The sequence below is a fragment of the Nelumbo nucifera genome, chromosome 1 (assembly GCF_055504915.1).
Source record: "Nelumbo nucifera cultivar China Antique chromosome 1, China Antique-T2T, whole genome shotgun sequence".
In the NCBI taxonomy this organism is placed as follows: domain Eukaryota; kingdom Viridiplantae; phylum Streptophyta; class Magnoliopsida; order Proteales; family Nelumbonaceae; genus Nelumbo; species Nelumbo nucifera.
The window spans coordinates 122,577,616-122,687,002 of record NC_142649.1 but is presented as its reverse complement, the minus strand read 5'-3'; the positions used below and the strand labels follow the sequence as shown (position 1 = coordinate 122,687,002).

Genomic DNA, 109,387 nt, shown 5'->3' with positions numbered 1-109,387 from the left:
ATTTTTTATAAAAAATTAAATTTATTTGATTGTTTATTTGGAAATGTTTTTATGCATGGAGATGCCAATATTGCTGGATTATTCTAGATCCAAATTCCAGCTCTTATTGGGTCAATGGATATCCATTTGACCCAGTCTAGACTAGATGACCATGTGGCTAAGATCCTTGGTCAATATGAGACACTTGTCTCAATCCGGAGGGGCTTGACTTAGTCAACCAAACGGTTATACTTCAATGTTCCTATTAGCATTTATTGCACATAGTAGGACATTGTCATAAAAGGGCACTTAGCTTGTTTCTAAAGCACACGAAAAGACACCTAAGTGAGGGAAGAGCATAGAGCCTCCCAGTTAGCCCAATTCGGATTAATCAGTTCCAGGTTGCACTTTGCTTCCATGGGCTAGTGTCTCGGATCCTATATTGTGCGCTACTCTTTTTCTCCTATATGCAAGTTTGGTATGCCAAGATCTCAGCCGTCCATCTCTGCATCTACTCGGTCCTTCACTCACTAGTATCAGAGCCCAACATCGACTAGCATATTATTTTCACTGTGACCCGCAACATTGAATCGGACCTCATCATTTAAGCTTCATAGAGGGCGAGGAGAGAAATTTTTTTGTTCAAAGGTTTTGTCTGGTCTCTACCGAAACCCTGTTCGACAGCCTCTCCCATCTGTAGATATCAGTTCTTTTTCTTCATCGACTTGAGCGAGGAGATTCCTTCAAAAGAACTTGTTCGGGGGGTTTCCTCTCGTCTCTCCCATCTCCGAGAGGACATGACCCAGTTCGAAAGCTTCCATACTTCTTCACTGAGACCGTGTCTCAACAGCAAATTGCCTCCATCGTTCGAGTTCAAGGTGTGCTTCTTCTCTTGTCTTCACTGAAGCACCTGTTCGAGTTTTTCTTTCTTCTCATCTCCGAACGAACCGGCGATATCCAGCTACAGTCATTTAATCACTGCAAATGAAAGCATGTATTGGTGATTTACTTCGGCCAAGGATACAACCATGGCTCATATTCGCAGATCAAAGTTTCTGGTCAAGAAACCCTGCGTATATTTGGGTTTATTGATCCTCTACACATCTAAGAATAAGATTTGCTCGTCCTAGAGAATTGAAAGCTGAAAATCAGTCCCAAATCCAAATCGGGTATTAGAAACCCTTATTTATATATTTATTTTTTGGTTTGACTCCATTTATTTTCTGGGATTCTTGAATGGTTCATGTTCTCTTTGCTTACCCATCTTAATTAATTATTTACATTTTTTTGAGGATTAATACCATTCAAAGCTGAGAGCTATTCGATGCATAAAGTCGTTCAAGCCTCTGGACCTGTTTTGAGCACCCATCTTCTTTTGCGTACTAGCTTCAGTCGAACGTCACTGTGCATAAGGCAACAATATGCATAAAACCATAACACATTGTCATTGGCTTCTAACGAACTGGAACTCAAACATCTCCAACCTAGTGTGATTGTTCAAACCTAGATGTATTCATCTTGGAAAGGATTGTCTATGGTAACTGTTTTGTTTTATTGCAACTTTGAGCTCCTACAGCTGCCTACACCAGACTCCATCAGAGAAGAGGTCTAATAAAAAGGCCAGAGATTGAAGCAGTGAATCAAACTAAGGGACAAACCGGGTACCATCCTATTGCATCCAAGACTGCAAACAATCAAGATTTAGTTTGGACCTGATGTTGTGCACGAGTCAATGATGGTGAACTGGGTTACTGCTAGTAAGAGCGGATTGCTTGAGGCATTTCAACGAAAACAGCTAAGCTTTTCTCTTTGCCTTTATTTATTCTATTCTCAAGATATGTCTGTTGCATATGGATGAGCAGTTTAAAATTATTGGTTTGAATTAGTTTTGTATAAGCAATTACTTTGGGGATTTTAATTGAAATTCTTGCCTAATTCATGGGCTGCGTTGAGTTTTGTTGTAAATAGAAGGCTTGTTTCTAAAACATTTGAAGTTTTAAAGTTGTTTTAGAGACTTGCAATATATTAGGAGTTGTCTCCATTTTCCCTCGTATTTTCAACCTTTAATTCAAGGAACCAAATTAAGTTTGGCTTGTTCATTTCCTATTAAATAGCCTTAAAAATAGAAATTGTTCAAGTTGGGTTTTGTGCATTTTGACTCTCTTAAATGCTACCTGTTTTTCTATTTCCCAAATTTCTTTAATTGGTTTTCAAGTGGATTTTACTTAAATTAATTTATATTGATGACTAAATCATACTGATTGCAACAATTGATCTTATTCTTTGAATCTAAAAATATTTGATGCACGTTTACTAGAATATATATTTGGTTTATGTATCTTTTATTGAATTGTTGCACTAGAGGATAGCATGCCTGTTTTTTGACTATTGATCTTTCCTCATAATATTGCTATTTCTTTTGGTGATGATCAACAATGGTTTAAAATAAGTTGATCAATAGCTGTTTGGACATTTGATTGTTGGGAAGTCAATTGATAGTCCACTATATCTGAACATTTGATTCCTAAGAATTTAATTGATATTATACCTACTTACTATTGTGTTTTCATACAAACACTAATATTTGGACTCTTTGAATCAATTAAATTCTATTAGCCACTAGGCAGAAGAGACCCAACATTTTTTTTGGTCTCTTTCACTAGTTGTTGAAATAAAAGGTTTCTCATTCAATCATAATATGTATGATCCACTTTCTTGGTTTTTTTGTGAAAATTATACAATGGCATCTTTGTTAATTAAATCATTGAATAATCACATGTCTTGATATTAAAAAAAAAATCTAATATCTATATAATATTGTGAACTTTTGTTGAGTGATATTCAGTTCTATTGTGATTGGAAGATAATTCCTAAATTGTTTACTCAATTATTGCTTAGTTCTTGTTTGGGAAATCACTCTTTAGTTCTTAGATTGTAAATTTTTGCTCCCCATAATTGTAAAATTAGGAGTAGAAATCATACTCCCGAAGCTTAAAATACGAAGAAAAACTAAGAGGGAAATTATTATCCATATTAGTTCAGGTTGCATAAGGATAGTGGGAGTAAACATTTGACTATTAATAAAATAGATGTTTATTGTGTTTGTCATATAGATGATAATGCATATTGAGACTCTTGTATATGAGGATAAAATAGAAAGAGAGTTCTAATGATTGAATACATAAAATGGGAATGCATTATTAATGTTATGAACCATGTCTTAGTGAAAATTAATTCCCTTTTAGGAAAGGAAAGATATCAAATAAATAATTAGCAATTATCCTTTCAGATGAATGTGGCAATTTAAATGCAAAAACACATAGGAAAAGGGAATGTGCTCTGGATCCTAGACTTGGACATGTGTACTTGGTCAAGAAAAATCTGATTAGATAAATGCAAAATAAAAAAAAATCTCTTAAGAGAAATAGTGGAGAATATACACCCAACTTGTTTAATGATTTTTGTACCAAATCAACAAAAAAAGGCAAATTGGATAATAATGAGCTTTAAGTGTACCTTTATATACTATTCATATAGTGAAAATATCAAAGGTTACATATTTGTTAATTACAAATTTTGATGGGGCTATTGTATTAATGGAGAGTAAATGAAATTGTATCCCTAGAAAGCAAATTTTAGGAAGGGCCAACCTTATTGGAAGTTCTAGTTCTAGTCATTCTTGTACAAATTCCCATAGTACTTGACCTTACACTTTTGAGTCTAATACAATACTTTACCTCTTCAAAGAAAAAGGTTTCCTTAATTAGGAATAGTGGACTATTACATCTAAATAAGCAATCCCTTGTGTTTGAGAATTAATTGATTTTATCAAAACAGAAACCTATAGGGTATAAATGAATATTGAAGGATCTATATATAGAGAATTATAAATCAAGCTTTGTATATCAAGAAAGATATATTCTAATAGAAGCATTGATTATAAAGACATTTACCTTATCAGTTACTAAGTTTACTTCATGATGTTATTGGTTGTATATCTTCATTTTTTTTCTCTGTGTGAGAACTGCATTTCTTCATGAAGAAACATATATGATTCAGCTTATTTGATTTACTACATATGGCTTAAAATAATCCTCCAAGATTTGATAGCATACATTTTGAGATGCAATTTAAAAAAAGGGGGTGTTTATTCATAATTCCTTGTGCTTATTCTTTGAATAGTGGAAGTATATTTATTATTCTTCTCTTGTATGTAGAGCACACCCTAATTGCTAGTAGTGATGTGTCCACAATCAATGAAATGAATGATTCGTTGAAAACCAATTTGATAATGTAAGATCATTGAAAAATAGATAAAAATGCCAGAAATTTAGCTCTTTTACAAGAGCATACTCCCGAAATATTTTGAGATATTTTATGTCAAAGAATGCTATGGGGTGGAGACTCAAATCTGCTAGATAATCAGATTTAGATATGGCTCCCATTAATGAACAAATACTAAAGATGAAAATCAGATATTGTGCTTAAATCTATAGTTGGCTTGATGTATGCAATGTATTATATAAGACCTAATATATAATGTGTTGTTGGTCTTGTAAGTAAATACCTAAGGAACCCTTTAGAGAACCATTAAAAGAATGGTTGCTTATTTAAAGTTGGTAAATCACTTCAAACCCATATGACTTGGAAGTGTTGGATTAGTGTGTTGCTAATTCTTGTAGGTGACCCAAACAATAGCAGATTCACCATTGGGTGTTGATTCCTCTTAGGATGACCAATTGTCTCATTGATGAGCAAGAAAGCAAAGCTACGTAGTACCTAAATATGTCATGCATATTGAGTTCAATATTTGTAGATTTGTGGGTTCAAAAGCAGTGGAAGTTCTTGATATACTGATGAACTGTGAAGATACTCAGTTATGCTACCTTGGCATGCCTTGAAGTAAAACATATTGATATCCGGTACCGGTACTTATATCATGTCTACCAATGGAATAGATCCTGGTAGAATACGTGCCTACAAAAGAAATGATTGCCGACCCAAAGAATAAACCCATTGCAATACAAATTATGTAAGGCATGTTAAAGCAATGGGATTGGTTGGCACTTATTCATCTCGGGCCTAACTGGCCAAGTGGGAGATGTTGGTAGAGTGGCCATAGGCCCTCGTTTGATCCTCAACATGTTGGAATATCCAATGGCCATGTAACAAGCTACATGTTGATGGAAGATGATTATTTTATGGTTATCTCCATGCAACACTCTCACACACAATCATTCATTTTAAATTATTATCTATTTATATTTTCTATAAAAATAAATTTATTTGATTGTTTATTTGAAAATGTTTTTATGCATGGAGATACCAATATTGTTGGATTATTCTAGATCCAAATTCCAGCTCTTATTGGGTCAATGGATATCCATTTGACCCAGTCTAGACTGGATGACCATGTGGCTAGATCCTTGGTCAGTATGAGACACTTGTCTCAATCCGGAGGGGCTTGACTCAATCAACCAAATGGTTATACTTCAATGTTCCTATTAGCATTTATTGCACATAGTAGGACGTTGTTATAAAAGGGCACTTAGCTTGTTTCTAAAGCACACAAAAAAGGTAGCTAAGTGAGGGAAGAGCATAGAGACTCCTAGTTAGCCCAATTCGTCTTAATCAGTTCCAGGTTGCACGTTGCTTCCATGGGCTAGTGTCTTGGATCCTATATTGTGCGCTACTCTTATTCTCTCTTTGTATGCAAATTGATACACCAAGATCTCAGCCGTTCACCTCTGCATCTACTCGGTCCTTCATTGTTCACCACCTGCTCCTAGTCTTTTTCCCTCTTTCCTTCTCCTCCTCCTCCCACCATCTGAATCTGATTTCTTTTTCTTTAAGTTTGAATCTGATTTCCTCAATATTTAGCCATTTATTTTTAAAAATTTTTGAACTTGAAATTAATTAATTACCAATAGTTTTGTTATAGGTTTGATTTTTTGCTTAAGGCTTGGAATTTCATCTTTGCTTCATGCTTTTAGTCCACCAAATTCAGCCAAGACACACTAGTTGTTTAGTCTTATAGGTTAGCCTAAGCCCTCTTGAAATCTTGAAATAGAAATTTAAACTTGAATAAATTGATTTCATATTTTGAATTTAGGTGATATTAATATTGAAATAGCTAAAAATTGGAACTAAATTTAGAATAGTGATAGTGATAATGTGATACTAAAATAGCTAAAAATTGAAATCAATTTTAGTTTATCATGTATGCATTATAATTTTTGAATTGATATTTCATAAAATGCCTTTGCCATGGTGGTGGTTATAATTAGGATTGAGTCTTGAACTTTATTGGATTGTTGATGTATTTGTTTTCACTGTGGGACATAGTCTTAAAAGTTTGAAGTATTTATTTCTATTTTGGATTAATTTTCGTATTCAGTAATTATATAAATTACATTAGCACGGTTTGAACTCTGGTTCAACCTTAGTTGGACCTCTAACCTGTGAACCTCTACCTTTACCGGGTCGATGCTCGGTTTGGTTCTCTAAACATTGATACTTCCTTTTATAACCAAAAAGGTAACTTACAGAGACCCCTCCTACTATGGAGTGAAGTGCAAGTACCCCTTGAATGTCATTTGTGATAGTGAGGTAAACAAATGGATCGGATTTAGAGTATATCCAAATCCTATCCGATAATATAAATCCTATATCTAATAAGAGCATCCAAAGGACAAATTGAATTTGAATCTATTAAGGATGTCCAACATTCATATCTCCTTGCTTCATTACCCCCACCCTACATTCTCATTGACTCTCTCTCTTCTCCCCTTCCCACCACTCCCATTAAGCCATTTCATCATTCCCAACCCAACTACCTAAAGCCATTCCTAGAATCTCTCTCCTAAGGTATCTCCTCTAAGCCATTAGGAATTTATCATGTTACCCCACTCCCCAATCAATTCCTAAAATCTCTCCCTCAAATCTATATCCACTCTCTCATTGAAAATATTCATATCAATTCATAAATAGTTAAATATGGTTAATATTTAATCCAACCCACATTCAATGAGTATTAAATAGTGTTATTACCAAAAGTTAATAAATACTGTTAGTAAATTATCAAAAATTAAATATTCTTATTAGCATTGTTAGTAAATTACCAAAAATTAATAAATATTGTTATTTATTAGCTCATCATGACTTTTTAAAGCATTTTGGGTAACTACCATTATATTCATGTTAATTAGCAACATTTTACAGAAATTAGAAACTCTTTAACTAATTTCTATAAAATTGAAAATCATATTCAACAATTATCAAAAAGTATAAAATTTTAGTTATTGCTATTATTATAGTTAATAAAGGAATGCATATTGGGGAATAAAACATTATAATGTTTGAAAATGAAATTATTAATTAATTAATTTATATTGCAAAATAAAAGATATATTAGTGTAATTTTGTTAGTAAACTACCTAATAAAAATAAATATTTAATAATAATTTAAAATAATTTTCAATAAATCTGCATAATTACACAAATGTAATAAATTTTTCAAAAAGTTTTCATAAAACTACATTTTCGTAAAATAACATTTTGGAAATTACAAGATATAAAATTTTTGAAAGTTTATCTAAAATATATTAAATAATTATTGAAAATTATTGTTTTGGAATTATGTATTTTTCAATGTAAATTATTGAAAATTAGTAAATATAAATGAGTATGGAAAAGGGAAAACTATAATTTGAACTGAAAATTACATAAATTATTAAGATAAGTTAGTATAATATTGGAAAAAGGAAATTATGGATTAGATTATATTAGAAAATATGAGATAAATTAGTGTAAATTTGTAAGTAAACCATTTAAAAAGAAAATAAATTATTTAATAACAATTTAAAAATAAATTTGAATAAATTTTCAAAATTACACAAATTTTATAAATTCTCCAAATTTTTCATAAAATTACATTTTTGAAAATTAAAGACAATTTAGTGTACTTTTAGAAATTTACCTTGCGGCTGATACTTGGTATATCCTTTTGATCATTTTTGTCATCAAATTGAATATTAGGTTGACGGGGAGTGGGTGCCTTACCTTGAACCTTCCCAACACTGGGGACAAGATAGGGAAATTCAAGGATCCCCCATCCATGATGAGGAGTGGGTGTCTTGCCTAGAACTCACATGACACTGAGAACGAGATGGGAAAATTTGAGGATACCCTATCCTTAATGGGGAGTGGGTACCTTCCCCTGAACCCACTTGACATTGGGGGACGGGGTGGTGATGGGGTAGAGAGTCTTGACTACGAGGCAGGGATAGGGATTGGGTGCCCTGCCTCGAACCTGCCCCATTGCTATTCCTATATAATTGTTAATTATTAGTGAAATTAAAAAAATGTTAGCTTTTGTACTTATTTTTATTTATTTAAAGTAAATAATGAAAATAACAACAATTATTAAAATTATTACAAATGATTAATAAAATTAAATTTATTAAAAAAATATTTATTCATATTAAATTAACAGTAATTATTTTCTATAAATCAACATTAAATGAAAATACAATTATTAAAATTTTAAATATTAACAATAACTTTGAATACTTTTAGTTAATTAATAGCAAATTTTGATTATTAATTTTTTAATTAATTAATAGTAAATAAAATTATTCAATCTCTCAACTTTTCCCATGCAACGCATGGGTCCCCGCTAGTTTTATCATATATATGCATGTTTTTTTATAAAAAACATAAATAATATAAAAACAAATTACAAAATGTAATATAAATATACTTATAAATAAATAATACACACATGCATTAGGGTTTTTTAATAGAAAAGGACAATGAAAAGAAAATAAGGAGGTACATGTGGGTATTTTGGTAATTTAACATATTCAGTCGTCTGACTCAATAGTTAAGAGTATTTGTCGTAAAGTAAATGTTTAGGGGTTTTGTCGCAAATAAGAATTTAGGGGGTAACCGCATTGCACTCACCCCATAGTATAGGGGTCTTTTGTCACAAATGAAAGTTCATGGGGTAATTGTCATTGACCCCATATTACAAGGGATTTTTAATTTACCCAAAAAAAAAGTTTATCTAGTGGAGTTCGGTGATGTGGCTTCTAAAACATTCAATACGACTACAAAACCTAGGTCCATGAGTTCTGAATCGACCTATTCATGGGCCAGGTAGCTGGCAGGTTGGTCATGCTTGGACAAATTGTAGATCCACGAGCTTGAGCTCGGGCCCAAAACCCAAGTCCCGGATTCCTCTTCTCTTTTCTCAATCCATAATGAGATCTTTCAATATTTTTGGGTTTTGAGGTCATATAAATAAATTAGGGGCAAATTTCTTAAACTACCCTTATGGTTTAGTTAATTGATTAACTCTACCTTTATTGTTTACATATTGTCTTAAAGTACCCCTACTATTTTTGACAATTATCTAAAACCACCCTTGCCATTAACTTTCCGTCACACTCCGTTCATATGTGACATCACGTGACTGATATATTTTTTTAAATTCTTAAAACACCCTTCCTATGAATTGTTCATCGTTTTCAACCTTGAGACGAAGAGCAGAGTGGCAGTGACAAGAACCCCTTCTCCTTCCATGTATATCAGAGGCAAAGAACGACTCGAGAGGGGCATCCTTAGATAATAAAGAATAATAGGAAGAAGAGAGGAGGGAAGTGCAAATCAGGATATAATCTCAATACAATGACGTGGAGAAGGGTTTCTTCTCAGTTGTAGACTCTGGTTTCATGGAAAACCGCTGTGAAACTTGATCGATTTGTCATCAATGGAGAGAAGATCTTAAGAAATCGGGCCCTCACTTCAGCGTCGTCATCATCTGCACTGTATCCATTACAAATAACTGTACCTTTGTTTTCTAACCGTATTCTTTAAAAAATGCTTCAGAAATGTGGAATCGACTTTAGTGCTTTAGGCTCAGTTTGGAAGGAGTACAAATGCAAATATGTAGAGTGCAAAACCTTATATTTTGTTTTATTTTGTGCGTATTTGCACCCTACATATTTGTATTTGTACTCCTTCCAAATTGAGCCTTAAGCTGTGTTTGGTTGCAATGCAATTTTATTTCCACTAGTACAAATGTATGGGAGTACAAATGAAAAAAATGCAAATTCTGGTTTAATTTTGTTTTGGATTTTACTTTATTCTGCTTTGGGTCTTATGAGGTAAAATTTAAAACAAAAATAAATTAAAACTTGCATCCAAATCATTTGCACTATCATAGTTTTACATCAATGCAAATGAATTTACACTACAAGCAAGCACAACATTAAGTACTAAGAATTGAGAAATATAGGATGAGCACAAATAATCGGAAGATATACCTGTTAGATAGTGTATGCCCTTAGCTCCAATCAGATTGATGTATATATCCTTTTATTGTAAATGAATAAAAGTACATAATTGTTTCATGTTATAATTGGTGTGTTTTTGTATAATTACCCTTAAACTGGACACTTATGAGACTCATGTTAGTTTAGAATGTTCTCAACCATTGGATAGACTTGGGGAAGTTTATGCTGCCAAGGCTGACACTAATGTGCTGCTAAGAAGGTTGGGGCAGCTTGTCTCAGCTGCTAGGGTTGGACCGAATCACATGTAGTGTGTTTTTGTTCGAAACACTGAACTCGAACCAATTTTCAGTTATGCCTTGGACCTTAGAAACAGGTGGGAGCTTACACATAACCCCTAGACTCGATTATGGTATTACACTAGGTGTTGGATTGGCCAATCTTTGACATGCCAATCAATGAGATCCTTTGGGGGTCAAAACCTAAGTATGTTGGGGCAGTCTGAGAATTCACTCGAGTGGGTGATAATAGTGATAGAATCAACCCTTTTGTCAAACAAAGTGAATGATTGGGATTGCACCTTGCATTCAGGGGAGTGGTCATTCCTTGTTAGGTAGTATTTGATCATTAAGGACTGAGAGGTTCAGTATAGGAGACCATTTAGGACTAATTACCTGATGGGCTATATCCTACTTAAGTCCATTGTCCTTGGGCCTTTATAGGATGGCTAGACTCAATGATCATTTAATGTAAATGTTGGGCCCATTAAGAGCCCATACTGATGGACTTAGGGGTTCACTGTACTTGACAGTGAATTCGGCTAGGCCTTTTCACATAGGCTAGGTCAAACCCATATGGGCTTATCTAGGGTCATTGTTGGGGTCCCACGTCATACAAAGAGAACCAAATGGGCCAACAACTACCTGGGGATGTGAGCCACTTGCTTAATGAGCCTAAAGCCCAAGATTAATTGGATTAATCAAGTGATCACACGATAGTTTAAGCAGTGATGTGGCTTGGGTGAATATGGGTTTGGATTTGGGTCTGGATCAACCATTAGGATAAGAGGATAAGTCTTATCCACTTAAAGAGTCCAAATCCAAATAAATATTTGGATTAGGAACCTCTTAATTCAATTAGGAGTGGTGATCCTTAAGGTTTAAGAATGGAGAGCTCAATCTGTTCCAGATCACTTCTGCTATCAGCTCTTTCTCTCTGTTCTTTCCGCCCCAGAAACCTTAATTCAACATCTGCTTCTTGGATTGATCTTGATCAGTTCCACCTTTGATTTTTGCAAAAAAAAAAAAAAAATACAGAGAAAATTCGTGTTCACCTCCCTTGTTCGATCCAAGGTGTTGGATCACAGTTTTGTTGAAAACTGTATTGCTGAACCGGTTTCAATTCAAGTTGTGCCATCTTCAATGGAAGTTGGTTTTGGAACTCTCTTTGGGCGAGAACTACCACTTTGGAAGCTATACTTGTAGATTCCGTATAAAGTATAATTCTCCCTTTCTGTTGGTTTCAAATCTGATCCAGTTTCGATACAAGAACAATCATAGAAAAAATAGTTTTTTCTAAAATTAGGAATACGATTTCTGGAAGGGTAAAAGAAAATTTTTGAAATTTCACTCAACCATTTAGCATAGTTTGGACATCCATATGATGAATTTCCCCTTCCTTTAATATCTTTATGCACATGGTTAATTGGGTGGCTACTGACATCAAAAATCCATGGATCTTGACCCCTATTTTTGTTACTATGGTTAGAACAGGGATGGCAGTAAATTTTTTATTTATTTTTTGACAGATAACACATAACACGATTTTAAAACTTTGTAAAGTAGGTTTTAGCTTTTAAAACATATACACAGTAACTTTCCAGAGTAACCACCTCATTACACTAATGATGGTCCTGCTGGGATAAATTTCTCCTATTAATCTCAGTTCTCAAGCCCGAATATTATTGTAAATGAAGAAGAGGGGAGCACAAGAGGATATAGAGACAACACTAATAAGACTGCCTGATGCCCAAGTGACAAAACGGAAACAATAGAGCTTGAATAACTTACTGCTTGAATGAATCAACGTTATTGCATCTGCCTTCAATTCCACGTGAATCAAATTCAAATAAGTGATCAAGTCATTCAAAAGATCTGAAAAGCTTGGATAGTTTCTATGAGACAGATTCCTACCTTTCATGACTTCAAAAGATATGAAAAACTTGATAGTTTATATGAAACAGATTCCTAACTTTTATGACTTGGTTCTGCATCATCATTTCATTTCTGTTGTCATCGTCGTCATCATCATCTTCAAAAACACATCATCTTCAAAAACCAGATGACTACCATATTTATTCAGTTGAAGGCCATTAATAAATGGTGGATTACGCACTTCTACCAAACCAGATGACTACCATATTTATTCAGTTGAAGGTCATTAATAAATGGTGGATTACGCACTTCTACCAGTATCCTACCACCATCTTCTAGAAAAGAAACTAGAGGATAGAGTTAGACAATTGTCATAAACATTATGAGATACAGTAGAGTTTTTTATCAGTTGGGTTTTATTTTAAAAATTTGAGAAATAGTAGAGAGAAAATTCGACATTTCATTTCTTTCCATTAGTACTTAATGGCAATATCAATTTTCAGAAACAATAGGGGTAATTTAAGATAATGTGTAAACAGTAAGGATAGAGTTAGGCCCCGTTTGGTGCATCTTTCCGCACAGTCTGTCAACTATTTACAAGCCTGGCAGACCACAATTCGGTCTTTTTCCATTTGGTTCATGGTAGATCTATTCACCAAAAGCTGATGTGCTTAAAAGATGCGAGATGCCCAAAATGGGCGATTTTCAGGAAGCTCCAAATGGAGCTTTTGTGCTTTTTTTATTCGTCTTCACACAGAAAGATGCATGGAAAGACACACCTTAACCAAACAAGTTTCAGATTGCTCAGATTTTAATGTAAAAACTCAATATTTCTTTTGACTATCAGAACTACCAGAAAATCTTCCCAAAAAGATTTGTCAAACGGCCCTTAATCAATTAGCTAAGGGTAATCTAAGAAATTTACCCATAAATTAGTTGTATGATTAAGGAAAAAAAAAAACTTCCAACCCAATTTTCGTGATTGGGCTTTGAGCTTTTACAAGGGCTGGGTTTAGGTTTATGATGTAGGCCCGATGATCAAGCTGGGCTTCGACTCATATACAGGTCTATCTCAGTCTGCACTTCCCTAATGATGAGCCAGATGGCTAAAAACTATATGCGTTAAAATAGATAAAACATAATGATATCTTTGTCCTTTCGCTGTGTGATGTGCCAGAATGAAAAATACATCCAAATAAAATTGTATCAAATCAGGTTCGTTCAATATGTGCAACAAATCCAATCCAAATGGGTTTGATATGGACAATATTCATTGGAATTGAAGTGGATCCGGATCCGGATATCATACCTTATCCGTTCAGTTCTATGCCCGGATATGGTCATTTGTGCACTAGATCTAACTTTTTTTTTTTTTGACCTATTGAATGCTACAAGTTACCAACGTGGGGCCTGCGCCATACAAGAACGAATACCCAGTGGATCAATGTAATGTAATGGGTAATGACCTGATTTATTGTGAATAAATAAGTCGTTGCCTTCAAAAAGAAAAAAAAAATAATTTTTGAGTGTATTTTATAAGATAATGTCAGAAAGACATGATATTAGAAAAACTTATAAGTAAGATAATTAACTGGTATCAATGTATCATAAAAGTAGTACTCAATCAGGTGGGTTTTCATCAAATTTATATGATTGTGATTAGTCGAAGCCTTTTTTCCGTTTTGGTATCATAGGTTTTTCTGTATTTTATATTATAGCATTTTCAAAATGCATGGTTTCATGCAAGGTTCAAAATATTAATATGGAGCTTCTCGATAAACTCAGATTGTATCAGGTCAGACTATGGTTCAGGGGGTAGCTGAAACTTAAACCGATTCATCTGAATCGATTTAAAAAAAATAAATAAAACATAAAAAAAAAGAGCCTTGGTTTCATGGCATCTATAATATATCATTTTTTTTAACTTCTTTTTGATGAATTATCATTTTTATATTGAGAACCATAAAAATAGTATGGATTGGATTAAAGGGCTTATATGGTGGGACAGTACCAAATGCTCCATGTGACAACTTTGGTTGGATAGCATTAATAGGGCTGCGAATGGATAAAATCGAATCAGATATGGTTAGATCTAGACTTTATTAATTTATATTCGAATTCTTTCAAATTCAAACTGTAATGAGATACTGAATAGTATAAAGAAAAATTAAATTAAAAATAATTAAAATATTATATATTATTAATAAAATAAATAAATAATGAGTTTAATATTATATAAATTATAAAATTGGGTTAGTTTTGTATTAACAAATTTATCTTCTTACTAAACATACTTTTAATTGTAATGATGCAAACATGAATTCCAATAAAGTATATGCTTTTTTTAATCAAAAGCCTATTTGAATGCAAATTTACTTTTTTTTTTTTATTGATGTACTTTTACATCTTATTATCAATGTAAATATGCATTGGTCTGCCATTTGTCAATGCATAAATGTAATGTTGCCAAACACATGCAAAAGTGAATCAGAGTGTAAATTTACCTTGAACTGGGATTTACAATCTATTTGCATCATTCCCAAACGCAGCCTATCTAGACAAGTTCTATTTAGTATGTTTTTTAAGGTGGATTATTGACTGGTTTGTGGGTGTCCGATCAGTGGTTTCCTCAGGAATTATCAATTCTGCGGCATTTGGGGAAACAAATTAGGGATGGTACCTGGGTGGGCCTTGAATGAGCAATTGTTAAAACTTGAACAGGTCCGGGCCCAATGCAGTTTAAATTCTTCAAATGAGAATCAAAGAGATGCAACATCTAAATTCTACTTGGCTTCGTTTGGATTTGGTGTAAAACGTTATCAGTGTAAAAGTATTACTGATGACGTTTTACACTGAGCCGTATAATAGGTGATTGTTACATTTTGAAAATCGTGTAATAAGTGTAAAGTTTTGCATTGATAAAATCGATATAGTATTTACATCGATAGTCAATGTAAAACTATATGCTTGATGAGGTTTTACATCGATTCATGATATAAAACTTCATTCCATCCAAATGTTAATAAATCTAATCCAAGTGAAATTTTACATCGATCTTCATTTATACTCTTTCAAATGTCAATAAAACCAAATTGTTGTAAACTTTTACATCATTCTTGATTTAGATCCATAGTCAATCAAATGCAGCCTAAAAGAACACGCCAGGTGATGTGTTTGTATATATAATAGATTTGCATGAATATTAAATATTAAAGAGTATGGCTGCATTATTGTCACGTCAGAAATCACTCGAAAAATGGAGAATCTTCCTCAATCCTAGTAGGAGAGTTGCCACTAAACACGCAAAACAATAATGACCCTTTACTATTCTTTCAGAAAACAGGCTTACCAAATGTCTTTTTCAGCTTTTTCTGTTGAGAAACTGTTATGGAGTGTAAGGATAAAATTTTAACTTTTCAACTAATTAAAAATAGATGATATGGGTTTGACAATGATACGAAAAAAAAATCATATCTAAAAAATTTATGTCCAATCAACCAGTATCGTAAACTTGTTAACCAATCAGATAATATTTATCAAAATTCACGGGTGAGATTGATTGATCACAACTCTTCCGATACCATAGATTTTCTCTAATGATATTTGCATCTAACCAGTAAAATATATTTTGCAGAGATTTCTCTAGTTTTTTTTTTTTCCCGGTGCTGTTGATTACCTGTTCTAGTCGTATCTTGTTTAGATTGGTTTTACAATTGTTGGTTTCCCTTTGCTGCTGTTACATTTTAGCATTTATGAATAGAATTGTCTTTAGGCGTAAAAATAATAATAATAATAATAGTGGGCAGATATAGAAGTAAAAGGAAGAGCAGGATGTAAGGGTCCATTACATATTAAAATGCGGTTTCTAAGACCTTCTGTGGGCTTTGTCATCCCTGATTCATTTCAGCATTATTTAAAAACAAAAAACAAACATGGATTACTTTTCTATCTCCTTGCATTTCCAGTCACATTGTTTCAATCTTTTCCTTGTCCTTTTCAAACAAAAAAAAAAAAAAGGAAGTACAGAAAAAGACGAATCAAAAGATCTTTCAACTCACAACTTTCAGACAAGTTGCAAGTTAAGACAAGCTCGCAAGACATCTCAGACATACAGCAAACAGTTAAAAGAACAGATACACTTCTTTCTCACTCACCCCCACTCTCAATTGTCTCAGACCTTTGTTTGCCCCCGTCTCTTTTTCTTGCTTTTTTATTCTGAATCCATTGAACTCGGGTTATTTAAGAAATTTGAAGGACCCACCCGTCGATTTGTGTTTCTCTTTCTCTAACTTGTATAACGGGGATCCACTCACAGCTTTTCGACTTTAGACTAGAAAATCTTCTTCTGTCCTACACACAAAAACTTGGTCCTCACCCCAGCATCACCAAAATAGCTAGCCTGTCTAGTTGTAGCCCCAGGGCCCAGTCCCCAGTGCCGAACAAAATCCCACCCAAGGCCCATATGCTGACCAAACCAGTTTCTGTGTCTGTGTCTGCAAGGGCTATCCTATAAGCATAAATTGCTACTTGTACCCTTTCTTTTTCGAGGCCAAATATGATAACTCAGAACATTAATTTGCTATAATAAGAAGAGAGCGTGTCTCCACGTGGATATATCCGAGATTTGTGAAGAGCTGGTTGGCATCTACATATTTCTTTATATTCAGATATTTTTCAATCTTGGCTCAGTCTAATCGATGAATCCCTCTAATTATTTATCCCAGCAGATTTAGTCCTTTGAGCTGATACTTGGGGGAATCCCCATCCTAAATCAAAAAGCCTAATTGATGAACCTCACAAGATGGTGTTCACACTTTCCTCACATCCATTTGCAACTGTGCATTAGTAATATAGTACTAACAAGAACACCTTACAGCTTACAGCTCTCCTCAATACTAGGCATGTCATCTAATTTCATTTCGAGAATAAGCAATAACCCACCTTACAGCTCATGGGCTTTCATATACAATAATAAAAGTAGTAACAAGAATAATAGCTTCGGCCTCTGGGTAGAAATTGTTGGGCTTCTGTCCTGAGGCTTGTTGGTTAGGCTTGACCCACGAAGACCTAGTAATGGACTTGTTGTACGAGCAGGGAGAGAAGAAAGGAAAAGCAGTCGGCAATCAGCATACCAATTTCAAACTTTGACCTCAAGGCAACCTTTAGCCTCTTCTGACACTAAACTATGTCAAAATTCTCAGAGATTCTCAACTCAAATCAAGCACTTTCCAACAAAAAAACTTACATTTTGGCCCACTCTTCTTTTTTTAGATTTTAAAAGGGAAGAAAGTTGATCAATAAGATTTTAATTCTCATTGGCCAACAAGTCCATATTCATTTTTTAGAGACATTGGATTAAGAGAAAATGCAACCGCAAATAAGAATGTAAGGGCCAACCAAATTTGACTATAATGACGCTAATTTCTTCCCACCTTCCTACTAATACCTAAACCACCCCACCCATCACATAGTCAAAGTCGATAGAAAACAGAAGAAAGAACGAAACGAGGAAATTGCAAATTCCCATCTTTTCCTTGAAAGAGACAAGGACTATCAGCTACTGTATAAACTAATTTGTTATTTGTCCTGGGGAGATGGGACTTCAAGTTCAGACTTTTTACCTAATTACAGTGTTGTTAGACTTTGTATTAATAATCAAAGTAGGAATTTTTACCTACTTCAGTCAAAACATGCCTAATCCCAAGTTCTACGCTTCATTTAATTTAAATATAGAAAACGTAGGTTAGGAATTGAAAGTCTGTGATTCACGATTAAAAAAAAAAAAAAGTTAGGGAGGGATAGAGCAGCGTTTGGCCAGTGGAAGTAGTGGATTAGGATTCAAGAGTTGAAGTTGAAGTTGAAGGTGGTTTCCAGTGGAGTCCAGTCGACGTCTAACATGTGAACATTCCATTTTGCAAAGTTCACAAGACAATCCAATCACTGCCTGCATGGATCAAAGTTAGATAAGTTGACAGTTGGGTACGGACTTGGTCACTCCTCACTCCCCTACCTTTTAAACGACACACCGGAGAAAAAAGCAGCTTAGAATAATCCTTGTTGTCGTGGTTGCTTAACTTATATACGTTTGGCGGGCTTACGTTCAGTGGCAATAGTGTAAATATGTTGATATGAATTTAAAAAAAAAAATGATATTTATTATTGGTAGACCACCAAAAGTTTAATGTACTCTTTGAGGAGGGGTGGTCGATCTCCTTGAGTGTCTAACCTTAACATTCCTAAACCAGCACTCCCTTGTGGGGCGGTCTTGGTTAATGACTAGTATGGCTACCAGGGTTCCTCATGGGCACGCACATACACGCTCATGGGGAGAGTGCATGGACCGGCATTGTGCCACACACATTGAAGGGAGGCTTGGCACGTGGGTCTAACCCAAGTATGACCCTTTACCATGCCAGTCCCATGTCTAAGCTAATTGAGCTACCCTATTGCCCATAGTGCACGGGTGTGCTCCATTTCAATAGTTGCCTATCATCATTGACACAGGTGCCTCACACCATGGTCTTCCCTTTTGGCACATAAGAGGTGCCTCCCATGAATTGATAAGAACCCTAGTCTTGAGCTGTGAGATCATGATCCAATGCCATTAATCTTAAATCAGAGAGAGAGAAAGACCATCAATTTCATCCAGCAAACACAATCCAATTACCCAATTAGGGGATGGTCTTAACTTACTTTGTTAATAAAACTCAAGAAGTACTGTTTTAATCAAATCTGTGTGGTTTGGTTTGTGGTTTCTATTTGTTCTTTTGTTGATGGCCTCGTTTATACTCACTCCCGCGTATCATTCATCGATAAATGATACGACAAAAAAACCGAGAAAGAGAAACAGGAGGCAAGGAAAGAAAAGGGAAGAGGAAGATGATTTGGTAAATTAGCGGAAATTCGGGTGAAAGTTAGAGGGAAGTGAAGGTGAAGGGTCCTACACTTGTACAATCTATTTCTTTTATTTCTTACTGATCAGAAAAGGCTAAAAAAGCACAGAAAGAAAAAGAAGATTGATGGGAGAGAAACATGTGGTAAACTTGAAGTTGAAGAAGCCAAAAATAAACCCACGCTGGAATGCACGAGCATCTGTGGGTCAAATATGCTACTAACCAAACTACCAGTAACCATCACTATTTCTTGTGTGCTTTCTGCGGGTACATTGTACTACAGAGAAGGTACACAACACCTCATTACTGGTAGTGGTAGTGGTACACCCCCTAGATGGGATGGAATGATGGAATGATAGATGATGGGCTTTGGGGGCATGGGTAGTATACAGTGCAATGATCCGTTGAACCCACCAATATCTTGTTATCTTAAAGCATGCCACATGGCATTAGGGGATTTATTTCTAATGTGGGTCCCTTCTGTTTCGTGACTCCAACTGCACAATTTCCAACTTCCAAACCCGGCAAAAGATCGGGCCCATCCACATCCAGTGCTCGCTTCGCTGGGCCCTGACCCTGAAGTAGGTGGGTCCGGAATTTCTGGGATAGTTGCACTTGGCCCCTATTATGACCTTTGAATTACTAAAGCCTAAAGGGTAAAGGGGCCATCATCTATGTTACCATGTATCCTCTCCAGACTCCAGTATTCAGTCTTCACTCTTCACCACTGGGTTCACTGAAAACAAACCAACTCCAGGTCCTGCTGAGAAACATCTGTCCCAATTCCCATGCCCACCTCCACAAAGTGAAAAAGCCAATAATACATCCCAAATCCCATTAAAAGGACCAGCGTCATCACTTGTCTAAAAGCAACAAAAAAGGTCCCAACTACAAACAAAATCCAGTAGATACAAGAAAATAAACCAAATGAAGGAAATTTTCAACATCAAACACACAAAGGCAAAGCAAGAAGAAAAGGGAGACCAAAAAGTTGTCCTGTAGGCCACAACCTTCGGTCAGATAAATATTTTCAGCTCATTCACATATTTCCACAGAAAACAATGCCCAAGCGTTACCAATTAGTTAGCGAAAACAGAAATAATAAAGTCCAAAAGATTACCAAGTAAACAACACAACAAAAAAGCAATGGAGAAAATGCTACCCAAGAAATACAACTCAAAAAGTCGAATCCATTTACAAAACAGGGGGATATTCCCATTTATCTAGATACATATCTCCTGATCTGAACATAAGATAACCAAAAAAAAACAGAAACATATATTTATATGATTATATCTCGTGTTTTTTTACTCCACTCCATTTTTGAATTTCCTCTTGACTCTTCAGTTTTGAGTTGAGGGGGGGATGGGTGTTCCATCGGAGTCGGGGGGGTGGCGATAATAACACTAAACTTCTCTGGGGTCAACAAAGATGGAGAGACCAGGTGGAGATTTAGTCCAGTCGCCGACGGAGCCATCACTGTAGTCCTCCCCGAGTCGCTTCATACACCAAAGGTCCTCGGCGCACCCAAACCACTTCCAATGGGGGATCGCTAACTTGAGCGGTTCGCGGCTCGATACCTCGGTCACCACCACGCGGCACCCACGATCCTTGGCCAAGTTATGTGCGAAGCTACATAAAGACTTCATGAGCTTCGCCGCGTGGGGCCCATCTCCGCCCAACCCGTACAAGAAGTGACCCCCGAAGGGCCGGAACACCTCTGGGACCGAAGGTATACAAAGCCACGGAAATGCCTTGTCCACAATCCGACTCGTCTTGGCCAATCCGCGTTTGACTCGCGATACGCCTCGAACTTCCAATGCGAAAACGTCTTTACTATTCCAGACGCTTAACACCGCCCATGACTCCGGCGGGTCGGCGAGGAAACGCTCAGCCCCCGGCCACGACTCTTGGTCGTAAGTAGCGACAAAGGTTCCGAGGTTGAGTTTGTTGTTGAGGATTGAGTCGATGTCGCGGGGGAAGAACTCGGTGGTGGAGAACCGGCGGCGGTAAAGCGTTTCAGCTTCGGATGGATCGAGCCGAAAGACGTGGATCCGCCTGGGGATTCTGAGTCGGTGGGCAAAGACGGGGTGGACCAGAATAGAAGGAGCACGAAACTTGGCGTAGCCGCATCGGTCAGTAAAGAGCTTAACTGATGCTTCGTTGTCTTTTTCCGTCGCCATGTATGCGTACTCGGCGCCATTTTCTCTAAACCAGTGCTCCATTCGAGAAACCAGCTTCAACCCAATACCCATACGCCTGTAACAGTTAAAAAAAAACAGGAGAGAAAAAAAATGAGAAATTCTTTCTACTTTAAAACATTTTTTCCAATCATTTTTAAGCATTTTTGTCCCAACAATTACAGGCCAATTTACTGAAGAATCAGTATGCTTTATCCTGAATGGGTCTCCATGAAAAGCAAAATAAAAGGGAAGAAAGAATAAAATAATGGTAGAGTATACTGATACAACAAAAAGAATAGCACCTGTGAGAAGGAGAGACGCGGAGGCCTAAGATGTAGGCGAGCTTGGTATAGACGGGGAGGGGTTTAAGAGTATTGTCGTTGCCGCCATTTTTTCCATTTCTAGAGAGCTTCTTACCGCATGTAACAGTCTTGATGCAGCCTCTGATAACCCCAACGATCTCTTTCTCCTCACTAGTCTCAGCTACCTGATTAGATAAGTCCCATTCAACATTTGTTAACACCCCACGTAAGCAAAATAACACAAAGAAACTAGTAACAGTAAGAAAACAAGACAATTAGAAAAAGAACAAGGGGGAAAGAGAATGAACAGTTACAGTGAAAGAAGAGAAGGGATAATGGAGGAAAGCAATGGGTAGTAGTGGTAGGAAGACGGGAACGTACCAACATGAGGAAAGCAGGAGAATGGCGGACCCTACAAATGGGGTCACCATACAAATCGGTAAAGAGAGAAAACTTGTCGCTAGGACCGACCTCACAGCGTCGTTCCATCTCTTCCACACCCAAACAATCCTTCTCCGCATCGAACTCTCTCACCACTATTACCTCTTGTCCCATTTCTCTCGCTCCCTCTCTCCCTATATCACCTAAATGCCTAATCCTAATCCTAACCAACGACACTTGAACACTTCTAAATGGAAGAACACGGTCAGATATATAGAAATGCAGAAGAGAACATAAAGAGCAGAGTGAAGAGAAAAAATATCTTCAGAGTATCAAGAATGAGTGGGATGAGAAACAGGTAATACGATTCAGCGAGGCTTTATAGAGCAACGAGAGAGAGAGAGAGAGAGAGAGAGAGAGAGGAGGCTGCAATCATCAGTTGTTAAATCGCAGTTTTTTCAAGGCCGCAATATCGCCTGAATCACGTGTCCAGCAAGCAAAAGGAGAAAAATAAATGGACGTGACCGAATTTAATAAGAAGCTTATAAAGCTGTTTTTTAATTTTTGGGGTAAACAGACAGAGGATTACACTATACTGCGAACCGTCAGGAAAAGTGGTAAAGCTGATGGGCTCTCAAGTCTCTAATAGGAGGACAGCCGCTTTTTCCTCTCTCTCTCTAGAGAGAGCAGTGAGTAGATTATCATTGTATTGAATTTGTATGGGGCTTTAAATGGCTATCATTCAATTATTTAGCATGGAAATCGAATAAAATAAAATCGTAAGACATATATATCTTTCCAGTTTCTACTCTACCTATTTCTCTCTCCAATAGGTCTCTCTTCTACTAAACCAAAAAACCTAATAAATAAATAAATATACATTTTTGTCAATTATGCTTATTTTCTTTGTTCTGCTTCGATAGGGAAAGGGAGGAGAGAGGATTTGGTGTTGTGTATGTAACTAATACCAATAGATAGCTTCGCATTTACTTTTGAAAATGGCGGCTGTGGCTGCGCTCAGTCTTGCGGTTTTAAATTTTAATTCTATTTAATCATCCCCTATATTTAATTGTAGGCTTCTCTACTTCTAGGGGTATGGGGGATGGGAGGGGCCGGGGCCTTGGCAATTTGGCATCATGGTTCTGAGTCATGAATCATCATGACCCCACTTTTATAATGATTACACCATCCACTACCTCATCTAATCTACATCCATGCATGCCATCACCCTTATCTCTAATAACACATGTCACGTATAGCGTAAATATGTACCATGCCACCACTCACTAACGGACTCGTCACCATAATTACACCGCATGCCCTCCATATATATGCTGGATATTAGTCCTACGCTTCCACTTGCTCTTCATCCGCCGCCGGGGACTCTCAACGTGGCGTAAGATGCACCATTTGTTCGGAAGCATCGCAAACCCCCATGTTCTTAATGGACGCGTGGCCCACAATGCCCACAATCAGACGCGTTGATTACAGGCACCGATATTTCCCACTCCCACATCGTGGTTCCTTTCTTCTTCTTATCTGGTCTCATCGTCTTCTTTTGCCCCTTCCCCTATTGTATATGAACACGTAATGCCTGCCACCAATCCCCACTTTCCGTTATCCTCTAGTCTTATCCAATTAACGGTTGCCAGTTTACCGTTACTGCTGCCCTTCTGTATCAGCGGACGGCGGCTACGTTTTCTTGGTTTTTATCCGATATCACCACTCCACTCCAAGAGTCGTTTGGGGTCTACTAATGCATTCCGTTACCGACAATCGCTAAAAACCAAAAGCCAATATCTTTGAGGCCGCAATGGCATGAAACTTTGTCCAATCAGAACACCCCGTGAATTTTGATGCACACCCGACCCGTTAGTCGTTACAGACAAGTATAAATATATAAATATGAAAAGTCTAACTTAGGTCGTTAGGAAAGCGTGACTGGGGCTCCCTCCCTGCCTTTATCTAGGGTAGGGTCACAACTTCAACTTAGAAGTGGAATAGGATCTTTGAAGCCCGCTACTATTTAAAAAATAAAACTCATCACTGTAAAAGAGATTTTGGAAAAAGAATAAATATGGAGGAGTTAATAGGGGCACATCCCACTTTTGAGTTTTGATAAATCGTACGTATCTGTCATGAAAGGACAAAATCAAAAAAAGAAAATAATGCACACACACAATTATTGTTAATTGAAAATATAGGATGTTTTTTGTTTTTTAGTATATACCATGTATTAGGAATAGGTTGTCGTATGTCTTTATTGAAAATTAATAGAATGTGCCAGTATCACTCCCAAAAATTGGGGTATTGTTGTTTGGGGTTGAGAGGGATTGTGGATGTAAATCGTAACTACTTGGATAAAATAATACAATAGTTAATATAAATCAATGATTGGCTTCCCCAGTCTCTATATATAAGGCAATAAGAAAAAAGTTGTTGAAATAGCATCTATGTAACAGCGTTTATTGAATAAACGCCCACGTTCCAAACACCCCTATAATGTAGAGAATGAGAATTTTGAGAAACGTAACTGACACTGCAGATTTCATTGATGGTTATGTGCGATAAATCTTGAAGACAACAAGACCCCACAAAATCAACCCATCGCCACCAGCAGCCAAGCCAAGGATATATTGGTAACCCGTGACCTGACATTTCAGACAAAACATATATGACATGGCAACCACAAAACATCTGACTTCACCTCTTTGATCGATTGAATTGTACCACCAAGTTCCCAATTCCACCTCTATTGAATTGTCTTTCCACCTCTCCAGTCTCCACACACATACGATACAATAAAGGAAAATCCTTTAAATTGCCAATATTTTTGAATATATATGTATCTCCAGCTGCCAGCTGGCCTGGTTAAATGAAAAGCCCACATGAAAACAATGGTATCACGTAATAGAGTGGAGAGTATAGCTAAATGAAAATCTTATCTGGGTGTGACTGAGAGAGAAGAGAGGGAGTAGATGCGATGCATTTTCATCTATTGGACCGTCCATATTCCGAAAGGTAAGCATGATCGATCAGTAGCACCATAGGAGAAAAGTGGGGGGAGATGATGATGATGATGATGTTGATGTTGAAGTAAAGAAGCGTTATGGTGTTTGGTTTTGACGTGAGAGAGAGAGAGAGAGAGAGTCGTAATTGAACATGTGGACCATATAATTCTGTGCCACGTAATGGGAGGTGACTGGTGAGGTCCGTTGTCTTCCACGCACAACGGACCCTTCATTTGGTGCTGCATGTGACCTTCACCCGTGATTGGATTTGCAGATTCCATGTTCTCACCATTCATGTATGAGTAACATCGATGTTTTGAGTTGTTAGAAGCTGAGAGCTGGCCGTCATCTCCTTTCCTTTTCTTTTTCACGTTGTGCTGCTCTCTTCAGTCTTGTCCCTTCCATGACCATGAGGAATATATTGCTAGCGATGCCTCGAGCGATCGGCCTCTATATTTGAATTTAACCGACTGCATGTGGGGCTTGGCGTTCCTAGTTCCTACTAGATCGGGTTTCTTCATCCAAAGCTATGAGAGATCGAGAGAGATTCATGGACTGGTTCAAGGCTTCAAGCTCAGTGCTTATTTCAATGGAGCTCCCTCATTCATTGATGATCAGATTAAAATTAATTATAAGCAAAACCCACGCCACTAACTCTTACACAATATCAATATGGGGCGGGTTAGCAGTTGCGCCCCTAGTAGCTCTATTACTCTCTGTGTCAACTTGTTAATACAAGACTTTAGTTCATATATAGTTCATCTAATGGGGCACTCTTACGTCTCAACATAGTAATTAATATACTGAAATTTTTATATCCAGAGAGTGCTTTTTGATCATCCAGGAAATTTTTTGGTATGAGGTAAAAGTAGGGTCTTAAGTTCAAGTAATTATTTTTTATAATCTGATCAGAAATGTTTTGTTTTCTTAATAAAGACATGGCATGACTTCAACTAGTAAGAAATTGATTTGAGGCCCATAATTTCATAATGAATATATATATATATATATATATATCCTAACACTCCCACGATCCTTGGAAGTTGGCCCACGTGCCAAACGATTCGGATGGTAGTCAACATGCATGGCGGTTGCCTCAGGGAATCTCAGACCACTTAGACGACTTCTCGGAAATCTTGGATGTGTTGCGTAAAGCCCACGCCAAACAATGCCTATATAAAGGCACCAACCCCAATGGCATAGGGGAGCAAGTAAGCATATTCTAGCTCTCATACTTTGTGATTTTTAACTCGCAGTCTACTATGAGAGTACTGACTTAAGCATCGGAGCGACCTCGTCGAGTTAGCCACCCCGGGTCCTTTGACATTGATTCCTTGCAGGTCTTTAAAGAACTACGAAACTCAACAATCAATCTAGCTCGCCACCAGGCAGCTCGGCCCTCTGGTCAGCTCGGTAACTAATAGGCAGCTCGGCACCCTAGTCAGCTCGTCACCTAACCTGCCTAGCTCGGCCCAGTCAGTTCGACACCTAACCTACCCAGCTTGGCCCAGTTAACTTGGCACCTAATCTGCCCTCAGCTCGGCCTAGTCAGCTCGACATCCAGGTCCTCGTCCAGCAAAAGTTCACTTCGACCTCAGAATCATCGGCCACTTGGAAGCAAACCAAATGACGAGGTATTAGCATAAAAAATTGATAGATCACCAAAAATTGATTCATGAAATATATATATAAATATATATATATATATGAGAAAGGCATATGCCCTTGTTAAAATGGCCTCATAATTGTAATGGTCCATCCTAATGACCAATTTGTCCTTAAACACTACCAACCTTCCTATTCTACCACTACTCTATTCTGTTTTGTGTTTATTTGTAGAGACGATTATGCATCATGCTTCGTGTATGGTGAAACATTTTCTTCTTTCCATTTAAAATTTAAAATAAAACTACCCCTGGAAGATTCAGATGCAATCTTCCGCTAGTAGAAAATTGTGGAATTAATTAAATTCCTTATGTTTTAAAAGAAATGAGGTATATTCTTCCCGGCCGATTATGTTAAGGAAGGTATATACATATAAATATTGTACACCTTGATTAATTCCATGCTAAAGTCGTATTAAATATATATAAATCTCGGGGAACCCACACTCCATAATGTCTCCTCACAAGTCACAATTACATGAATCGGGAACTGGAGTCTTTTTGTAGTCTCTATTTTTTTTTTTTTTTATATCAATTATCGCTAACTGATTGCCGACGGGTTCTAATCTAAATGAAACAAATTAAATGATGATCACAATTGACAAAGAGGGTCCACGAAAACCCATGATTATAATTACCCACATGATTTGCGCGCGGTTTATGGCTTTTTACTTAACCACTTGTAGTATAATATACAAATAAAAACTCCGGCCGGTTACCGTGGAGCGTGAATTGAATTGATTGAGAAGTGCTCTTGTCTCTTTAAATCTAATTTCATTATCAGTTATCAATCTGTGTAGGTAAAATATATAAAAATCAACCACCCAATCAACTCAAATCTACGTAAATTAAGGATGGTAGACGAAAATCAAGAGTTAAAGAAATGCAAGTATTAGAAATTAAACAGGACCAACGGCACCATATTTAATTAAGAAATTGGAGCCGGCCGGCCGGCTTATACATCCGACCCGGAGAGAAATAGAGAGATAGAACATATATGGGTCCTGCACAAGTACCATGTCTATACTCTATATATACATCCGACCCGGAGAGAAATAGAAAGAGAGAGAGATAGTAAAGCAGGGTTAAGGAAAGGAGAGAAGAAACAATTAGAGACAAAAAGGCAAGACAATCGTCTCGGTGTGATAATGGGAGAGGGATCTTGCTCCCTCCGTCGAGATCTAGCTGACGCTTTGTACGCACTCCATTACCAAACTGTGGTAGTAGTATATTAGGGTTAGTGACGAATGGATGGGAAACACAACCCAACCCAACCCACGATGTATGGCCAATGCGAAACAAGAGGTCCTGAGATGGGGCGATTTATCTCCTCTCTTTTTTTTTTTTTTTTCTTTCTTTGGTAGCGCTAACATGACAAGGCTAGAGTAACAAAAACAGGGGGTGCCAATTCCCAATTGTGAAATTAATCAAATCCTCGCTATGTGTGGCCAACAATGACATTCACCAACATATTCACAATTATCCCGCATATTGTCTGGTCCTACTGTCCCACCATTATATAACAAATGCTGTTAATGAAGCGCTTCCCTAAAATTAATTTCTTATTAATCAAGAAGTGGGGTTTGATGATATGCTTTTAAGTTTTGAAGTAGGTACGTAGTTGAATTGAACCCCACCACCCACACCTTAATTCCATCAAGCCTGCGATCCAGTCCAGAGTTAGACAAAGAGTAGGAATGGCAAAATTACATGGAGTGGGTGGTGTAGCTCGAGGTTTACATATATAGCAAGAAGAGAAGGATTAGTTAGGAGACCTCATCTTGAATTCTTGTGTGTTTAATTAGTTTATATAAACTTGTAGCGTTGATGTTTAATTTGTTTTATATATAGAGTTGATTAATTGTCGAACTCGAAACAAAGGTATCCATGACTTCGACATGCACCCAGCAGGGCTCCTGTCATCGAGACCTTCAATTGACCTCTCCACATTTGCTTTGATTATTTAATTGCTTTGTTGGGTCTAAATTGATGGATAAAAATAAAATAAAACCTCGATAAACCCTAACTTATTTTTTTCTTTCCCGTGGTTTGATTGCTTGCTTATATGCTTCAGACTTTTTATTTACATCTCTAGAATTAAAATAGGCTGCACTGTCATTGCCAAATCAGAAGAAGTCAATAAATCGTCTTTGTTCCTTTTTTTTATTAGATATTTTTTTGGTTGTTGTAGGGTTCCCTCGTAATCCTACACATCCAAAATACTATTTTTTTTTAAGCTTGTAAAATGTCTAATCATAACGACGTTTCTTATGATTTCATTTCAGAGCCAATCCAATTTGATTGACAGACGATTCTTATGAGCCTTCATGAAAAGCGGAAAGATCCACCTAGGTTCCACAAACTCCTGTTTCACTGTTTGGGCCGGTCGGTCCATTATTAGGGTTCTTTTTTTTAACCATTAGTAGATATGTCTTATAATAAGCCAGAAGTAACTGACGCCTCCCCTCCTTGTCCCTTGAGAATAAAAAAAAGACCTCATCAGTCATCACCTCACATTGAGGAGAGGGGATTCCCGAATCTTCTTGGAGCGGGTCTAGTCTAGTGGATATCCATATCCAAAAGCAGCAGTCACCACTCGAGCGACTAGTAAGTACAACCAACCGACGACTAGTGATACTGAGACCTTTGAAAGGATATGGATAGTAACTAATATATTGTGGGATTTCAGTGTCTTACTTACATTACATGACAGATAAGTACTGCAATGGGAAAAGTAATAAAGGGGATGATCAATGATGAGAAGATAATCATTATCATCATCCTCGTCTGTCCTATATTACATACACCACCATCATGTAAGAGATTTACATACATCCAATTTCGTCCTTGATATTAGTCATCCTCCTCGGTACAACAACCATATAATGTTAATCGCCATCGTAACACTATTACTATTGTCTATTGGTGCCCAGTTTAACAAAATTGTAGGGAAATTTGTGGGCTGCTGGTGCTGGTGCTGGTGCTGGTGCTGGTGCTGGTGCTGGTGCTGGTGCTGGTCCTCTCTATATATATATATATATATATCTATCTATCTATCATATATAGATGTTATTATAATATAAAATACATTGGATGTGATGCGAAATGTCTGGTAAGCAAGAAAGAGTTGGGACAGCAGACCATGTTATGCGTCCCTGTTGCTTGCTTAATGTTAATTAGAGAATAGAAAATTCCAGTAGAGCTTTGTTGTGTGAATTTGTTTAAGTAGATACAACTGTAATAATAGCGTTTAGAAAAGAGGAGGAATCCTCTCCTCCGCCCGCCTTTCTAAGGCGAGGGGGGTGGCCGCTGTTGCCTTTTGCCTTGGGACATCTGCCCTTGTGCTTGTGGAATGGCAACTGGCAAGGCTGGCTTGCATTTTGCCTCACATTCACACTCACACTCCTCTAAAAACAGTTACACAGAAGATCGAGCTACCTTCCTCTTTATTTCTTTTTTGGCAATTCTAGGCAAATTAAAGTCCAAGGGGTTTCACACGGTTTTGGCCACTTGCCTTTAACTAAATTTGGCTACCAACCTTTTTTTTTTTATGTATTGATCGTATTCTCTCACTCTTCATGTTTTGCTTTGCGGGGATCAACTACCCCTCTCCTCCCCAATAATAAAAATGGAATGTGGATTGTTGAGGGATCTTTATCAATTATTATCTGTTAAAAGGTCAACCATGAACTCCCCCCGCCTCTTATAATTCCACTTTTTCTTATGCTATCAAAACTAGAGGTGATCATGATCCGGGCCGGATTCTGGACCTATGACTTCTATAAATGGGCCTGGGTTGACATTCAATCTGACACACCTAGCAAGTTGAATATATATATATATATATATATATATATATATATTGATGAGCTAAGTTCACACAGCCTACTCTATTTTCTATAGCATTTATGGTTAAAATGAAAATTTAGAGTAGATTTTAGGAAATATTTGTCTTCTGTTTTGTGTGTCAATGAACCAATTTTAGGTTGGATCGTCTCCAAATCAAAATTAAATTGAATGAATTAGACAGATCAATAAGACATATTGAATTGGACCTGGACCATTTATAATGGATTTATATTGAATTCAGTTAGATTCAACCAATATCTGGCCAATTGATAGAAGATAAAAGTATAGGTGGCAACGGACCAGGTTTGAGTTGGATCCAATCTAAATTAAAACCAATTTGTATAAATTAGACAGTACAGACATTGAATTGGACTGGTCCAAAGTATTCACATGATTAGATGGACCATATTCAAAGTATTCCAAATTAAACTGTAACGAACGAACTCATATTTGACCGGATAAGATTGAACCATATTCAGTCCAATTGACACCCCTTTTGATAGCAATGAATTTTTGCTACAAAACTTAAAAATTCATTCTCCAATTTTGATTTTGATTTTCAAGTTTCAGAAAACTTCTATTCCTTGACTGGTTTTAGAAGCTATTAACAAAAAAAGATATTCATATTATTGACCACCCAATAACATTATTGTAAGTTGTGACATGTAATTGGAACCAAGTTCACCTTCATCAAGTAATGACAATTTGCAGGTCCTGTCCTCCATGGCGACAAAAGTAATTCACTAATGCTAAAAGATCTGCCCCACCTGCATAACCCCCTTCACTTCACTGCCACCGACATATCCATCACAACACCTCCTCCCTCCACCTTCTCTGCCTGTACATTTGTACCACTACATGTGCGCGTAATCTTATCCCACCAAATATATTGATTAATGCGAATCCATTACAAATGGATCAGGATCCAATCCAATAAATATTTGGGATTATTTTCAATCGGTTCAATTTAATGTTTTGATTGTATGTTCAATCTATTTTGTTCAGATCTATTTTAGTTTAGATTAGTCTAACTCAAACATGGTTCATTGACATTAGATTAATCCAACCCAATTCAATATAAATTTATTAATCCAATAAATATTTGGACCATTAAATCTAGATTGATCTAATTCAATATGTCGTATTGGTCCGTCCAATCCATCTAATTTAAAATGCATGGCTTGATAATTGTTTCAAATTTTTAATGGTTCAAATGATTGTCTAATAACCCAAACCATTAACCAAGTTTACCCAACAACAGGTTATTACCAATCCCCACATCTGGCCCGTTTTTTTTTTTTTTTTTCTTTTGTGAGACCCATATGACATACCCTAAGTTTTCAGCAATTGACGTAAATATACCTTGTGATTATTTTATCTTCCATTTTGTATCAAAGTTTCAAAAATAACCAATCAAAAAACAAACTTCTATTGACTGTTCAATCTGTTAATGGGTGGACCTCATAAGACTTTGGGGTTTTTCTTGATGGGTGCTCCAAAGCAGAAGTGGAGCTCATAAGAAGAAATTTCTTTCTGAGGATCAAAAAATATGAAGCTGACAAATGGCACATAATACATACGAAAAGACACAGAGTTCAGCGGTGTATTGACTCTAAATTCAAATATGGATCTCTGAATTAGGACAAGTAGAGGAACATGTGGGTCATACCAAATGGGTGGGGATCCAGAAACAAGACTTTGGAGCTTTTCTTAATGGGTGCTTCAAAGCAGAAGTGGATCTCATAAGAAAAAACTTCTTTCTGAGGATCAAGAAATATGGAGCTGATAAACGACACATAATACATACCAAAAGACACAGAACTCAGCGGTGTGTTGGCTCTAAATTTAAATATGGATCTCTGAATTAAGACAAGTGGAAGAACATGTGGATCATACCAAATGGGTGGGGATCCAGAAACAAGACTAGATTAGCACTCAAAAGGCTCCAACAGATTCCAAAACATGATCTTAACCCAATGGTGCTTAGTACGGTAGTTTAGAGTGACGACGATCCATGAAATTTCTATTAGTGACACATTGCAGATTGCAGCCCTGAAATACATCCACCTATCTAAATTCATGAATATCCAAGATAAGGGAGTACTTTGACTTGGATTGATATTGACGTTTTCTTGAGAGAGGGTATGGTTAAGTTCAATGGAGTCAATTCACAGGGTATGTCTAGGTACTCTTAAGTTTCAATTGCAACACTTGAGTATCCTTAATTTTCGATTGCCACATTTGAATACCATGAACTTTTAAAAACAGACACTTGGGTCCATCCGTTAAATATTATATAATGTCAATAATACTATTTTCGTGTATTTTTTATATCATTCTATGGAGTAAAATCATTATTAGAGAATGTTATCATCAAAAAATTTGAATATGTTATTTGTTGTCCATGTGAGAACGTCATTATAGGGAGATGTTTGATTACCTAAAAATGATCTAAAAAATACATGAGAAGGGTATTTTTATTATTATTATATAATGTTTAATTGACAGAACACTAATGGATGGACCTAAGTGTTTATTTTTAAGATTTCAGGGTACTCAAGTGTTACAATTGAAAGTTCAGGATACCTATTTGTCACCACCCTGTGTTACCTTAGCCAAATTCTTAATACTCTAGGGCTGAAATTGGATTGGATTTGGATTTGGATTTAATCCACATTGGCCTTACTGTTCTTAAAATGACAAAATAATTAAAAAAAAAATTAAGAAACCCTAGGAAATAAAGCTTATTTGGAAATTTGGCATTTCTTGAGGATGTTTCTAAAAACGTGAGTTTGCATATCATGGTATTTCTGCTAACGTGAGTATGGGACAGTATGTATGTTCCAAAGAAAGGAAATTTTGATTTTTTTTTTTTGGTCAAGGTTTTATTTGGTTGCAATGCAAACCTAAACTAGATACAAATTTTGCATTGAACAATTGAGGCTCCATTTATTTGCAATGCAAATGTAAACCAGATATGAATTTTGCATACATTTGTTTGTAATTATAACTTGTACTCTTATCTGATTCAAATTTTGCACTTTTTTCTGATTTTGCATCTAAAAAACTGATGTAAAATTTGCACCACCTAATTCTACCTTAGTTCTCCCCCATAGGGACCACATCAATTTGCTTCCTACCTTATTCTTCCCAAACAAATAGCATTCTGCCAGCCTCCATTCTCTGTCATATGTGGGGACCATATCATCTTACTTCATATTTTACTTCTTAAAACAAACAAAATAAAGCCAATTCTGAAACCAGGATTTACATGGGCTTGGATTTGCTACCCATGAATTGTTCCCATATCTCTACTCATGTGATATTACAGCTACGCATTGGGGATATCTCCATTATCATTCATGGAAAAATGTTCCTAATACATGGTGGTGGTGCTTTGTGGCTAGGTACGTGGGAACAACTTGTCGGTAGCAGATCCCAAGTGGATTCACACTCAGTCTATTTACACTCCTATGTCTTTACAGCAGTGCAAATAAACGGAGACTAAGAATTTCTCTCCTATCTTATACAAATTTTGTACTTTTTTTTGTCTCATTTACACTGACTGGCAATGCAAATTTTACATCCCTAAACATTTGCACCATCTTCCTCTCACCTAATTTCTCTCATATAAAATGGGGACCACATCATCTTTCTTCCTATACCTCGCTCCCAAACAAATAACCCTCCCACCTCCATTCTCTCTCCTATAAAGCAGGAACTACATTTTACTTCTTACAAGAAACATCTAAAGCAATGGTAAACAAGAATTTACAGTCAGCCTATTTGCACTCTTATGCATTTACACCAGTGCAAGTAAAATTCACAGTGCAAACAAACTGAGCCTAGGGTATTATAGTCTTTCCGTTTCTTTTGTGCATGCGTGTATGAGTGTTTATCCTCTCGCTGTGGGTAGTTGTGGTGTAAAACATATATTAGCACTATGCTCCCAAGAACTAAGGCTTTGTTTGGTTGCAATACAAATCTGAGCTTGATGCAGAACTTGTACTCAGTTCAAATTTTCAAACATTTGTTTATAACTATCATTTTCATTCTTTCCTAATGCAAAATTTGCACCATTTGTCTCATTTTGCACTATGCACTCATTGATGGTACAAATATTGCATCTCAAAAACTGATGTGAGCTGCTACCAACTTCTTACCTTAGTTTCCTTCCATATAAAATGGGGATCACAACATCTTCCTATTTTACTTATACCATATTGCTTCTGAAAAACTGACATGAATTTTTCACCAACTGCTTCCTACCTTAATTTCCTCTCATATAAAGTGGGGACCACTTCATTTTACTTCTTACTTTACACCTGGAAAACAAACAAGCTTCTTCATGCTTCTTTCTCTTCACGTAACATAGGGACCACCTCATTAGTTCATTATACTTGAAAACAAATTAAAACAAAGTTAAACCTGAATAAAAAGTAAAACAGAATTCACACTCAACCCATTTGCACTACCACGAATTTTCACTGCCCAAATTTCATTTGTACTGCAAGAATCCTAAAGTTAAAATTCTTAACCATGTAAATGGGACATACCTTCCATTTTGCATTCACTGAGTTCATTGTCTGAAACACAAACATTCATCCTTTGAGTGACCAAAAAACTAATAACATAAAAAAAAAAAACAAATGAAGCATAGAGTAGTACTGAGATATAAACATTTAGAACTTTAGATGATGAAAAAAAAAAACCTGAGCATTTGCAAGATTTTCCCCCCTACCTACAAGAACCAAATCAAGTGTATAATTAAAATGAAAAAGGCTTCAAACTTGGTTGAAAATAGCCTCTATCATTATAATCTGAATATTGATTATCCCATGCTAATTGTTGTAAGTTAGTTAGCTCAATCCTGAACCGTTCTCAAGCATACAAAAGAGAGTGGAATATAAACGTTGACAAGGTGGAGTGGCAGAAGAGGATAAACGTAACCAACCCCCTATATCTGGGATAAAGCCTAAGGACATAAGGCTTTGTTGATGAGCTGTGAATTCCACTAAGGGCAGTAGCGTACTATTAACTTGGGTTGCATCTGATTAGATAGACCACCACCATGGCACCACAGAACTCTAGTTTACAGGCCCATCTTGATGTTAAACCACTATGCACATTCATATCACTTATCCCTTGAGGTTTCTGAAATATCACTTTCTGTATGACTTGTTACTTTTGATTTTGATTTTCACTCTCTCTCTCTCTCTCTCTCTCACAGGGAGTAGGGACTTATTTGAAAGAAAATCTTTGAGATTCTTATTCCCTTTATCTTAGGATAGATTGTCAGGTCAGAAAGCTCTCTGAAATATCACTAGTCATACTCTTTGTTGATGTTTGATATATTTAAATTCAAAATTAAGTTTAGAGAATACAAAAGAAACATATAAAGTTAAACTCCTTGTATCTAGGCTTAACATAACGTAAGCAGTTAAACAGGGATTAGTATGTAGGCTTAATTCTTGGGCCCAAAGAGTAAAACGATGGAGAATTTCTTTGCAAGTTTGTAATAATAATAATTAACTCTAGGGAGGCCCAAGTCCGACTTGAAACCATGCTTTTTAGCCTCTCCACAGCCCAGATGCAACATAGTGAAACTGACTTTTGACCCTGTCTCAAACCCTAGGTCATGATGAAACTAGGCTGGATGGAGCTAACTAAGTGCTGTGCGGTATGGGTACAATCCAACACTGCACAAATGACAGGATTTTAGTCTTTAGATCTGAGATTTCTGGATTTTTCTTTCCTTTTTTTTTATAACAAAGTTTACCAGAATCAGAGTTCCATTGATTACTCGCTAGATCAGACCAGAAGAAAAATCAGTTACGCCCATGGTGAATCACAGCCCTCTCGATATATTTCTGTGGCCCCACCTTGAATTGGATGAAGTGCCATTAAAATGGGGCCACCGGCCATAGCAATACATCAAAGAGCGTGGAAGTGGAGCCACAGCGGAGTGGACTTCTCCTCCTTAGACGGACTATATGCCTAATAAGTATATATCCAGCTGGGAACTTGGGACGTTCGTATATTTGCTGGGGAAAAAACATGTTAAACGCACAGTTCTCGCATCTCGTATCGTCTGAAGACCAATAAAATCACGAGAGCTATGGCCTATGGGAAAGTGAATCAAATACATCATCAGTTAGCAGTTACACAACTTGCTTGCGTTCTAAAGGTCTAAAAATTCAGACCTTGGATTGGCCTGGTGAACTGTAACCTTCACCCCTCCATGTGGGACCAATTTGATACACTTGATGATGATGGCTGTGTTTGTATTGTATGCAATCAACAAGACCAACGTCTACCACCGAGTGGCGAGTGTAGTACATGCCCCACAATCATCCAATCCCTTACTTCGCATGGACAGCTGATGTGGAGCGTTATTACTGGTTACACAGCTCCTACCAAGTTCAGCTAATCCCACCTTACTGCCACATACTGTGCCCCTGTGTAATCGAATGCCGATTATACCCAAAACCTGCCTGCTTATATATATATATATACCCCATAGAATAAATGTTCCAAAAAGAGGTGGAAAGTGAAGCAGCAGCCCACGATCCCCAGTCCCCACCTCTCAATTTCTCATGCATTAAGGTTTAGTGAAATATGAAAGAATCGCCTTCACCTGCTGGTGCCAATTTGGCTGGTTGATAAAATCTCCTGGTGGTTGTGGCGACTTGGGATCAGATCGAATCCTGCCGGCACCTGGGTTTGGGGATTTATGGGTTTAAGAGAGGGATAGGCTACCCCGTTGTGTAGCCAGTCCCAATCAGGCAGGCACACACTATAAGCACATTGAATAATAAATTGGATTTTTTTATTTTTTTTTGCACCTGTCTCTTAAAATACCCCCAGCCTACCCTTATAAAAAGATTAAAATCAACTTTCAATAAAGGTGTAAAATATTTACTGTGTGTTCATTCACTGTGCTTACAATGCTGTGCCTACTAGGTCCAGACTCAGTATAGGCCCTTGGAGCAAAAAAATACAATAAAATAAATTCAACTTCAAATGTCCAAAACCATATGCTCTATTTGTTTGCAAATATGATTTCATTTGCATTAATACAAATGTACGAGTACAAATTAAAAGGCTGCAAGTAAGTTTTACTTTGTTTTACTTCGTTTATGCCATAAATAAACAATAAAAGGTAAAATTTAAGACAAAATAAAGCAGAATCTGCATACAACTCATTTCCACTCCCATACTTAGGAACCAGTGCAAATGAAATTGTGTTGCAAACCAACTAGGCCGCAGGTCAAAAATACACGGGGTAAATAGCCCCTTTGTTGCAAACTGAATATTGCAATTTTCGCGACCCCAAAATGAGGAAAAGAGGAGTGTCAAATCATATGGTTTAAAAGCAAACCTACATAAACATGGTTCTCCAAACAAATTACAGCAAGATCACACAAAGCCAAAGAGCCAAGATGGCATTCTTTATTGGCCACTGTAACTCGAGCTATTGGGTACGAGTCCCGCTGCTTTCTGCACTTCTCACGGGATAAAAGTAAGGATGAGCCTGCAATGGCATCAGATGGTTGCTTATAAAACTTGAAAAAAGAAAAAGAATATACAGGAAACGCCCTGTTAATCAACCTGGACTGCTTTATCGAGGAAAGAGAACCTAGCATAAAGTCCACCAAAGTAGAACCCAAAAGTGCATTTGAATGGATGTGCTTGTTTCTGTGTGTGCGGATTACAAGTTTCCAATTCATCTGATTTTCAGGTTATGTCCATTCAAAAGGGCCCAATTTAACAGTCCAGTCAAATGTATCTGTAAACTATATCCTAACAAGAACATAACAAATTAACAATAACAGGTACTACCATTGCTTCTTTTGCAGTCGGCCTCTCTTGGTGGTCATACCGTAGCAACTTGTCAAGAAAGTCGATTGCCTACAGTAAAAAAGCATCAAGGCAGCATGTTATTGGACTATGATAAGAAGGTTATGCAACATTACTCTTGGTACAAATATTTAAGTATTATATCAGACCTCAGGCACTGCCAAATGTTGATTATCGGCATTGATGAACTTAGTCCATGGCTTCCGACCATGTCTACAAAAACAAATAACAAAAATTCAGTCAACGTTAACACTTTCAATTTCCAAACAAAACCATGAAATAAATCAAAAATGGGGTTCTATAAAAAACCTTCCAACAAGGGCCTCAAGGTGTGGGTCCAGCTCCAGACGGTATTTTCCCAAGTATGGATTTAATTCATCTGTTCCAAGTATCTATCAAATAAAAAATCCAGAAAATTATTCTCCTTTTCCTTTTTTCTGGAGCATTGGAAATTAGGGTTGCACATTCATACATAAGAAAAACAATAAACCAATTGCCAAAGTAGTTAAGATATCGTGAGGAAGAAGGTGAAATCAACAAATCTGAAACCAGAACTGCCGAAGCCCAATCGTCACCGGAAGTGAGGAAGAAGGCGATGCCAGAAACTGTACGGCTCAGAGAGAAGGCCAAAAGCCTCAACAAGTTGTGCACGCTAATCAAGGACAGAAATCTCAACAGCCTATAACTTCATCCGACGGTTAGTATGATCCTCAAAAAAAGCAATTCTGCGAATTTTTAAATCTGGGGGCTGACGAAAGTAATTCGAGGCCTGAAAATTCTTATTAAAGATTGCCTTAAAGAGATGGGTGTGGGACTAGACAAGGAGCCAGGTGTCCTGAGCACACCACCCCCAAGGAAAACCACCATGGAAAATGCCGAAAAGGGTCTATCAGATCGAGTTCCTCAAATAATTACCTCCAAACCTCGATGGGGAGAGACAGGTTGACGTTGACCCACTATCCAAACCCAGGTGGCTCATTTTTAGTGGGTAGGAGTTCTCACGATGGGGATTTTAAAAGGCAGGCTAATGGGCCATCAGTGCTGGAGGGGCCCAATTGGGTTACCCAACCATCAAACCGGTTGGGCATCCCTACTGAACCCTCGAAGTCAGTCAATCAACTCAGCCCAAAGCCAAGCCCCAATCCACTAAGTATTAACTCAAGAAAGGAAAACGCAGACGCAGGAATTGAAGAATCCTTACAGGAGACATCCAAAGCAGGAAGTTTGAAGGAAGGGTCGACAAGGAAAGAGTCATCTCAAGAGCTAAGAACAAGTCATATTGCAGAAACGCCAACATCAAGAATGGATCCAAGAAATCAGCAGGAAAACGTCAGCAAAGAGGAGTGTACAGCCTTAGAAGATAAACAAGAAGAAACTTCGAATGTAGATGTAGGGGGGGACAGTAGGAGATCAGTCTGAGGAGAAAGAGAGATCGACACAAAGAGAGAGCAGCTCGGGAAGGAGGGAAGGAAGTAATAGGGGGTTTTTATCAGTTTCATGATGAATTTGAATTTTCTTTTGTGGAATGTAAGGGGTTTTAGGATCGGGAAGAAGGAGAGTGGTGGTGAGTGAGGTGTTGAAAAGGTGGAAGGCAGGGGTGGTGCTCATCCATGAATCAAAAATTGAAAATTTGGATGCTAGGTTAATTATAAGTGTTTGGGGGGAAGGGCAGGTGAAATGGGTAGGGAAGCCAGCAGTAGGAAGTGCAGGGGGAATCCTAACTATGTGGGATCCTCTTCAGTTCAAGAAGATTTTCCAAAAAGTGAGCGATTTTCAGTAACAATGGTCTTTGAGTTACAAGGGGGTTTATGCTGCCAAGTTACAAATGTTTATGGTTCGAATTCGGATAAGGAAAGGCAAGCCTTCTGGGAGGAGCTTGCAGAGATTATAGGTGACTCATCTCGGTACCCTGGCTGATTGTGGTGATTTCAATGTTACCAGATTTACTGAAGAAAAGAAAGGTGGCCAACGAAGAACAAGAGCAATGCAGGACTTTTCAGAATTTATAAACAAGTTTGAGTTAGTTGATTTGCCTCTCTCAGGTGCGACATTTACCTAGTCAAATAATCAGGTTAATCCAGTGCTGGTGAAGCTGGATAGATTTTTAATTTCGGCTAACTGGGAGGAGAGCTTTCCTGGCACAAAGCAAGAAGCCTTACCGCGCCCCCTCTCAGATCATTTCCCTATCCAACTAACTACAAACAGACCAGATTCAAAAGCATACTCCTTTCAGGCTTGACAACAGCTGGCTTGAGGAGGAGGAGCTGAGGAATGTAATTGCAGAAAAATGGGATGATGTTCAGGTGGAGGGAACGGGTTCATTTGTGCTGGCAAAGAAATTGGGGGCAATTAAGGTCGTCATAAAAAATGGAGATCAGAAAAATCCCTTTAAACTGAGCAAAAGAAGATGAAGTGTCTAGAGCTGATAAAGGAAATGGATAAAAGAGAAGAACAAAGAATACTTTCGGAAGAGGAGAGAAGGAAAAGAGATGAAGCAAAGGTTACTTTTGGCAGGCTAGCCTATAAAGATGAGATAAGCAGGTGTCAGAAAGCTAAAGTGAAATGGCTTAAGCGGGAGATAGAAACTCAAAATTTTTTCATAGAATGGCAAATGCACGCCATAGAGTCAACAGCATAACCAGACTGGAGTTTGGACGCCAGAGTGGGGAGCAGCCAGGTGAAATCCAAAGCATTGCCACTAATTTTTACAAATCCTTGTTTTTGGAACCTTGGAAGCTTCGGCCACTACCCGAAGGGATTCAATTCAAAACCTTAAATGAAGCCCAAAAAGAGGAGTTGGAGAATCCTTTTTCAGAGGATGAAATACTGGAAGCTATCAAAAAAATGGACATAGATAAATCTCCAGGGCCTAATGGACTGACAAACTTGTTTTACAAGAAATGCTGGATTGTTATCAGAAAAGATGTCCTAAAGGCTTTTCAGGAATTTCACAATTCAGCATCGCTGGTGAGAAGCCTGAATGCCACCTTTATCACTTTAATCCTTAAAGTGGAAGGGGCAGTGAATCTTAAAGATTTCAGGCCTATAACCTTGCTGAATAGTTTCTACAAGCTTCTTGCAAAGGTGCTGGCCGAAAGATTGAAGATCTTAGAAAGTGTAATATCAGAAAATCAATGTGCTTTTGTTGGGGGAAGACAGATTCTTGGCAGTGTTTTAATTGCTAATGAAGTTATTGATTCTAGAAGGGAAGGAAAGCCAGGTGTTTTGTGCAAGGTGGATCTGAAGGGATGAGAGATCCATCATATGGTTGGCCGAACCCTGCAGGTACGTTGGAAGAAATTTCAAAAATTTCTCTCTCTCCCATGTGGGAATCACATTCCCTATTTTAGAAAACTGCATTTTCAATGACCAATCTTGAACCCAAACCGAACCAGATCTGAAACCAAGAGGTAGAAAAGGGATATACCTGATACGGAGTAGTAGTAACCCCCAACGAAGGTGTTCACGCCCAAGGAGAATACCAAAGACTGCTCCCACTGAAGAAAGACACGGCGTAGGGTGGAGCAGAATCAGCAGGATGGTTCTTCAGCAAGAACCGAATTCTTCAACAAGAACTCGATGGAGGGCAGGTGAGCACGACTTCTGATTATCTTTTCTCCCAAAAGATAATATCAAGAACTCTTCTTGATCACTCCTACAGGTGGAGATCGAACTGGTAATAGCGGCAATAGCAGGAGAAGGCAAGAACAGAAGATGGCGTCAGTCCAACTGTATGTTGTCTTCTCTCTTGAATCAGTCAGACTAAAGGATGATTGTATTTGGATCTTATCTGCAGATAAAGAGAGCTTCTCCTAATCCCATTAGGAGTTTCCTAATCCAAATCTTGTATTTGGATCTAAACTCTCCTAATCCCATTAGGAGTTTCTTAATCCAAATCTTGTATTTGGATCTAGACTCTCTTTAAGAGATAAGGATAGTCCCTTATCTTATCTGCAGATAAAGATCAGCCTTCTTAATCTAATTAGGAGTTTCCTGATTCAAATATTTATTTGGATCTGGACTCTCTGAGTGGATAGAGACAATCCCTTATCCTATCTGTTGATCTAAATCCCAGAACCGCCCCTCTTTAATTAATCTAATTAAGCCAGTTCAAATTGGGCTTTAGGCCCATTAAGTCCATGTGCTCACATATCCTCCAAACTGCTGCCCAGTTGGATATCCTTGTATGGCGTGGGACCCAAACATTGATCTACACATCAGCCACATGGGTTCAGCCCAGCCTCTGTTACAAGGCCTGGCCGAATTCACTGTAGGAAACAGTGAACCCCTGAGCCCATCACCATGGGCTCTTAATGGGCCCAACATTTACACTAAATGGTCATTGGGTCAAACCACCTTATAAAAACCCAAGGACTGTGGGCAAATGCAAGATTAGCCCATCAAGTATTACCCTCAATGGTCTTACACTTAACCTCTCAGCCCATAATGATCAAACACTGCCCGACAAGAGAGGACCTCTCCCTCGGCTACAAGGAACAGTGTTGCATTCTCTACTCACATGGATCCCGGGAATTAAAACCTTTTGCAAACATTTTGAAACCGTAATATATATATATATATATACATATATATATATATATGTATATCTCTATATAAATATATTTTGTAAAAACAAATTTCAACGATTGAAATCGGCTGCCGGCAGCTTTGGTTTCCATCAGAGAGAGTGCATCCCCGATCATTCACTTTGTCCGACAAAGGGGCTGATCCTATCACTATGATCACCCACAGATGAATTCTCGGACTGTCCCAACATACCCAGGTTTTGACCCCCTCTAAGGATATCACTGATTGGCATATCAAAGACAGCCCAATCCGACACCTAGTGCAGTATCATAATCGAGTCTAGGGGTCAGGTGTAACATTCCAGTTTTGCCCATCAATCTCCAAAGTCCAGGGCAATACTGAAATTCTGGTCCGGTTCAGGGTTTCAAGAAAACCCACACTACATGTACCTCAGGTCTTACCCTAGCAGCTGAGACAAGCCACCCCAACCAACTTTGCGGCACATCAGTGTCAGCCTTGGCAGGATAAATCTCCCCAGATCTAACACTTATCTCATATGTGTCCAGTTTAAGGGTATTACACAAAAACACACCATAATAACATGAATCAAATATGTACTTTATTCATTTACATTAAATGTCATAATGTACATCATTCTGATTGAAGCTAAGGGCATGCACTGTCTAACAGGATCTGGAGAAAGCATACGACCATGTCAATTGGCGCTGCCTAGATTTCATTCTTCAAAAAATGAACTTTAGCCAAAAGTGGAGAAATTGGATGGAGGTATGTGTTTCTTCACCAAAACTTTTGGTTGTAATAAATGGGAAACCCTCAGGTTTCTTTAAAAGCTCAATAGGCATTCGACAAGGTGATCCCTTGTCCCCTCTCCACTTTTTGTGTGTTATGGAAGTCCTCACCCAATTCATCAATAATGCAGGGCAAGTGGGCCTATGGGAACGTTTTGAAATTATTCAAGGAGGGGAGAGGGTAAATGTTCTTCACTTTGTGGATGATACTTTGCGTTTCATTGATGCTTCATTTTCTCAATTAGAAACACCGGTGGGAATCTTCTCTTGGTTTGAAGTGGTTACTGAGCTGATGTTGAATTTGGGAAATGTTCTCTCATTCCAGTGGAGAGGGTTGAAGAGATTGAGCTATGGGCAGAAATCCTTGGATGTAAAGTGAATAACTTTCCCACCACTTATCTTGGTTTGCCTTTAGGTGCAAAACGTTCTTCTGCAACAATTTGGGAGCCGGTGCTGGAAAGACTAGAGAAAAAACTTGCATCTTGAAAGGCAAAATATTTGTCAAAAGGGGGAAGAGTAACTTTGATCAAAAGTACTCTTGCAAATCTGCCGACTTATTATCTTTCCCACTGTCCTATCCCAAGCTCAATAGCAAAAAGAATAGAAAATTTACAAAGAGACATTCTTTGGAAAGGCTGGAATGATGAGAAGAAAGTCCATGAGGTAGCTTGGGAACAAATTTGCTCTCCACAGAATTCGGGAGGTCTGGGTCTAAGAAGAATCAAGACATTTAACACAGCCTTATTGGGAAAATGGATTTGGCAGTTTGGAGTGGAAGATCAATGCTGGTGGATAGGGATGGCAATCTTGACCCCAACCCATTTGACCCACCCACCCAATCTATTGGTGGTCAATATGGGTCGAGTAACCTATTAGGGTTAGCGGAAAAGGGTCAGGGTGGGTTGCGTCGAGGGTACCCATTAGGGTCAGGATGGGTTGGGCCGTGCGGGTCAAGATGTTTTGGGTCAAAGTCAACTCTATCTATACTCACCAAATCTCAAAAAAAAAAGTTGTAGTGATACGAACTCAGGCCTCTTAGCGTGCCCACATCTCATTACACTTCCAAACCACCATGCCACATTTCATTTTGAAATTAAAAGTAAGATAAAATAGATTTTTTTTAACTTTCGTGTTTACATGCAATTTTATGCAAAAGCACTTTTACAAAAGCAATTTTATAAAGTAATTTTATGAAAATGACTTTTACGAAAGCACTTTTACAGAAGTACTTTTACACGAAAGCACTTTTACAAAAGTACTTTTACACAAACATTTTTACGAAAGTACTTTTACAAAAGCACTTTATGAAAGTACTTTTACGAAAGCACTTTTATGAAAGCATAAAAGCACTTTTATAAAAGTACTTTTACACAAAAGCACTTTTGTAGAAGTGCTTTTATGAAAGCATTGTTATGAAAGCATAAAAGCAGTGTTTTAAAAGTGCAATGCGCAAAAAAGGCGCAAGGCACAAGGCGAGGTGCCAAAAAATAAAAAATCAAAAAAAATGCTAAAAAATAAAAAAAAAAATGTCAGAAAATTCAAAAACATGCCAAAAAATACTAAACATAATATTACTAAAAAATATAAAGTTAAATTTTAAAAAACCTATTATTTAAAATTAAAATACATAACATAAGATGTAATGCATATTCAAATGAGAATTTAATAATAAAATCAAACATATAAAACATTTTTAAGCATGTAAAACCACTAATCTCTTTTTTCACTCAATTGCAATACTTCACATAGCTAATGTAATGTAAAACATATTACATTCCTGATTCTATGAGCCGCCTTTGTGCCATGCCCCTCGAGGCAAGCCCAAACAAGTCCACATTAGGTCTTAAATTCTTAGTTTTCACACAAATAATAATAATTTTATAGTTTTAATTGCTTTTTAAGAAGACATTTTATTAGGATGAATGAATGAACTACATTACCAAGTTGGGAGTCGAAGCAATTTGGTAATGTAATTCATTCATTCATCCTAATAAAATGTCTTCTTAAAAAGCAATTAAAACTATAAAATCATTATTTTTTGTGTGAAAACTAAGAATTTAAGACCTAATGTGGACTTGTTTGGGCTTGCCTCGAGAGGTGTGGCACGGGGGTCTGGGGGCGAAGCCCCCGGTCCGGCCATTATGTTCAAAAAAAAGCAAAAAAGCGCCAAATCTTCAAAAGGCACACTCCTAGGCTGAGGCACAAGGCGCATCAGGTGCACGCCTAGGCACATCAGGTGCACGCCTAGGCGCACCAGGCGTGCGCCTTTTGAAAGGGTTGTGCCTAGGACTTAGGCAAGGCGCATACCCTGAAATGTGCCTTGCCTGTGCGCCTAGGCACGCCTTTTAAATCACTGCATAAAAGTACTTTTATGAAAGCACTTTTACAAAAGTACTTTTATAGAAGTACTTTCATAAAAGTACTTTTGCGAAAGCACTTATATAAAAGTTATGCATTTTTTGCATTTTCTGCAACTTTTCTGTTATTTTCTGCATTTTCAGTAACTTTTTTGGTATTTTTCTATAATTTCTAAAATTTTCTGGTATTTTTCTGCATTTTCTAGAATTTTTGGTGCTTTTCTGCATAATTTTTTATTTTTTTGGTGTTTTTCATGCATTTCCTACAATTTTCTGGTTTTTAGCATATTCTGATTTTTTTCTGCAAAAGTTCTGAATTTTCTGTAATTTTTTAGTATTTTTTTGGTATTTTTTGCATTTCTGCAATTTTTCTACTATTTTCTGCATTTATCTACAATTTTTTCATTGTCAGATATACGAGTTGAACTGACTTGTTTTTGTGGCGTGGCAGTCTTAGGAGAGATTATTCTCTCAAAATTTATTATTTTGGGTATACGGGCCATCCCGACCAATTTTTGTATTTATAAGCGAGGGTAGGTGGGTGTAGTATGGGTGAGGGTGGTTAAGGATCAATATGGATGGGTCAAGTGGGTCAATATGGGTGGGTTATGACCCTTTAACAATGTTTGATGATGGGTTGGTGGGTCAATATGGGTGGGTTGTTGCAATGCAGACTTCCCCTATGGGTGCTCTTTATGGAAATGTATCATGAAAATTCTCCTGTCTTTCCTAAAAGGAGTGGGTTTCAAGTTAGGTGATGGGAGTAGAGTTCGGTTTTGGAAGGACAAATGGTTGAACGAGATTCCTTTGGAAGAGATTTTTCCCCTTCTGTTTTCAATGGCTGAAAACAAAGAGGCAACTGTGGCTGATTCCTTCAAGTTAGTCCGAGGTGAAGTGGTGTGGAAGCCCAAGTTCCGAAGGGATTTTCAAGACTGGGAAGTGGCTGAGGTGGTGAACCTGCTAAATAACCTAAACAGTTTCTCTTTTCAACCTCAATCAAGAGACCAATGGACATGGACCTAGACTGTTGATGGAAACTTCTCGGTTAGATCATTTGCTGATGATTTAACTGGTTGTAGGAATGCAGACTTCCCCTCTAGACAAATACGGATCCCATCTGCCCCTTCAAAAGTCAATTTCCTAGTCTGGACCTCTGCGCTAGGAAAATGCTTAACAATAAGCAACCTGGCTACGAGGGGATTCAGCTTAGAGGACTTAGGTTGTGGAAATTGTGGTCAGGTCGAGGAAACTATGGACCATCTCTGCATTCATTGCGATTTGACTTGGAGAATTTGGTCCCACTTCTTCTCTGCTGTGGGGGTATGCTGGGTTATGCCGAACAATGTAAAGGAGATGGTAAAAGGCTGGAACCTTCCGGGGGTATCAAAGAAAGGCAAGCTCATCCGGAGATCTATCCCTGCGGGAGTTATCAGCACTATACGGTCGGAGAGGAATAACAGAATTTTCAGAAAACAGAAGAGCCCGGAGGTGTTGATCCAGGGTATAGTGGCTAGATTAGTATCCTCGCTATCAATCCTTACTGAGTTTTGTAATCAGAATGTATTGCTGATGCTTAAGTCAGTCAGTGTATGTCATCTCTGATCTCTTTATGTGGGGGTGCTGACTTCATGTCTCCTACCGCTTTGTATAACTATTGTCTCCATCAATAAAATTTACTTTACCTTTTTCGAAAAAAAAAAAAAAAAAAAAAGATAACGTGGTTAGCTTCATACATATGTTTTGGCAAAAATAAATTCCCATACCCATAATTTGGTATATTTGAATTTTTTTCGTTTAACTCTTGGCCCAGAAAATAGATTGGATTTTGAAATGGTTATTTTAACTGATCTAAAAAAAGATCTTTGCCACCTCTCCAGCCACAACCAAGAAACATGATCAAGAAGTTTCTCCAATTAATATTTATGGTAATGGCATGAAGTCAACAGTTTTGGATATTTTCCTGACTTTGCAGTGTAATAAAGCTTCTCTGAAAGGAACAACTCTAATTAATTGAACAGAAATCAGACGTCCAAAACTTGCACAAGATGTGAATGCTTTCATCAATTGACTCGATATGTGTTGATGGAAGATGGAATGGATTTTTATCCAAATCATTTAGATACCAAATAAAGATGAGCACTTATTCCACCTCATTAAGCAAAGCAACAAGAATTCCAAATTCAGAGTGAACACATACCTTAGCTATTTTGACCAGTTGGTCATAATTATCATGTCCATAGAAAAATGGCTCTTTACGGAATATCTGCATTGAATAAAAGCATAGGAATTGGAATGAATATTGAAGAAACAGTATGCATAAATCAGCCCAACATAAAAATCAAAACCACCTTAGCCCATCCTCCCACCATTGGTGAACATGGAAGCTTATCAAGATCCACTATCAGTGTCATCAAGGAGATCATCCACCCCATAAATCAGCCAAGGTTGAAAGAATTGAACTAATAAACTTCTTCTAGATAGTCCATACTCTGTCACTTCGAAACCAAAAAGAGAGCAGTACAGAAATATTCCCATGCTGTCCATTGAATACATCTTTCAGCCTGATCTCCACCCTCTATGGACATTGTGGAGGAACCCTTCTTAAAATATTTGCACTACTCAAATCAACATTCTCACTTCTGCTTTGTCCACACCTACTCAATAGGTGCTTCCCTCTAAGGCAGAATGCTCCCCTACCAAAGCATTTTTACATCCCACAGCTTCAGAGATCCCTCAACCCCATTCATCCTCAGTGCAAGAGCTCTTGATCAGTAGGTTATTATGGACTCTTTCAAGGGTGGCTGCTTCTAGGCAAACCTCCAAATAACCAGTGTCACTATAGAGATCCTCCACCCAAAGATCAGCCAAGGTTGAAAGAATTGAATAAATAAGCTTTTTGGATAGTCCACTAAAGAGAATTCATGCGTAGGATGGTAAAGAACATTCCACCAGGCTGATTTTATGGCTATGGTGACAAAAGATAAAGATGACCTAGAGATTTGGAGAGCCTATAGAAATTTGACAGGTGGGAACTGGAGAAATTGAAATTTTTATAATGATACCACATCATGATGTACAACTTCCACCAAGGACGAGTATGAAGAAGGCTCACCATTCCAGCAAACATACAACCAAGGCTCCACAAGTCCAAAGAGTAATCATAGTCTTGTAAATCAACAAGAAGCTCTGGGCCTTTAAAATACCTGTAACAGAGATGGAAAGGCATGATAGAGAGATGAGTGCATGCAAGGCCACCAAAGCTAAGTCAATCAACACCACTGAAAGGATATAAGATAATACTCTTGACTATTAAATTAGTTTCATGTGAATGACCATTATCTCAGATTAGTAATGGAAACTAGAAAACCAGGCCTGAAAATTTTTGTACATGTATAGGTTAAACCAGCCACTTGAATCAAGTAGAGCAATTGGAGAATATAAACTTGAATGCTCTCGATTAGAATGGCATCAATGCTTCAATATTAAACTAAATACATGCCACTAACAAAACATTAATAAAGTGACTTTAGAACATATGCCTATGTTGAAGGTGCTAGCTGGCTCAGTTTGTAAAGTCGGTGGATGTGGTTCCCACCTACCTGGAACAAGATCTGGACTCAACCCCCCCCCCCCCAACCACCACCAAGTTTCCCTACTCCCTAGCAAATAAAAGGAAGAGCATATGCCTGTGTTGAGGGAACATATCAGTCTAGAAGATGCTTCAGAAGAGATTATTCTTGGGTCCCTTTTTTCTGTAAGCTACAGTAAATTATTAAAGTGATGATGAAGCAAACTTCACACCTTCAAAAGACATTTGAAGGAGGGGGACAACACAACCAGCCTCAAGGCTGGCATACAATTCGCTTAAAGATCATGCATTTCACTTCCAAAGCAATCCCTAGGGGTGTCAATGGACCAGGTTTGGGTTGGACCCGTCCGAATCAAAATCAATTTAAACGGGATGGGCAAACCAATAAGACATATTGAATTGGACAAGTCCGGACTTAATGGTCCAAAGTCTTTATTGGATTGGATTGGAGTGATCCATCAGTAACGAATTATATTGGACTGAGTCAGACTGAACCAATATCAGTCAAATTACAAAAGAAATGGGTACGGGTGTCAATGGACCCGGTTTGGGTTGGACCCAATCTAATTAAAACAATTTGAACAGATTGGATGGTCCAGACATTGAAGTGGACCATTCCAGAATGGTCCAAAGTATTCATAGGATTGGATTAGACCTGGTCCAGTGTTTTAAAACGTGGAGGCGTGAGGCGTGAGGCGTAAGCCTCCCGAACACAAGGAGGCGTAAGCCTCCTTAAGAGGATGGGGGTTATGAGGAGGATGAAAAGGAAGGGGGGATCTCATTTTTTCTTATTTTTAATAAAAATCTTTTATATTAAGAAGTCACCGATATGAGGAGGATAAAAAAAACTGATGTTATTCATGGACCTATAAAACGAAATTAAATTCTACTATATGTGTACAATACTAGAAAAGTCTTCTCAAACATGTTCTGGTTCCTCTCTTTCCCTGACTATCAATGCTGAAACTATTCACAAGGGTTGTACTTCGAGGGTAGTGGCACTTGGGTCCCTAAACATTCATTTGCAACAAAGAGCTTATTAGACAGTGTAAGCCCTTAGCTGATGTAACTTATGACATCTAATGTAAACGAATAAAGTACATATTTGATTCATGTTATTATGGTGTGTTTTTGTGTAATACCCTTAAACTGGACACATATGAGGCTCGTGTTAGTTTAAAATCTTCACAGTCGTTGGATAGATCTGGGGAGATTTATCCTGCCAAGGCTGACACTGATATGCAGCCAAGTTGGTTGGGGTGGCTTATCTTAGCTGCCAGGGTGAGACTTGAGGTACATGCAGTGTGGGTTTTCTTGAAACCCTGAACCGGACCAGAATTCCAGTATTGCCCTGGACCTTGGAGATTGATGGGCAAAACTAGAATGTTACACCTGACCCCTAGACTCGATTATGATACTGCACTAGGTGTCAGATTAGGCTGTCTTTGATATGCCAATCAGTGAGATCCTTAGAGGGGGTCAAAACCTGGGTATGTTGGGACAGTCCGAGAATTCATCTGAGTGGGTGATCATAGTGACAGGATAAACCCCTTTGTCGGACAAAGTGAATGATCGGGGATGCACTCTCTCTGATGGAAACCAAAGCTGCCGGCAGCCGATTTCAATCGTTGAAATTTGTTTTTGCAAAATATATTTATATAGAGATATACATATACATATATATATTACGGTTTCAAAATGTTTGCAAAAGGTTTTAATTCCCGGGATCCATGTGAGTAGAGAGTGCAGCACTGTTCCTTGTAGCCGAGGGAGAGGTCCTCTCTTGTCGGGCAGTGTTTGATCATTATGGGCTGAGAGGTTAAGTGTAAGACCATTGAGGGTATTACCTGATGAGCTAATCTTGCATCTGCCCACAGTCCTTGGGTTTTTATAAGGTAGCTTGACCCAGGGACCACTTAGTGTAAATGTTGGGCCCATTAAGAGCCCATGGTGATGGGCTCAGGGGTTCACTGTTTCCTACAGTGAATTCGGCCAAGCCTTGTAACAGAGGCTGGGCTGAACCCATGTGGCTAATGTGTAGATCAATGTTTGGGTCCCACGCCATACAAGGATACCCAATTGTGCAGTAGTTTGGAGGATATGTGAGCACATGGACTTAATGGGCCTGAAGCCCAATTTGAACTGGTATAATATGATTATTTAAAAAGGGGCGGTTCTGGGATTTAGATCAACAGATAGGATAGAGAGTTATCCCTATCCACTCAAAGAGTCCAGATCCAAATAAAGATTTGGATTAGGAAACTCCTAATAAGATTAGGAGGGCTGATCTTTATCTGCAGATAAGATAAGGGTTTATTCTTATCTCTTAAATAGAGTCCAGATCCAAATAAGATTTGGATTAGGAAACTCCTAATGGGATTAGGAGAAGCTCTCTTTAAGGCTATAAATAGAGGAGGAGGGTGAACCCCAAATCATCCTTCAAGATTACAGATTCAAGAGAGAAGACAGCTCCAGTTAGACTGACGCCATCTTCTGCTCTTGCCTCCCTCTATTGCTGCTGCCATAGCCAATTCGTTCTCCACCTGTAGAAGCGATCAAGGAGCATTCTTGATATCAATTTTTGGTGAAAAAATGATCTGAAGTCGTGCTCACTCACCCTCCATCGAATTCTTGTTGAAGAGTTTGGTTCTTGCTAAAGAACCACCTGCTGATTCTGCTCCACCCTACGTTGTGTCATCTTCAGTGGGAGCAATCTTTGGCATTTTCCTTGGGCGTGAACACCTTCGTTGGGAGTTACTGTTACTCCATATCAGGTACATCCCTCTCCTACCTTTTGGTTTCAGATCTGGTCTGGTTTAGGGTTCAAGATTGATCCTTGAAAATGCAGTTTTCTAAAATAGGGAATGTAATTCCCATATGGGAGAGGGGAATTTTTGAAACTTCGCCCTACCTACCTGCAGGGTTTGGCTATCCATATGATGGATCTCTCATCCCTTCAGAGCTACCCTATACTTCCAAATTCCAACACTCTGCACCCCCCCCCATTGGCATTCCATCAGATTTGAACTTTCATGAGACCATTTTGCCCTCTCCTTATTGCATCTCCAATCAAGTTTTGAACTTTTCCTATCTTCTTTTTTTTCTTTCATTTGTTTAAGAGAGAGGAAGAGTTAAAAATGGCAGAACATCTGCCATTGTTGGTTCTAACCAACAATAAAGGAGAGGGCAAAGTGGTCTCATAGAAGTTCAAAACTGACAAAATACTAACAGCAAGAAAAGACTGTTGAAATCTGAAAGTACAAGGTAGCTCTCTATCACAAATGAAAGTTCGGGGACCTAAGTGTCACTATCCCCAAAGTACAGGGTAGTTCTCTGCATTTACCCTATTCATAATTATCAGGGCATATGGCTGGGGTTGCAAGGAAGGTTTGTGGTTGCAACATCATATTAGAGAAGCTAGGTCTTTGGCAGCTAAAATGAACATCTCATTCAGTTGGTTGGCAAAGATCAACAAACTCCTTCGCAGACAAAATCCCTATATCCGGGTTTCATAGAGCTGAAGCTTATTCAGAAGTCACCATCCTTTATTGGGTGAGGGAATTGTTGGCTTACTTCCAAGGTTTTCTATTTTCATTGCTTGGTTTGGCCCTGATGTCAGCTAGCATCTAACCAAGTTTCTAAGTATTGATACAGACCGATGCACCGGATAGATAGGCACTTTATATTTTTTTTAGATTTTTTTCAAACTTGTTCAGGGGTTGCGAAATTTTTATCCTTGCATCTAACCCTTGGTATGGCCTCTTCTATTATCTCTTTATTTCTTGTATTTTTCTGTAGTTTCTAATCTTTTTTTTTTATGTTTTGTTCGGTCCGATAAAATCTCTGCTAATGATCAAATATAGAAAGAACTAGTCTCTTTGGTGAAGAAAAGGACCATAGGGAACTAAAAGAGAAAACTGGCCTCAGGTAGGCATGCCTGAATGTTGAAAACAAAATTAGCTGCATGCTAGTATGAGAAGAAAAAAGAACAGAAAACAAAAAATAACATCAGAGTGATTGTGAGAGAGAAAGCATATGAATACCAACATTGGCAGTCCACTATTCCTACTTTGTTCAACAGATTCATCTCCTCATTTACGATGGAGGGTACCTTTAAGACTGGGTCACAGGAGTGGATCTGGACTCAAATTCCATTCCCACCCCAGTTCAGTGGAATTGAAATCATACTCCACCCATGTCATTCATATTCCAATAAAGAAAATAGCATAAGTTCAACTATTATTACATTCATTTTTGTTTAATATAATGAATTATGAATATGTAATATTAGAGATCTGCCCAAATCGTTTACATGCTTTTTGTAATTATAAATATTATCTAATATTATCTATTTTTATATAAAACCATTTTGTTTATGACATCATGAGTTGATCCATTTCACCCAAATATAAAACCATTTTTATATTTTATCTATTTTTATATAATCTTTACTTTATTAATGATTTCATGGGTTGATCAGTTTAAGCTGTACAATTGAACCATTGACCCACATCTTGATTGGTTCTTCTTAATATGATGATTTTAAAATATCAAAGGCATGCCCAAAATTTAAAAAAAAAGAAAAAAAAAAGTATCACCCCAATCTGACCACCAAGCACAAAGTTATGCTCATAGAAGTTTTCCTGTATTTTTTTTTAATAAGTGAAGTTAGATTTTATTAATTCTGAAACTATAATCATTACAAGCATCCCTCAGAGAGGCACGAGATGCTACCTCTCTATAAACAAAACAGAAAAATTACAAGTGAGCCCAAAACAAAGATTGTCTATTCACCCCTTGCTTGGCTAGAGTATCAACTAGTCTGTTTGCCGATCTCCTCACCCATTGTATCCTCAAATTCATATTCTCGGTGATCCATAAAAACCCTTTTAATTCATCCCTGTAGCACCATATCACAGATTCCGGATCCTTTAACCAACCCACCACCAATTTTGAGTCCCCTTCAATCACCAATAGGGCTGTTCATAAGAAGGCCCAACCCGACCAACCCGAACCGACCCAACCCGAGTCAGCCGGATTTTCATCAGCACCGGTCGGTTTCGGGTTGGGCAAAATCATAAACCGATATATCAGGTCGGTTTTGGTTTTCTCCCGAACCAAACCGAACCAATTAGTTTTCTAGTTCGGTAGTTCCTACTTTCCTACTTAACTAGTCTTCTACTAGAACTAGAATAGCCCTATCTTCTAGTTCTTACTTAACTAAATTGTATCTATCCTAATTTCTAGTCTTTTACACCAAATAGGCAACCCATTAGGCAATTACAATTAGAATTAGGTGTCCTTCTAGTTCTAGGCTTCTCTATCACTTTTGTACAGGAGCAAAACCGAAACCGACCCAAACCGACCAGGTCGGTTTTGCCTATCAGTGGGTCGGTTTCGGTTTCCACCTCATGTAACCCGACCAGGTCGGGTCGGTTGGGAAAACTCCTGTAAACCGACCCAACCCGACCCGTGAACAGCCCTAATCACCAAATTGGTTATGTTCAGCTCATATGCAATTTGTGCTCCTTGTAAAGCTGCAAGCAACAGTGGACCAGAAAACAAGGCTATTAATTTGCCTTCCTCTCACAACCCCCCCCCCATACCAGCAGGTCCTGGATAATCCCCCTGCTACCCATCAAAAATTCAGTTTTACATAGTCCTGAGGTGAGAGGGGGGTGCCATGTGACATTTATTCTTTCCTTTCTAGAAGTTTTCCTGTAATTTGTAACCACACAACAGGTCAAAGAAGGTCAATGGCTCAACCACCAGTGCCGATGGGTCATTGACCAAATCAAGGATTTTCAAATAAAATGTAGGTTTTAGGTTAACTCAAACCAGAATCATGACTGGGATCTACACGCATACAAAACTTTTACGATTTTTATTTTGTTTTGTCTCAAAGTAATCACAGTTCAAAACAAAAACAAGGCTACCATTTATAAGTGTAATAATACTTTATTTTATTTTTGGAAAAAAAATACAATCAAAATAAAAGAAGAAAATAATTCTAGTGTTTTCTTGGCATGGCATTATAATAATCATAATTAGTGACGGAAGTGTTGCTATCACTTTTTTTTTATAAATGGAAGTGTTGCTATCACTTCAACAAATAAAAAAAAGGAAGTAACATTTTATTTAATAAACCTTTCAAAGCTAATGATTTTTAAATTAAGTTAATTGATAGAATTTTATTGTAAAGAGCTTTTTCATAAGTAGTTTATTGTAAAGAGTTCTTGCATATAGGTATTATTTATATTACAGTTCAAATACCATTTATATTAATAAGATGTAAATTATTATTACAATTGAGAGAGAGAGAGAGCAGACAAAAGATTGGTGTCAGTAGCTCATCTTACTTTACACATTGGACTTTAGAGGGTTGAAAATTAGAAGCATCAGTCTACACTTCATCAGAATGAGACATTCGAATAGTAAAAAATAAAAAATTGTCAGCAGAAGTCATTTGATCAGAATAGATATTTGACTGGAATCAATCACTACATTTCAGGAGAAATATTATTATTTTATTTTTATAGAAGGATCAAAATAAATAAATAAATAAAAACAATTCATATTAGATATTCCCAATCCCACACATATGGATTCCTTTTAGAGCCTAACCAGCAAGTAACGTATCTGTGAAAATGATTCACATTCCTTGAAATAATACAAGACAAAGGATAAGTGAACCAGAATTAGAGCTGTAAACAGGTCGGATATGGATCGAGTCCACCAAGATTTGAATCCGGGTACATGAATAATCGAATCTTACCGATGGGATTTTACTGGATTCAGATATTAATTATCATTAGTATACTAAACTGAAAATCACCAAAATATTATATTTCATTAATAAAATGAATTACATATTATATATTACCAATGAAATGAATTAATAATAACGTTCATGCACATGCCTTTGATGAAAATATAACATTTAAACCAACTTTATTAATAAACATATATTAATTTTATATAAACATGGATACAATCCAAATATAAATGGATTTTTTTGTGAGATCCAAATCTGGTTTAATCAAATCAAATTTCAAATTCAGGGTCACATACTCAGGTACATTGACAGCCCTAATTAGATTTTTTTTATCGTCACCCTATTTAGAATATATCACGAGTGAAATTTACAACTGGTTAAGCATTGTAGGAAACTTGAGCATTTAGTCACTGAAGTTTGCTAAGCCCTTAACTTCAAAGTAGTCAAAGGTGAACCTCCTAACCTATCATCCATTCACCCATATTATTGAGCACAATTTTATTTCCATACCCTTAATTGTTACAATCCAACAGAATCAGATGCATCTACAAGTCAAACAATAAAGTCCCATTATGCAAGATACAAACCTGAAATTCACAAGAAATAACTAATACAATTAAAATGTAATCAAATATATCGACAGTTGTGCCAAGAGAAAATTTAACCAGGAACATTGAATCCATAATTATGAAACTATGAAGCAAGATATAGAGCGCCAACACACCTTGAAGCAACACGAACATTGTATTCTTTCCCTGGATGATAGAATTCTGCAAGCCCCCAATCTATAAGGCGGAGCTTACGCTGCTCATGATCAATCATGACATTGTGTGGCTTCACATCTCGGTGCATAATACCTTGTGAGTGGCAATACTCTAATGCCTATACATGAACAGCTAAAAAACTTAATATAAACTAAAAGAAGTATTCAGATCTATATTTTGATTGGTAATTGGCTAACTGCTCAGATTTGCATCTTAAGTTTGAAAACAAAGTATAGAAAAGAGGAAATTCAGTGCATATTTGCAACCATAGAGATGTTTAATACCATGATCCAAAAGTGAACAAGCTTAGCAATCAATAAATACTGCAAAGATCCAAAAGTGAACAAATGCACAAGAAAACCAATGTGGTATAAATGGGCAACCATATAGATTTGGGAGATCACCAGCAGTTAAGAGAGAGATATTTGATAGTTTTCCCTTGGGGTATTCATAGTCCAGTTCAGTGCGGTTTGGAGATCTCAGACCAAACCAGTAAAATACAGTCTGAGATTTTCTCAGACCAAACCAAACTGCTTCATTACGGTTTGAGTCATTCTATTGGGCTTAACCCAATTAGAAAGCTCAAACAACATATATGCCTGTATAAATAACAAATATAGTCTTTTAGTCACCATAAAATTTAGTCATTGTAACTTGTATGCTATGTAAGCATCAAATTTGGTTACAATGATATATTTTTAAGACCCCAAGGTCAATTGCATTAATCATCACATATAGTTTTGAGAGTTTATTTTATTATATATTATATATCATATTATATATGTATTTCAGTTTACGGTTTATGGTTTAGTTTGGTTTCTAAAATTCAGGAAAAGGAACTGACACCGTAAACTGAAATTTTAAAGAATCCCAAACCAAACAAAACAGTTTTTTTTAACCAAAACAAACAGCTTTATGTCCAGACCAAATGGTTTGGTTTGGTTCAGTTTGGTGATCTGGACTGTATAATGAACACCCCTAATTTCCCTAGTACTTTGCTTTCTTTATTGATGCCTTAGTGGAGAGGATGTTAGTGGTTAGATATAATAAGCAATAATACGAACAAGTTGCACCTCAAAACCAAGAGGAGACAATAATTTTATTTCAAGGACAACCATCATCATGTAAGCCTTATCCCAACGGGACCAGCTACATGAATCCTGTTTTAAGGACAATCGTGGCAGCATAATAATAGAAGAAACATAGAGCATCTAAATAGTTAAGAAGACAGCAAACTCCAAAGATACGTCTATGTGATAATACCATGTGGGTATCCATGTGAAACAAAGAGGTCAAAACAAATAATGTATGTTTTTTATTTCATGTTAGATGTGTTTTCCCGAAAAGTAGATGAAATTGTGTTAAAAGAGGGAGAACTTCCCTCAAAGCAAAAGATAATTACAAATTGTATACACCTGTATGGGTTGTATAGAGCCATACAAAAAAGTAATATACTACAAAATTATTATCCCACAAAATGTTATGCCAATAATTATAGCCTCGGGGAAGATTTCTTCTGGGTTTTCGGTGTATGCTTTTTAAAGACGTAAATCCTCATTGAATACTCCAATCATTATGATGTAACCCTTCACCTAATTTTCAAAAGCTTAAGCTGTATTCTAGTGGAAGTCTTCTTTATAATTCAAGGCCCCTAGAGACTAGTGGTTCTTCCTCAATTGTATGGCAGAACCTTACGAGTCTTCAGCAAAGCAATCAGCTGTGTTTGCTCTCCTTTTTATAATTAGTAAAAATGTATTAAAAAGGAAAAGAAAGATAAGATACAATCTAGGTGATAAGATATCACCGTGATAGAAAACCAATCAACACTGAACTCCCTACAACCATCTAGACACTATTAAGTTTTCTATAAAGATTTGTGCTGCTATTTTTAAAAAATTCAACATCATTCTACATCTCATTTACAGGTTCTTCTATACTTAAAGATGTATTTCAGTCATCTTTTTCTTCTTGGAAAAGAAAAAAAGTAGTGAAGTAATTTTGATAGACCATTTTTAATAGAAGACATAATCTTAGACAAGGCAGAGACAAAGAATAAGACTAATGCTACACAATACTTGCAAAAAGAAAGATAAATGAAGATGTAAAGTTCTAATGCCAGATGAAATTTGTACCAATCAAAAAATGTCAGACGAAACTTTCTAGTTTGCCTGAAAAGAATAAAAAACCATCTAGTTTTTACCCATTAACTTTATATCTATTTACACTTAATTTTGCTTGCAAAAAACAAGTAAACTTAGATATATTCGCATCCTTTATTAAATAGGAAATGTTCCAATTGAACTCCTGCCCTTACTCCACATAGTAACCTTAAATACTACAGAGTAGGGTGTAGCGATAACAGATTGGGTTAGGTGCAAAATGGGTTTAATCTGACCCTAACCTCATTGATCCTATCCTTGACCCTGGCACTGGGACATCACAGGGAAAAAGGACAAGCGCACCAGCCAAGCAAGAGGCCCTATACCATGCTCCCCAGAAGCAGTTAAGGTTTCAACCATCTTAGATGCTCAAGTGACTATAACATGGGTGAAAACCACAGACTCCAGAAACATCCTTGCTCGATCCACTTTACTTTTCAATGACTACATAAAAGGGGGAGCTCTCCCACTTGGTTCACCCCATCAATGTTGGTGGAACTATAATCCAAGTCAAGCATTTTAGCTTCATCAAGGCTCTAGAATGATGGAATGGCCTTGCCATTAAACACGGATTGGCATTACTGTCATTTTAGGGGTCGAATAGGTTGCACAAAGAACCTACAGAACGTCCCTATTGAAAACCTTACTCTGATAAAGGATCAAGAACCAAACGTGAACCACACCCTCATTTTTTGTTTATTATGTAATTGAATCAATTATTAAGAAAGAAAAATGACCCAGTACGTTGAAAACTAGATCTTACTAAATTTTCACTAAACCCAATGAGCAGAACCAAACATACTTCATCTTGAAACTTGAAAGTGTTTTCAGCCATGAGGATTACTAATTTGTGAAAATGACAATTCAACAAGGTAATCAAACATTAGATCTAGATGGGTAAGATTCATCAAATGGCAAAGTTCTGCAATGAGAACAATGCAACTGATATACTATATATAGCATGAACATATGGGGTTTATGTTCATTATTGATTCTTCCCTAAAATGAAATAAATAAGGACCATAATAAGCTTACCTTCAGCAATTCATAGATGTAATATCGAATATCATAGTCTGATAATGTTGGATAAAGCACTTTAAAATCAGTATTATTCACATATTCAAATATAAGGCTGGGCGTCTTTGATTGTTGGTCTCTGACGATATCCAACAATTTAATAATATTTGGACCACCACAAAGGTTCTGCAGTACCTTTATTTCCCTCCTAATCTGCATAAACACATAAAAATTATAATAAACCTTTGCGATCATGAACTAAGACCAGTTTAGTGTAGTATAAAACAAAAATAATACAAGGGACCTGCAAATATAGTAATTATGTAATATATGTCATCAAAAGCAGAAGTGCATAAGCCAAAGGCTAAAACAGTAAATTTTCATAAAACCCAAAGAATTGGCAATATATATATATAAGGAACAAAAGATAAAGCAGCTACTAAATTAAGAACCATTAGAAAATGAAATTCTGTGAACATATTACAGTCCCTCTTTTCAACAACACAATGAAAGTTCACAATTCAATGGGGAAAGAAAAAATCAATTATGTCATAATTGTCTGACCTTCACGAGAAATTCAATAGCCTCCTTCCTAGTTATCTGACAAAACACACATGCAACATCTTTTTTTCATTGAATATGTCAATAATACCCTTAAGAAAATGTGATTCATACCCAATTCATTGCCCTTTTTCTTGTGAGATTTTTTGTAGCATTTCATAATGCTATTTGGACAGCAACGGGTTATTCCTGGTTCTTCTCAGTCTCATATTAGCACAAGGCCTTCTAGGGGTCTCAGGAAGAGAGGTGGTCTTGTGGAACCACATACCTTTCCCAGTTTGCTTATATATTTAGAGCAGGTATTACAAAAGATAGTTTGACCAAAAAAGGAGTCTGGTTACAAGGCTACCAAGTTCAACCATCTTTTTTACCAACTTGACAGAATTATTTGTGATCCCTTGAGGATTGAACGGTCATATGTGTGGCATATTGCATCATCCATTGTTCTTTTTGTTTAATCTGCCCCTTCCTTTTTTATAGTTATCTTGATACAATAATGCTTACCAAGAAAAAATAACATTGAGACTAGAAAGATGAGTGGAAGCACAAGTGTCAGCTATCCATAATCAAGAAAGTTGACAGTATAAAATTCTAGAGAGAGCACAATAACATGGAATATATATATATATATAAAAGCCTGTGTTAATAAAAAAAAAGGGATACCCAATATGACTCACTCACTACCCCTCTAGCCATATAATCTGCCAAAGAATAAGCTGACCATGGGATCAATCTGAACAGATATTCACTCTAGATGGCCGACATTCTAACCTCTAAGTGGCAAAGCGGGCATGGCCTAGGTGTTTGCTGAGCATCTGACCAATGGTGATATGCAAGTTACCCTTGACATCCACTCCATTACAAGATTCAGAACCCAGTGAAAGCATCAGCCTAAGGCCCTGCACCAAGGACAAAGATCTTCATTGACCATATGTCCCTGATCCAGCTGGTTCTGAATAATCTACAATAGTATCTTCCCTGAAGCCTCTGAATGCCCCTCCAGTGCCTGATGAACAAAGGTCAAACAGCTATCCAAGTTAAGCTTGAAAATTGCTTGAATTGGGAGGGTTCCATCCAATTTTAAAGAATGGCATAAAGTGTCTCAACCAAAGTTCAATTTTTTTTTTTTTGATAAATGATTGAAATTTCATTCATGATATTCAGAATGATATTACAATACAGCCTGCCCAAAGAAGAGGCACGAGCTGGTACCTCTCCACAACAGCAACAACGTACTACCTCAGACTAGTAAAAGAACGTTTCCAGAGCTGCCCAGAATAAATGTTCCCTTGATACCCCTTGTTTAGCTAACCCATCCGCTATGTTATTAGCTCTACCCACCCACTGATAATTAACAGTCATGTTCCTTTTTTTTTACCAATTTCATTAAATTAAGAGAATAGAGGGAAAGGAATACAAAGGGAGATAAAATAACTTAGCTCCCCAAAAATCAGAAAACTCAGGGAAAGCAAAGAAAATTAAAAACTAGCCCAGAAAACAGCCTCCCTATTCACTCCTTGCTTGGCCAACCCATCCGCAAATGAGTTGGCACTCCTCTTCACCCAGCTGTACTAAATCTCTATGTCCCTACCCAGCCATAAGAACTGTTTTTTTCTCATTGTTAAAGTTCCACAAACCACTGTCCTCTGTCTTCAACCAATTAATCACCACCTTCGAGTCACCTTCCAGAATCAAACGGCTAATATTTAGATCTTTTGCTCTTCGAATTCCTTCAAGCGCTGCAAGGATCTCAGCCCTAAGAGAGTCACCTTCTCCAATAGGGCCAAAGAATAAAGCAGTAACAATCCCTTCCTCATTCCTGAAGACTCCTCCAATCCCAGAGGGCCTTGGATTCCTTACACTGCTGCCATCAAAATTCAGCTTTAAAAAGCCCGAGGGGGGAGGGGACCAAAACGGACAAAGAGTCCTCTTGCATCTTGCAGTGAAAGCAATCTCTTTCCAGTTTCTTAGCAAGTCATCCATAGGACAATCTGAAAACAACTCCAAAGATTTTAGCCAATGGACCGCTCTTATAAGGATTCGATCTAACAAATCTTCCAAAGTTTTTTCCTTGTCAGAAAATATGCGTGAGTTTCTTTCTTCCCACAAAGACCAGCAAACCACTGCCCTAATACACCTCCACATAGTCTTCCCTCGCTTCTTAGGCCAACTGAAAAAAGATGGGGAAAACAAACCTTGGACAGTCTCCGGAGGATACCAAGAACACCCAAAACGGGAGAAAACCCACTCCCAAACAGATTTAGCAACCTTACAAGAGACCATGAGGTGGTAGCCAGATTCCCCATCAGCTTTACAAAGAGCACATCTATTAGGAAGTAGACAATAGTTGGGTCTCTTTCCTTGGAGTAAGTCTAAAGTGTTGATTCTTTCCAGGAAAATTTCCCAACAAAAAAACCCCACCCGAGGAGGAATAGGTCTGCTCCAAATTTCCTTAACTGGAAAGGACAACCCCAGGGGGGTAGGAGGCTGAGTTAAAGTTTCAAAGAAAGAAGCACAAGAAAAGGTACCAGAGCTAGAAAGGGTCCAAAATCTGGTGTCTTCCTTAGCAGGGTTTAGGAAGACACCCTTAAGAGAGGCTAGTAGAGCTACCAGGCTATCCAAGTCCGTATCCCTAATTGCCCTACGCAAGCCAAGGTTCCAACCAAAGCCCGAAGTGGAAATTGAAAGGACTAAGAAAGAAGAAATGGGTTCATTTTTCAAGTCTAAAAGAGCATACAAGGAAGGAAACTTGTCTTTCAAAGGAAGAATCCCCGACCCAAAGATGTTCCCAGAAAATTATTCGGTTACCAGAGTTTAGACCATACCTAATCCAAGGGGAGAAAACTGAAAGCAGATTGTAGATGGATTTCCAAGGAGAAGCAGCTAAAGCCCTTGCCAAGATTCCAGGATCCCAGCCATTGTCTTCCAGCCCATGAATGCTAGCCACAATCTTATTCCACAATTTATCCCTTTCCAAAGAGAACCTCCACAACCACTTCCCCAGAAGAGCCATGTTCCTTTTCTTGAAATTACCAATCCCTAGACCTCCTATTGTTTTACACCTGGAGACCACCTCCCAACTCACCCTATGATCTCTCTTCTCCTCTCCAGGCTCCCAGAGAAAGTTCCTTATTAATTTTTCCAAAAGATTTGAAACCTTTGAGGGGATCTTAAACACTGACAGAAAGTAAACAAGAAGGTTAGCTAGGGCAAATCTAAAGAGAGAGACTCTTCCACCTAAAGAAAGATAACTCCTCTTCCAGGCCGCTAGCCTCTTCTCAAACCTCTCCACTACCGGAGCCCAAAAGCTGACACTCTTAGGATTATCTCCTAAAACAACAGTCATGTTCCTTGAAAACCAATTAGCTTTCCTCATAATATCCCTGTAGCACAAAATCACTGAAGCTGGATTTTTTAACCAACCCACAATGACTTTGGAGTCTCCTTCAATAAGCAAATTCTGAACTCCTAACTGATCTGCAATCTGAATACCTTGCACTACCACTAGAAGCTCAGCTCTAATAGAGTCTCCTATACCCACGGAACCTGAGAATAAAGCTAATATATTACTAACTTTATCTCTCAGCACCCCACCTATCCCTGATGGACCCGGATTTCCTTGGCTGCTACCATCAAAATTCAGCTTTGTCCAGTCTTCTGAAGGAGGCACCCACACAGCTGGTACCCTGTTCTTCCTGTTACTGCTACTAGCAACAGCAATCCAGTTCCTCCACATGTCATCAAAGGAATATATTTTAAAGGAGTCTAATGATCTCAGCCAATGGATTGCATTGGTCAAAATGCAATCCTTTACATTCTGAATATTTCTCTCCTTCTCTTGGAAGATCCTCACATTTCTTTCTTCCCAAATTGTCCACAAAGCAGCAGCTCTAATGCACCTCCACGTTGTTTTACCAATTTTTGTAGGCCACACAAATAAGGAAGGGTCAAAGATCTGATATATGGCTGTGGTCAAATTCCATCTGCAACCAAACAAAGCAAAGATCCAACCCCAAATAGCAACAGAAAAAGAACAGGTTAAAAGTAAGTGAGAGCAATCCTCACCATTAGCCCTGCAAAGTACACACCAATTAGGAGACAAACACATAGAAGGCCTTTTCTTCTGCAATAAGTCTGAAGTGTTTATTTTCCTATAAAACACCTCCCGACAGAAAATAATAATTTTAGGAGGTACAGGTTTAGACCAAATCTCCTTAGCTGGGAAACCCACTTCTCCCGAGGGATAGCAAAGGGACTTAAAGAAGGAAGCACACGTGAAGTAAGCCTTTTGGGTTAAGAGACCAAAGTCTCACATCAGATCTTAAAGGGTCCAGAAAAACACTTTCAAGTAGTGACAAAAGGTCTGAGACACAGGAGAGTTCATGATCCCTCAAGCCCCTACGAAACCCAAAGTCCCAATTCAGAGAAGATGGAGAAGCGGATGTTGGAAGAAAGTGAGAGATTGTTTTACCTTGTAGAAAGAAATGGAATAGAGAGAAGGAAAACTGTCCTTAAGGGCAGAATTGCCCACCCAGATGTTTTCCTAGAACAAAACAGAAGTACCAGAATTGACATCATACCTGATACAGTTGAGGAAAAAAGGAAGAATACTCTGAATTGCTTTCCAAGGAGTTGCCAAAGTGGCTCGACGCGATACACCAGCATCCCATCCATTTCCCAAACTAGGGCTGTTCATGACAAAGTTCAAACCAACCAAACCGTCCCAACCTGAGTCAGCCAATTTTTCTTCACCTCCAGTCGGTTTTGGATTGCAAAGGTAGCTAAACCGACGGTTCAGTTCAGTTTCGGTTTTCATGTGTGAAAATTGAAACCGAAACCAAACTGAACCGAATTATATAACTACTTACTACTTTAGTTATTACTTAACTAGGTTGTCTCTATCCTAGTTACAAACCAACTTAGTTTCTAGTCTTCTCTTTAGGATTGCCATTAATGGCAAGCATTGCAAGGCAAGGAATCCCTAGTCCTACTTCCTAGCCTTCTTGCATTTTTTGGAAAGGTTTAAAGAAAAGATCCCTACTCTCTAAGGTCCTTTACACCAAATAGGAAATGACAAATATAGGTGTCCTTTTTTTCTTAGATTAGAAGTTTTCTTCCAATTTTTGACTTTTTTCTTGGTAACTTGGTCTGCCCTCAACTCAAGCATTCTCAATCTCTCAGCTTCAACATCACTCGAATCTCAACTTGGCTCTCCCATCTTCTCATTCTCTCAACTCAAGCTCAAGTCTCAACTCTCAACTTCTCAAGACTCAAGCAACAAGCATCACATTCAGTCATTCAAGACTCAAGACTCAAGCAACTAGCAATCAGCATAAATCCCGACCCCAAATCTCCCTTTCAGCAATGTTGAGTACTGGTTTTTTTGTTTGTTTAGAGAGAACGTTGAGTACTAGTTCAGCAATCAGCGACTAGGAAGGAACCAGCTACAAACCGACTCGAACTGACCAGGTCAGTTTTGCTTAGTATAGGGTCAGTTTCGGTTTCACCTTTAGGGAACCCAACTAGGTCGGGTCGGTTGAAAAAACACCAGTAAACCAACCCAACCCAACCCGTGAACAGCCCTATCCCGAACTACCATGTATACTATCTATCACCTCATGCCAAAATCTCTCCTATTCTAAGGGCCATCTCCACAACCATTTTCCTAGGAGTGCTTTATTCTTCAAAACTAAGTTCCCCAGTCCCAACCCACCTTCCTCTTTCCTCCTATGCACTATTCCCCAATTTATTAAGTGATCCTTTTTTCCTCCCCTAGATCCCAAAGAAAATTTCTCATTAATTTCTCTAATTTCTTGGCCTCCCTAACAGGAATCCTAAACACAGAGAAGTAATAAATCGACAGATTTGCTAAGGAAGCTCTCAGTAAAGTAACTCTACCCCGTAAAGAAATATAATTCCTTTTCCACAAGGCTAACCTTTTCTCAAACTTTTCTAGAACCGGGGCCCAAAAGGTGCTCTCCTTAGGGTTGGCTCCTAGAGGAATTTCAGGCATATCATATCATATCAGTGGCCTGTCAATACACAAAATGCACCATCTCTAAAAAGGTTTTGAAAAAAAAAAAAGATACAAAAAAAAAATATAAGCATGGGGTTCTAACTTCAAAGTACCAATACACCCCTTCCGTTGTATCAGGGTGTATTGATTACTTTGAACATTGGTTTCAACTAGTGTTTTCAACCCGCTGTTGACCCAGCCAGTTGAACCGTTCAAACCATCACCCAACCATGATTCCAAGTCTAGTTCTAGTAAAACCCAGAATTTTGTTAAAAAACCATTGACCAGTTCAAACCATCTGACCCGACTGGTTGGATCAATGACCCGTTCAACCCGGTGACCAGGTTGCACACTAAACATGTATACAAACTTTCGAAGGCCATAACTTTGTACTCTGATGTCCGATTGGGGTGATCTTTATGAGATCTATGCATCCCAAGACATCATAGGTGCCTTTCCCCGCTATTTTCACGAGGAAAATTTTTTGCCTCAAATCATTATTTTTAATATTTTGTACAAATAAAAAATTAAAGATATAAATTAAATATAAAATAATGCATATATTACATGTAGATTATAATTAAACTTTTTTGAGAAAAGGTAAAGTGTACATTATTTATTGATAAAATATGTGTTTATACACATATCCTTAAATATATAAAATGTTGACAATGGCATGATCTGACCTGTTCGACCCAATCGAACCAATGAACTGTGACCCAGAGGCAAAACGTTTTGGCCCCTGGGCCAGTTTTTAAAACATAGGTTTCAACACTTAAGAAGCAAACTTGCAAGTGATGAATACACAAGGGTGTCTCCCCACTAGCAATTACACAGAACAAACAAGATAAAACCCAACTTTGCATTAGTGTTGGAGCTTTTTTTATCAGCAAAAATGAGAATTTTATTCAATTAAGACTTTTAAGAGAATCAATACAGAGTTATAGTAGAAAGAACACAAACATTTCAACAGAAAAATTTACAATAAAGCCCAAAAAAGTTGTGTTTCCTATGAACTCCCTGTTTAGCTAGAGAATTAACCATTCCATTTGCAGTTCTCCTAACCCATGTAAACGAAAAACTAAGTTCCCTTGTTATGGTGACTATCTCCCTTAATTAATGTCTATAGTACCAAGGAACATTACTGCTTGAATTGGTCCAAGATATCATTGTTTTTGAGTCCCCTTCTATCTCCAAGTTCTTAAAATCAGCTTGCTTGGCAATCTTTAGCCCTTGAAGTAGAGATAACAGTTACAGCTTTTAAAGAGTCACCTTCCCCTAAAGGTCCCGAGTACATAGCCAACACTTTGTTTGAGGAGTCTCTGACCACACCACCAATGCATGCAATACCCGGATTTCCTATAGAGCTCCCATTAAATTTCAGCTTTAACTTATTGGGGCCTAGCGGCTTCCACTCTATCACTTTTCTTTCCTTCATCTCTACAGTGTGCGCCACTTCATTCCACACTCTTACAATATCCGTAATTGAGATATTTTGGAAGAGCTAGTGTGATTTTACCCAATGTGCAACTCTTATCTTTATGGCCAACACAATAGCCTCTTTTGGCCTATGCTTTTCATTGAATATTCTTGCATTCCTTTCCTCCCATATTGTCTACACCACTACTGCCCTTGCTGATTTCCACATCACCCTCCCTCTTTTTGTTGGCCACCTTAGAAAGTTTGGATTAAGAGGCTTACTACAGCCTAGGGAGCATTCCACTTGCAACCAAAGAGAGAGCAAAGAGATTCCCATACAAACAATACAAAAGAGCAATGGATCAATAAATGGGGTAGGGATTCACCATCTGCAAAGCAAAGAGAGCACATCATTTATTTGGCCTCCTTTTTTGAAGCATGCCGCAAGTATTTACCTTCCCTAGAAACGCCTCCCCACAGAGCTTGAATTTTTTGTGGAATGGGCTTGCTCCAAATCTCTTTCACTGAGAAATTATCACCCCCAACAAGAGTTTGAACAAGGGTACTAAAGAAAAAGAACCACAAGTAAAGGTGCCATCAAAAGAAGCAGACCATACTCTCGTGTCCTCCAAGGATTGAATGAAGAAAAATGACTTGAGAGCATCAAGCAAGCATATAAGAGACTCATACTCATTGTCCCTCAAACCTCTTCTGAAACCAAAATCCCAACTCAATCCAAAGTGAGAAAAAGTGACAAAAATTAAAATGGATTTTAACTTGTAGTTATAGATTGAATATAGATCAGTGAACATGGAGCAGAAAGGGGTATCACCCAGCCAAAGTTATTCCCAAGAAACCACCCTAGAGCCACAACCCGCATCAAATCTAATGAAATTAAGAAAGATAGGATATACCTCTTGTATTGCTTTCCACAGAGAGCACGAAGAAGATGTGGGGGCTAACTTTGAATCCCATCCATTGTTCACCAGCCCATGAATGCCTTCTATCACCTTATGTCACAGCCTTTCTCTTTCCAATGGGAACCTCCAAAGCCATTTTCCTAACAGGGAAGTATTCCTGTGAACTAAGCTCCCTAGTCCTAAGACTCCCTTTTCCTTTGTTTTGCAGACTTTTTCCCACTTCACTAGATGATCCCCCTTTTCCTCCCCAAGTTCCCAAAGAAAATCCCCCATAAGTTTTTCTAAATGTCCTGCCACTCTAGCTGGGATTCTAAAAGTTGAAAGGAAATATACTGGTAGGTTTGCAGTTTGCTAGAGTTGCTCTAGTTAGGGTTATTCTCCCACCTATGGATAAACAATTTCTCTTCCAAAGTACCAACTTCCTTGTAAACCTCTCCACTAATGGCTTCCAGAAGTCTTCTGATCTTGGATTCCCTCCCAACGGTAATCCTAAGTACTCTAATGGCCATTTTTTTACTTCACACCCTAGAATCTCTGCTAGTTCTCTCAAACTTTCATCTTCTAAGTTAATCCCTATTATACAACTTTTCCCCCAATTTACCTTCAATCTAGAGAGCGATTCAAAGGAAGTGATGAGCTCATGTAGATTTCTTATGCTCTCTTGATTTCCTCCCTCACATAATAGAATGGTGTCATCTACAAATTGTAAACGTTTAACTGCCACCTCAAGCCTTCCTACTCTCCATCCTCTAAAAAGATTTCTCTGATCAGCCTCCATAATCATCCTACTTAGGACATCAGCAATTAAAGTGAACAGAAAGGGTGAAAGGGGATCCCCTTGCCTCAATCCTCTTTTTGCTAGAAAGTAGTCTCTAGCCACACTATTGATCATGATTGAATATTGCACTAAACTAAGGCATCCCATCATCCACATCCTCCACCACTCCCCTAGCCCTATTCTCCCCATAATTTCTAGAAGAAAAGACCAGCCCACAAAATCATAACTCATAAGCCTTCTCTAAATCCAACTTGCATACCACACCCCTCCCTTTCCTCATCCTCTTCTCTAATACACATTCATTTGCTACTAACACCTTCTCAATAATTTACCTTCCTTCAATGCAGGCACCTTGTTGTTGTGAGATCACCAAAGGTAGTACCTTTTTAAGTCTCCCAGCAAGAACCTTTGCTATAATCTTATAGAGGCTCCCTACTAAGCTTATTGGTCTGAAATCCTTTGGAGGTTTTGCTTCCTTCTTTTTGGGGATGAGGGCAATGAAAGTTGAATTTATACCTTGAGAGATTTCCCCTTCTGTGTAAAACTCGTTGAAAACTTCCATCAAATCTCTTTTGATAAGTTCCCAACACTCCTGATAAAATGCTAAAGAGAAACCATTCGAACCAGGAGCTTTAGACCTTTCCACTAAGAATACTACCTCTGTTATTTCTTCTAGCGAAAACTCCCTTTATAAGGCTGCAACCATATCTTCAGGCACTCGAAACCATTGAACATCTGGGGGAGAAAAACTCCTCCCACCTTGACTCTAGAAAATCTTCTTAAAATGATCCATAAAAACCTTGATAATCACCTCCCTAGTTACCTCTTGTCCATCCACTTCTAGCCCGACAATTTGTTTTTCCTTCTTCTCCCATTTGTTAAGGAGTGAAAAAATTTTGTATTTCCATCCCCCTCCAACAGCCACTTGCATCTAGATTTTTAACAGGTGCAAACATTCATCTGGAACATCTTTCTTAGCAAAATGCCCTCAATCTTGGCAAAATTGGGGTGAACCATACTGTTTCACTTAGAAATTCCTGTTCTGTGGAGGACCAGCAACAAGACTCAAAAGGGAAAGAACAAGAGAAGGTAACTTGAGGTTCAGGAAACCGTTTTTGGCCACCCTCAATGATTAGGTCAAGATGAATGAACAGAAAATAACAAGTCTAACAGTGAGATAATATCACTTGTTTCATGATCCTACACCCTCCCAATCTAGAAGGTAGAAAAACAAATGCATCCCCCCAACACACAACATTCACATGCATTCACTCTCCCCGAGTCCCTGTTGACATCAGCCATATATTTCACTTTGTATTGAAGCTTGCCTTTACTAATAGATCAAAATTAAAATAAAAAATAAAGAAAAGATCTTCAACTTTTTAATTCAAAAATGTCCAAAAAGGGTATTGATTGCGAAGACTATTGGGTTGAAACTTGCCAAATGAGTAAAGGATTTCATTAGGATTGGGATGTGACAAATACATTACCACGGAAGAATGGCTTGCAATTTAGATAGTGATGCACATTCAAAGCCATGTAGAAATGGAGAAATTTCAGAGTATTTCACTAATTCTGCTAAGATATTTAGAAAATCTAATGAAATCAGGGGAAATTAGTAAAAATATGGAATTTGTTAATAAAGTATCCCTCTATCTCCTTTTCAATCTTTTATCCATCTTTTCGTCTACTTTCCATTATGATTTGCCTTTTTAGTTGATATATGTTTTGATTAGATTGAGAATCCTTGTTTCTAGTTGTGTCTTCTTTCTTTCTGTTTTTGGAATTGTAGTGACTTAGTTGAGTCACAATTAAAATAGTAAGTCAATCCGAACATAGTATCCCATTTATTCTTTTGGGAGAAGATTTTCAAAAATTTTCAATGATTTTAACAAAATGTCAAAAAGATTTTATGATATTCTAATTCTAAAATTTTGACACTTAGATACTTAATTATCAATGAAATTCAAAATATCTCCAATATATTGGCAACATAAAAAAGATCTGAGGGGAAAAGATTCTTAGAATACTTTGTATTGCCCCTGGGGAAATGGGGAGATTCTCCCAAATATCAATGATATTGAGAATCATGCATGGAAGATCTCCATGCCACTTAAACTACCCTAAACAACACAACTGAAACATCCATTTACAAGAAAATTTGGATGAAAATATTTCAGCTGAGAATGGCTTACCATTTGTTTAATATAAATCCTTCTTTCTAGGCATCTTTAAAATTAATAATATAATTTTCTTTTGAGAGGAAGATAAGGTATTGTACTCATTGACTTTAATCATGTACAAGTATATCTCTGTACAGTGAGTCACCATACAAAAGGTTAAGCAAGCTATTTTAGGGTGCATTACAAAATAATCTGTTGCAAGCCACCCATGAATGAACAGTCCCTATCACTTTTCTAATGACTTCTACTGATTGAAATTTTGTCTCAAATATCCTCTGATTTCTTTCTCTCCGGATGCACCACAATATAGCTACCAGAATAGTACTCCACACTCCACAGCAATCTCCCTTTTCTGCTGAGGCCCCTGATTTCATTCTCCATGCCTTCAGATGATTCTCCAAGTAACCCGGGTAGCAACAACTAAGATTAAACATCTTGCTGAAGTAATAACATATTTCCCTGTGGGTTGCTATTTGTGTACATTATCTCCTGTTCATATTAATAAAATCTGTTACTGTAATCTTCAAAAAAAAAGAATATATTTCCCCCACTAAGATTAACCATCTTTTAATTAAATTAATAAACAAAATTTTGAATAGCCATCATTAGTTGAGAAAGATTTATAGAATCAGGGGAGTGAACATGGAGCTGATCCAAAGGGCCCCCCATTTGATGGAAGCCTTGAATGAGCTGGTTTCATTTGGTGTGTGATGCATTAGGTTAAAACTTTGGATGAGTGTCATCCTTTCAGCACTAATGACATCATAGGGAGTGACAAAATGTTGATTGTCTTCCACTAGAAGACTTCTAATTGTCCAACATAACAGGAATGCAACCACCACCTCTAAACTTCATCAAGTTTAATTTTGATGGACGTAGTAAGTAGTAGATAGTATTATCCAGAAGCTTCAGGAGTGGATGGCACCTTTAGGAATCACCATGGAGAGATTTTGAAAATCTATCCGAGACCAATAGGCATTGGAAACTCTAAACTCTATCAAAGCTGCATTATTTTATTTTCTCCTTTTTTTTCTGCAGGGGCTATGCATGGGCAAGACACCATGATATCACAAACTAGTCATTGAGGATGGTTCTGACTTTTGACATGGTAGCAGACCATATGGAGACAAATAATCTAGGTCCTTAGCAACTATCTCCCCTGATTCAAGAAGCTAGGGGAAAAGGAGAAAAACTAACCAAATGAACATCTCATTCATATAGGTAACAAGATCAGCTAATTCCTTGGATGATTCACTAGCAAGGGGAAGGGCAGTTATACTGGCATGTATTGGGAACCTAACCCCCCAGGGTAAAAGAATTATTCCTTGTGCTTCGAGTTTTTGGGTATTACAGAAAATGGAGAAGATTGGCATATCCAGGCTAATTCTGTTTTTTTAGGGGTTTGGTATTTTCTTTTATACTAATTTCTTGCTTTTTATGGATACTTTCCCTTATTTTCTCTATAATCAGAGAACTTTTTGATCTATTACTGATTAAAAACAATTCAGGGCTTAGAACTCTAGCAGTTTTTTTTTTTTTTTGGCATTCATCAAGAGCTTCTCTTAAGAACTCTGGTAATCTAATGGCATTGTTAGCATTCAGTATACTTGCTCCCCACCCCACCCCTGCGATTGGGGGTTGGTCTGAGGTAAGAGCCCACATTTTTCTTATTTTTCAGATGAACGCAATTTCCCTTCATTGGACTTCCCATCTTTCCTTTTCAATTTCAAATGCGATTGCTGACGCCCAAACATTTCAAATGGACAGAAATGCAGCTCATTTAAACTCGTTTACACTTTACAGACCTACTCCAATTCTTCAACCACGCCAACTCCAAGTCCAAACTACGGCAGGCCTGCTAGAAAGGGTTTCATTTTATATAATTTTGGGAGCAATAGCATTGTATCAATGAAATAACAAAGAAAAGAGTTCCTTGTTAAGCAACCTCTAAACAATTAAACCGTAAAGGGGAAATTACATTTTTAAGAGAGACCAGATATGCAGTAAGCTGTAGCTCACCTTCTTCTTTTTTACGGGTTTGAGAATTTTAATGATACAGCGTTCGTTGTTGGTACAATGAACACCCTCGAAAACTTCACTGTATTTCCCTCTTCCCACCTTTCTCACCACCTCATAATGGTCCTGCTCCCTGATAAAGAAAAAGAAAAATAGAAAAAGAAAATTAAGCACGAAATAAACAAGCGTGATAATGGGTTCCTCTTTCTTTTATTGGGTGTTAGTATGTACCCCCATTGAACTGTAAGGGACTCATAATCCCAGTATTCTTTGGGACGGATAACGTTAACGTCGGCATAAACCCTAGCCTTAGAGCTGGCACCAGGCCTACGGATGGACTTGCCGATCTTCTGCGCCAGGTTTTCCTCTAGAGTCGATAGACGGTGGTGATATGACGGGTGTTGTTGCTCTGGATTGGTGAGTGGAGCCCCGCAGGCGATCCTACGAAGGCACAGAAAAGGTGTTGCCGCAGTTTCTCTTTTTGTAAACGCTGGAGAAGGAGCACGTGAAGATAGAGGCGCCGAACGAGAGATGAAGAATAGTCGATGCTCCGGAATTAAACGCAGAGGCCTTGCGGCCATGAAATGGGGGGAGTACCCACTTCTTTTGATTCTTGGAACAACAATTGCATCTAAAAAAACGAGGAGCCGGCCCCCGTCCCTCGCACCTCCTCTGGCGCTTCCTTCTTCCTTCTTCCTTCTTCCTTCTTCCTTCTTCCTCCTCTTTTGCTTTCCCCTTTCCCTTTGTATAGCTTTGATTGAGGGAGAAGAGATGCCCGCGGGTAATCATATGCCGCCTGCCGGGCTTAGCACCGGCGCGGGCCCAGGCTGGGCCGGGCTTTTGGGCCTGCAACTCTTTGTTTTTTAGCCGGGCCTGCAACTTTAAATATATACTGTACCAGTGTACCCATGTATGTATTACACAAATTTTCAGGTTTAGGCTTAAACCAAGGGTTGATAGAAAACCTTGGCCCAAACCCAAAAATTTTGGGGTCAACCTCGACTAGAAATGATCACCCCTACCATGCCTAAGGGTTTAAAAGTATGAACTAGTGCCTCGTGCGATGTACGGAAAAAATGTTAGGGATAATTCATAATTGGGCTTTTTATTGGCAAAAGATGAGCTACACAAACCCGGGGTAGCTCTTCCCCTTACATCAGCATTACAAATAAAAAGAAAATCACAATACCTAAAGCCTCTATTACACTCCCAGCTATTAAGAGCTTTACGAGCTAACCAGTTTGTCGCTTGATTTGCTTTCCGGCACACGTACTTGAATTTGATATTTAAATTGAAGAAGCCAATTAGGTTCTGGCATTCTTTGGTGACACTTTTCATTCTCCACGGAGGCGATAGTGTTCTATTGAGGAAATCGATTACTAACTTAGAGTCTCCTTCAATAAGGATTTTCTGATCCATGTAATTAATAACAATATTAATGGCCTTTCAAGCTTCTGCAAGGTTGATAGTAGGATTTTCGAATCGGATTAGGCAAATATCCGAATTTAAATCCGATTAGAAAATCAAATATCCGAATTCAATTCGATATCCGATAAATAGTGAAAATTAATATTCGAATTTGAATCCAATTAAATATTTAAATATTCGATTTAATTTGAATTTAATTAATTATTTATTTTAGATAACTAAAAAATATATAAAATAAATATTTTATTGATATAAAGTATATAAATTATTTATATGACTTAATTATTATATAAAATATTTTATATATTATATATAAGAATTAAATAATCGGTCGAATTCGAATATTTATCAAATCGAATCAGGTCATATCCGAATTCAAATCCGATTGACTATTCAGTAAGAATAGGATATCCAAATACGACCAGTTAGATATTCGAATTATCCGAATACGATTTGATTATGTCAAATGTCAAATTCGAAATTGGATGAATACCATTGACACCCCTAGTTGATAGTCAACATTCCAATTTCTATAGCTTTAAACTCTAGGACTTTGCCTTGATGGTTCTGAGCTATACACCCAATGGCACAGTTACCAAAATTCGAGCAAGAAGCATCAAGGTTAATCTTGATGTAGTTATGTTTGGGTCTAAACCACTCAATGTGAGTTAAGAGTTTTTTGTTATTGTTAACCATACAAGAGAATACCTCTTTAACCTCTTTCCAAATGAACCAATAGACACAAGCAAATTTTTCTCTAATGTAGTTGTCATTGAAGCTACCAATAGGTTTGCTAAGACTAGCCCACCATCAGCCCACAGGAATCACAATCCCCCATAAAGGTGACTCTAAACTTGCTTAGCCACATTATAGTCAATAAAAAGGTGGTCAATATTTTCTAATTCCCCACAAAAGGCACATGCAGGATCTATCCCAAAACCCCTAGAAATGAGATTTTTTTTTTGTAGGAAGTCTATTATTTAGCATAAAGAATAGAAAAAAAAATTAATTTTTGGGGGAAGCATGAGCTTCCAATAATTATTTTGAAAGTTAGAAGCAGGATCTGCACTACCATTAAAATGACACTCCTCCTCATACGTCGATTTAACAGAGAAGTTCCCATCAGGAGTGAACTTCCAAACTCTTTTATCTTCAAGATCCCCATGGGGAATTAAGATAGGCTTTATAAGTTGCCAACCTTAATGATTGGCAATCAAAATAATGAAATCCTCTTCCCATATTTTTCTTTCAAAACCAATTACTCTACTAACCGTCATATCCACATTAGTAAGATCACTATTGTCTCTTAATTCAATCAACGGGCCTTCCCCAGCCCATGAATCCAACCAAAAATTCACACTCTTACCATTGCCAATCCTCTACATAACACCCCTTTTAATAAAATCTCTTGAATCCATTATACCTTTCTAGGCCCAAGACTAGTTTTTCTTCTTATTTTCATCCCATAAATTACTATTCATAGGATATTTATTACTCACAACCTTGACCCATAGATTATCGTGACAATTTAAAAATTTCCACCCTAATTTAGCAAGAAAAGCTTTATTTAGCCATTTGAAGTTCTTCACACCCAACCCACCTCACATTTTGGGAGTACAAACTCTACTCCACTTAACAAGATGAATGGGGTTTCGGCTCCTCTCTTTTGCCCAAAGGAAATCCCTTATGACTTTTTCTAAAAGATTGCATTACAAATTGAGGGACCACAGATGTAGAAGAATTAAGTAGCATTATTCTCTCTGCAAGTGAGAGAGAATGCTTTTTCCAACCTGCAAGCTTGTTGGCCATTTTCTCTTTCAAAAATTAGAAAGCATCCTTTAAAACCATCCCCTCAATAATAGGGGCTCCAAGATAAGTCTTATTCCTATTTCCAATTGGAATTTTAAGAATTCAAGCCATCACTTTATGGAGTCTAAAGGGGAGGTTTTTGGAAAAGGTAATGGCCGACTTAAGATAATTAGGAAGCTGGCTCGAAGCTTTAGCAAAGTTATCCAAAATCTCCTTGATTTTGTGGCAATCATTGATTGGGGCCTTTGCAAAGATAATGCAATCATCTACAAACTGAAGAATTGGAATTGTCGGACCTCCCCTAGAAGCTTTACAACCCACATCATTAGCGCCACATTCAACCTCCATATTAAGGTTGCTAGAAAGGGCCTCAGCACAAAGGACAAAGATGTAGGGGGGACAAGGGCATAGTTTTCAGGGCACCTAGGCGTTGGAATTTTAAAATGTTTGTTTTATTGAGTTTTTACTTTATATATGCTTTTCTAAGTCATTTTATTGGTTTTGTGTGCTAACTATCAATCATGTACACTAACTATTAACACTACAAATCATTCAAATGAGTACAAAATTCATATAAAAAACTAAGAATATAAAATATTATCAATAAAAATGAGTCTAAACCAACTAGGCAAGGCAACTACACTAAAAAACTAAACTAAAATAATAAAGTAATAAATATTAAAAAAAATTAAATTCACAAAGAGTCAAAGACATATCTTTGACTTTGAAGTGAATGTTGAGCATTGTCCTTCTTGAGTGCTCTCTTTTCTCACTTTTCCTTTAACACACACAAAAAAAAAACATTAATAAATTAAATAAAAAGAATTGCAAATTTACAATAAATGAACAAATAATAAAAGGAATTATCAATCATGTAGAAAACTAGGAATCAAATCACACATATGACATACCTAGATTGAAATTTATCTATTCTAGGCATTTAAAGGAAGTAGATAGGAAGTAGGAACCAAATCAAGCAATGAATAAAACCATAACAAAAAATAAATATGGCACTTACCCAATTCTCCAAAATCTCCACAAAATGATTAAGGATAACAAAATATGAAGTTTATAGATGATCAATAAAGAAAAATATCTAGTTAATTTCAGTATCTGGGTAATAAGAGCCCGCAATCCCTCCATTAAATCCACCAACATCATCAATAGCATAATCAACATCATTTGCATCCCGATCATCTTCATCTTTCCCATCAAGTTCTCCAACTTCATCTTCATCTTCGTTATCCTCAATGTTTCCACCCCACATGAGTCATCATCTTCTTCTTCTTGCACAACACTCTTTCCTTTGTCTTGTCCCTTACCATCGCCTCTTCCACGACCACCTCTACCTCCGCTTTTACTTGCACGTGTATAAACCGTATTTGCACTTCTCCTCAGCCTATTTGCACCCTCAACAACTTCAGTTGCTCCTAATGCTTCATCCACTTCATTTTATGTGAGATCACCACCTTCATGAACGAGTTCATTTGATGGGTCTCTTCCAATCAACCATTTACTACTCTCATCAGCATCATCGAAGCAAATGGGATCAAATTGACGTGGGTTTGCACGTCTTATCAAAAACCTCTCATGAAGACATTGATTATATTGAACAAAGACAATATCGTTAAGCCTCTTTTGATCAAGTTTGTTCCACTTCTTGGTATGAATCTACATTCATAACAAACAAAAACAAGAGTATAAAAATAAAATATTTTAACTTTTATAATCAGAATTCATAAATCAATTAATAAATAATAAAATTACTTACATTCTCAAAAGTGCTCCAATTATGCTCACTGGCAGAAGAAGCGCACACAAGACCATATATGCATAATGCAATATGCCTAAGGTATGGTGTGCAATGCCCATAAGTATGCCACCAATCAACTACAAAGTACAAATTATAAATTACAAATAAAAAAATTAAATTAGAGAATACAAATTCAAAGATAGTAATACAAAAAAAAACAAAAATAAGATTCTAGAGGTAATGAGGCATATCTTACTTTGTTGTTTTGTTTCTCGTTGTCTAATTGTCATTTCCTTAGAAAATGCACCACGGGCATGCTTATAATCTTCCATTTGATGGGAGATCTTATCTTGAATTTCAATGTCACTCACCATCCTCTCAATACAATCTACAAAGCCTATTTCAAACTTCACAATTAATGCTTCATCTTCAGCTTTTGCTTTATAAAAGAGGGCTACACTGAGAAAAAATTTGGCAAGATAGTTGCATCATATTATTCCAACGCCTGTCAAAAATTTCCAGAATGGGCTTATATTTTATTTCTTTTCCACCAAAATTTGTTTTAATCTTTTCCCTTGCCCATTCCATTGCAAAGTGGAAGTACCCCATTATAGGTTTTTCATCACCATTAACCAACCGTAAGACCTCCACAATTAGTTGGGAAGCTAAGAGGGCAATCCTTACATTTTTCCTAAATGTAACTGAAAGAATAGTGCTTGAGACTCTTAAACCCTCTGGTTTGTTTGCCCATTTACTTCTATTCCACACATTACTGACAAATAAAGAACGCAATGGATATTTGAATGTGAACAAGCTTTACAAAGTAAGAAATGATGTGGCAAACCTTGTAACAAGATCCCCTCCCATGTGTTTTCTCCCTCATATAAGTAAGGAGAAGAGGATGTTTATAGATAAAGGCCGTCACATGTCTTGCCTTGGCAATGCAATTCTTGATAGACTTCAGTCCTCCAATATCCTCCAACATGAGGTCCAAACAATGAGCAGTGCACGGCATCCAAAATAAATTATTTTTTATCTTCAAAAGGTCTCTTGCAACAATATAAGCAGAGTGGTTATCAGTAACCACCTGCACCACATGTTCTTCTCCTATTTCCTCAACAACCCTATCAATCAATTTATACAAATAAACTGCATTGAGGATTTCATTGGAAGCATCAACTAATTTCAGGAAGAAAGTACCTTAAGGAGAATTCACCAAAAAGTTTATCAAACTTCTTTGCCTCTTATCTCTCCATCCATCAGACATAATAGTGCAATCATAAGTTTTCCAAGAGGCCTCATAGTCCTTGTAAAGCAATTTTGTTTTCTCAATCTCCTCTTTCAAGAGTGGCTCTCTCAACTCATGGTAGGTTGGAGGTTTGTACCCAGACCTAAATTGTGCAATTGCTTCTACCATAATCTCAAAACTCTTCAACTTTACTGTGTTAAAAGGTATTTCGGCTTGATAAACCATTTTGCAACATATTCATTCACATTTTTTCTTCCTTCATTTTTTAACTGACTTTCTATGCTTGTTTGCACCAATTGTCCCTTGTGCCTTGCTTCTACCACTTCTTCTGGACTTGGAGGTTTGTACCCAGACCCAAATTGTGCAATTGCTTCTATCATAATCTCAAAACTCTTCAACTTTACTGTGTTGAAGGGTATTTCGGCTTAATAAAACCATTTTGCAACATATTCATTCACATTTTTTCTTTTTTCCTTTTTTAACTGATTTTCTATGCTTGTTTGCACCAATTGTCCCTTGTGCCTTGCCTCTACCACTTCTTCTGGACTTGGCCTCACAAAAGCATCCATGGGTCCTCTAATATTCTTTCTTTTTTTGTGAAAATATGGGGCTTAATAGTTGGGCACTCCTACTAGTTGAAATGGAGCCACCTACTTTCGTAGGTTGGTTACTTTCATGGTGAGATTCTCTCTCATAGACCATTTGCTCCCATGACCCATAATTGTCTTCCACTACAAAATCACTTAACAGTTTCTTCCTCTTATTTTTGCACATGTATTATTGCATCTCTTTTGCAATACTCGTAATTTTTGGACACTTGGTAACATCCCCAAATCCTCCAATTAAATGTTGTTTTACTCTCTTAATTCCTCTTTCGACAATCTTTCCACACAATGAACATGTAATAGCATTTTTGTCCTCTAAATCATGCCAATATGCATACTTCCATGTTGGATCTTTTGACTGGGCCTTGTTCTTAGTGCCAGAAGTGTTTTGATGTGCCTCGTTTGCCATTACCTAATGAAAATAAAAACAAATCAGCATTTAGCAATGATAAATCAGTAATGAATCAATGATATAATTATCAACGACAATGAAAAATCACCAATAAAAAAACTAAGAATCTAAGATCAAGGGCAAATCAGCAATGATATTAATTAATAAATTAATAAAAAAAAAACAAAGCAAGCAAATTTCAGCCAAACAATAATTCAGTTATTCAGTTAGAACTTAGAAATAGAAATTAAGTAAAAAGTTAAAGGCTAAAGCAAGCAAATTTCAGTTCAGCTATATAATCAAATATCAAATTACAATATACATCAAATGCAATATTGCAATATTGTAAATCAGCAAAAGCAATCAATGTTGTAATATAGAAATAAAAATTAAAAAAAAAATTAAAGAGTGGTTCAGCCATGTAAAAATAAAAAACATTAATGAAGAAGAGAAGAAGAAAAGAAGAGAATTCAGCCATATAATCATATATATTATTCATATATCATGTATCATATATATAATCATTAATCACTAAATCAAGTTTTAGACATATAATTCAACCATAAAAAAAAATTGAAGAAGAGAATTCAATTCAGCCATACAATCACTGAATCAAGTTTCAGCCATGTAGTTAGTTCATCCATATAAAAAAAATCAGCCATATATTCATATATATTAACGATATAAAAAATATTTGAATGAGAAGAAGAAGAATTAAAGAAGAGAATAGAGAAGAATTGAAGAAGAGAAGAAGAGTAGGTTTGGCAGCTTCCACTTTTAAAAACTGAGATAATTCAAGTGTGAATCATGACTGAAATACTGATCGAGTGAAGGGAGGAGAAGAGTAGGATGGAGCCCTTATTTTTTTCAAAAAAAAAAAGGATTCATGGGGCAGACTGACGACTAAGAGAGTGAGAGTGACTGACTAAGAACAGTTAGACTCATGGGGTGGGTGGAAGAAGAAGAAGAAGAAGTGGAGAAAGGGAGGATTGAGGAGTATAGGGGGCGGATCCCCTGTTTTTTTGAAAAAAAAGAAAAGAAAAGAAAAGGAGGACTGGTGAGCCCCTGTTTTTTCAACTGATATCTGAGAAGAGAAAGTAGAAGAAGAAGAAAGGGAGGAATGATAGAGCCTCTATTTAAAAAAAAAAGGAAAAAAGTTTGAAACTCTGAAATCTGGAAAAGAAGAAGAAGAAGATGATGAAGAAGAAGAAGAACTGAAGTTATCAACTTACCTACTCGAACTAAGGTGTGATGGGGTTGGGCTGCTCGAGCTTGCAGAGTTCGCCTGTTTGGTTCTCCTCCCTCTCTAGTCGAACCAAAACCCTTGTGACAGAAAAGAAAATAGAGATTACTTAGTTTAGTTGTATACTATAGTTGTCTTAATACTAAAATGATACAATGTAATAGGTTTATTTTAAAAGAATACAACAACCAATGAAATATCAAACTAATAAATTAAAAAAAAAAATCTTTTTAGATGCATGTAGGCACCCGCCCAAGCGCCTGCTTAAGTCTCTAGGTGGGCACCTAGTGCGCAAAACATATGGCATTTAAGCGAGGCGACCATGAAAAACCGCCTAGCCTTGACAACTATGGACAAGGGGTCACCTTGCCGAATCCCCCTACTAGCTTTGGTGACTCGGGTAGGAGAGCCATTTATGAGAATCTGAAAGGAAACTGAACTAATGCATTCTATGACCCAATTAATCCATTTGTCATGGAAACCAAATTTAACTAGAACTTTCCTGATGAAATCCCATTCTAGCCTATCATAGGCCTTCTCCATGTCAACCTTGCAAGCGATCATCCTCTGTTTGCCTTTTTCTTTTCATAGTGTGTAGCATCTCATGGGCAATGAGAATGTTGTCTGTAATTTGTCTATTGGGTATGAAAGCACTCTGGAAGGGGGAAATAATGTCATCCAGGAACGGTTATTTTAGAGATAATTTTATAAATGACATTATAAAAGGTAATAGGTCTAAAATCATTAACCCCCTTTGGGTTTTCACGCTTTGGGATAAGCGTAATAAAAGTCCTATTTAAATCAACATTCAATTTCCCAGAGTGGAGAAATGCTTTGACAATTCTACATACAACATTCCCAATAATATTCCAATACTTTTTGAAGAAAAATACATTAAGACCATCAGGTCTCAGGGCCTTTATATCCTTTATCAAAAGCAAGGTATTATGGATCTTTTCGTTTATAACCTCTCTACAGGGATTATTGTTAAGTATTTGAGAAGCACAACATTCTATATTTGAAATTAAACTGTCAACTTCCGAAGTGCCCTCAAAATTAAATCTCTTTTCAAAACTACTACAAAATAGTTCATTGATCGCCTCAACATCTTCAACCCAGACTCCATCCTCATTTATGACTTTCCTAATTTTGTTCTTATTTCTCCTAATTGTTGCAGTAGTATGGAAGAATTTATTATTTTTATCCCAAAGTTTAAGCCAATCAACTCTGGAATTTTGAGCCCAATAAATTTCTTCTCTAGCAAAAGTGTTGTTGAGAAGTTTCTGGAGATCATTCTCTTGATTGATGAGACTTCTGTTATTTGGATCCCCTTCTAAGATCTCTTGGATCTCTTGGAGTTTCAACAATAAATTTTCTTTTCTTTTTCTGATATTCCCAAAATGATGTTTATTCCAATATTTGAGTTCCTTAACAAGGTTATTTCTTTTCTTACAAAATTGTGTGGCTCTAGATCCACTAATGTTGATACCCCAAACCCTTTTAATCACATTATCAAGACTAGGATCAAGACACCACACGACTTCAAACCTAAAAGGTTTAGGACCAAAAGAAGCATGAGAATTAGTATCAAGCATCAGACGTGTATGGTCGGATGCCAAAAAAGGTAAATTCATGAGCATACAATCATTAAATTCACACCTCCATTCAGCATTTGAAAGGACCCAGTCAATCCTTTCTTTAGTAGTATTATTCTTCCAAGTGAACTGCCCTCCTTCCATATCTAACTCAATAAAATTGCAATAGTTAATAAATTTATTAAAATTCCTTGTATGAGAGGGCCTTACCTCCACTCCACCTTTTTTATTTTATCTCCTTCTGAGAGAACTAAAATCCCCCATAACACAGCACACCCCAAGAGTATTATCTGCAATGTTCCTAATCTAATCCCACACCTTAGCTTAATCAGTTTTACAAGGAGGAGCATAAACCAATGTACTAAACCAGCTTTTGTTAGATTCTAGATCAGTAATGTAAGCATGGATAAGCCTTTCATTTGTTAAAATAATATCAACAGAACAAGAAGAAGAATTCCATAATAGCCATATGGCACCAGCAAATCCAATAGGATCAACAAGATGACATTTATCAAATTTAAAAGAAGACACAATTTCTTTTGCTCTAATAGGATTAACCCGTGTTCCATTAAACAACAAATACTGGGCTTAAATTGCCTACATAACTCAGCAACTTGACGTCTAACAAGGACTATGCCAGCCCTTCTTACATTCCAAACTAGGATCTTCATTTAGAACCCTTCGTATCCTTAGGACCCTGCTCGTCTAGACCCACTTGAGCAATAGAAAAATCAGCACTGAAATCTGAAGTCTCGGGGTCAAAATTATCACGTGTCATCCAACTATTATTCTCTTGACCATCCCACTCTTCTTCCATGTCTTCTTCATTGACACCCTCATCACCTACCAGATTCGTTCGTACATTATCATCCTCTCCCTTCTCATTTGTGCCATAACTGTTAACAGGTCTAGAAAATTTGTCCTCATTCCCGCATCTAGTGGGATCAAACACAATTGGCGGATTATCATTTGACAGGGGTTCATTATGTAAGCTTTTCTTCTTTTGAACTCAGTGAGCCTTTTCATTTGTCATTTTATCTGGAAGTATTGAAGCAAACATTAGATTAATGAAGCGAGCAGTATAACCCTTTGTTCGATCAATGCTTTGTTGTTTCAGGTGTGAGCGGCTGAGGTATTAATGGGAACCTGAGTTTGTCTTGTTCTCAAAACCTGAGCGTGCTGCCTTAGCCATTCACCTTTGACAGAATTATAATTATGTTTCCTATTCACAACAATCCATCCACCCGCATCTTTTTTAGTATTACCCACATCACACTGGTAATACTTGTGACCACGCCAACCACAAGCTATGCAAAGGTCATGTACATTTTCATTAAAAACTCTAAGTTTGTCATTGTTACCATTATCGGTGATTGGAATATCCAAATGAACTATTTGGTGGTGTTAACACGAATGTAAACACGAGGAAATAGAGAACGTGAAGCCCTCTCCATATCCCTGTCAAGTTTAATGATGGCTCCCACATCCCTGAGAATGATTTCAAGATCTTCTCTGGACCAAAATTCCAAGGGCAGCCTTGGAATCTTGACCCAAACATCTGCCTCTTCTAGTTTAGCTTTAAGCGGATTAAAACTAGATCTCTATTTCATGAAAACAATATACTTTCCATTGATGACCCACGGACCCTCCTTGAGAATTCGGTTAAGGTCATCCTCAGATGAGAAAGAGAAAAGATAGAATTGTTGCCAAGGATTTGAATGTCCAGTTTACTGGTAATCTTCCATTCTTTGATTTTATCAACTAGAACTTAGCGAATAGACAAAAAACACCCTTGCTCTCCATTATCTTCTTCCCTTTGAGCTCTTCGAGATTAATCAGGTGGGCTACACAAGAATCTTTGGTGTCCTTGTTCGAAGGAGCACCTTTCATAGCCTCCGAAAGGAAAGCTTCAAATAGTGATCTCCTCACATTGCTCGAGTCACCAGCCGGATGGGAGGACCCTGTAGAGGAAACCATCTAAAATTGATGAGAAAAAAATGGATAGTTCTAGGAGGGAAGAATGGCCCCAGAGGAACCATGGTCACTATTAAAACTTGAGGCTAATGCCAACTTCCCATAACACCTCTTCGACTTCTCGAGAATACTAGTAAGGAGAGATTCTTTGAAACTTTTCTTTGGTATGCATGGCTTGTTATCATCATGCGGAAGCTTCCTACTAGTAGCACATGACAAAGTAACGACGTTTACACTTCCCAGAATATCATCATGCATGGTAAAATACTGTGCAACCATCCCTGGAGCATTGCACTTCTCGAGATGGTTTTTAAGATTATTGAGTCTACCATTAATAACAAGTGGGTTATCGAAAACATTAATGTTTGCATTCTCTCTCCTATGAAAAAACAACATCCTTGTGCAAAGAACAATCATAACCCAAACCGTTCGAATTCAAAGTTTGGTCTCCATCATCTTCGCAACACTATTCATCAATCTTAAGGCGCATTATCCTTTTTTTATTAGATCATTTAGGTTTGAACCCCCGCATCTAGTGGCCAACCAGCCATTTGAAACTTTCAGGCTTTCCTTCTCTTTCCAATTCCAGTACCGAAAGGTGCAGACCAAATTACAAGCTGGCACCAACACTATGGAGGGATCATGCAAACCATGAAGAGTCTTATTGATAATAGTTCTATCAATATGGTAAATAGTATCAACACTTGGGTTGACAAGGTCACCGAGGATAAGATCATCAATTTTTTTAACTATTTTTTCATTCATATCAGTGGATTTATCTATGAATTTTCCTTCGAATTAGTGGCTTGCTCCGTATTGTTTGTTATAATTTTTCTTTACAATAGGAAGGAGACCCTTTGGGCCCCTCATCGAACCTTTATTCTCTTTTATCTTCCAACATGCATACATGAGGATGAAGACACACTCCATCATCACGTAAAGGTTGAACAATCTCCTTGTTTTTCATGTTTTTTTTGCAATTTCAAACCCATTAGAGGCTTTGAGCTTATCGAGTTCAACAAATTTTTCTATGATGTTTTGTACTTTTCTTTGCCGTTTCTTCCTTAGTCCCTTCACTCTCATACTTCAGCCAGCTTGCTATCTGAAAGGATGCCAAGCACTTGGTAAACAAATTGATACCTGCACTCTAGATCCAAGTCAAATTTAAAGAGAAAAAACCTAATACACTAACTAAACAAACATGCCTAACCAAATAGACCTAAACAGACCAGTAAGCTACAATTAGACTAGAGAAACAAGAGAAAGCGCTCTAAAGTGATGTCCACAACAGGACTAAAACTAGAAAATCAAAGAAAGAAGAAGAATGAACTCCCTGAAAACAAGTCGTCACTGGCACAAACTAGTCCATGACTAAGCTCTGATCCAAAACAAGTCGTCACTGGCTCTTTCTCCTTTGCAACACTGTCACTTTTTTTCCTACCCTTATTTTATTTGTTTATCTATTTGGAACTTGGAAGGGTGGGGTTCATAATTGGGTTTAAAACTTATTGCTCTATGGCCTACACAACCCAAGGGTAGGGATGGCAATTTTCCCCATTAGGAACGAGGACAGGGATGGGGAGTATATATATGTGTGTGTGTGTGTGTGTGTGTGTGTGTGTGTGTGTGTGTATAATTATATAATTGTGTGTTATATTAAATATTAAATATATGTGTATATTATATTATATTAAATATATAATATTATTTGCATTATATATATATATCAAAATATATTTAAAATATTATTTGCATTTTAATTTTTCCTTTATTTTAAATAAATACCTTTCTGAAAACAAACTTTTAATTAAAAAAATTGGGATTTAGGTCCTAGATGGGGAACCCATCTCCATCGGGGACTGGGGTGCATGCCAATTTTTTTCTGACAATAATTAATTTAAAACTCAAGGTTAGGACGGGGAGTATGGTCCCTACCCTAAACCTGCTCATTGCCATTCCTACTTGGGGGTCATCCCCCAAACCCATAAACATAGTTCCAATAATTATGGTAATCATAAATGTAGTATCCAATACCTACGTAAAATGTTAAGATTTTCTAATTATTTATTTGAATAATTGGAAGTTTCATAATTTAACTTTCACTAAATGAGTAATTTTTGGTAATTAAATTACCAAAACCACTAATTATTGCTCAAAAATCATAGTAAATATCAAAATTACTGAAAATATAAAAAATAATATATATTTATTGCAATAAAAGTTATAATAAAAATTACCAAGAATTTTCAATTATTAAATTTGTATTCATTAATATTTTAATTAATTATTAATTTTAAGTAGTTATTGATTTCAATAATTAATTTTCAAAGTTTTCTGAAATTAAATTACCAAAATCATTAATTTTTAACAAGTAATTTTTAGTAATTAAAATTTTCAATTTACCAAAATTATGAAAAATTATAGTTTAGGTGTTGATATTTACTGAATAATATTCAATAATGTCAATAATAGTGAAAATATCAAAAGTATTTCCAAAATTAATTTAACCACATTTTGGGTTTTTATATAGTTTATTGGGCATGTAATATAGATTAAGAGGAATTTTAGGTGGGAGATATAGTTTAGGAGAAATTTTAGGAGGGGGTTGAATAAGTGATTAGGAATAAGAGAGAGAGAGAGAGAGAGAGAGAGAGAGAGAGAGAGAGATTGGAGTGGGACTCTAATGAAGAAGAAATGGCTGCCATGTAGCTACATGGAAGGGTTGGGAAGGGGTAAGGGAGAAAGGAGAAAACGTTAAGGAGGGAATGGAAGAAGGAGAGGGATGCTAATATAGCCTTTATTTGCTATATAATATAGTACTAGCGGGCCCCTATGCAATGCACAGAAGTGGACTTAAAACTTATTGTTGTATGGAGCTACACAACTGAAGGGTAGGTATGTCAATTTTTTTCATCCCCGTCAAGTACCCGGCGTCCCTGATTAGGCAGGGATGGTATGGAGATTGCCTTAGCGGGGATAGAATTAAAAAGATTATATATATATATATATCAAAATATATTTAAAATATTATTTGCATTTTAATTTTTCCTTTATTTTCAATAAATATCTTTCTTAAAGCAAACTTTTAATTAAAAAAAATTCAGAGATTCAGGTCCCCAATAGGGAAGCCCTCTCTGTCGAGGACTGGGGATGCAAGCTAAAATTTTTTACAGAGATTAATTTAAAACTTGAGGTTGGGATGGGGAGTATGATCCCGACCCAATGTCATTCCTACCCCTGGGGTCATCCCCTAAACCTATAACACCCCCAACCCCATAAATATAGTTTCATTAATTATGGTAATTTTAAATGTAGTATCCAATACTTATGGAAATTATTAAAGTTTTCCAATTATTTATTTGAAAAAATGGAAGTTTTATAACTTAAGTTACACTAAATTAACAAAATCACTAATTATTTTTCAAAAATTATAGTAAATATCAAAATTAGTGGAAATTTTTCAATATAGTTTGATAATATCATTAAATATTAATAATTTGACCAAAATTACTGAAAATATCAATAACTACTCATTGTTAAAAACTATTGATTCTTTTCAATTATTAAATTTGTATTTATTAATATTTTATTTACTCATTAATTTCCAGTAGCTATTGATTTCAATAATTAATTTTCAAAAATTTATGAAGTTAAGTTACCAATATTAGTAATTCTCAACAAGTAATTTTTAGTAATTAAAATTTTCAATTTACGAAAATTATGAAAGATTATTGGTTATGTGTTGATATTTACTGAATAATATTCAATAATATCAATAATTATTTAAAATATCAAAAGCATTTCCCAAATTAATTTGATCACATTTTTGGTTTTTAGATAGATAATTTAGAAGAAATTTTAGGAGGGGGTTGGGTAAGTGAGCAGGAACATGAGAGAGAGAGAGAGAGAGAGAGAGAGAGGGAGTGGATTCTAGTGAAGAAGAGAGGGTTGCCACATGGCTTAATGTGTGGTCTAGGAAGGGATAAGGGAGAATGGAGAGAGAGGTTTAATGTGAGAGAGAGAGAGAGAGTTAAGGAGAATTGAGAGAAGGGGGGACGGGAGAAGGAGAGGAATGTTGTTGTGGCCTCATTTTTCTATATATTAATTTTAGTATAGATAGATTTGAATAACTAAACTCGTCAATAAAATGACCCGACCCAGTAAAGCAATTCATTTTCATTTTGATCGCTCTTGGGTCTTTTACATTGTAAGTACAATTGTATTAATTGAATCGGGTTAATACAATATATTGGGTGAATTGGTCAATAAAATGACTACATAGTCAGCCCCCGTGCGATGCATGGATTTTGTTAACCAAAATTTAAGTAAACACAACCCTATAACATTTCTAATTGAGCCAAGTTAGTTATGGCTAATTAATTCATTAGGCTTTTACCATTATTAGGGTAATCAGGTTTTCAATTTAATTAGGTTCGTTAGTTTTTTAAGATTCTTAGGGTCATTAGGGTTTTCAGTTTAATTAGGTTTATTAGGTTGTTATGGTTAACTATGCTATTTAGGCTAAATGTGTAATAATTTAAGTATCAAATTATAATTTTAATTATTTTTAAATGAAAATTAGATGGATATTAATTTAACAAAAAATAATTAGTTTAATTATGATTATTTAGGTCAATCAGGTCAATTAGGCTTATTAAGGTTAATTAAATTGAACACACAGATGAATAGGGTTCCAATCAAACCGAGCTCTAATTGAATAGTTCGGCTTGAGTTTGAATCTAGTTCAAATCTCAAGGTAAGATCGATTAGTTATTCAAATTCAAACTCAACCTATAAAAAGTTTGGCTCAAAAGCTTGTGAAACTAGCTTGATTAACATTATATATAAATACATACATATATTATAGTATAAAAATATAATTTATAATATATTAAAAATATACTATATATTTTAAAAATATATCATATCTTTATAAAATAAATATATATATATATATATATATATATATATATATATATATATATATATATATATATATATTCGTTTTCAAGCTGAACTTGAGCTCATCGAATATTTAATATTTAATCAAACCGAACTGGAACCAAGAAACAAAGTTTGAATTTAACTCGAACTCGAACTCGAACTCAAGCTCAAGCCTAACAGTATTTTAGTTGAATCAAGCCAATATTCAATAATTCATAAATATCAGCATTAAATTAGTGTGAAGAATTTATTGTTTTTTTAGGCCAAAATTTACTATTAGTGTAGCTAATTATAAGAAAAATAATTACTTTAATTATTTTGGTTGATTAGTGTTAATAAAAATAATTTATATACTGTTATTTCTTTTAAAATAATCAGTAAACTTATAGTAATTAACAGTAAGTTAATTGAAAATTGCAATCATTTCTGTTAATTAGTAACAGTAAACTCTTTGAAATCTTGTTATTGGAAACAAACCAACTTTAATTGGTTCGTGCAGCCAGACTGATGTGAACCAATTTGGTTTGTTATGATCAGACTGGTTCGTGTAGCTTAACCGGATTGAGACAATGTAAGGAATTTAATGGGTCGAGTTTTTGGTCATTTTGTTGAAAAGGATCCGAACCGTTTATGTCATGTTCTTAACCCATTAATATGTTGTTGCATTTTGCTTAATATAGCAAACACAACAGAGGGTCAACCAAAAAAACACATAGAAGAGGTGTTGGGCCAATAAGACCCCACCATTTGCAACCTAATGATTTGTGTAGACTTTGGAAAGAATTCCTAATATTGTCGAATTTCCAATTTAAAATAGACCAAATGAGGAAAAATTAGTGAAATAAGATGGATTCAAATCACCACTCCAAACTTGAATAACCTATATGGCTGCATTTGTTTGCGATACAAACGTTGAACTGGGGTATTTATGTACTCCGGTTCGCATTTGCAAGTGTTTTTTTGTGATACATATATGTAAAATGACTGTAAAACTGTATTTTCTAACATGAATGTATTGATCGAAGAGTGCATTACTGCATCGATTTTTTTTATGCAATTTTGCTCTCTTCACTCAACGATGTAATTAGGCTATGCATTTTCTTTCGACTGTATGAGAAAAATAGCCGTTTTGGGTGAGAGGAGATCTGCTGCACCACCGCCCCCCCCCATTGCCGCCTTCTAATGGTACTTTCTCACCTCCATCTCCGACCAAGGCATGGTCGTCGGTGGTCGACAATCAGTATCTTCTGTATTTTTCTGACTTGTGTTTTGCTAGTTTCATGTGTTCATATCATTTGGTTGCGGGGTTCTTGCCGATTTGATAAGAGGTTGAAGATCTTCGCTTTGATCTACACAAGGTAATGTTAGATCTGTCTTGAGCTTCATAGATCTGGTATTTTGCTTCGACTAATAAAGGTTTTCATCATTTTTTGTTGATTCCTTCTTAGACCTAGCTAAATTTACACATCTTTCGTTTTGTCTTCAACAATCAAGTACGTGCATGGTGAAATTCTTCTTTTTTTTTACTCTGCTTCCTAATTAATCGTTTTTTATGTTATCACTCTTGTTTGATGAAGATATCTTCTTGAGTGATATTTTCCTTTGAAGGTACATGTATAATATTTACCTTTGAATATGTGATATCTTCATTAACAAAGCTATGATATTTGTCGTTGCTTTATTCTCCTTAATTAGTAGTTTTCCTCCTTTCCAGTAGGTGACTTCTCTGCCAAATTTTTTGCTCTTTTCCTTTTCTCGTTTATGTGGTTGCTTTTATTTTTTCTTTGTTGGGTATTAACTAAGTGGCTTGCGGCTAAATTTCCTTTCCAGTTTCCAGCTTCCAGCTTAATTCCAGACGATTTTTTGGTTTCCAACCATATCATGGGAATTAAGGGAACCAGGAAAAAAAGGATTAAGAATAAAAGTTACTTGGGGTTTGCTAAGGACTCTGGTACAGAATCGGCTAAGATGAATCGGAAGTTGAACAATGTTTACTACGGGAATATAGCTCGTGAGGTCCTCTGTCCCGCTGTGTTGTGGGGTGGAGGTACCCATGCTAACATTAGAGAAAAGTCTGAGAACAAATCTTCTAAAACCGAAAAAAAAGGACTTCATTTGGCTTCGAAAATTCCATCAGTTTGTAGAAACTATATGAAACAATCCACTAGAGGTCATGCTCATCGTCATTCTTTAGACAAGTTTATTTTGGAAAAAGGTAAAAGAAGTTTGCCCGACTCCAAACAAAGGAGATAACTGCTCCTCTGTAAGAAATTTCACGGGGAAAGAAGAAAATAAGGATAAACTAGAAAAGATAACTGACCAACTTTATGAAAATAGCAATTTGGAGCGGGAGCTATCTGGAGGAAAAAAGGAACCAAACCAACCGATGGTTTTTGAAAAATGGGGAGAATGGCAAGACACTGCTCGTCACTCCAATAAATGGAACCTTCAAAACAAAAACGGGGATATTTGCAAATTTCAATTTTTTTCAAAGGAAACAAATAACAACAAGAGATTGGAATTGTTTAAAATGTTCTCCGATCTCTTGCCCATGGTAACCTCAGAGCTAGATGAATCCGGAGTTACGAAACGAAGAGAGTGTAGTGGGATTGGATTGGATGGCGATAAGTCTCCTTTACAATTACTTTGCATGGGAGCTATCCCATGCATGTCATGTGTCGTCAAGAGAAATCTTGACATTTAATGAAACAAACGATAACGGTATGCAGGCGCAATTAGGAGCCCAACCAGTTTTGTTTAACTGATGCAACGGGCAGGATTCTCACGAGAACGTCTCCTACATGCAGCCCATGCATGAATACCTAACATTAAACAGTTCCATCTCTCGTAAAAAGAGTTCCCTAGGGGTTGTGTTTGCTGGGAGAGGGAGAAACCTAAACACACCCTTTTGTATTGGAAATTCCTTTGCTGGGAGAGGGAGAAAAAAATACTATGAGATAATATTTTTTATTTGTGCATTAACAATGGGTGGAGAAGCAACAAGGCTTTTGCGTGTCCAAACCTTGTCTCTTCCAACCAGGATGAGGGATGGACTATAGTTAATCGGTGCAAGAATCTGGTTCCGACTAGAGGGCCGAATCTAAACATGAAGCTGAATAGATCCAATGGATATAATAGAGTCAAGCCTCTTTCTATTTCGGAAAATCAGAATGCCTGGACCTTGAACAAAAAGTAAAGATTTGGACATTTTCATGGACCTACAAAACCCAGATTTTTCAACTCCGGTGTGGCTTTGATCGAACCACAAGGTAAATCTCAACAAAACAAGAGGTGGAGTCCAAGAGGGAATCCTAAGGCCACTATGAGCGCGGCTCCTATGAGCCGGAAATGTGGGCATATGGGGGGTAGTAAATTAGCCAATGGTGATGAAGAAGACACTATGATTAACAGTGGAGATGACTTAGAAAATGAGGATAGCCAAGGTTTAAACGTTGAAGAGGATGAGCTTATGGATGAGGAATGGGGTGATCAAAACGACCAATTGGTTACCGAAATTCAAAAAATGGAAGAGAACAACGGAGGCGGTGAAATAGCGAAATCCATCAAGAAAGCTCCATTTGAAGAAAATGACAATATGGGTCCTTCAAGCTCTACTGTTTACAAATGAATTTACCTTGTTGGAATGTAAGAGGCGCTGGTAGACCCAGGCTACAACGCCAAATTTTAAATCTTATTAGTACTCATAGGCCAGTTGTATGTTCCTTTATGGAAACAAGGGTTAATGCTTCTCACACAATGAAAATTGTTAGAAAACTTCATTACGAGGATTATGTTTTGATTGATCCAATAGGCTTTTCGGGGGTCTTTGGATCTTATGGGATCGTAGTCAAGTCTCTCTTCAAATTATTTGCTCTAATGATAGACTCGCCCATTTTCCAAATAAAACAAAACAAAACAAATGACCATTTGGAAGTGGATTAGAGACATTGCTGACAACATCAATGGCCCTTAGTGTCTTTTAGGGGATTTTAACAATTATTTGTTAGTTGAAGATAAAAGAGGGGGTAGGGACCCTCAGCTAGCCAAATGAGAAATTTTAACAACTTTATCAATGATTGTAACCTAATGGAAATTGAAATGAAAGGTTTACGGTTTACGTGGAAAAATAAAAATATTATGGAAAGAGTTGACTGGGTATTTGGTAATGAGGTTTGGAGGCTCCAATTTCCAATCCAAATGTTATTCTCTCCAACCTCCCATTTATGGCTTCGGACCATTCCCCACTCTTGCTTCAAAGTTCAAACGGATGTTCAAAGCCAATAGGGGGCCGAAACCTTTCCGGTTCGAATCAATGTGGTGTAATGATCCCAGTATCATTGATATTATTCACAAGGGTTGGAGTATCGAAGCTAATGGCTCCAAAAGCAATCCAATTCATTAAAAAAAAGAAATAACCTTGTTAAGGACCTAAGGGAGTGGAGCAAGAAAAAATTCGGTGATTTATTTAAAAAGAAAAAATCCTTCTAGAAAGGTTAAAGAATGTCCAAAAGGATATTAGTGAAGATTTGAATAACACTAGCCTCATTAATTTGGAAAACGCCCTTCAAAAGCAAATGAATAAAATCCTGGAACGTGAAGAGATCTTCTGGGCCCAACGTGTTAGGATCGATTGGATTAAACTGGGGAACAAAAACAATAGATTCTTCCACACTATGGCGACCATTAGAAAGAACAAAAGCAGAATAGTAAAGATTTAAGAATGAAGAAGGTGTGTGGGTCTATAGCCAAGAAAATGTTGAAAGAAATTTAATGCAGAATTTCAATTGAAGATTTAAGTATGAAGGAAGTAGTGGAGCAGATGATTTATTAAGAGGAGCAAATAATTTAATTACTAAGAATGTCTCTAATAAGGAAATTCGTGATGCTTTCGAAACTATGGGAGATCTTAAGGCTCCTGGTCCAAATTGACTAAATGCCCTATTTTTTAAAAAATATTGGAATACCATTGGAGAAAGTGTATGTGGTGTTATTAAAGCTTTCTTCCATAATGGAAAAATGTGTAGAATTTTGAACCAAACCTTTTATTTCTTTGATTCCAAAGAAAAAGAACCCAATCAATACAAATGACTATAAGCCAATCAGCCTTCGTAATGTCATCTACAAAATTATTGCGAAGATTTTAGTTAATAGAATAAAACCTTTTCTTGATAACATAATCTCCCCGTATTAAAGTGCTTTTTTTCCTAATAGACGGATTAATGATAATGTTTTTATTACTCATGAGATGATTCATTCTATGAAAAAAAAGAAGGGTAAGAAAAGTTTGGTTCATTGTAAAGGTTATGCAAAAGTTTTGTTCCCATGAAAAGTGGATTGCATGGGTTATGGAATGTATCAAATCAGTCTCTTACAGAATATTAATTAATGGGACCCCTTCGACTGAATTCATTCCAAGTAGGGGAATTAGACAAGGGGATCCCCTATCTCCCTACATTTTTGTTCTCTGTGAGGCTCTTGCTAAGAATCTGGAAAAAGAAGCAAATTCTGGTGCCAATAAAATTGGATGTAGAATTTCTACAGGGGGTCCAAAGATCCCCATTTTGCAATTTGCAGATGATTGCATTATATTTGCAAATACTACAGTCCCTGTGTACATGAAAATTAAGGAAATCCTTTCAAATTATGAGAAAGCATCGGGACAAACTCCAAATTTCAATAAATCATCAATTTTTTATATCAAGGAATATTCACCAAAAGCTTCAAAAAATGATTTCAAGGATGCTTGGAATTCCAAAGGAATTGAATCCAAAGAACTATTTAGGTGCCCCTCTAATTAGCAAAAGAGTGATAAAGAATAAATTTTCCTTTGCCAAGGAGAAAATGCTCCAAAAACTAGCAAATTGGAAAAAAATTCTCTTTCATTAGTGTGAAGACTTAAATTTATAAACTCCAATATAAACATGATGCCCCAATATATCATGAGGTCATTTAAAATTCCAAATAATGCTTTAGAGGAGTTGGAAACAATTCAAAGAGAATTTTTATGAAAAAATGACTGAAGGGAAGAAGCCCTTGCACTTAATGAAATAGAGTTGCATTTGTACTCCCAAAAGATGGGAAGGTCTAGGAGTTAGAAATCTCCAGTGGGTAAATGAAGCAAACCTTGCAAAATTAGGATGGAAAATTTTAAATGAAGAAAATAATCTTTGGGCTAAACTTATTAAAAGAAAATATATGAAAGGTAGTTCTTTTTGGGATATTAGCCCAAAAAATGGTTCATCATGGGCTTGGAAAGGCATTCTCCATTCTAGAGATCTGCTGAAAAAAGGTATTAGATACCAAGTTGGGAATGGTAGAACAATTAGTTTTTGGCATGACAAATGGGTTACCCACAAACCTAATGAGGGCAGATTTAGCCCTCCACTGACATCATGACACATGGCATATTAGAACAGCTGGACTACATCCCAACATCACCTAGGCGACAACTTGCCTTAGCCAAAATGGTGTCCTAGCTAGCGATCTGCCTCTGCCGCTGACCTGGTGACCTACTTCTGCTGCCAACCTGGCGACCTGCCTCTACTGCCGACCTAGCGACCTACTTCTGCCGCCGACCTAAAGACCTGCCTCTGTCGTCGACCTGGCCATCTACTTCTATCGCCGACCTGGCGACCTACCTATGTTGCCGACCTAGCGACCTACCTCTGTCGCTCACCAGCCTGGTGACTTGGCAATCTGCCTCTGTCGCCAACCTGGCGACCTACCTTTCTAGAAGCTTGCTAGTTGTCTCCGAACCTTTTGGGATCACGCTACGTAACTGTAGGCCTTATCCTCATCTTGCACGAATCGGAGGGAAACTGTAAGCCTTATTAATTGGCATGCTATCCTCCTTCCAAAGCGGAACGAAGTTCTACATTGTGAGCTGAGGATTCTGGGAGCGTTTCGCGAGACCCACAACAGGCCAACTATATAAGGGCATCAGCCCCTGAGACCCAGGTAAATGCGCAATTTTTAGTTCTTGTAGCTCTCCAGCTCTCTCACATTTTGCTATCTTAAAATCTCTTATTCGCTAACTTAAGCATCGGAATGCCCACCCCGGGTAAACAACCCGGGCACTCTGACACTGTTTCCTTGTAGGTCGCATCAGAGCCACTGATCCAGATTGTCACCATTCAGCTAGGCATCAGAGACACCTCTCCAGCTCGTCACCATTCAGCTAGGCATTAGAGCCACCTCTCCAACTTGTCACCATTCAGCTAGGCATCAGAGCCACCTCTCCAGCTCGTCACCACTCAGTTAGACATCAAAGCCACTTCTCTAGCTTGTTACCATTCAACTAGGCATCAGAGTCACCTCTCAAGCTCGTCACCACTCAGTTAGGCATCAGAGCCACCTCTCCAACTCGTCACCATTCAGTTAGGCATCAAAGCCACTTCTCCATCTCGCCACCATTCAGGTAGGCATCAGAGCCACCTCTCTAGCTCGTCACCACTCAGTTAGGCATCAGAGCCACCTCTCCAACTCGTCACCATTTAGTTAGGCATCAGAGCCACCTCTCCAGGTCGTCACCATTTAGCTAGGCATTAGAGCCACCTCTCCAGCATGTCACCATTTAGCAAGGGATCAAATCCACCTTTCCGGTTTGTTACCACTCAATTAGGCATCAAAGCCACCTCTCCAGCTTGTCACCACTCAGTTAGGCATTAAAACCACATTTCCAGCTCATCACCATTCAGCTAGGCATTAGAGCCACCTCTCCAACTTGTCACCATTCAGCTAGGCGTCCAAGCCATCTTCCAAGTAGGAACCATTTAGCTAGGCGTCCAAGCCACCTTCCAGGTAGGGAATATTCAGCCAAGCATCTAAGTCACTAGCCAGCTGGGAGCTGCCAAAATGCGCATCATCAATTAGCATCGTTTGTGGGAAGCGCTACAAAAGGCTATGTTCTCACCTGATTCTCTGAGCCTCAAGTAATAACATCTTCAAGCAACAACAACAACGCTTGATCAAAATAACCCCCTAGGGGGCAGAAACAAAATAAACGAGTTCTCACAGTCTTGCCTAGACAGAATCTCCCTAACTGTGAGGCCACCCCCATATGTCGAGCTCTACATGCTCTCTGCGAGAGTTGGCGGCCAACAGAATGTGAGGCCACCCATAGGTCGAGCTCTCCGTGGTTTTCGTGGGAGTTGATAGCCAACAAACTGTGAGATTGTGCCACAGATCAAGCCCTCCATGCTTTACGTGGGAGTTGATGGCCAACTGATTGTGGAGTCGCCCTCGTAGGTCAGTCTTGCCGAGGTGACAAGGTGTCTTTAGGCCGAGGTGCTGAGAGCAAAACTAGATTGTCAAAATTCTGACGACTTGGCGACCTGGAGACCTGCCTCCGAACTGGTGACCTACTTCCGCCGACTTGGCAACCTATTTCCACCAACCTAGCGATCTGCCTTTGCCGTCGAGATGGTGCCTAGCTCCGCCGACCTGGTGACACACATAATCAGCTCGAATGAACCTTGTCAGCCCTATTCGCAAGGTCGCCCCTACAGGTCGAGCCCTCTGTGGCTCCCGCGGGAGTCAGTGGCCAACGGATTGCAGTCACCCTTGCGGGTTGAGCCTTTCAAGGTTTCCATGCGAGTCGACAACCTATAGTTAGTAAAGTTGCCCCCACAGGTTGAACTCCTTGTTGCTTATCGTAGGATTAGATGACCAGCACATTAGATGACTGACACAGTGCATCCATGACACCAAACCGCTATTTAAATTCCAACATCGACGAACATATCGCAAGGGGAAGCCAAACCGCTTTCAACATCAAGGACCCCTAAGCCAACCTCGAAATATGTTGGTAACAGGCCAAAGGACCTACGATGAAGCACAAATCTACTCCCTTCATTGAGCTGATCTTAGCTCGGAAGTGGAGGGCAATTGATGAGGGCAGATTTGGCCCTCCACTGACATCATGACACATTGTCACAGGAGTAATCGTTGGGGCCCTGTGCGGCACTCGAAATGGGCGAGTAAGCCTACGAAACAAAGCAAACACACACAAAAAAGGCAACAAGATGGCACACGAATTAGCAAAAGGCTATTTGTATTGCATCAATCAGTGGTAAGCACAAGCACACAGTACAGTGTCGAGGGGATCTTGTGCTTAACCTTTACACGCTTATGAGCTCACTCGACTACCTACCTCCCCTCAAAGAGTACGTTAAGCTTTTGGGGGAATGACAAAAGGAAACATCAAAAGGACGGAAAAACATACTAAGTAATTACAATAACACCATTGGCGGTCCCCCTTACAAAATACAAGCAAAGCCCACCCATGACACACATGTTGACACCATGAAGGCACGCGGTTGGCACTCTGATGGCTCATTGTAGGTGCTTGATGGCGCGGCGGAGGAGTCACCTGTGACATTCTCCCCCACTCAATTCGATCTACGCCCTCGGAGATCGGCTTCGGCTGGTCCCTTAGAGTCACTGTTGCGGAAGGAGGGTTCTTCTGCTGCTCCCCGAACCGGCTTTCGTCCAAGGCCGAGGTTTATACTTTGGTGGCATGGTTGAGTTGGCTCATTCTGTTGGGGTTTCCTATGGCTAAGTCCTTTCCTGGCAGCCTCAAGGTATGTTAGTGGGTGGTTTAGTTTGGCTAAGGGGTAGGTTTGGGCCAGGTAAGGATCAAAATGGTGTTTTGGATTATTAAGGTGTGGATTCCCATGCATTTTTCCCCAAGGGTAACTCACATGGCTACTACGAGAACTAGCCTTAGGGACGATGTGAATGTGGTCCCTAGATGGCTTGGGTGGCACTCGCTCTCCCCGGTGGTTGTGGTAGTAGATGTGGGCAAGGTTTGACACGGCCTTGGGTCTTCTTCTGTTGGGCCCACCAATTGCGGGCGCTTGCAGCTTCTGCTGCGAAGTCGACTTCTGCTGATGTGGTTGGTGTTGAAGCTGATGTTGCTGCTGATGTTGACTTGGGTGCTGGCATTGGCGTTGGCGCTGGAAATGGAACTGTCTTGGGGGTGACTTCTTCCTGGTGACGACTTCCCAACCAGTTCCAGAGTCGACGTGAGGTACTTGACATGGGTTCTTCCTTGTTGACGCATCGCTGTCTTCATTGTTGCTGGTTTCTTGGTACAACTGCAAGGCTGAAAGCTGCTTCCCAAGTATCTGCAAGGCTGATGAGACAGGAACCATGCAAGGGGAGTGTTTGTCCAGAATAAGAAAATTGTTGATGTGTGGCATAAGTGCTGCTTCCGCCTGTTTGAGGAACTCCACTCCAAGAACAACCTAAAAATCATCCAAGGGAACCACAGATAGATTGATGGGTCCTTTCCATAGTCCAACTCGGAGTTCTACTTCACGGGCCGTGCCCTCTACTGCTTTGGCCCCGGAGTTGATAGCCTTGACCCACCCAGTTTGTTTGGTGGTGTTCTAGCCGAGTCGCTTTGCCTCCGCAAGCGAAATGAAGTTGTGGGTGGCCCCAGTGTCCACCAAGGCTTGGGTTGGCCTCCCGCCGAGGGTGATGTCTACATAATTCAGCCCCTTGTAGGCTTTGGTGGGCTGCTTTGATGTGGCCTCTTTCTTGACCATGGTGTTGATGAGTTGGAGGGCGCCTACTCTTGGTGCCGTTGTGGGCTTCTCCTCATCGCTCTCTTTACTATCACTGAGTTTGGCGATGAAGACAGTTATTTTCTTTCGGGTTGGACAGTCACTCGTCCAATGCTTCCCGTTGCAAAGGTAACAAGGCGCAGGAGGAGGTCTCCTAGTGGATTGGTGGCCCTGATAGCTTGGGTTTCCTTGTGGCTTCTTCCCTTGTTGGTAATTGTAGGGCTTGTTCGCGGGAACTGGCTTCTCCTTTGTAGAGGTTGATTATGGATCTTCCCCACTCAGACTCATGGTACCTGGGTTGGATGGTCTTTGCACATCTTCCTTAGGTGTTCTCAGATCAATAAGCTGCTTAGCTATGGCCATGGCGGTGGCGAGGTCCTCAACCCCGCGTTGCTGGAGTTTGAGCTCGGCCCATGGCTTGAGACCGTCCATAAAATTGAACAGAAGATCCTTGTCTGACATGTCAGTGATCTCCAACGTCAAGGCCGAAAACTCCTTGACATAGTCATGTAGTGATTCTTGATGTTTGAGATTCTTTATTCTTCGGCGCGCCAAGTACTCCACATTTTCTGGGTAGAACTGCCGCTTGATCTCACGCTTGAATCCAACCCAAGTGTCAATGGTGTGGGTTCCACGTTGAATGTCTTGACAACACCTACGCCACCATAACATTGTGATATCAGTCAAATACATAGTAGCTGTACGTACTTGAGTTTGGTTGTCAACGATGCCAGTGGCGGAGAAATATTGCTCCAATTGCCACAAGAAGTTGTCAAGCTCCCTTGCATCCCGAGCACCCGAGTAAGGTGTTGGCTCTCAGATCTTGATGTTCATGGAAGCTAGGGTGGAGGGAGTGCTAGGTGCATTGGCCACTGCCCTCTTTAGGAGAGTCATCTCATCTCTCATCTCATCTAATTGCTTTTGAAATCTGTCTAGCAAGCCCTATAGGCTGCTTTGGGAAGGCCCAGCTCCCGAATTCTGTATGGTGGTGTGCATGTCTCTGAAGGCACCATTGAAATGTCCTTCTAGTTCCATCACTACATTCTCAACCGTCTCTAGGTTGAGGTGGAGTTCATCAACCCGATCTTGGGTTTCTCCCACTGTCACCTTGCAACGTAGGAGGCGCATGTCCACGGTAGCGAGTTGGTCGACTGATTTGTCGTGCTTGCTAGCTTTAGTTGTACGCCCCTTTGGGGCTTGTGTCTTGGTAGGTTCGTCAAGTGGGGCGTCATCAGAGTTGTGGGCTTGAAGCCGCCCATGCGGTGTGTCATCGGCAATGCCCCGATTACTCTTCATTGTGTTGATGTAGGGACGAAAGCAAGGTCCAGAGTGTGTGTAGGAGCTCCTGCTCTGATACCAATTGTCACGGGGGTAATCGTTGGGGCCCCGTGCGGCACTCGAAATGGGCGAGTAAGCCTACGAAACAAAGCAAACACACACAAAAAGGCAACAAGATGGCACATGAATTAGCAAAAGGCTATTTGTATTGCATCAATCTGTGGTAAGCACAAGCACACAGTACAGTGTCGAGGGGATCTCGTGCTTAACCTTTACACGCTTATGAGCTCACTCGACTACCTACCTCCCCTCAAAGAGTACGTTAAGCTTTTGGGGGAGTGACAAAAGGAAACATCAAAAGGACGGAAAAACATACTAAGAAATTACAATAACGCCATTGGCGGTCCCCCTTACAAAATACAAGCAAAGCCCACCGATGACACACATGTTGACACCATGAAGGCATGCGGTTGGCACTCTGATGGCTCACTGTATGTGCTTGATGGCACGGCGAAGGAGTCACCTGTGACATGCAATTGATGAGGGCAGATTTGGCCCTCCACTGACATCATGACACATGGCATATCATAACAACTAGACTACATCCCAGCATCACATAGGCGACAACTTGCCTTAGCCAAAATGGGGTCCCAACTGGCGACCTGCCTTTGTCGTCGATCTGGTAACTTACTTCTGTTGCCAACCTGGTGATCTGCCTCTACTGTCGACTTGGCGACCTACTTCTGCTGCCGACCTTGAGACTTGCCTTTGTCGTCGACCTGGCGATCTACTTCTACCGCCAACCTGGCGACCTACCTCTATCGCCAACCAGGCGACCTACCTCTGTCGCCGACCTGGCGACTTGGCAATTTGAACCTTTTGGGATCACACCGTGTAACGATAGGCCTTATGCTCATCCCACCCGAACCGGAGGGAAACGATAGGCCTTATTAACTAGCACACTATCTTCCTTCCAAAGCGGAACAGACCTCTACGTTGTGGGCCGAGGATTCCGGGAGCGTTTCATGAGACCCACGACAACCCAACTATATAAGGGCATAAGCCCCTAAGACCCAGGTAGATGCGCATATTTTAGTTCTCATAGCTCTCTAACTCTCTCACATTTTGCTATCTTAAGATCTCTGATTCGCTAACTTAAGCATCGAAGTGCTCATCCTGGGTAAAGCAACTCGGGCACTTTGACATTTTTTCCTTGTAGGTCGCATCAGAGCCACCACTCCAGCTCGTCACCATTTAGCTAGGCATCAGAGCCACCTCTCCAGCACGTCACCGTTCAGCTAGGCATCAGAGACACCTCTCTAGCTCGTCACCATTCAGCTAGGCATCAGAGCCACCTCTCCAACTCGTCACCGTTCAGCTAGGTATCAGAGTCACCTCTTCAGCTTGTCACCATTTAGCTAGGCATCAGAGCCACCTCTCTAGCTCGCCACCATTCAACTAGGCATCAGAGCCACCTCTCCAGCTCGTCACCATTCAGCTAGGCATCAGAGCCACCTCTCCAGCTCATCACTACTCAGTTAGGCATCAAAGCCACTTTTCCATCTCGTTTCCATTTAGCTAGGCATCAGAGCCACCTCTCCAGTTCGTCACCACTCGGTTAGGCATCAGAGCCACATCTCCAGCTCGTCACCATTCAGTTTGGCATCAAAGCCACTTCTCCAGTTTGTCACCATTCAGCTAGGCATCAGAGCCACCTCTCCAGCTCGCCACCACTCAGTTAGGCATCAAAGCCAGCTCTCCAGCTCGTCACCATTCAACTAGGCATCAAAGCCACCTTTCCAGCTTGTCACCATTTAGCTAGACATCAGAGCCACCTTTCCAGCTTGTTACCACTCAATTAGGCCTCAAAGCCACCTCTCCATCTCGTCACCACTCAGTTAGGCATCAAAGCCACTTTTCCAGCTCGTCCCCATTCAGCTAGGCATCAGAGCCACTTCTCCAGCTTGTCACCATTCTACTAGGCATCCAAGCCACCTTCAGGTAGGAACCATTCAGCTAGGCGTCCAAGCCACCTTCCAGGTAGGGATTATTCAGCCAAGCATCTGAGTCACTAGCCAGCCGGGAGCTGCCAAAATGTGCATCATCAAAACCTTTATTAGGAATTTTTTCTTTTGAAAGTGCTAGGATGAACCCGGAATTCGAGCAACTGTTCCTAATGATTTGAGAAAAAATCAAATCCTATTTTATCTCTCCTAGACAATTTGAAGATAGAATGATTTGAGAGGGGAACTCTTCTGGAATGTTCACTATTAAATCATCCTATTTGCTGAAATGTTCTTCAATCTTTGTGGGAAATAACACTACAAATTGGTTCAACATCATTTGAAACATCAAATTCCCTCCAAAGATGGAAAACTTTTCTTTTCCTTCTCTTTCAAAATAAGCTTCCTACTAAGATGCTTTTGAGGAAATGAGGTTTTGATATTAATGGATCTTGTAGCTTTTGCGATGAGGATGAAGACTTGGATTATATTTTTAAGTTTTGCCCTTTGTCCTACCAAATTTGGTATATTCTCTGTGATCCTTTAGTGGGTCCGTCGAATAGTGACCAATCATTTATTGATTGGTGGAGCAGACTGACAAAAAATAATAAAAAACTACTTATTAAAGAAAAATAACTTTTATTTTGTGGGCTATTTGGAAAAATTAAAACTATAAAGTTTTTAATAACTATGTGAGACCCCCCCAAGTAATCCTTGACCGAGCCCTTCATTCTTGTATGGAATACCTGGAATTAGAGAAGGTTGCAAACTTAAATTCCCTTCACAAGATTTGGAAGCTCATCATGTGGTCTGCTTTATCTCATGATTGCATTAAAATCAATTTTGATGTGTCTCGTTACTTAGATGGTCCTTGTACTGCTACGTGTATTGCCCGTAATCATCTTAGTCGTGTCCTGGATGCCAAAGCTATCAAGATTGGTTTTTGTACAATTAATCAAGCTGAAGTGTGGGCTGCATGGGAGGCCATTAAGATGGCCTCAAATTTCCATCAATTCCCGATCATTATCGTAGGTGACACAAAGTTGGTGATTTCATGCCTCAACCAGAAAACAAAACCCTCTTGGAAGATGATGAACATTATTGGGAGCTACTTGAGGATGAAGAATACATTTTCTAGAAGACTTTTCTTCCGGCATGTCTACAGATAAGTGAACTAGGCTATAGATTGGATGGCGCGCAAAACCTAGATAACTACTTTGGGGTTTGTATCTTTTAACTTTTCTTCCCTTCCTCCTTCCCTTTTCTCTATTTGTTTAGCTGACTTCTGGGGGCGCACTACGGGGGCGCACTACCCCCGTTTGTTGTAGTGCCCTTTGGGTCTTATTAAAAAAAAAAAGGAGGTACTTAAGATTCAAGCTCTAGACCTTTATTGCAGGAAAGATGGTAGATTGATCTCACCATAAAAACACCATTTAAAAAAGAAATAAAGGAAGGCATCCACAATTTTAATTTGGTCATGTCCCATTCTCTAGATGGATTAAAAAGATCTTGAACCAAAACCCAGTCACACAATTGGGATTTCTCCATGGAAACCTTGGAGTTTGTGATAGAAGGTATCGAGAAATGCCTCCAAATATTGATTTACCCTTCCCTATTTTCTAAAAGACACATTTTTTGCAATAATTTCTTGCCTTTTGGAAGATTTCTCCATCCCCATGAGGCATCATGAGGACACCTGGAGTCAAGGAAAGACTAGCCAGGAAATACTTGACCTTCATGACTTGAGTGAAGAGAAAATTCAGGTTTTCAAGTAATCTCATCCCTTGCTTAAGAAGGAAAGCTAGCTAAGTTCATACACCTCGTGAGGTTGGGTTTGTGCATACTTGATCAATGTTATGTTGGGTTTTGGAATTGAATTACAACCAATTGGCATCATTGATGACCTAGCCACATGACACTCCCTCCATTTAAGAGGCACAAGATCAAACCCATGGAACCACAATGAACAACGTAATGTGTAATATGCAATACCCCACCCCGACCAACTAATGAGACTACACAATGAGGTATAGCCCATTCGTCAAGCTGATATTGTCATACCCTCACCCTTCCTTTTTCTTTCTTTATTTCTTTCTTCTTCCTCCTCATTTTTTTTAGGCTATATGGGGCTACAACAAAAGGGATGTAATCCATCCCCAAACTCATAACCCCTTAACCTTGGTGCAGGTGAGATTTGATTGCAAGTTTTTGCTACAACTAGTAGGATGAGATACAACCAGCCAGTTGGCACCTTCAATCCATACCCCTAACCTGGGTGAAGGTGGGATTCAATATCAAGTCTCTACTACAACTAGCTAGGTACCTTATCAACTAAGCCCAATTACACCTTATGCCAAATATTATCACATGGTTTTAAATTCCAAAATTGAGTGGATCACAAAATTGATTTACAGTCGAACAATCCTTAATGTTTGTTGGTAAAATAACTTATATCATAAACTAGAAGAAAATCTCAAGCAACCAGATAGATGATCCATATGGAGTCCTTCTTGTTAGCCCTACCAACATCTAACAACCATTGGGGAGACCCCTCATTGAGCTACCTATCGAAGGGCCAAAATGATTTTGTTTTGATATAAAGCTATGTTTGATTTAAAGGAAAAGGTAGGGAAACCTATACAATATATGTAAAGGATTCCTTATCTTTCCCTTCCTTTACCTATTTTTTCATTCAAACCAAATGCAACTTAATAGTTGACGTTGTTTGTTGAACGAGGATTCGAGGAACTTAGACAAAAATAATATAGAAGAAAGCTTGCACCATCGAGGGGTGGAGCTAAGGGAGACCCAAGGGATCCATGGCCCCCTCCCCCTATGGCTGAGAAATCCCCACTTACATTATATTATTCCATGTATATTTCCCCCTCCCCCACTTACAGGTGCAAGTCAGGTTGGTCTAAGTTAACAATTTATACTGTTTTGAGCTCGGGCTTTGGGTTTATACAATTGAAATTTTGACAAAATTCCAACCCTAATTTGTAAAAGTTGCACCCCTACCCCCACTTACCACCCCAATGGTTGGACCCCTTAATGACCCATATCCACTTCCTGGCTCCACCCCTGGCACAATCTACATGATATTTGCTATGATTGGATATATAGAGAGGCAATAAGTGTTTTTGCCAACTGATGCCAAGCTAGTTTGCCACTGCCCTTAAAATTAAACAAGCTTGATTGGAATAATGAGGTTCATACCAATCTCAAGACTTCAACTTTGTGCTATCTATACTACTTGAACTTATAAACCAATTTAGTTTAAAATTGTAATTGAAAGATGAAAAAACTTATGATTTTAAGTTAGAAGACAACACCATTGAAGAAGTTAGAATGGAATGGGACACAAAAATTAATTAAGAGAGAGAACTTTATATTTGATTTATACCAGGGTACCTAACCTAGGAACGTGGAGGCTGAAAATTGAAAAATGGGCATGACATTACATGGAGCAGGATGGTAGATAAGGATTTGTGTAACCCACAACATGGGTTTTTTTTTGGTATTTGGTGATAACTTTCCCTTGACCCCCTCTTTTCCCCAAATGCTTAGTTTGGTAGGAGTACAAATGCAAATATGTAGAATGCAAAACCTTATATTTTGTATGTATTTACACCGTATATATTTCCAAACTAAGCCAAAGTGCTGGTTGCAGGGTTTTAATTCTACGTAAAAGTTGAAACAAACCAACTAACACATCAACAAGCCAACCCTCAGTTGGTTTAACCCACTACATGAGGTTGGGATAAGGCTTTATTGTATCCGGTTGGGTTGATAACCCACCAAGGCTCAAGCCCAGCTAATTCGATTGGAATCAGGGATTAGCTCGAGTTGGCTATGACTCCGTCAGGGACAAACTACTGGGGTTGTCCGTTTGGCCCTAAACAAGGCCCAGCCTGGGCATTAGTATCACACCCAGATCCAGATCAGTATATGATGTATCATGTGGCAAAATAAATCCCCTACCCCTACAAGAACCAAGGAAACTGGACCGATCGATTCTCCATGTTAGGTGTATCCTACGTTGATGATGAGTTGACGTGGTTATTAACTTGTTATGATCGGTCCATTA

The 109,387-nt window shown here is 38.0% G+C and overlaps 3 protein-coding genes across 3 annotated transcripts; all 3 read right to left on the bottom strand.

Annotated features, from left to right (window-relative positions):
* Positions 1–20,493: 20,493 nt before the first annotated feature.
* On the bottom strand, positions 20,494–22,846 carry LOC104611630 (putative N-acetyltransferase HLS1). The gene is made up of 3 exons (XM_010278766.3): positions 22,187–22,846; positions 21,806–21,990; positions 20,494–21,579 (listed from the first exon to the last, which is right to left on the bottom strand). The coding sequence occupies exons 1-3, from the start codon at positions 22,358–22,360 to the stop codon at positions 20,727–20,729; spliced, it is 1,212 nt and encodes a 403-aa protein (XP_010277068.1). The 5' UTR covers positions 22,361–22,846; the 3' UTR covers positions 20,494–20,726.
* A 14,909-nt stretch (positions 22,847–37,755) lies between these two features.
* On the bottom strand, positions 37,756–75,231 carry LOC104611631 (casein kinase II subunit alpha-like). Its single transcript, XM_010278768.3, has 10 exons — positions 74,692–75,231; positions 74,464–74,593; positions 60,586–60,780; positions 57,352–57,509; positions 49,376–49,466; positions 48,461–48,526; positions 38,880–38,962; positions 38,720–38,783; positions 38,553–38,621; positions 37,756–38,244 (listed from the first exon to the last, which is right to left on the bottom strand). The coding sequence occupies exons 1-10, from the start codon at positions 75,039–75,041 to the stop codon at positions 38,185–38,187; spliced, it is 1,266 nt and encodes a 421-aa protein (XP_010277070.1). The 5' UTR covers positions 75,042–75,231; the 3' UTR covers positions 37,756–38,184.
* A 3,918-nt stretch (positions 75,232–79,149) lies between these two features.
* LOC148803765 (uncharacterized) lies at positions 79,150–80,924 on the bottom strand. Its single transcript, XM_088897740.1, has 6 exons — positions 80,692–80,924; positions 80,410–80,574; positions 80,055–80,264; positions 79,707–79,909; positions 79,469–79,587; positions 79,150–79,368 (listed from the first exon to the last, which is right to left on the bottom strand). The coding sequence occupies exons 1-6, from the start codon at positions 80,922–80,924 to the stop codon at positions 79,150–79,152; spliced, it is 1,149 nt and encodes a 382-aa protein (XP_088753866.1).
* Positions 80,925–109,387: the final 28,463 nt, after the last annotated feature.

What these genes read in the sequence shown, in the direction of transcription:
- LOC104611630 (XM_010278766.3), bottom strand. Translation starts at nt 22,360, where the DNA reads ATGGGACAAGAGGTAATAGTGGTGAGAGAGTTCGATGCGGAGAAGGAT. An exon ending in CTCCTGCTTTCCTCATGTTG is followed by an intron (nt 21,991 to 22,186) that starts GTACGTTCCCGT and finishes TTATCTAATCAG; the next exon opens with GTAGCTGAGACTAGTGAGGA. An exon ending in CGCGTCTCTCCTTCTCACAG is followed by an intron (nt 21,580 to 21,805) that starts GTGCTATTCTTT and finishes TAACTGTTACAG; the next exon opens with GCGTATGGGTATTGGGTTGA.
- LOC104611631 (XM_010278768.3), bottom strand. Translation starts at nt 75,041, where the DNA reads ATGGCCGCAAGGCCTCTGCGTTTAATTCCGGAGCATCGACTATTCTTC. An exon ending in CTTGAGGCCCTTGTTGGAAG is followed by an intron (nt 38,784 to 38,879) that starts GTTTTTTATAGA and finishes TTGTTTTTGTAG; the next exon opens with ACATGGTCGGAAGCCATGGA. An exon ending in CGACTGCAAAAGAAGCAATG is followed by an intron (nt 38,245 to 38,552) that starts GTAGTACCTGTT and finishes ATGCCATTGCAG; the next exon opens with GCTCATCCTTACTTTTATCC.
- LOC148803765 (XM_088897740.1), bottom strand. Translation starts at nt 80,924, where the DNA reads ATGGTTTATCAAGCCGAAATACCTTTTAACACAGTAAAGTTGAAGAGT. An exon ending in GATGGATGGAGAGATAAGAG is followed by an intron (nt 80,575 to 80,691) that starts GCAAAGAAGTTT and finishes ATTGATTGATAG; the next exon opens with GGTTGTTGAGGAAATAGGAG. An exon ending in ATTGGAGCACTTTTGAGAAT is followed by an intron (nt 79,369 to 79,468) that starts GTAAGTAATTTT and finishes TTATGAATGTAG; the next exon opens with ATTCATACCAAGAAGTGGAA.